This window comes from Phasianus colchicus, chromosome 34 (genome assembly GCF_987193195.1).
Source record: "Phasianus colchicus chromosome 34, bPhaCol1.hap1.1, whole genome shotgun sequence".
Lineage (NCBI taxonomy): Eukaryota > Metazoa > Chordata > Aves > Galliformes > Phasianidae > Phasianus > Phasianus colchicus.
Window position 1 is genome coordinate 2,635,582 of NC_143469.1, and position 121,896 is coordinate 2,757,477.

Sequence of the window (121,896 nt, forward strand, 5' to 3'; positions counted from 1 at the left end):
GCTGATCCCCACCCCACTGACGCTCCCACCCCACTGATGCTGACCCCCATCCCATTGATGCTCCCATCCCACTGATGCTGATCCCCATCCCACTGACGCTCCCACCCCACAGACGCCTCCACCCCACTGACGCTCCCACCCCACTGATGCTCCCACCCCACTGATGCTGATCCCCACCCCACAGACGCCCCCATCCCACTGATGCTCCCACCCCATTGATGCTCCCACTCCACTGATGCTGATCCCCACCCCACTGATGCTCAAATCTCAGATCCCCACCCCACTGATGCTCCTATCCCACTGACGCTGACCCCCACCCCACTGATGCTCCCGCCCCACTGATGTTCCCACCCCACTGATGCTGACCCCCACCCCACTGATGCTCCCACCCCACTGACGCTGATCCCCACCCCACTGATGCTGACCCCCACCCCACTGACGCCCCCACCCCACTGATGCTGACCCCCATCCCACTGATGCTCCCACCCCACTGATGCTGATCCCCACCCCACTGACGCCCCCATCCCACTGATGCTGACCCCCACCCCACTGACGCCCCCACCCCACAGACGCCCCCCCCACTAACCCTCAGATCGCTGTCCCATGGCCGCTCACATCTCAGACCCCCCCCCCGCTGCCCCCCCCCCCATCGCTCTGTTCTGCTCTGCGCTTCTCCTCTGCTTACGGCTCTGCTGTGGCAGCGGCCGTCGGGCTCCAGCAGCGCCACCGCTGCCGGGAACGCAGCCAATTACCGCCTGCAATTAACGCGGCCGCGGCCGCACCGACCCCCCCCCCTCCCCCCCCCCGTGCCCCACGCCCCCATCCGCGACCCCGCGTCCCGCCCCACGGCCGTACCGACCCCCCCTCCCCCCCGTGCCCCCCGGCTTCTCATTGCAGTGGAGGACCTGGAGCGGAACGACGGCTCGGCAGAGAAGCCGTACTTCATGTCCCCGGAGCTGCGCAAGCTGCTCAGGAAGAGGAACAAGGAGGCCTAGAGCCCCGCAGCCCCACTGATCCCCCACAGCCCCCCACAGCCCCCACATCCCCCTCATATCCCCCCCACATCCCCCTCATATCCCCCCACATCCCCCTCATATCCCCCCACAGCCCCCTCATCCCCCTCATATCCCCCCCACAGCCCCCCCAATCCCCCTCATATCCCCCCCACAGCCGCCTCATCCCCCTCATATCCCCCTCATATCCCCCCCACATCCCCCACATATCCTCCCTATATCCCCCCAAATTCCCCTCATATCCCCCCTCATCCCCCTCATATCCCCCCTCATCCCCCTTATATCCCCCTTATATCCCCCTTATATCCCCCCACATCCCCCCAAATCCCCCTGACATCCCCCTCATATCCCCCCCAAATCCCCCTCATATCCCCCCAAACCCCCCCCACATCCTTCTCATATCCCCCCTATATCCCCCCACATCCCCCTCATATCCCCCCACATCCCCCTCATATCCCCCCCACATCCCCCTCATATCCCCCCCACATCCCCCTTATATCCCCCTCATATCCCCCCAACTCCCCCTCATATCCCCCCACAGCCCCCCCACATCCCCCACATATCGTCCCCAAATCCCCCTCATATCCCCCCAACCCCCCCCACATCCTTCTCATATCCCCCCTATATCCCCCCCACATCCCCCACATATCCCCCTCATATCCCCCCAAATCCCCCCCAATCCCCCTCATATCCCCCCCACAGCCCCCTCATCCCCCTCATATCCCCCTCATATCCCCCCCACATCCCCCTTATATTCCCCTTATATCCCCCCACATCCCCCCAAATCCCCCTGACATCCCCCTCATATCCCCCCAACTCCCCCTCATATCCCCCCAAATACCCCACATATCCGCCCCAAATCCCCCTCATATCCCCCCCACATCCCCCACATATCCCCCCTATATCCCCCCACATCCCCCTCATATCCCCCCACATCCCCCTCATATCCCCTCACATCCCCCTTATATCCCCCCTATATCCCCCCACAGCCCCCCCACATCCCCCTCATATCCTCCCCAAATTCCCCTCATATCCCCCTACATCCCCCCAAATCCTCCTCATATCCTCCCACATCCCCCACATCCCCCTCATATCCTCCCAACCCCCCCCAAATCCCCCTCATATCCCCCCAAATCTCCCCTCATACCCCCCCCACAGCCCCCTCACATTCCCCACATCCCCCAAATCCCCCTGACATCCCCCTCATATCCCCCCCAAATCCCCCTCATATCCCCCCAACCCCCCCACATCCTTCTCATATCCCCTCATATCCCCCCCAAATCTCCCCCACAGCCTCCTCATATCCCCTCCATATCCCCCCACATCTCCCTATATCCCCCCATATTTCCCCAACCCATCCCCCCCTCCACAACCCCCCCACTCATATCCCCCCCATCGCATCACTCCCCATCCCCCCATACCCCCCACACCCCCTCCTATCTCCCCATCTCCCCCCATATCACATCACCCCCCGTCTCCCCCCATCTCCCCCCATATCACATCACTCCATCCCCCCATCTCCCCCCATCCCCCCATCCCTCCTATCTCCCCCCATCTCCCCCCATCTTCCCCATCCCCTCCATCTCCCCATCCCCCCATCTCCCCCCATATCACATCACTCCACCCCCCATCTCCCCCCATCTCCCCCCATATCACAGCACTCCACCCCCCATCTCCCCCCATCCCCCCATCCCTCCTATCTCCCCCCATCTCCCCCCATCTTCCCCATCCCCTCCATTTCCCCATCTCCCCCCCATCTCCCCCCATCCCCCCATCTCCCCCCATCTCCCATCCCCTCCATCTCCCCATCCCCCCATCCCCCCCCATATCACATCACCCCCCATCTCCCCCCATCCCTCCTATCTCCCCCCATCTCCCCCCATCTCCCATCTCCCCCCATCTTCCCCATCCCCTCCATTTCCCCATCTCCCCCCCATCTCCCCCCATATCACATCACTCCACCCCCCATCTCCCCCCATCTCCCCATCTCCTCCCATCTTCCCCATCCCCTCCATCTCCTCCCCATCTCCCCCCATATCACATCACTTCACCCCCCCATCTCCCCCCCATCTCCCCAATCTCCCCCCATCTCCCCATCTCCCCCCATCTCCTCCCCATCTCCCCCCATATCACATCACTCCACCCCCATCTCCCCCCCATCCCCCCAATCTCCCCCCATCTCCCCCCATCTCCCATCCCCTCCATTTCCCCATCTCCCCGCCATCTCCCCCCATATCACATCACTCCACCCCCCATCTCCCCCCCATCTCTCCCCATCTCCTTCCCATCTCCCCCCATATCACATCACTCCACCCCCCATCCCCCCATCCCTCCTATCTCCCCCCATCTCCCATCTCCCCCCATCTTCCCCATCCCCCCCATCCCCCCATCTCCCCCCATCTCACATCACTCCACCCCCCATCCCCCCATCTCCCCCCATATCACATCACTCCACCCCCCATCTCCCCCCATCTCCCCATCTCCTCCCATCTTCCCCATCCCCTCCATCTCCTCCCCATCTCCCCCCATATCACATCACTTCACCCCCCCATCTCCCCCCCATCTCCCCAATCTCCCCCCATCTCCCCATCTCCCCCCATCTCCTCCCCATCTCCCCCCATATCACATCACTCCACCCCCATCTCCCCCCCATCCCCCCAATCTCCCCCCATCTCCCCCCATCTCCCATCCCCTCCATTTCCCCATCTCCCCGCCATCTCCCCCCATATCACATCACTCCACCCCCCATCTCCCCCCCATCTCTCCCCATCTCCTTCCCATCTCCCCCCATATCACATCACTCCACCCCCCATCCCCCCATCCCTCCTATCTCCCCCCATCTCCCATCTCCCCCCATCTTCCCCATCCCCTCCATCTCCCCATCTCCCCCCCATCTCCCCCCATATCACATCACTCCACCCCCCATCTCCCCCCATCTCCTCCCCATCTCCCCCCATATCACAGCACTCCACCCCCCATCTCCCCCCATCTCCCCATCTCCCCCCATCTTCCCCATCCCCTCCATCTCCCCATCATCTCCCCCCATATCACATCACTCCACCCCCCATCTCCCCCCCATCTCCCCCCATCTCCTTCCCATCTCCCCCCATATCACAGCACTCCACCCCCCCATCCCCCCCATCTTCCCCCATCCCCCCATCCCTCCTATCTCCCCCCATCCCCCCCCATCCCCCCATCCCTCCCATCTCCCATCTCCCCCCATCTCCCCCCATCTTCCCCATCCCCTCCATTTCCCCATCTCCTCCCCATCTCCCCCCATCTCCCCCCATCTCCCCCCATCTCACATCACTCCACCCCCCATCTCCCCCCATCTCCCATTTTCCCATTCCCACTTGCAGGACCGCCCTCCACCCCCCTTTACCCCACAGCCTCGTTAACGACGCGCCGCTAATTAGCGCCACTGGGAGCCCCCCACGTTGGGGTTATGGGGCCTTGGTGGATCCCCCACTTATGGGGGGGGGGGGGTCAACCCTACAACGCACTGGGGGTCGGTGGGCACCGAGCGGAGGAGCAATTAGCAAAGGACGGAGCTCGTTAGCGCTCATTAGGAGGGCTGAGAGCGCAATGGGGTCAGACGGCCGAATTTAGGGTGAATTTGGGGGATTTTGAGCAAAACCAAAGCACCGCCGATGCCTTAAAGGGGCGGGGAGAACCAGGGGGGGCTCAGCGTGGGGCTGGGGGGAGGGGGGGGGTCTCTCCTCATGGTTGCGGGTTCGCTTTGCCTTTGGGGTTTTTCTCCTGGCTTTTGGGGCGTTTTTGGGGCATTTTTGGGGGTTTTCGATGTTTTTCTGCTCGTTTTCTAAAGGGGAGCCGCAGGCGCCGGCGGCTCTCATTAAAAATAATAACGACCAAAGCACCGCGGCGGTGACGAACAAATGGTTGCGATGAAGGGCTTTGGGGGGTCCTGGGGGGGGGGGGGATGGGGGAGGGGGGGGGCAATGCGACGCCGCTCCCATCGCTGCCCAGGATTTCTACTCCCAGCCCCAAATTCACCCCATTTCTCCCCAAATTCTGCCTGTCGTCCCCCCCCCCAGATCGCACCGCTTCCCCCCTCGGCCCCCAGTTCCCCGCATTTCACCCCAAATTCCCCATTTGTCCCCAAATCCCCCCGTCTCCCCCCGCCCCTCCCCGAGGCCACGCCCCCAACTAAAACCACGCCCACAATTAGACCACGCCCCCAGCCATAAACCCCGCCCACCGCGCTTCCCGCCCTCCCTCCCCGCGCCTGCGCACTCCGCCCCCACGCGCGCCTGCGCGCCCCGCCCCCTCCCGTCACGCCGCCGCCGGGTGGGCGTGGCCGTGCGTGCTTCCGCACCGCGACGTCGCCACGCAGCGCGCCGCCGCGCCTTCCCATTGGCCGCCCGCCCTCACGTGACGCTCCCCATCGCCCCCCTCGCCCCCCTCCCCCCCCCACCCCGCCCCGCGCCCCCCGGCCGCGCGCCCCTCTCCCCCCGCCCCCACCCGGCGGCGGCGGCTCCGCCCCCCGCGCTGCAGTTCGGAGCCGAACGGCGGCGGAGGGACCCGAAGGGCACCGGAAAGGAACGAAAAGAACCGAACGGCGCCGGAAGGGAAGCGGAAAGCGGAGAAGAGCGGCCTGGGCCGGGCCGGGCCCCGCCGCTGGGCCCGGTATGGGGCGGGGGGGAGAGGAGGAGGAGGAGGAGGAGGAAGGAGGGAGGGGGGGCGGAGGGGGGGGCGGCCCCACGATGCTCCGCTCCGCGCGCGGCCCCTCCCCCCCCCCCCCCCCCCCTCAATTCCCGCCCCGCGCGGGGCTTTGTGAGGAGCGACAAAATGGCGGCGGTGAGCGGGAGGGGCGCGGGGGGATCGGGGGGTCCGTGCGTTGTGGGGCGGGGGGGGGGGGGGGGCGAGCGAGGGGTGTGGGGGGGTGTTGAGGAAGGCGAGGGGCCCCCCCGCCGCTCCGCGCCTTTCCCGCCGCCGCCGCCGCCGCTTTGTTCTCCGACGGCTGCAAATGGCCGCCGCCCCCCCCGGCCCTTTTTTGGGGGGGCACTGAGATCAACACCCCCCCCCACCCCAAATCCCCTGTGCCGCCCCCCCCTCAAATCAAATCCTCATCCCCTCCCCCTCCCCCCCCCCCTCCGAGCGGCACCGCTCCGTTATCATCGCCGCCCCCTTCCCCCCCAGCTGGACCCCCCCCCCCCCATCATCACCTTCATCACCTCCCCCCCTCCCCCAGCTGGACCCCCCTCCCATCATCACCTTCATCACCCCCTCCTCCCGCCCTCAGCTGGACCCCCCCCCATCATCACATTCATCACCCCCCTCTCTCCCCCCCCATCTGCTGGACCCCCCCCCATCATCACCTTCATCACCTCCCCCCCTCCCCCAGCTGGACCCCCCCCTCATCATCACCTTCATCACCCCCTCCTCCCGCCCTCAGCTGGACCCCCCCCCATCATCACATTCATCACCCCTCTCCCCTTCCCCAGCTGGACCCCCCCCCCATCATCACCTTCATCACCCCCCTCTCTCCCCCCCCATCTGCTGGACCCCCCCCCATCATCACCTTCATCACCCCCTTCCCCCCCCCCTCCTTCCCGGGGCACCCCCTCCCTATTCGTAATCATTGCCAGCACCATCGCCCCCTCCCTCCCCCCCCCGAGGGATCCCCCCATCATTACCCCCCAAAGATCTCCCTCCCATCATTACTGCCCCCCCCCCCCCCAAGAAAAGTTGCTCCCCCCCCACCATCATTACCCTTTTAAGGGTCCATTCCCTCCCCCCATCATTGCCCTTTTAAGGATTCCACTCCCCCCATCATTGCCCCCCCCTAAGGGCCCCCCCCCCAACGATCACCCCCTTCCAGAAATCCCTCCCCCATTACCCCCCCTCCCCCCCGCGAAGTGTTCCCCCTTCATCATCATCATTCCTTCAAATGCCCCCCCACCCCCCCAGGCGGTCCCCCCATCATTGCCCCCTTAAAGGGTCCCCCCCCAACGACTAATCCCCCTCAAGAAGCCCCCCCCTCATTACTCCCCCCCACAAAATGTTTCCTCTTCATCATCACCCCCCCAAAGGGTCCCCCCCTATCATCACCCCCCCAGGGGGTCCCCCCATCATTGCCCCCTTAAGGGTCTCCCCCATCATTGCCCCCTTAAGGGTCCCCCCCCCCTCCCATCATTACCCCCTTAAGGGACCAGCCCTATAATTGCTCCCTCCCTTAAGGGTTACCCCCCCCCATCACTGCCCCCCTTGATGGCTCTCCTCCATCACCTCTCAGAGGGTTACATCCCCCCCCCCCCACCCTGGAAGGGGGTCGTGGTGCTGGTTATGGGATCCGCCCCCCCCCTTCAGGTCCTTTGGGATCTTTTGGGTGCCCCCCCCCTTAACCCCCCTCCCCATGTCTGCAGACCCCTGGGCAGCTCTTACAGGCCTGTGCCCCCCCCCGTTATGTCCCCCCACATTGTATCCCCCCTTCCAGTTGTGGCCCCCCCCCCATCCTCCTCTCCGTTCCCCACATCCACAGCCCCCCCCAGAGCTACGGGGCAGCCCATGTGGCTCTGTGTGCCCCCATTGTGTCCCCCCCCCATTGCATTCCCCCCCACTGTATCCCCCCCATGTCCCCTCTTTTGTGCCCCCATTGTGCCCCCCCCATTGCATCCCCCCCCACTGTATCCCCTCCATGTCCCCTTTTTTGTGCCCCCATTGTGTCCCCCCCCCCATTGTCCCCCCCATTTCATTCCCCCCCATGTCCCCTCTTTTGTGCCCCCATTGTGTCCCCCCCCCCATTGTCCCCATCACTGCATTCCCCCCCACTGTATCCCCCCCACGTCCCCCCTTTTGTGACCCCGGGGTCCCCCTGTGTCCTCCCCCCGTGCCCCCCCCACTGTATCCCCTTACATCCTCCCCATTTTGCCCCCTGATTCCCTCCTTCTGTCCCCCCCCCACACGGGGCTCCGTCCCATCCCCACCCCACAGTGCCAAAAAACCACTAAAAAACCCTTTTTCTCCCCAAAACATCATTGGGAACCCCCCCTCCCCCCCCCCCCCGTGGTCTCCCTCCCCCCCTCCCTCCCCCAGGCCCAATTCCTGCCCCCGTTTCACCTTTTTCCCATCAGAGGTGACACCGCTGCCCCCAGGGAGCTCCTGTGTGAGGAGCTTTGAACCAAATCCGCCGCTTTTGTCCCCAAACAACGCGGGGCGGTGCTGTGGGGGCCGTGGGGGCCGCGCTCCCCCCATAAGTGAGGGCAGGAATTGATTCTGTGGGGCGCGGGGCGGCCCGGCCGTAGGGAAGCAGTGTGGGGCTGAGCGGTGGGAGCTGCGAGGGGAGGAGGGAAGTTTTAGGGGAAAAGAACAGGAAATGGGGGAAATGAGCGCGGGAGAAGCGAGTTGGGGTGGGAGCTGTGGCAGATGTTTGGGGTGGGAGCTGTGGCAGTGATTTGGGGTCGGAGCTGCAGCAGTGATTTGGGGTCGGAGCTGTGACAGTGATTTGGGGTGGGAGCTCCAGCAGTGATTTGGGGTCGGAGCTGCAGCAGCGATTTGGGGTCGGAGCTGCAGCAGCGATTTGGGGTCGGAGCTCCAGCAGCGATTTGGGGTCAGAGCTCCAGCAGTGATTTTGGGGTCGGAGCTCCAGCAGTGATTTGGGGTCAAAGCTCCAGCAGTGATTTTGGGGTCGGAGCTCCAGCAGCGATTTGGGGTCGGAGCTGCAGCAGCGATTTGGGGTCGGAGCTCCAGCAGTGATTTGGGGTCGGAGCTCCAGCAGTGATTTGGGGTCGGAGCTCCAGCAGCGATTTGGGGTCAGAGCTCCAGCAGTGATTTTGGGGTCGGAGCTCCAGCAGTGATTTGGGGTCAAAGCTCCAGCAGTGATTTTGGGGTGGGAGCTCCAGCAGTGATTTGGGGTGGGAGCTGTGACAGATGTTTGGGGTGGGAGCTGCAGGAGTGATTTGGGGTGGGAGCTGTGGCAGATATTTGGGGTGGGAGCTGTGACAGAGATTTGGGGTCGGAGCTCCAGCAGTGATTTGGGGTCGGAGCTGCAGGAGTGATTTGGGGTGGGAGCTGTGACAGAGATTTGGGGTGGGAGCTGTGACAGAGATTTGGGGTGGGAGCTGCAGCAGTGATTCTGGGGTCAGAGCTCCAGCAGTGATTCTGGGGTCGGAGCTCCAGCAGTGATTTGGGGTGGGAGCTGTGACAGATGTTTGGGGTGGGAGCTGTGACAGAGATTTGGGGTCGGAGCTGTGGCAGAGATTTGGGGTCGGAGCTCCAGCAGTGATTTGGGGTGGGAGCTGTGACAGAGATTTGGGGTCAAAGCTCCAGCAGTGATTTTGGGGTCGGAGCTCCAGCAGTGATTTGGGGTCGGAGCTCCAGCAATGATTTGGGGTCAGAGCTCCAGCAGTGATTTGGGGTGGGAGCTGCGACAGATATTTGGGGTGGGAGCTGCAGCACAGATGTTTGGGGTGGGAGCTCCAGCAGTGATTTGGGGTGGGAGCTGTGGCAGAGATTTGGGGTGGGAGCTCCAGCAGTGATTTTGGGGTCGTAGCTCCAGCAGTGATTTGGGGTGGGAGCTGCAGCAGTGATTTGGGGTGGGAGCTGTAGCAGTGATTTGGGGTCAAAGCTCCGGCAGTGATTTGGGGTGGGAGCTGTGACAGATGTTTGGGGTGGGAGCTGCAGCAGTGATTTGGGGTGGGAGCTGCAGCAGTGATTTGGGGTGGGAGCTCCAGCAGAGATTTGGGGTGGGAGCTCCAGCAGAGATTTGGGGTGGGAGCTGCAGTAGTGATTTGGGGTCAAAGCTCCAGCAGTGATTTTGGGGTCGGAGCTCCATCAATGATTTGGGGTCAAAGCTCCAGCGGTGATTTTGGGGTGGGAGCTCCAGCAGTGATTCGGGCTTGGAGCTCCAGCAGTGATGTGGGGTCGGAGCTCCAGCAGTGATTTGGGGTCGGAGCTCCAGCAGTGATTTGGGGTCGGAGCTCCAGCAGTGATTTGGGGTCGGAGCTCCAGCAGTGATTTTGGGGTGGGAGCTCCAGCAGTGATTCTGGGCTTGGAGCTCCAGCAGTGATTTGGGGTCGGAGCTCCAGCAATGATTTGAGGTCAAAGCTCCGGCAATGATTTGGGGTGGGAGCTGCAGCAGTGATTTTGGGGTCGGAGCTCCAGCAGTGATTTGGGGTCGGAGCTCCAGCAGTGATTTTGGGGTCGGAGCTCCAGCAGTGATTTTGGGGTGGGAGCTCCAGCAGTGATTTTGGGGTGGGAGCTCCAGCAGTGATTTTGGGGTCGGAGCTCCAGCAGTGATTTGGGGTTGGAGCTCCAGCAATGATTTTGGGGTGGGAGCTCCATCAATGATTTGGGGTCGGAGCTGCAGCAGTGATTCTGGGGTCGGAGCTGCAGCAGTGATTCTGGGGTCGGAGCTGCAGCAGTGATTTGGGGTGGGAGCTGCAGCAGTGATTTGGGGTGGGAGCTGTGACAGATGCTTGGGGTGGGAGTGCCAGCAATGATTTTGGGGTGGAAGCTCCAGCAGCGATTTGGGGTCGGAGCTGCAGCACAGTTGGACCTGGCGCCGTTTTGGGGGAAAGCCAATGGCAACAGCATCAGGCAGCGCTGCGGGGTGCTGCTCACCGCGGTCACTCCCCGAAGCGTGGAGGGGTGTCCCCGTCTGCTCCAGCTCCAATTAACGCCGGGTGCTAACGAGCTGCCCTCACTACAAAGAGCACCAGTGGCGTTGTCCCACTGGTGGCGATTTTGGGGCGCGGGGATGTTTCTGTGCCCTGGGGAGCTGAGGGTGATGGGTGCCCCCCCATGGCGTCCCCCCCGATGCCCCCCTGGGATTTTGGTGCCATCTGATGGCTGTGGGCATTTCCTGGTGCTCCGTCTGCATCTCTGCCATTGCGCCCTCCAAAGGAAGCACCGGAGGAGGAAGAGGAGAAGGGGGAGGAAGATGTGCTCATGTGGGTCCCACCGAGCAGCCACTCGTTTGTGTCGGAGCTGCAAAGCTCAGAGCTGCGTGTAACGACCCCGGGGTGCTGCTGTGCGTGGAGCGGAGCTGTGTGGGCTCGGGGATGTGCCACAAACGGGGGATTTTCCCATAAAGGCGACCCCAAACTTTACAGACATCACCCGGGAACGGCACCGCGGAGCCCACATCCCGCAGAGACCCCAAACGGTGGGGATGGGGGGCGGCCCCACGGCCGGCTAACGAGCGCCGCCGCGCTCATTAAGCCTCGGGGCAGCAGCAGATCTCCTCGTTAGCTGTGATTAACGAGCTGCCGGCGGCCTTTCTCCTTGCAGCTCTGTTCGGATCGCGCTCCCGCTCGGCGCGCTGCGCTGGCAGCGTCGCTGTGAGCAGCCCCAGGAGCTTCGCACGGCCGCGGGCCCACAAACGATGGTAAGGGTCTGCCCTGCTCTTCCCACCCCCTCTACACCCCTTATTCCCCCCCCCAGCACCCGGCCCTGAGCTGAGCCGAGCTGTGCCCCGTTTCTCCCAGCGCCTGATGCGGATCTTCGTGAACGACGACCGCCACGTGATGGCGAAGCACAGCGCCGTGTACCCGACGCAGGAGGAGCTGGAGGCCGTGCAGAACATGGTGTCGCACACCGAGCGCGCCCTCAAGGCCGTCTCCGACTGGATCGACGAGCAGGAGAAGGTCGGTGGGGAGCAGGCGGAGGCGGAGGCCATGGAGACGGCCGCGGAGGAGGAGAACAAGGAGGGAGGGTAAGGAGGGGGCTGCCCCGCCACGTTCTGCCTTGGGGTCCCTGGGATGCCCAGCGTTGGGGTCCCCGGGTTGTTCTACGCCGGGGTCTTTGGGTTCTCCAGCTTTGGTTTCTCTGAGCTGTTTGGTGTTGGGGTTCCTGAGATGTTCAGCGTTGGGTTCCCCAGGGGGTCTGTGGGCGTTGGGTTCCCCAGGGGGTCTGTGGGCGTTGGGTTCCCCAGGGGGTCTTTGGGCATTGGATTCCCCAGGGGGTCTTTGGGTATTGAGTTCTCAAAGCAGTCTTAAGGCGTTGGGTTCCCCAGGGGGTCTTTGGGCATTAGGTTCTCCAAGGGGTCTTTGGGTGTTGGGCTCCCCAAGGGGTCTTTGGGCGTTGGGCTCCCCAGGGGGTCTTTGGGCGTTGGGTTCCCCAGGGGTCTTTAGGTATTGGGTTCTTCAAGGGGTCTTTGGGTGTTGGGCTCCCCAGGGGGTCTTTAGGTGTTGGGTTCTCCAAGGGGTCTTTGGGCGTTGGGTTCCCCAGGGGGTCTTTAGGTGTTGGGTTCTTCAAGGGGTCTTTGGGCGTTGGGTTCCCCAGCATCTTTGAGTGTCGTTCCCCCAAGGGGTCTTTGATCATTGGGTTCCCCGATGTTCTTGAAGTTGGGGTTTCCCAAGGAGTCTTTGAGTGTCGGGTTCCCTTGAGGGATCTTTGTGTGTCGGGTTCCCTTGAGGGGTCTTTGAGGGTTGGGTTCCCCAAGGAGTCTTTGAGTGTCAGGTTCCCCTGAGGGGTCTTTGAGGGTTGGGTTCTTTGATGTTTTTGAGCATTGGGTTCTTTGAGGGCTCTCTGAGCTTTGGGTTCCTCAAGGAGTCTTTGAGCGTTGGTTTCCCCAGGGCTCCTTTGGGGTTTGGGTTCCCTGATGTCTCTGAGCATTGGGTTCCCTGAGTTGTTCAGCCTTGGGTTTTCTAGCTTTGGGTTCTCTTGGGTTTTTCAGCGTTGAGTTCCCTCGGGATCTGTGGGTGTTGGGTTACCCAGGGCTGTTTGAGTGTTGAGTTCCCTGAGAGCTCTTTGATCACTGGGTTCCCCAACATTTTGGAGCACTGCTTCCCAGAGGGGTCGTTGAGCATCGGGATCCCCAGCATTTCTGAGTGTTGGGTTCCCTGAGGGGTCCTTGAATGTTGGATTCCCTGCCATCTTTGAGCGCTGTGTCCTTGAGGGGTCTTTGAGGGTTGGCTTTCTCAACATCTTGGAGCGTTGGGTTCTTTGTGGAGCCTTTTTAGCAGCGTGATCCCCAGGGGTCTTTGGGCACTGGGTTCCATGTTGTCTTTGTCCCACCCCGTGTTGGGTTCCTGGGGGTCTTCCAGCGTTGGGTTCCCAGCGGATTTTGGAAGCGTTGAGTTTCCTGAGGGATTTTGAGCGCTGGTTTCCCCAAATCTCTGAGTGTTGAGTTTCTTTCTGAGTCTTGAGTTTCCCAAAGGGTTTTAGTGTCTTGAAGTCTTTGAGCATTGGGTTTCCCATATTTTTAAGTGCATTTGGGCTGCCTGATGTCTTTGAGTGTTGAGTATCCCATGGGGGTTTGGGGCTTTGGGATCCCTGTGGGGCTTTGGGTTCTGAGATCTGTGTGGGTGTTTGGAGCACGGGGTTTCCCAAAGTCTTTGAGCATTGAGTTTCCCATATTTTTCAGCGGGGTTGGGTTGCCTGGTGTCTTTGGGTGTTGGGATCCCCATGGATTTAGGATATTGGGATCCCCGTAGGGTTTGGGGTGTCGGGATCTTCATGGGTTTGGGGTGTCGGGATCTTCATGGGTTTGGGGTGTTGGGATCTTCATGAGTTTGGGGTGTTGGGATTCCCACAGGGATTAGGACGTTGGGATCCCCATGGGTTTGGGGTGTCAGGATCCCCATGGATTTGGGGTGTCGGGATCCCTATAGGGTTTGGGGTGTTGGGATCCCCATGGGATTGGGGTGTCAGGATCCCTGTAGGGATTAGGCCGTTGGGATCTCTGTAGGGTTTGGTGTGTTGGGATCCCCATAGGGTTTGGTGTGTTGGGATCCCCATAGGGTTTGGGTGTTGAGATCCCTGTAGGGATTGGGGTGTTGGGATCCCCATGGGTTTGGTGTGTCGGGATCCCCATAGAGATTGGGGTGTCAGGATCCTGGTAGGGATTGGGATGTTGGGATTGCCATGGGGATTGGGGTGTTGAGATCCTGATAGGGATTGGGGTGTCAGGATCCCGGTAGGGATTGGGGTGTCAGGATCCACATGGGACTGGGGTTTTGGGATCCCCATAGGGTTTGGGGTGTCGGGATCTCCATAGGTTTGGGATGTTGGGATCTCCATAGGTTTGGAGTGTTGGGATCCCCATAGGGTTTGGGGTGTTGGGATCCCTGTAGGGATTGGGGTGTTGGGATTCCCATGGGATTGGGGTGTTGGGATCCCCATAGGGTTTGGGGTGTCGGGAACCCCCTAGGTTTGGGATGTCGGGATCCCCGTAGGGATTGGGGTGTTGGGATCCCCATAGGGTTTGGGGTGTCGGGATCTCCATAGGTTTGGGATGTTGGGATCTCCATAGGTTTGGAGTGTCGGGATCCCCGTAGGGATTGGGTTGTTGGGATTCCCATGGAGATTGGGGTGTTGGGATCTGCATGGATTTAGGATGTCGGGATCCCCATGGGTTTGGGGTGTCGGGATCCCCATGGGTTTGGTGCACTGGGTTTCCCACATTGCTGTGCTGTCCCCGCAGGGATCAGAAGGCGGCGGAGCAGCTGACGCGGACCCTTCGCGGCGTGATGCGCGTGGGGCTGGTGGCCAAAGGGCTGCTGCTGAAGGGGGACCTGGACCTGGAGCTGGTCCTGCTGTGCAAAGACAAACCCACCTCCGAGCTGCTGCAGAAGGTGGCCGACAATCTGGGCGTGCAGCTGGCGGTGAGTGCGGCAGGGCTGCGGCGCTCGGTGCCGCCGGTTCTCCCGGCACGCCGGCGCTGAGCAACGCGCTGCCTTTCAGGCCATCACCGAGGACAAATACGAGATCATCCAGGCGGTCGGCGACGCCGCCATCGTCATCAAGAACACGAAGGAGCCGCCGCTGACGCTGACCATCCACCTGACGTCGCCGGTGGTGCGGGAGGAGATGGAGAAGCAGCTCGCCGGAGGTACGGCGTGCGGCGGCTGCCCGCGGGCGCTCCGAGCCCCACAGACGTTCCGTTCCGGTTCCCTCCTGGAGAGGCTCCTCAGTGTGGGCCCCGATGGGAGCGTTTCTCACCCTGGGGAGGGGGGGGTCCACGTCTGGGTGAGTTCCGAGCTGCCCGGCGCCCTCCAGGCGGGAGCTGTGAACCCGAGCGGCGCCTTCCGAGCGGCGCTTCGCTCCTTCTGTCCTTTGGTTTGGTTTTTTTTTTTTTTCATGGTTTTGTTTCTGTTTTTCGTTTTCCTTTCACTTTGGCCGTTGGTTTTGCTCACCCACCACGCTCACACGGCGCCGCGCTGCACCCGGAAATGCCGGGGATGCGCCCAGAGCGCCCAAGGGATTGCATGCCCTGCGACGGGGCGGCTCCGCGCTGTGTGCTGCAGCAAAAGGGAGTGCAGCCCTGCTGCCCTGCCGCCCTGCTGCTCCGCTGCCCCGCTGCTCTGCTCACCTGCAGCGCTCCGAAGCGGCGCAGAGTTTTGGGTAACTTTGCCGTCCCTGTTTGGCCGCCGATCCGCCCCCACTGGGAGCCGCAGGCGCTGAGCTCTGTGCCGGCCCTGCACCTTTAGCCTCATCTAGAACCCTGGTGCTCTGTGCCTTTAGCCTCATCCAGAACCCTGGTGCTCAGCACTGCTTCCACACCTTTAGTGTTATCTAGAACCCTGGTGCTGCGTGCCTTTAGCCTTACCTAGAACGCTGTTACTCAGCACTGGTTCCGCACCTTTAGCGTTATCTAGATCCTCGGTGCCACGTGCCTTTAACCTTACCTAGAACCCTGGTGCTCAGTGCCAGCCGTGCACCTTTAGCCACGTCTAGAACCCTGAGCTTAAGCGCTGGCCCTGCACCTTTAACCATATCTGGAACCCTGGTGCTCCGTGCCGGCTCTGCACCTTTAGCCTTACCTAGAACCCCGATGTCCAGCGCCAGCCCTGCCCCGGTAGCGTTACCTAGAACCCCGGTGCCCGGCCGGCCGCGCTCCCGTTTTGCTGCAGCACGCTCCGGGCCGCGCAGTCGGTGCTGTCCGTTCTGCCGTTGGATGTCTGACCTCTCCCGAGCCTTCGGTTTGTCCATTTTAGGGACGTTGGACCTTTGACCAACAGGACGCTGTCTGTCACTGCTGGGCCGGGCAGTCCCCCTCCGGGCCGAGGGGTTCCTGGATCCCGGCGGAGCTCCGCCCCCCCCATCCCCCCCCCCTCACCCCCACTATTACTCAGCGGGGGCTGCTTGCGCCCCCCGCCCCCCAACAGCTCCTCCGGGAGCGCTCCCGTGTGCCCCACAGCCCCTCTTTGTGCCCCACTCCCTCGCAGCGAGGCCGAACGCCCGCAGCCCCACCCGGAGCCGGAGCTCAGCCGCCCGCAGGGGGCTGCCCGTCCCCCCCCCACTGACAGAACCCCCCTTGGTCAAACTGTGCCTTGTCTTCTTATTCCATCCACGACTAGAAACGCTATCAGTCACCGACTCCCCGGACGTTCTGGACAGGCAGAAATGCCTTGCTGCCTTGGCGTCACTGCGGCACGCCAAGTGGTTCCAGGTTTGCATTTTGTTCTTCTCTTTGTCTTTAAGTAGCAAACGTGTAAACCTTAAACCTTAGCGGGGCTCTCGGTTCGGTTTAACGCCGGTAGCCGTGCCGGACTTAGCGCCTGTCGGCGGGACAGCCGCTAATGAGGCACTCGTTAACGAGCCAGAGGTCACAAAGGAAGCCCCGTAACGATGTAAAGGCCGCGTTGTGCCGGGAGCTCCGCTCTCCCCCCGCGCTCCGCCGCCTTGAATTGCCGCGTGGAATTCTGTTCCCCTTTGCCAGAGGAGCACCGAGCGCCGCGTGGCGTTCCCATTGAGCGCTGTCTGCTTCTGCTTCCCGTTCCAGGCCAGGGCGAACGGCCTGAAGTCGTGCGTCATCGTCATACGCGTGTTGAGAGATCTGTGTACCCGGGTTCCCACCTGGGCGCCGCTCCGAGGATGGGTAATGCTGCTTTGTGGCTCGCCGGGGTCCGATCGGTGCAGTTCGGGGCGGCCCCCTCCGCTCCCCCCCTCCCCTTCGAGCCCCACCTGCGGCACAGGAGGGACGTGGGGCAGCCGGAGGTGATGTGGGGCGGCCGGAGGTCGGAGTGGCTCCGTGGGGCCGGGCTGAGTGCTGGGGGTGAGCGGCTCGGATTGGGGAATGCAACGCGGCGCCCTTTGGGGGCCTGGAAGGACCTTAGAAAGAGGAGGAGAGCGGCCGTGTGGGGGGAGGCAGCGCAGGAGGAGGGGGAGAGGCTCAAATTGCTCTGGGAGGGGACGCTGGGGGTGGCTGGGGGGGGAATCCTTCACCCAGAGAGCGGTCAGAGCGCGGCGCCGCAGCTGCGGGTGCCCCATTTCCAGAGGTGCCCACGGCTGTGGGTGGGCCCTGAGCTGCTGGAGGGGTCCCTTCCAACCCAACCGTGCTGAGATCCTGTGGTTCTGTGAGCTTGCAGGACCCTCCCCGCACAAGTCCAGCCCATTCCGTGCTCCTGTGATCTTTGAGGACCCTTCCGACCCAAACGCAAAACCCCTCTGTGGTTCTCTCATCTTTGAGAGTTTTTCAACCCAACCCAACCCCATTTATCATTCCACGGTTCTGCAATCTGTAAGGACTCTTCCAACCCGACCTTTTCTGTCAGGTGGTTCTGCGGCCTTTAAGGGCCTTTCCAACCCAAACCCAACATATTCTGAGGTTCTGCGGCCTTTAAGGACCTTTCCAACCCAAATCCAATCTATTCCAAGGCTCTACAGCCTTGAAGGAGCCTTTTAACCCAACCTGTTCCAAGGTTCTGCAATTTTGAAGGACATTCCAACCCAAACCCAACCCATTCCCAGGTTTTCCAAACTTTAAGGACCGGTCCAACCCAAACTCAAACCCATTCCAAGGTTCTACACCCTTTAAGAACCCTTCCAACCCCACCTCTCCATTCCAAGGTTCTACAACCTTGGAGGACCTTTCCAACCCAATTTATGCCAAGGTTTTACAACTTTTAAGGACCTTTCCAACCCAAACTCAAACTATTCTGAGGTGGGTACAATCTTTAAGAATTGTTCTAACCCAACCCATCCCGTGGTTCTGCAACCTTTAAGGACCCTTCCAAACCCAACCCAACAGAACCCAAACCTGTTCCATGCTTCTCTGATTTTGGAAGGCCCCTCCAGCCCTTCCTGTTGGGTTCCATGCATCCACGACCTTCAAGGTCCCTTCCAACCCTACCCAGCCATTCCATGGTTCCGTAACCTTGGAGGACCCTTTTAAACTGACCCAACCATACCAGGGTTCTGCAACCTTGAAGGACCTTTCTAACCCAAACACAATGCATACTGAGGTTTTACAATCTTTAAGACTCTTCCAAATTCAACCCAACCCATTCCAAGGCTCTGCAACCTTGGAGGACCCTTCCAACCCAACTCAAAGCCTATTCTGAGGTTCTACAGCCTTGGAGGACCCTTCCAACCCAACCCCAAACCCATTCTGAGGTTCTACAGCCTTGGAGGACCCTTCCAACCCAACCCCAAACCCATTCTGAGGTTCTACAGCCTTGGAGGACCCTTCCAACCCAACCCCAAACCCATTCTGAGGTTCTACAGCCTTGGAGGACCCTTCCAACCCAACCCCAAACCCATTCCAAGGTTCTACAGCCTTGGAGGACCTTTCCAACCCCAACCCCAAACCCTTTCTGTGGTTCTACAATCCTGAAGGACCCTTCCAACCCATACTCAAACCCATTCTGAGGTTCGACAACCTTGGAGGACCATTCCAACCTTATCCCAAACCCTTTCCGAGGTTCTGCAATCCTGAAGGACCTTTCCAACCCAAACTCAAACCCATTCCAAGGTTCTACAATCTGGAAGGATCTTTCCAACCCAACCCCCAAACCCATTCTGAGGTTCTACAGCCTTGGAGGACCCTTTTAACCCAACCCCAAACTGGTTCCGAGGTTCTACAACCTTGGTGGACCCTCCAACCCAACGCCAAACCCATTATTAGGTTCTCCCACCTTGAAGGACCCTTCCAACCCAACCCCAAACCCATTCCTAGGTTCTGCAGCCTTGGAGGACCCTTCCAACCCAACCCCAAACCGGTTCTGATGTTCTACAACCTTGGTGGATCCTCCAACCCAAACTCAAACCTATTCTGAGGTTCTACAGCCTTGAAGGATCCTTCCAACCCAACCCCTAGCTTTTCTGAGGTTCTACAGCCTTGAAGGACCTTTCCAACCCAAACTCAAACCCATTTCAAGGTTCTACAGCCTTGGAGGACCTTTCCAACCCAACCCCAAACCCATTCTGAGGTTCTGCAGCCTTGGAGAACCCTTCCAACCCAACCCCATACCCGTTCTGAGGTTCTACAGCCTTGGAGGACCCTTCCAACCCAACCCAAACCCATTCTGTGGTTCTACAGCCTTGCAGGACCCTTCCAGCCCAACCCCAAACCCATTCCAAGGTTCTACAGCCTTGAAGGACCCTTCCATCCCAACCCCAAACCCATTCCGAGGTTCTACAACCCTGGAGGACTCTTCAAACCCATTCCAAGGTTCTACAACCTTTGAGGACCCTTCCAACCCAACCCCAAACCCATTCTGAGGTTCTGCAACCTGGAAGGACCTTTCCAACCCAACCCCAAACCCATTCTGAGGTTCTCCAACCTTGAAGGACCCTTCCAACCCAACCCCAACCCCATTCTGAGGTTCTCCAACCTTGGAGGACCCTTCCAACCCAACCCCAAACCCATTCTGAGGTTCTGCAACCTGGAAGGACCTTTCCAACCCAACCCCAAACCCATTCTGAGGTTCTGCAACCTGGAAGGACCTTTCCAACCCAACCCCAAACCCATTCTGAGGTTCTACAACCCTGGAGGACTCTTCAAACCCATTCCGAGGTTCTGCAGCCTTGCAGGACCCTTCCAACCCAACCCCAACCCCATTCCAAGGTTCTGCAGCCTTGCAGGACCCTTCCAACCCAACCCCAACCCCATTCCGAGGTTCTGCAGCCTTGCAGGACCCTTCCAACCCAACCCCATTCCTAGGTTCTGCAGCTTTGGAGGACCCTTCCAACCCAACCCCAATCCCATTCTGAGGTCCTACAGCTTTGAAGGACTTTTCCAACCCAACCCCAACCCCATTCCAAGGTTCTACAGCATTGGAGGACCCTTCCAACCCAACCCCAACCCCATTCCGAGGTTCTGCAGCCTTGCAGGACCCTTCCAACCCAACCCCAACCCCATTCCTAGGTTCTGCAGCTTTGGAGGACCCTTCCAACCCAGCCCCAATCCCATTCTGAGGTCCTACAGCTTTGAAGGACTTTTCCAACCCAACCCCAACCCCATTCCAAGGTTCTGCAGCTTTGGAGGACCCTTCCAACCCAACCCCAATCCCATTGTGAAGTCCTACAGCTTTGAAGGACTTTTCCAACCCAACCCCAACCCCATTCCAAGGTTCTACAGCATTGGAGGACCCTTTCCAACCCAACCCCAACCCCATTCCGAGGTTCTGCAGCCTTGCAGGACCCTTCCACCGCACCCTCTGTAGGATTCTGGGATTCCCCCCAAAACCAGCAGCCCGTTCTCAGAAACTCGAAGCGAGCTTTAGGGGCAGAAGGGCGGATTTGTGTCCCGCCGCGAGCTGCTCCCCGCCCCGCCACGCCGCGATCCGCTCCGAGCCCACGGCCGCGTCGCTGCCCGCGCCTCCCCCCGCTTCTCACCTCTCCCCCAATGTCTTCCAGCCGCTGGAGCTGCTGTGCGAGAAATCCATCGGCACCGCCAACAGGCCCATGGGCGCCGGCGAGGCGCTGCGCCGGGTGCTGGAGTGCCTCGCCTCGGGGATCGTGATGCCAGGTTAGGTGGTTCTCTGCATCCCCAGCGCCGGCGGAGCTCAGCCCCCCCCCCCCGGGGGGGCGCGGGTGCTCCGTTCCTCGGACCCACGTTCGCCCCGCGGCGCTGCGGGGTCCCCGCGGCTCTGAGCGCCCGCCCCCCGCCCCCCCAAGCCGGGCTAATTGTCCTCGTTAACGAGTCCCGGCGAGGCTCAGAACGGCGGACGGATCGCAGCCGGCGTTCTCGGAGAGATGAGTGTTGGTTGATGCCAAGGGAATACTTAGTTTAGTTTCTCTGGAAGCACCAGGATAATTCTCTGCATATCTTCCTTGTTTCCTGCCTTCAGATGGTTCTGGTATTTATGATCCTTGTGAAAAAGAAGCCACTGATGCTATTGGGCATCTAGACAGACAACAAAGGGAAGATATCACACAGAGTGCTCAGGTATAGTTTTGCCTCCAGATGTTACAAAACTTGCTCAGTTCGCCTGACTCCGAACTCCCGTGTTGGTTAACGGTGGCCCTGCTGAGGTCGGTGTAATTAAATCAGTTAACGGCCGACCCCTAAAACGATCCCCCCGGGCCCCGCGCCCAGAAGGAACGCGTAGCTCGGCCCAAGCAGAGGCAGAGATGCAGGTTTTAATAGCGACTCGCTGCCGGCGCCCGTCTCTCGGGTCGAGCTCGGACCGCTCCACGGAGTCCTCTGCAAAGCGCTGAGGATTTTGTAGGGGTGGGTAAAGCGTTCCCGAGCAGCGCGGTGCGGGCGTTGCGTGCGGCCCCGTCACCGCCTCCGCTCTCTGCAGCACGCGCTGCGGCTCGCCGCCTTCGGCCACCTGCACAAAGTGCTGGGGATGGACCCCCTCCCTTCCAAAATGCCCAAGAAACCAAAGAACGAGAACCCCGTGGATTACACGGGTACGTACCGCCGGGGCGGGGGGACACGGGGGGACGGCGGCCGCTCGGTCGCCCGGCCGCGGAGCTGAGCGCCGCCCTTCCTGCTGTTGCAGTCCAGATCCCTCCCAGCACGACGTACGCCGTCACCCCGATGAAGCGGCCCATGGAGGAGGACGGGGAGGAGAAATCCCCCAGCAAGAAGAAGAAGAAGATTCAGAAAAAAGGTATAGAGCTGACGAGAGGTGGGTACCGCCGCCCCGGGGCCGCGCGGCGCGGTGCAGGAGGAGGAGACGCCGACACGGCCGCTGCTGCTTCTGCCCAGAGGAGAAAGTGGAGCCGCCGCAGGCCATGAACGCCCTGATGAAGCTGAACCAGCTCAAACCCGGGCTGCAGTACAAGCTGGTGTCCCAGACCGGCCCGGTGCACGCGCCCATCTTCACCATGTCCGTGGAAATCGACGGCAGCACCTTCGAGGCGTCGGGGCCTTCCAAGAAGACGGCCAAGCTGCACGTGGCCGTGAAGGTGAGCGCCGCGCGGTGCGGTGCGGTGGGGTGGGACAGGGTGGGATGGGATGGGATGGGGTGGGATAGAATGGAACAGGATGGGATGGGATGGAATGGAACAGTATGGGATGGAACAGGATGGGATGGGATGGAATGGAACAGTATGGGATGGAACAGGATGGGATGGGATGGAATGGAACAGTATGGGATGGGACGGGATGGGATGGGATGGGATGGGGTAGGATAGAATGGAACAGGATGGGATGGGACGGGATGGGATGGGGTGGGGTGGGGTGGGGTGGGGTGGGGTGGGATGGAACAGTATGGGATGGGATGGGATGGGATGGGATGGAAAAGGATGGGATGGGATGGAATGGGATGGGATGGGGTGGGATAGAATGGAACGGGATGGGATGGGATGGGGTGGAACAGTATGGGATGGAACGGGATGGGATGGGATGGGATGAGGTGGGACAGGTTAGGATGGGATGGGATGGAATGGAACAGGATGGGATGGGATGGGATGGAACAGTATGGGATGGAACGGGATGGGATGGGATGGGATGAGGTGGGACAGGTTGGGATGGGATGGAATGGGATGGAATGGAACAGGAGAAGATGGAACAGGGTGGGGTGGAACAGAATGGGATAGGATGGAATGGGATGGAGTGGGATAGAATGGAACAGGATGGGATGAGGTGGGACAGGGTGGGATGGGAAGGGATGGGATGGAATGGAACAGGATATGATGGAACAGGATGGGATGGAACAGGATGGGATGGGATGGAATGGGATGGGATGAGATGGGACAGAATGGAATGGGATGGAATGGAACAGGATGGGATGGGATGGAATGAGATGGGATGGGATAGGATGGAATGGAACAGGATGGGATGGGATGGGATGAGGTAGGACAGGGGGGATGGGAAGGGATGGGATGGAATGGAACAGTATGGGATGGAACAGGATGGGATGGGATGGAATGGAATGGGATGAGATGGGACAGAATGGAATGGGATGGAATGGAACAGGATGGGATGGGATAGGGTGGAATGAAACAGGATGGGATGGGATGGGATGAGGTGGGACAGGATGGGATGGGATGCGGTGTGGGGGGGAACTGTGCTGAGAGCATCCTGGGGGCTGGCGATGGGCCACAAACCAGCAGGGTGCCCTGGTGGCCAAGAGGGCCAGCAGCACTCCGGTGGCCAATGGTTGACCAGCAGGTGGCCAAATGGTTGACTGTGAGCCAGTAGTTCTTCCTCGTGGCCAAGACCGGTGTTGGCCAGTTATTGACCAGCAGTTGATCAAGGGTTGACAACAGCAGTGTGCGCTGGTGGCCGAGTGGGCCAGTGGCCTTCCAGTGGCCAACAGTTGACCAACTGTTGATCGAGTGGTTGACCAGGAGCCAGCAGTGTGCACTCATTGGTCAGGAAGGCCAGTAGTTGCCCAGTGGTTGCCCTGTTAGCCAGGAGGGCCCAGTGGCATTCCAGTGCCCAGTGCTTGGGCACAGCTGGGCAGATGTTGAGCACGAGGCAGCGGGGCGTGCTTATGGCCAAGGAGCCCAATGGTTCCCACTGGTCGCCCGGTGGCCGACCACGAGGCAGCAGGGTGCCCTGGTGGCCAAGGGGGCCAATGGGGCCCTGGGCTGCGTCACCCAGAGCGCAGCAGCCGGGCAGGGAGGTGCTGCTCCTCCCAGTGAGGCCACAGCCGGAGCGCTGGGCCTGGTGCCGGGCTCCCAGCTCAGGGCAGTATGGAGAACTGCTGCAGAGCTGGGGGAGCTCCGGAGGTCCCTTTGAGCCCCATGGCTCCGGGACCTTGCTTTCCATGGGGAGAGAGACCTGTGGCTGAGCACCCAACAACGGGGGAACCCCCGCTCCCTCCAGGTGCTGCAGGATATGGGGTTACCCACCGGAGCGGAGGGCAAAGAATCCGGCAAAGGCGATGAGTCGGCGGAGGAGACGGAGCAGAAGCCGGTGGTGGTTCCTCCTCCTCCTGTTGTGGAAGCTGTTTCTACACCCAGCGCCGCTTCTCCTCCTTCGGATCAGACCTCAGAGGTGGGGGTCTGGGGTCCGGGAGGGTGATATTGGGGGAGGGTTTCTGGTGGGGTGGTGTTTGGGTTTGGTTGGATGGGGGTGGGGTCTGGAGGAGCGGTGTTGGGGTCCGGAGGGGCTGTGGGGCTCTGATGATGCGCTGTTGGGGTTTGGTGGGGTGGTGCTGGGGTTCCGTGGGTTGGTGTCGGGGTCTGGAGGGCCGTGGGGCCCGGAGGGGCGGTTTTGGGGTCAGTGGGAAGCGGGTGGTTGGGGTTTGGCTGTGACGCGGTGTTGGCGTGCGGCAGAACGTGAAGCAGCAGGGACCAATCCTGACCAAGCACGGCAAGAACCCGGTGATGGAGCTGAACGAGAAGCGGCGCGGGCTCAAATATGAGCTCATCTCCGAGACGGGCGGCAGCCACGACAAACGCTTTGTCATGGAGGTGAGGCCCCGTCCGCCCCACTGCTCACCCCACAGCGGCTGCCCCACGGCGTTGGGGGGAGCGAGAAGTCCTCCGAGCCAAATGCCACCAGCCCCACGGCTCTGGGGAGAGTTCTGCCAACCCAGATACCCACAGCCCCACGGCTTTGGGTTGGAGAAGTCCTCTAACACAGATACCCGCAGCCCCAGGGACTCGGGGGGGATCCTCTCCAACCCAAACATCTCCACCCCAACATCTTTGGGGCGAGCTCCTCCAACTGCGACCCCAATACCGCAGCCCCACAGCTCTGGGGAGAGCACCTCCCCCTCTCCCGGGGGCACTGTGCATGGCGGTGGATTTTGTGGGGGGTCCCTTTTTGGTTTCCAATGACCCCCCCCCGTTCCGAAGGTGGAGGTGGACGGGCAGAAGTTCCAAGGAGCCGGTTCCAATAAGAAGGTGGCCAAAGCCTACGCCGCGCTGGCGGCGCTGGAGAAGCTCTTCCCCGATGCTCCCGTTGCCATTGAGCAGAACAAGAAGAAGAGAACCCCCCTGCCTGCCAGGGGAGGGCCCAAGTTTGCCGTGAAGGTAAGCAGTGCTGCTCTGTGGGGATCCAGGCTGACCCTGCGGCTCTGTCCTGCCGTTCCATGGTCCTGTGACCTTTAAGGACCCTTCCGACCCAACCTGACTCAACCCATGGCTCTGTGATCTTTAAGGACCCTTCCGACCCAACCTGACTCAACCCCATGGCTCTATGATCTTTAAGGACCCTTCCGACCCAACCCAACTCAATCCATGGCTCTGTGACCTTTAAGGACCTTTCCCACCCAACCCGACTCAACCCATGGCTCTGTGATCTTTAAGGACCCTTCTGACCCAACCTGACTCAACCCCATGGCTCTGTGATCTTAAGGACCCTTCTGACCCAACCTGACTCAATCCATGGCTATATGATCTTTAAGGACCCTTCCGACCCAACCCAACTCAATCCATGGCTCTGTGACCTTTAAGGACCTTTCCCACCCAACCCGACTCAACCCATGGCTCTGTGATCTTTAAGGACCCTTCTGACCCAACCCGACTCAACCCATGGCTCTGTGACCTTTAAGGACCTTTCTAATCCAACCCGACTCAACCCATGGCTCTGTGACCTTTAAGGACCTTTCTGACCCAAACCAACTCAATCCATGGCTCTGTGACCTTTAAGGACCTTTCCCACCCAACCCAACTCAACCCATGGCTCTGTGGTCTTTAAGGACCTTTCCAACCCAACCTGACTCAACCCATGGCTCTGTGATCTTTAAGGACCCTTCTGACCCAACCTGACTCAACCCATGGCTCTGTGACCTTTAAGGACCTTTCCCACCCAACCCGACTCAACCCATGGCTCTGTGACCTTGAAGGACCTTTCCAACCCAATCTATTCTATGGTTTTATGGTTCTATGTTTTTCAAGGACCTTTCCCATCCAACCCATTCCAAGGTTCTGTGATCTTTAAGGACCCTCCCAACTCAACCCAATCTTTCCGTGGCTCTGTGACCTTTAAGGACCTTCCCAACTGAACTCAACCCAATCCATTCCCTATTTCTATGACCTTTATGAACCCTCCTAACCCAACCCAACCCATTCCATTGTTCTGTGACCTTCAAGGACCCTTCCGACCCAACTAATCCACAGCTCTGTGATCTTTAAGGACCCTCCCAGCTGAACTCAACCCATTCCCTATTTCTGTGACCTTTAAGGACCCCCCAACCCACCCCATTCCATGGTTCTATGTCCTTCAAGGACTCAGCCCACCCCAACCATCCCATTGCTCTTGACCTTTAAGGACCTCCCCAACCCAACCCACCCCAACCATCCCATGTTTTTACGACCTCTGGGGACCCCCCAAACCCACCCCAACCATCCCATGGCTCTGTGACCTTTAAGGACCTTCCCAACCCAAACCACCCCAACCATCCCATGTTTTTATGACCTCTGGGGACCCCCCAAACCCACCCCAACCATCCCATGGCTCTGTGACCTTTAAGGACCTCCCCAACCCAACCCAACCCACCCCAACCATCCCATGTTTTTATGACCTCTGGGGACACCCCAAACCCACCCCAACCATCCCATGTTTTTATGACTTCTGGGGACCCCCCAAACCCACCCCAACCATTCCATGGCTCTGTGACCTTTAAGGACCTCCCCAACCCAACCCAACCCACCCCAACCATCCCATGTTTTTATGACTTCTGGGGACCCCCCAAACCCACCCCAACCATTCCATGGCTCTGTGACCTTTAAGGACCTCCCCAACCCAACCCACCCCAACCATCCCATGTTGGGACCCCCCAAACCCACCCCAACCATCCCACATTTCTATAACCTTCGAGGACCTCCCCCCCCAGCCCACCCCAACCAATCCACTCTTCTCTTTGCAGCAGCACAACCCGGGTTTTGGGATGGGGGGTCCCATGCACAACGACGTCCCCCCACCGCCCAACATGCGCGGCCGGGGCCGGGGCGGCAACATGCGCGGCCGTGGGAGAGGCCGGGGCGGCTACGGGGGCAACCACGGCGGCTACATGAACGCAGGTGAGCCCCCACCCCAACCACCCCAAATAACGATGACCGACGGCCCCCGTTTCCCCCATTTCTGAACCTTTTGGTGTCCGGCCCCCGTTTCCCCCATTTCTGAGCCTTTTGGTGTTTGGCAGGCGGCGGCTACGGGAGCTACGGCTACGGGGGGAACTCGGCGACGGCGGGATACAGTAAGTTGCCCCCCTTCCCTTCCGGGTAGCGATGGGGAGAGCTGGTTTTCGTTGTGGTGTTTTTTTTGGGGTTGGTGACGGAAGGACGGACAGAAAGACGCCCTTAAAGGCGCTGCCGCCTCCCGGCGCCGCGCGGTTCCGCCGGAACGGGGTCGGTTTTGTTCTCTGCTTCGAGCCGGCAGCTTTGGGTGGGGACCCCCGAGAGCCCCCCCGGCGTTGGTCTTTGGAAGGAGCCTTCACGGGGGGGGGACAGGAGCAGAGCGATGTGTGCTCGTCGTGGCGCTTTGTGCCATTCCCCCACCGCCATCTAATGCCTCTCTCTGCTCTGTCTCCCCCTCTTGTAGGTGACTTTTTCACAGACTGCTCCGGCTTTCATGATTTTGGGGCTCCATAGACCATCCCAAAGCGTTGCAAAAACACACAACCCCCCAACCAACTCAGCCCAACCCAACCCAACCCAAAAGACTTCCCCCCTCCCCCACCCCCCCTCCTCCCATCCCCCCCACGTTTTCTCCATCTCCAAACCCCAAAGTGTTGGTGCTGTTGTCCCCGTGGTGTCGCCGGCTGTCCCAGCAGCAGCTCTGCCCCACGGACCGGGCTCTGCTTCCATCCGGCGTCATTCGGCGTTTTATTTTTGTGGGAAGAAATCCTTTTAGCCTTTAAAATCCAACGCCGGCATCGCAATGCAGACGCGACCCCCGGAGCGTTTTAACGAACCTTTGTCTTAATTCCCAGCGGGTTTTGTATCGATTTGAGCCTTTTAATAAATCCCGGGCGTTGGGTCCGTGCCTCTCCGTCGCGGGAAGACCTGGGGATGCTCTGAGCCTCGAGGGTTAATTAGTGCTCTGTAATTAAGTGCTGGGGGCCAGGCGGTGGTGGGAGCGCTGCGTCTGCGGCGGTTCTCTGTGCGGAACCCACGGCTGGGGGCGATGGGAGCGGTGCTGGGGGCAGGGGGATGCGTGGGTCTGGTTTGGGGGGGCTGGGGGGGTCCTCTGCTGTCTGAGGGAACGCGGCTCTGCCCCCAGTCAGCACCCTTTGGTGGCCCTTTGGGGGCCCTTTGGTGGCCCCGTTGGAGAATCCCCCCCTGCTGTCCTTGGGAGCTCTGCCCTTGGCTGTTGTTGGGTCCGTGATGAGCGTTGGCTCCAACCCAAGAGCTGCACCCCAATGGGCCCAACCCCAAAACCCCTGACTCAAAAACCTCAACCCCAGAGCCCCAAACTAAAAGCTCCAGTCCAAAAGCTCCAACCCTTGGACTCCAACCCAAGGACCCCAGCCCAAAAGCTCCAACCCATGGGCTCCAACCCAAGGACCCCAGCCCAAAAGCTCCAACCCATGGGCTCCAACCCAAGGACCCCAGCCCAAAAGCTCCAACCCATGGGCTCCAACCCAAGGACCCCAGCCCGTGGGCTCCAACCCTTGGGCTCAATCCCAAGAGCCCCAACCCAAGGACCCCAACCCAAGAGCTCCAGACCAAGACTGTTAACCGAAAGACCCCAACCCATGGGACTCCAACCCAAGGACCCCAACCCAAAAGCTCCAACCCAAGAGCCCCAACCCTTGGGCTCAATCCCAAGAGCCCCAACCTATGGGGTTCCAACCCAAAAGCTCTAACCTGAAGACCCCAACCCATGGGGCTCCAACCCAAGGACCCCAACCCAAAAGCTCTAACCCAAGAGCCCCAACCCTTGGGCTCAATCCCAAGAGCCCCAACCTATGGGGTTCCAACCCAAAAGCTCTAACCTGAAGACCCCAACCCATGGGGCTCCAACCCAAGAGCCCCAACCCAAGGACCCCAACCCAAGATCCCCAGACCAAGAGCTCTAACCTGAAGACCCCCACCCATGGGGCTCCAACCCAAAGCTCCAACCCTTGGGCTCAATCCCAGGATCCCCAGACCCAGAGCTCTAACCTGAAGCCCCCAACCCACGGGGCTCAATCCCAAGAACCCCAACCCAAGATCCCCAGACCAAGAGCTCTAACCTGAAGACCACCACCCATGGGGCTCCAACCCAAGAGCCCCAACCCAAGATCCCCAGACCAAGGCTCTAACCTGAAGACCACCACCCATGGGGCTCCAACCCAGAGCTCCAACCCTTGGGCTCAATCCCAGGATCCCCAGACCCAGAGCTCTAACCTGAAGCCCCCAACCCACGGGGCTCCAACCCAAGAGCCCCAACCCAAGATCCCCAGACCAAGAGCTCTAACCTGAAGACCACCACCCATGGGGCTTCCAAGCCAGAGCTCCAACCCTTGGGCTCAATCCCAGGATCCCCAGACCCAGAGCTCTAACCTGAAGCCCCCAACCCACGGGGCTCCAACCCAAGAGCCCCAACCCAAGATCCCCAGACCAAGAGCTCTAACCTGAAGACCACCACCCATGGGGCTTCCAAGCCAGAGCTCCAACCCTTGGGCTCAATCCCAGGATCCCCAGACCCAGAGCTCTAACCTGAAGACCCCAACCCACGGGGCTCAATCCCAAGAACCCCAACCCAAGATCCCCAGACCAAGAGCTCTAACCTGAAGACCCCAACCCACGGGGCTCAATCCCAAGAACCCCAACCCAAGATCCCCAGACCCAGAGCTCTAACCTGAAGACCCCAACCCACGGGGCTCAATCCCAAGAACCCCAACCCAAGATCCCCAGACCAAGAGCTCTAACCTGAAGACCCCCACCCATGGGGCTCCAACCCAAAGCTCCAACCCTTGGGCTCAATCCCAGGATCCCCAGACCCAGAGCTCTAACCTGAAGGCCCCCACCCATGGGGCTCCAACCCAAGACCCCCAACCCATGGGGCTCCAACCCAAGAGCCCCAACCCAAGATCCCCAGACCAAGAGCTCTAACCTGAAGACCCCCACCCATGGGGCTCCAACCCAAGACCCCCAACCCATGGGGCTCCAACCCAAGAGCCCCAACCCAAGATCCCCAGACCAAGAGCTCTAACCTGAAGACCCCCAACCCATGGGGCTCCAACCCAAGACCCCCAACCCATGGGGCTCCAACCCAAGAGCCCCAACCCAAGATCCCCAGACCAAGAGCTCTAACCTGAAGACCCCCAACCCATGGGGCTCCAACCCAAGACCCCCAACCCATGGGGCTCCAACCCAAGAGCCCCAACCCAAGATCCCCAGACCAAGAGCTCTAACCTGAAGACCCCCAACCCATGGGGCTCCAACCCAAAGCTCCAACCCTTGGGCTCAATCCCAGGATCCCCAGACCCAGAGCTCTAACCTGAAGCCCCCAACCCAAGGACCCCAACCCAAAAGCCCCAACCCAAGGACCCCAACCCAAAAGCCCCAACCCAAGGACCCCAACCCCAAGCTGTCCTTCCTGGCAGTGCAGCAGCTGAGGCCGAGGCTTTGCAGTGCGTCCCGAGGTGTGATGGTGGTGGAGCTCCTCGGTGACTTTGGCTCTCGTTGTGCGTGCCCACGTTGCCCAGCTCGGCGCCGGGGCGGCTGCTGGAGCAGCAGTGGGGCTGTTGGCTTCGTTCCTCGTTACGTTAACGAGGTTCCTCCTCATCACCACTTGTGTCAGCACTGGCACCGCGCTCGGCTGCCAGCTGTGTCCCAGGATGGTTTTCTGTCCATAGAGCATTTCGGTGCTGCTGTGGTTGTGACGGTGTTGAAGGCACGGCAGAGCTCAGCCCAGCACGTTGGGGTCGAAGCGGAGCTCTGGGAGCCCTGGGGGTCGTGCGGTGGGGTCGGACACGGAGGGACCTGTGGGTCCATCCAACGTGGGCTGTTGTGCGATGGGTTCCACCCAACTGGAGTGGTTCTGTGATGGTCCCGTCCCGTTTGGGCCGTTCTCTGATGGTTCGTTTCCTACCTGTGGTGTTCTGTGATGGTTCCATCCACCTCGGGTGGTTTTCTGACGGGTTCCATCCACCTCGAGTGGTTTTCTGATGGGTTCCATCCACCTCGAGTGGTTTTCTGATGGATTCCATCCACCTCGGGTGGTTTTCTGACGGGTTCCATCCACCTCGAGTGGTTTTCTGATGGGTTCCATCCACCTCGGGTGGTTTTCTGACGGGTTCCATCCACCTCGGGTGGTTTTCTGACGGGTTCCATCCACCTCGAGTGGTTTTCTGATGGGTTCCATCCACCTCGGGTGGTTTTCTGACGGGTTCCATCCACCTCGGGTGGTTTTCTGACGGGTTCCATCCACCTCGAGTGGTTTTCTGATGGGTTCCATCCACCTCGGGTGGTTTTCTGACGGGTTCCATCCAACTCGAGTGGTTTTCTGATGGATTCCATCCACCTCGGGTGGTTTTCTGACGGGTTCCATCCACCTCGAGTGGTTTTCTGATGGGTTCCATCCACCTCGGGTGGTTTTCTGACGGGTTCCATCCACCTCGGGTGGTTTTCTGATGGGTTCCATCCACCTCAGGCAGTTTTCTGACGGGTTCCATCCAACTCGAGTGGTTTTCTGATGGGTTCCATCCACCTCAAGTGGTTTTCTGACGGGTTCCATCCACCTCGAGTGGTTTTCTGACGGGTTCCATCCACCTCGAGTGGTTTTCTGACGGGTTCCATCCAACTCGAGTGGTTTTCTGACGGGTTCCATCCAACTCGGGCAGTTCTGTGCTGGTTCCATCCCACTTGGGATATTTCTGATGGTTCCTTTCCAACTTGGGCCGTTCTCTGATGGGTTCCATCTTACTTGGGCCATTCCATGATGGGTTCCAACTTCCTTGGTTGGTTCTATGATGGCTTCCATCCCACTTGGGCCGTTCTCTGATGGGTTCCATCTTCCTTGGGCCGTTCTCTGATGGGATTCACCCAACTTGGTTGGTTCTATGATGGCTTCCATCCCGCTTGAGCTGTTCTCTTATGGGTTCCATCCTGCTTGGTCCTCCCTGTGCTGGCTTCCATCCCACCTGGGTGGTTCTGTGTTGAGTTCAATCCAAAGTGGGCTATTCTGTGGTGGTTCTGTGGTGGTTCTGTGGTGGTTCTGCGGTGGTTCTGTGGTGGTTCTGTGGTGGTTCTGTGGTGGTTCCACCCCACTCGTGAGGATCTCTGGCACTTTTCAAGTCAGCCGGTCCTTTGATGTGTTCCACTGGCTGTTCCCCATCCTGTGCCCCATTCTGTGCCCATCCTGTGCCCCATCCTCTGCTCCTTTATGTTCCCCATCCTGTGCCCCATCCTGTGCCCATCCTATGCCCCATTCTGTTCCCCATTCTGTGCCCATCCTGTTCCCCATTCTGTTCCCATCCTGTTCCCCATTCTGTTCCCCATTCTGTTCCCCGTTCTGTGCCCCGTTCTGTGCCCCATCCTGTGCCCCATTCAGTTCCCCATCCTATTCTCCATCCTGTGCCCCATTCTGTGCCCCGTCCTGTGCCCCATTCTGTGCCCCATTCAGTTCCCCATCCTATTCTCCATCCTGTGCCCCATTCTGTGCCCCGTTCTGTGCCCCATCCTGTGCCCCATTCAGTTCCCCATCCTATTCTCCATCCTGTGCCCCATTCTGTGCCCCGTTCTGTGCCCCATCCTGTGCCCCATTCAGTTCCCCATCCTATTCTCCATCCTGTGCCCCATTCTGTGCCCCGTTCTGTGCCCCATCCTGTGCCCCATTCAGTTCCCCATCCTATTCTCCATCCTGTGCCCCGTTCTGTGCCCCATCCTGTGCCCCATTCAGTTCCCCATCCTATTCTCCATCCTGTGCCCCGTTCTGTGTCCCATCCTGTGCCCCATTCAGTTCCCCATCCTATGCCCCATCCTGTTCTCCATCCTGTTCTCCATCCTGTGCCCCATCCTATGCCCCATTCGATGCCCTGTTCTGTGCCTCATTGTGTGCTCCTTTTGTGCTCTATTCTGTGCCCCCTCCTGTGTCCCATCCTGTGCCCCATTCCGTTCCCCATCCTATGCCCCATCCTGTTCCCCATTCTGTGCCCCATTCGATGCCCCATTGTATTCCCCATCCTGTTCCCCATTCAGTTCCCCATCCTATGCCCCGTTCTGTGCTCCTTTATGTTCCCCATCCTGTTCCCCGTCCTGTTCCCCATCCTATGCCCCGTTCTGTGCCCCCATCCTGTGCCCCATCCTGTGTTCCTTTACGTTCCCCATCCTATGCCCCATTCTGTGCCCCATTCTATGCCCCGTCCTGTGCTGCATCCTGTACCCCGTTCTGTTCCCCATTCAGTTCCCCATCCTGTTCCCCATTCTGTTCCCCCTTCTCTGCCCCATCCTGTGCCCCATTCTGTGCCCTGTTCTGTGCCCCATCCTGTGCCCCATTCAGTTCCCCATTCTGTGCCCCATTCTCTGCTCCATTCTCTGCCCCGTTCTGTGCCCCATTCTCTGCCCCATTCAATGCCCCATTCTCTGCCCCATTCAGTCCCCCCTTCTCTGCCCCATTCCGTGCCCCACTCTCATCCCACCCCCCGCCTCCCCCAGCCCCACTGACGCCCCGTCTCCCCCCAGGCCAGTTCTACAGCAACGGCGGCCACTCCAACGCGGGCGGCGGCGGCTCCTCGGGCTTCGGCTCGTACTACCAGGGCGGCGACGGCTACAGCTCGCCCACGGCGCCCAAACACGGCGGCAAGAAGCAGCAGCACGGCGGGCAGCAGAAGTCCTACGGCTCGGGCTACCAGGGCCACCAGGGCCAGCAGCAGCAGAGCTACGGCCAGAACCAGTACGGCAGCTACGGGCCGCAGGGCAAGCAGAAGGGCTACAGCCACGGCCAGAGCGGCTACTCGTCCTACTCCAACTCCTACAGCTCGCCCGGCGGCTCCGAGTACAGCTACGAGAGCAAATTCAGTGAGTGCCAGCGCGGAGGGGTCATGGGGTCATGGGGTCATGGGGGTCATGGGGGTCATAGGGGTCATGGGGGTCATGGAGTCAGGGGTTATAGGGGTCATGGGGGTTATAGGGGTCATGGGGTCATAGGGGTTATAGGGGTCATGGGGTCATAGGGGTCATGGGGTCATAGGAGTCATGGGGGTCATGGGGGTTATAGGGGTCATAGGGGTCATGGGGGTCATGGAGTCAGGGGTTATAGGGGTCATGGGGGTCATGGAGTCAGGGGTTATAGGGGTCATAGGGGTCATGGGGGTCATGGAGTCAGGGGTTATAGGGGTCATAGAGGTTATAGGGGTCATGGGGGTCATAGGGGTCATGGGGTCATAGAGGTTATAGGGGTCATGGGGTTATAGGGGTTATGGGGGTCATAGGGGTTATAGGGGTTATGGGGTCATAGGAGTCATGGGGTCATAGGGGTTATAGGGGTCATAGGGGTTATAGGGGTCATGGGGTCATGGGGTTATAGGGGTCATAGGGGTTATAGGGGTCATGGGGGTTATAGGGGTCATGGGGTCATGGGGGTCATAGAGGTCATGGGGTCATGGGGGTCATAGGGGTCATGGGGTCATAGGGGTCATGGGGTCATGGGGGTCATGGGGTCATGGGGGTTATAGGGGTCATAGGGGTCATGGAGTCAGGGGTTATAGGGGTCATAGGGGTCATAGGGGTCATAGGGGTTATAGGGGTCATGGGGTCATAGGGGTTATAGGGGTCATAGGGGTCATGAGGGTCATAGGGGTCATGGGGTCATAGGGGTTATGGGGTCATAAGGGTCATGGGGTTATAGGGGTTATAGGGGTCATGGGGTCATAGGGGTTATGGGGGTTACAGGGGTTATAGGGGTTACAGGGGTGGGATTGGGGCAGTGGGTTTGGGGTTATGGGGTTGGGTAATGGGGTGGGAGGATTGGGGGTGGGGGGTTGGGGTTGGGATTGGGATTGGGGAGGTGGGGTTGGGGTTATAGGGTTGGGTAATGGGGTGGGGGGTGGGGTTAGGGTTATAGGGTTGGAGTTATAGGGTTGGGGTTATAGGGGTGGGGGGTGGGATTGGGGCGGTGGGGTTGAGGGTGGGATTGGGGTTATGGGGTTGGGGGGGGGTTGGGGGTTGGGGTTGGGGTTATAGGGTTGGGGTTCTGGGGCTGGGTAATGGGGTGGGGGGGGTTGGGGTAATAGGTTGGGGTTATAGGGTTGGAGTAATGGGGTTGGGGGGTGGGGTTGGGGTTATAGGTTGGGGGGGTGGGATTGGGGTAATAGGTTGGGGTTATAGGGTTGGGGTAATGGGGTTGGGGGGTGGGGTTGGGGTCCTAGGGTTGGGGTGGTGGGGTTGGGGGGGTGGGATTGAGGGGTGGGATTGGGGTAATAGGTTGGGGTTCTAGGGTTGGGGTTCTAGGGTTGGGGTGGTGGGATTGGGGATGGGGTTGAGGCGGTGGGGTTGGGGGTGGGGGCAGCTTATGGAGCTGGGTGGGGGGGTTCGCTGTTGAATGAGGGTGGGGGGCAGTTTTGGGGGGGGAGGCGGGGGGGGGATTCATCCCTTCCTTCCAGGGTGCAGCTGGGGGGGGAGGGGGTGGTGATGCTTCTTGGAAGGGGGGGCTGCGCCCTTTAGGGGGGGCGTCTGGGATTTTGGGGGCCGTAACGGGGTGCTGGCTGTGGGATTTGTGCAGTGTGGGGCGGTTGCCCCCCATGGGCCAGCAGCCCCTTGTGGACCAGCAGCCCCCCATGAACCAGTTGCCCCCCATGGGCCAGCAGCCCCCCGTGGGCCAGTTGCCCCCCATGGGCCAGCAGCCCCCCGTGGGCCAGCAGCCCCCCATGGGCCGGTCGCCCCCCATGGGCCAGCAGCCCCCCATGGGCCGGTTAACCCCCATGAGCCAGCAGCCCCCCTGTGGGCTGGTTGCCCCCCATGGGCCGGTTGCCCCCCATGGGCTGGTCGCCCCCCATGGGCCAGCAGCCCCCTATGGGCCAGTTGCCCCCCCGTGGACCAGCAGCTCCCCGTGGGCTGGTTGCCCCCCATGGGCCGGTCACCCCCCATGGGCCAGCAGCCCCCCATGGGCCAGCAGCCCCCCATGGGCCGGTTGCCCCCCATGGGCCAGCAGCCCCCCATGGGCCGGCAGCCCCCCGTGGACCAGCAGCCCCCCTTGGCGGTGGTCTCGGCGCTCAACGCCCCCCCTCCCTTTTTCCCCCCCCTCCCCCAGGTTACGGCAGCGGCCGCGGCAGCGGGGGCAGCGGCTACTCGGGGGGCTCGTCGTACTCCGGCTCCCACGGCGGGGGTTACGGCGGCGGTTCGGGGGGCGGCGGGGCGTCGTACCAAGGTAAGGCAGGTCAGTAACGCCGGCACGGCCGCCCCCCCACCCCCCACCCCCCATCCTTCTCCTCCCCGCGCCCCCCACCCCTCCGGCGGCGGCGCTGACCCCCCGTCCCCCCTCCCCGATTGCAGGCGGTTACTCGCAGTCCAACTACAACTCGCCCGGCTCGGGGCAGAACTACAGCGGCCCCCCCAGCTCCTACCCGGCGGCGCAGGGCTACGGCCGCAGCGAGCACAGCATGGGCTACCAGTACAGATAGACCCCCCCCCGACCCCCCCCCTCCCCTCCCCCCACCTTCGGTTCGATGGCATCGCCGCGTTCCCCCCCTCCCCAATGACCCCCTCCCCCCCCCCCACCCGACACCGCGTCGCCGCCGGCGGTCCTTCGTAGGGCGTCTCTGTAATTAATGGTTCGTTAGTCGCCGTCGCCGTTTTGTCTCAATAGGGTTTGAGTTGGTTCCCCCCCCACCCCTCCAAACCCAAACCCCATCCCCCCCCCCCGCCCCCCCTCCCCCCCTTCCCCCCCCCCCCCCCCCCCCTATTTAATTGGTGTTAACGCCGCGCGGCGGCGGCTCCGCCTCCGTCCCCAACCGGGGGCCGCGGGGTCGCCGCTTTTTTTTCTGTCTTTTATCGCGTTTTTGGGTGTTTTTTCCGTTTTATAAAAGTGACCATTTGGGGTCGGAGCAGCGGCCGCAGTTTGGGGGGGGGTGGGGGGGGGCGGGGGGGGGGGCTGGGGTTTAAAAAAAAGGGGGGGGGGGTCGGAACCCCGGAGCTGCGCCAGGCGGGGAGCAGAGAGAATAAAGCACCGACTGAGGAGGGTCTGCATCAGCACTGCGGGGGGGCAGGGGGGTCTGACAGCAACCCCACAACTGTGGGGTCACCGGCACGGCACCCATGGGGTCACCGGCACGGCGTCTGTGGGGTCATCCTGACCCCAAACCCATGGGGTCACCAACACTGCGTCCGTGGGGTCGCCAATGCTGCACCCATGGGGTCACCCAACACACCCCCCATGGGGTCACTGACCCTACATCTATGGGGTCATCTGCACCCATGGGGTCAACACACCCCCCGTGGGGTCACTGACCCTACATCTATGGGATCATCTGCACCCATAGGGTCAACACACCCCCCATGGGGTCACTGACCCTACATCTATGGGGTCATCCTGCCCCCACACCCATGGGGTCACCAACACTGCGTCTGTGGGGTCACCGACACTGCACCCGTGGGGTCATCTGCACCCATAGGGTCAACACACCCCCCGTGGGGTCACTGACCCTACATCTATGGGGTCATCTGCACCCATAGGGTCACCAACACGGCCCCCATGGGGTCACCAGCACTGCGTCTATGGGGTCATCCTGCCCCCACACCCATGGGGTCACCAGTGCTACGTCTGTGGGGTCGCCAATGCTGCACCCGTGGGGTCATCTGCACCCATAGGGTCAACACACCCCCCGTGGGGTCACTGACCCTACATCTATGGGGTCATCTGCACCCATAGGGTCACCAACATGGCCCCCATGGGGTCACCGGCACGGCGTCTGTGGGGTCATCCTGACCCCAAACCCATGGGGTCACCAGCGCTGCACCCATGGGGTCATCTGCACCCATAGGGTCACCCAACACACCCTCCATGGGGTCACTGACCCTACATCTATGGGGTCACCAACGCTGCACCCATGGGGTCATCTGCACCCATAGGGTCACCAGCACAGCCCCCATGGGGTCACCAGTTCTGTATCTGTGGGGTCACCAGCACCCATAGGGTCACCCAACACACCCCCCATGGGGTCACTGACCCTACATCTATGGGGTCATCTGCACCCATAGGGTCACCAACACGGCCCCCATGGGGTCACCAGCACTGCGTCTATGGGGTCATCCTGACCCCAAACCCATGGGTTCACCAATGCTGCGTCTGTGGGGTCGCCAACGCTGCACCCATGGGGTCATCTGCACCCATAGGGTCACCAGCACAGCCCCCCATGGGGTCACTGACCCTACATCTATGGGGTCATCTGCACCCATAGGGTCACCAACACACCCCCCATGGGGTCACTGACCCTACATCTATGGGGTCACCAATGCTGCACCCATGGGGTCGTCTGCTGGGGGACAACTGGACACAACTGGGGACAATGGGAGTCAACTGGGGCACAACTGGGGCACATTTTGGGCACAACTGGGGCACAACTGGGGCACAGCTGGGGGACAACTGGGACACAGCTGGGGACAATGGGAGTCAACTGGGGGACAGCTGGGACACATCTTGGGCACAACTGGGGCACAACTGGGGGACAAACGGGACACAGCTGGGGGACAACTGGGACACAACTGGGGCACATCTTGGGCACAAGTGGGGCACAACTGGGGGACAATTGGGACACACTGGGGGACAACTGGGGGACAACCAGGGCACAACTTGGGCACAACTGGGGGGACACAACTGAGACACAACTGGGGACAATGGGAGTCAACTCAGGGACAACCAGGGCACATCTTGGGCACAAGTGGGGCACAACTGGGGGACAAATGGGGGACAACCAGGGGACAACTGGGGCACAGCTGGGACAGAAATGGGGCACAACTGGGGCACAACTTGGGCACTGCTGGGAGCACCTGAGGAATAATGGGGACACGACTGGGCTGCAGCTGGGGCACAGCTGGGGGACAATGGGACACAAGTGGGGGACAAAAGGGGCACAGCTGGGACACAAGTGGGGCACAAGTGGGGGACAAAAGGGGCACAGCTGGGACACAAGTGGGGCACAAGTGGGGGACAAAAGGGACACAGCTGGGGGACAATGGGACACAAGTGGGGCACAAGTAGGGGACAAAAGGGGCACAGCTGGGACACCAGTGGGGCACAAGTGGGGGACAAAAGGGGCACAAGTGGGGCACAGCTGGGACACAAGTGGGGGACAAGTGGGGCACAAGTGGGGCAGAAGTGGGGGACAAAAGGGGCACAGCTGGGACACCAGTGGGGCACAAGTGGGGCGGAGCTGTGGGTCCCAGCCGGGCCGCGGAGGCGCCGAGGCGCGGTGACCCCGCGCTCCGTCCCGCCTTTGTTTGCTGACTTGGGGAACAATTAATCCCCGCGTGTTAATGACCCCCCGCGCAGCGCCAGCCGCGCCCCACAGCTGCCCCGCTGCTGACCCCTGGCCGCCCCACAGCTGCTGTGTTGGAGCCGGGGCTGAGGCAGGGGGACGCCAAACTCATAGGGGTGCCACCAGCCCCATAAGTGTGCCCCCAGCCCCATTGTTGTGCCCCCAGCCCCATAAGTGTGCCCACAGCCCCTTATGTGTGCCCCATCCCCATAAGTGTGCCCCCAACCCCATAAGTGTGCCACCAGCCCCATAAGCGTGCCCCCAGCCCCATTGTTGTGCCCTCAGCCCCATAAGTGTGCCCACAGCCCCATAAGTGTGCCCACAGCCCCATTGTTGTGCCCCCAGCCCCATAAGTGTGCCCACAGCCCCATATGTGTGCCCCCAGCCCCATTGTTGTGCCCCAAACCCCATCACTGTGCCCACAGCCCCATCGTTGTGCCCACAGCCCCGTATGTGTGCCCCCAGCCCCATAAGTATGCCCCCAGCCCCATAAGCGTGACCCCAGCCCCATCGTTGTGCCCCCAGCCCCATAAGTGTGCCCCCAACCCCATCATTGTGCCCCCAGCCCCATAAGTGTGCCCTCAGCCCCTTATGTGTGCCCCCCAGCCCCATAAGTGTGCCCCCAGCCCCTTATGTGTTCCCCCAGCCCCATAAGTGTGCCCCCAGCCCCATAAGTGTGCCCCCAGCCCCATTGTTGTGCCCCCAGCCCCTTATTTGTGCCCCCAGCCCCATATGTGTGCCACCAGCCCCATCGTTGTGCCCCCAGCCCCATAAGTGTGCCCCCAACCCCATCATTGTGCCCACAGCCCCATAAGCATGCCCCCAGCCCCATATGTGTGCCCCCAGCCCCATAAGTGTGCCCCCTGCCCCATAAGTGTGCCCCCAGCCCCATTGTTGTGCCCGCAGCCCCTTATTTGTGCCCCCAGCCCCATATGTGTGCCCTCAGTCCCATAGATGCATCCCCAACCCCATGGAGTTGCACCCAGCCCCACTGAGATACCACCAGCCCCATAGAGGTGCCCCCACCCCATAGATGCCCCCAGCCCCATCGTTGTGCCCCCACCCCATAGAGGTGGCCCCCACCCCATAGAGGTGCCCCCACCCCATAGAGGTGCCCCCAGCCCCACAGACGTGACCCCCACCCCATAGAGGTGCCCCCACCCCATAGATGTGGCCCCCAGCCCCATAGACGTGGCCCCCACCCCATAAGGTGCCCCCACCCCACACAGAAAGGAGCCCCAAGGACGGGCGATGCATTTGGCTCAGCTCAGCCCTTTAATGACAGTCAATGGCTCAATTAATTAATTAACGAACGCGATGGGGATCCTGAGAACCTCCGCGGGGGGGCGGGGGGGCGGGGGGGGCTCCGAGCAGCTCGGGGGCTGAGTGTGAAGTGGGGGGGCGGGCGGGGGGGGGGCTGCCCCCATGGGGTCACCTTTGGGGGGACAGCGGGGTGACGGGGTCACTGCGTGCCACCCCTATGGGGGGCGACCCATTGCTGCCGCCCCTGGGGGGCACAAACACTTCCTATGGGGCACAAACAGTTCCTATGGGGCAGACACCATCGCTATGGGGCAGATGCCATCTCTATGGGGCACAAACAGTTGCTATGGGGCAGACGCCATCCCTATAGGGCACACATAGTTCCTATGGGGCAGACGCCATCCCTATGGGGCACAAACAGTCGCTATGGGGCAGACGCCATCCCTATAGGGCACACATAGTTCCTATGGGGCACAAACAGTTCCTATGGGGCAGACGCCATCGCTATGGGGCACAAACAGTTCCTATGGGGCAGACGCCATCCCTATGGGGCACAAACAGTCGCTATGGGGCAGACGCCATCGCTATGGGGCACAAACACTTCCTATGGGGCACAAACAGTTCCTATGGGGCACAAACAGTTCCTATGGGGCAGACGCCATCCCTATGGGTCCCACTCTGCCCCCCTTGGGTCCCACACATCTCTATGGATCCCACTCTGTCCCTCTGGGTCCCACCACATCCTATGGGTCCCACTCTGTCCCTATAGGTCCCACCCCATTCCTATAGGTCCCACCCCATTCCTATGGGTCCCACCCCATTCCTGTGACTTCCACCTCTCCCTCATGGGTCCCGCCTCTCCCCTATGGGTCCCACCCCACCCCTATGGGTCCCACTGTGTCCCTATAGGTCCCACCCCATTCCTGTGACTTCCACCTCTCCCCTCTGGGTCCCACCCCATTCCTATGGGTCCCACCCCATTCCTGTGACTTCCACCTCTCCCCTATGGGTCCCACTTCTCCCCTATGGGTCCCATCACATCCCTCTGGGTCCCACTCTGTCCCTATAGGTCCCATCCCATTTCTATGGCTTCCACCTCTCCGCTATGGGTCCCACCCCACCCCTATGGGTCCCACCTCTCCCCTATGGGTCCCATCACATCCCTATAGGTCCCATCACACCCCTATGGGTCCACCCCATTCCTGTGACTTCCACCTCTCCCCTATGGGTCCCAGCACATCCCTATGGGTCCGCCCCATTCCTATGGGTCCATCACATCCCTCTGGGACCCACCTCTCCCCTATGGTTCCCTCCCCATTCCTATGGGTCCCACCTCTCCCCTATGGGTCCCATCACATCCCTCTGGGTCCCATCACATCCCTCTGGGTCCCACCCCATTCCTATGGGTCCCATCACATCCCTCTGGGACCCACCTCTCCCCTATGGGTCCCATCACATCCTATGGGTCCCACCTCTCCCCTATGGGTCCCATCACATCCCTATGGGTCCCACCTCTCCCCTATGGGTCCCACTTCTCCCTTATGGGTCCGCCCCATTCCTATGGGTCCATCACATCCCTATGGGTCCCATCACATCCCTCTGGGTCCCACCCCATTCCTATGGGTCCCACCTCTCCCCTATGGGTCCCACCCCATCCCTATGGGTCCCAGCACATCCCTCTGGGTCCCATCACATCCTATGGGTCCCACCCCATTCCTATGGGTCCCACCCCATTCCTATGGGTCCCACCTCTCCCCTCTGGGTCCCATCACATCCTATGGGTCCCACCTCTCCTCTCTGTGTCCCACCCCTCCGGGTCCCACCCCACCCCTCTGTGTCCCACCCCCCCCTACCCGTCCCACCCCCCCCATGGCGGACACGTCCCGTTATCAGCCTTGAAGTCGGGCCAGATCCTCAGCACCTCCCGCGGCTCGTAGCGGTGAACCATGACGGCGCGGCTGAAGCGGCAGCGCTCGTAGGGCAGCCGCCCCATATTGAAAGTGCCGGGGGGGCCGTCGGTCACCTCCACCCCCAAAAACTTCAGGCAGACCCCCACGAAGGCGTCCTCCATGTTGAACAACGGCAGAACCTGCGCCGCGCCGAACGCCGCGACGGCGACGTCGCCGGATAGGACGTAAGCGGGACCGGCGCAATACGGGGGGTACGTGGGGTGGGGGTAAACCTGGGGGGGCACGAACCATTTGTATCTGGGGTCCCGCAGCGGCCCGGTGCCGCGGTAGACGTAACCGAGGGCGAAGCGCCGGCGCGGTGGGCGGCGGGGCCGAAGGATGCGGTGCACCAGGAAAGCCAGGTTGAGGAAGACGTCGGTGTCGGCCTTCAGCACGTAGCTGGCGGCGCGGCAGTGCCGGGACACCCACTGCAGCCCCATCAGGGTTTTTAGGGTCAGGTTGTGGTACGTGTCCACGAAGTCCTGCTGTAGGATGTCGCGGTGGACGGAGCTTTCCTCCGCCAACAGCCGGCCCAACTCGGCGCCGAACACCGGATGGACGCCGGTGAGGAACAACCGAACCACCGGGACGCCGGGCACCGACAGCTCCGAGCCCCACGTGCGGCGGATGGCGGCGCGGCCCTCCACGTCCCACGGCTGAGAGGCCACCAGAAGAACCAGGAACGGAGGCCGGGAGCCGCGGCACTTGTGGGGCTCGTTGAGGAGGAAGCGGTACGGCCCCGGGTACGGCGGCTGCAGGGGGTGACGCGTGGCTGGGAGCCACCGGAAGGCAGCGGCGGTGCTGGGGGTGCTGGGGGTGCTGGGGGTGCTGGGGGTGCTGGGGGTGCTGGGGGTGCTGGGGGTGCTGGAGGGGTCGGGGTTGCGGTGCTGCCACAGAAGCAGAAGAGCCAACAGCACCAGCAGCAGCGTGGGGAGATGAGCTGAGCGCGGCCAGCGCATGGCAGAACCTGCGGGAGCAATGGGAACCGGGGGGAAGACGTGGGAACCAATGGGAACCGGTGGGGACCAGTGGGAAGCAATGGGAACCTGTGGGGACCAATGGGAACCAGTAGGCAGCAATGGGAACCAATGGGAAACAATGGGGACCAGTGGGAGCCAGTAGGAAGCAATGGGAACCAGTGGGAGCCAATGGGAACCAGTGGGAGCCAATGGAAGCAATGGGAACCAATGGGAAGCAATGGGAAGCAATGGGAACCAGTGGGAACCAATGGGAACCAGTAGGCAGCAATGGGAACCAATGGGAAACCATGGGAACCAGTGGGAACCAATGGGAACCAGTAGGCAGCAATGGGAACCAATGGGGACCAATGGAATCAATGGGGATCAGTGGGGAGCAATGTGGACCAATGGGAACCAATGGGAACCAGTAGGCAGCAATGGGAACCAATGGAACCAATGGGAACCCATGGGAATCAATGGGAACCAATGGAACCAATGGGAACCAATGGGAATCAATGGGAACCAATGGAAGCAATGGAACCAATGGAACCAATGGGAATCAATGGGAACCAACGGGAACCAATGGGAACCAATGGGAACCAATGGAAGCAATGGGAACCAATGGGAACCAATGGAAGCAATGGGAACCAATGGGAACCAATGGGAACCAATGGGAAGCAGGGGGTGACGCGTGGCTGGGAGCCACCGGAAGACAGCGGCGGTGCTGGGGGTGCTGGGGGTGCTGGGGGTGCTGGAGGGGTCGGGGTTGCGGTGCTGCCACAGAAGCAGAAGAGCCAACAGCACCAGCAGCAGCGTGGGGAGATGAGCTGAGCGCGGCCAGCGCATGGCAGAACCTGCGGGAGCAATGGGAACCGGGGGGAAGACGTGGGAACCAATGGGAACCAATGGGGACCAGTGGGAACCAATGGGAACCTGTGGGGACCAATGGGAACCAATGGGAACCTGTGGGGACCAATGGGAACCAGTAGGCAGCAATGGGAACCAGTAGGAACCAATGGGGACCAATGGGGACCAATGGGGACCAATGGGGACCAGTGGGAGCCAGTAGGAAGCAATGGGAACCAATGGGAAGCAATGGGAAGCAATGGGAAGCAATGGGAACCAATGGGAACCAGTAGGCAGCAATGGGAACCAATGGGAACCCATGGGAACAAGTGGGAACCAATGGGAACAAGTAGGCAGCAATGGGAACCAATGGGAACCCATGGGAATCAATGGCAACCAATGGAAGCAATGGGAACCAATGGGAACCCATGGGAACCAATGGAAGGAATGGGAATCAATGGGAACCAATGGGAACCAATGGGAACCAGTAGGCAGCAATGGGAACCAATGGGAACCAATGGGCAGCAATGGGCAGCAATGGGAACCAATGGGAACCAATGGGAACCAATGGAAGCAATGGGAACCAGTGGGAATCAGAAGGAACCAGTGGGAACCAATGGGAATCAGGAGGAACCAGTGGGAACCAATGGGAATCAGAAGGAACCAGCGGGAACCAATCAGAAGGAACCAACGGGAACCAATGGGAACCAGAAGGAACCAGTGGGAACCAATGGGAATCAGAAGGAACCAGTGGGAACCAATCAGAAGGAACTAACGGGAACCAATGGGAATCAGGAGGAACCAACGGGAACCAATGGGAATCAGGAGGAACCAGTGGGAACCAATGGGAATCAGAAGGAACCAACGGGAACCAATGGGAACCAGAAGGAACCAGTGGGAACCAATCAGAAGGAACCAGTGGGAACCAATCAGAAGGAACCAACGGGAACCAATGGGAACCAACGGGCCAAATGGGAAGCGATGGAACAGCAGCCAGCAGGCGGCGCCCAGCACCCACAGCACCCAGCGCTCACGGGGGGGCGCAACGGGGGCAGGGGACAGTGGGACAATGGGGGACAGTGGGACCATGGGGGACAATGTGGCACAATGGGGCACCATGGGGACAACAGGGGACAATGGGGCACAATGGGGCACAATGGGGCACAATGGGGGACAACGGGGCACGATGGGGCACGATGGGACAATAAGGGCACAATGGGGGACAACAGGGGACAATGGGGCACAGTGGAGCACAGTGGGGCACAGTGGGGCACAGTGGGACAATAAGGACACAATGGGGCACAATGGGGGACAACGGGACACAGTGGGAACAATGGGGACACAGTGGGGCACAGTGGAGGTACAATAGGGACACAATGGGGGACAATGGGACACAATAAGGACATAATGGGGCACAACGGGGGACAATGGGAGACGCACAATGGGGCACAATAAGGACACAACGGGGGACAACGGGACACAGTGGGGCACAGTGGGGCACAGTGGAGGTACAATAGGGGCACAATGGGGCACAATGGGGGACAATGGGGGAAAATGGGGGACAACGGGGGACAATGGGGCACAACGGGGGACAATGGGGCACAATGGGACATAATGGGGACAATGGAGACACAGGGGGGACAAATGGGGGACAATGGGGCACAATAAGGACACAATGGGGCACAATGGGGGACAGTGGAGCACAATGGGACACAATGGGGCACAACGGGGGAAAATGGGACACAATGGGGGACAATGGGGGACAATGGGGGACAATGGGGGACAATGGGGGACAATGGGGGACAGTGGGGGACAATGGGACACAATAAGGACACAATGGGGCACAATGGGCCACAATGGGGGACAATGGGGGACAATAAAGACATAATGGAGCACAACGGGGGACAATGGGGGACAGTGGGGGAAAATGGGACACAATATGGACACAATGGGGCACAATGGGGGACAATGGGGGACAGTGGGGCCACAATGGGGCAGAACGGGGCACAATGGGGGACAATGGGGCACAACGGGGCACAATGGGGGACAATGGGGCACAATGGGGGACAGTGGGGGAAAATGGGACACAATAAGGACACAATGGGGCACAATGGGGGACAATGGGGCCACAATGGGGGACAATGGGGGACAATAAAGACATAATGGAGCACAACGGGGGACAATGGGGGACAGTGGGGGAAAATGGGACACAATATGGACACAATGGGGCACAATGGGGGACAATGGGGGACAATGGGGCACAATGGGGCAGAACGGGGCACAATGGGGGACAATGGGGCACAACGGGGCACAATGGGGGACAGTGGAGCACAATGGGGCACAATGGGGCACAATGGGGCACAACGGGGCACAATGGGGGACAGTGGGGCCACAATGGGGCACAACGGGGCACAGTGGGGCACCATGTGGGCACTCGACCCCTGGAGGCCCCCATGTGGGGCAGCCCCCTCCGCACTCAGCCGTTCCCAGTTCTCCCAGTTCTCCCAGTTCAGCTCTCCCAGTTTCCCCCCCCCCCCCAGGCTCCGCTCCCAGCTCTGCCCCACTCCCAGTTCAGCCCCCAGTGCTCCCAGTTCAGCCCCCATGGATCCCAGTAACACCTCCCAGCACTCCCACCGCCCCCCAGTCCGACCCGTTTGCAGCCCCCCCAACTTCCCAATCCCCCCCCCAGTGCTCCCAGTCTCTCCCAGTACCCCCCCCCCCTCCCCCCCAGTTCCTCCCAGTTCCCACCTGTTCGCACTGTGGCCACTCCTGCAGCGCTCAGTTCCTGCAGTGACGCTGCCACCCCACCCCAAACCCCACCCCAAACCCCACCCCACAGATCTTTGCCTGATAACGACCCCACCCCAATCCTGCCCCACACATCTGTGCCCCATAACGACCCCCACCCCACAGATCTGTGCCCCATAACGACCCCCACCCCACACATCTGTGCCCATAACGACCCCCACCCCACACATCTGTGCCCATAACGACCCCCACCCCACAGATCTGTGCCCATAACGACCCCCCACCCCACAGATCTGTGCCCATAATGACCCCCACCCCACAGATCTGTGCCCCATAACGACCCCCCCAGAACCCTGCCCCACAGATCTGTGCCCCATAACGACCCCTACCCCAAACCCCCCTATAGATCTGTGCCCCATAAAGACCCCCCTGAACCCTGCCCCACACATCTGTGCCCCATAACGACCCCCACCCCACACATCTGTGCCCCATATTGACCCCTACCCCAAACCCCCCACACATCTGTGCCCCATAAAGACCCCCCTGAACCCTGCCCCACACATCTGTGCCCCATAACGACCCCCACCCCACAGATCTGTGCCCCATAATGACCCCTACCCCAAACCCCCCACACATCTGTGCCCCATAACGACCCCTACCCCAACTCCCCCACAGATCTGTGCCCCATAAAGACCCCCACCCCACAGATCTGTGCCCCGTAACGACCCCTACCCCAACCCCCCCCCCACATCTGTGCCCCATAAAGACCCCCCCCCTGAACCCTGCCCCACACATCTGTGCCCCATAACGACCCCCACCCCACAGATCTGTGCCCCATAACGACCCCCACCCCACAGATCTGTGCCCATATTGACCCCTACCCCAAACCCCCCCACAGATCTGTGCCCATAACGACCCCCCCTGAACCCTGCCCCACACATCTGTGCCCCATAACGAACCCACCCCACAGATCTGTGCCCCATAACGACCCCCACCCCACAGATCTGTGCCCCATATTGACCCCTACCCCAAACCCCCCCCCATAGATCTGTGCCCCATATTGACCCTCCTGAACCCTGCCCCACACATCTGTGCCCCATAACGACCCCCACCCCACACATCTGTGCCCCATAACGACCCCCCCGAACTCTGCCCTATAGATCTGTGCCCCATAACGACCCCCCATGAACTCTACCCTATAGATCTGTGCCCCATAACGACCCCCACCCCACACATCTGTGCCCCATAATGACCCCCACCCCACACATCTGTGCCCATAACGACCCCCCCGAACTCTGCCCTATAGATCTGTGCCCCATAACAACCCCCCTGAACTCTGCCCTATAGATCTGTGCCCCATAACGATCCCCACCCAAACCCTGCCCCATAGATCTGTGCCCCATAACGGCCCCCACCCCCACGTGGGGGGACATGAAGGGGGGGGGAGGGGAAGGGGGCTGCGACCGCAGCGTCAACAAATGGGAACGAGAGCGAAGGGATGGGAAGGGATGAATGAATGGAAGGGAAGGAATGAATGAAAAGATGGGAAGGGATGAATGAAGGGATGGGAAAAGATGAATAAACGGGTGGGAAAAGATGAATGAACAGATGGGAAAAGATGAATGAACGGGTGGGAAAAGATGAATGAACGGGTGGGAAAAGATGAATAAATGGATGGGAAAAGATGAATGAATGGAAGGGAAAAGATGAATGAACGGGTGGGAAAAGATGAATGAAAAGATGGGAAAAGATGAATGAACGGATGGGAAAGGATGAATGAATGGAAGGGAAAATATGAATGAACGGGTGGGAAAAGATGAATGAAGGTGCGGGAAAAAATGAATGAACAGACAGAAGGGATGAATGAAAGGATGGGAAGGGATGAATGGACGGGAAAATATGAATGAACGGGTGGGAAAAGATGAATGAAGGGACGGGAAGGGATGAATGAAGGGACGAAGCGGATGAACGGATGGGAAGGGATGAATGAAAAGATGGGAAAGGATGAATGAAGGGATGGGAAGGGATGAATGGATGGGAAAATGTGAATGAACGGATGGGAAGGGATGAATGAAAAGACGGGAAAGGATGAATGAAAAGATGGGAAAGGATGAATGAAGGGATGGGAAAATATGAATGAACGGACGAAGCGGATGAACGGACAGGAGGGATGAATGAACAGATGGGAAGGGATGAATGGATGGACGGGAAAGGATGAATGAAGGGACGGGAAGGGATGAATGAAGGGACAGAAGGGATGAATGAAGGGACAGAAGGGATGAATGAAAGGATGGGAAGGGATGAATGGATGGGAAAAGATGAATGAATGGGTGGGAAGGGATGAATGAAAAGATGGGAAAGGATGAATGGATGGAAGGGAAAAGATGAATGAACGGACGAAGCGGATGAACGGACAGAAGGGATGAATGAACAGATGGGAAGGGATGAATGGATGGACGGGAAAATATGAATGGATGGAAGGGAAGGAATGAATGAAAAGATGGGAAAGGATGAATGAACGGATGGGAAAGGATGAATGAAGGGACGGGAAGGGATGAATGGATGGACGGGAAGGGATGAATGAAGGGACGAAGCGGACGAGCGGAGCGATGAATGGCCGGAATGGCGATGAACGGCAGCGCCGGGCCGCGCTGAGCCCCGTTGGCGGCGCTGCGGTTCCCACCCGGCCGGGGGGGGGGCGATGAACGCCGGAAGCGGAGCGGCGGCAGCGCCCGTCTGCTGCCCCCCCCGCCACCCGACCCCCCCCCCTCCCCGACCCCCCCCCAGATCCCATTGATGCCCCCCCGCCCCATCTGTGGCCCCAACCCCAATTCTGTTCCCCCGGCCCCATTTGCGCCCCCCCCCCCGGCCCCATTTGCGCTCCCCAACCCCCCTCCTTTCCTCCTCCCCCCGCCCCACCTGTGCCCCCCCAGCCGCAATTCTGTTCCCCCCTCCCCCCATTGATGTCCCCCTCCCCCCCCCCGCCCCATTTGCGTTCCCCCCATCTCCGCCCCCCCCCCCAATAACCACCGCCGCCGTCGTTACAAACGTCGCCCACCGCCCAGCGGGGCGGGGAGGTTTATTTTGGGGGGGGGTCCCACGGATCGCCCCCCCCCCCTCAGCTCAGTTCGATGCCGACGGAGCGCAGCGCCGCCTCCGCCCACGAGGGGGGGGTCGCCCCGTAGCGGCGCCGCATGAAATCCCGCACGAAAGCGGGGAAGCGCCGCTCCACGATGCTGGCCCGCATCGCCCGCATCAACCGCAGCTGTGGGGCGAAGGGGGGCGGGGGGTCACGACCCATAGAGCCGAGCCCCATAGAGCTGAGCCCCATAGAGCCGAGCCCCAGAGATCCGCGCCCCCCCAGAGCTGAGCCCCATAGAGCCGAGCCCCCAGAGATCCGCGTCCCCATAGAGATGAGCCCCATAGATCCATGCCCCAATAGAACTGAGCCCCATAGATCCGCGCCCCCATAGAGCTGAGCCCCCATAGAGCTGAGCCCCCATAGAGCTGAGCCCCCATAGAGCTGAGCCCCATAGATCCGCGCCCCATAGAGCTGAGCCCCATAGATCCGCGTCCCCATAGAGCTGAGCCCCATAGATCCGCGCCCCCATAGAGATGAGCCCCATAGATCCGCGCCCCATAGAGATGAGCCCCAGAGATCCGCGCCCCCATAAAGCTGAGCCCCATAGAACTGAGCCCCATGGATCTATGCCCCATAGAGCTGAGCCCCATAGATCCATGCCCCAATAGAACTGAGCCCCATAGAGCCGAGCCCCCATAAATCCACATCCCCATAGAGCTGAGCCCCATGGATCCACATCCCCATAGAGCTGAGCCCCATAGATCCGCGCCCCCATAGAGCTGAGCCCCATGGATCCGCGTCCCCATAGAGCTGAGCCCCATAGATCTGTGCCCCCATAGAGCTGAGCCCCATAGATCTGTGTCCCCATAGAGCTGAGCCCCATAGATCTGTGTCCCCATAGAGCTGAGCCCCATAGATCCGCGTCCCCATAGATCTGTGCCCCCATAGAGCTGAGCCCCATAGATCTGTGTCCCCATAGAACTGAGCCCCATAGAGCTGAGCCCCATAGATCCGTGCCCCCATGGACCTGAGCCCCATAGAGCTGTGCCCCCCATAAAGCTGAGCCCCATAGATCTGCGCCCCCATGGAGCTGGGCCCCATAGATCCACGTCCCCATAGAGATGAGCCCCATAGATCCATGCCCCAATAGGACTGAGCCCCATAGAGCTGAGCCCCATGGATCCAAGCCCCCATAGAGCTGAGCCCCATAGATCTCTGCCCCATAGATGCGCGCCCCATGGACTCTCACCCCCCATAGATCTGTGCCCTCATAGAACTGAGCCCCATAGATCCACATCCCCATAGAGCTGAGCCCCATAGAGATGAGCCCCCATAGATCCGCGTCCCCATAGAGCTGATCCCCATGGATCTGTGCCCCATGGATCCATGACCCCATAGAGCTGAGCCCCATAGATCTGTGCCCCATGGATCCATGACCCCATAGAGCTGAGCCCCATAGATCTGTGCCCCATGGATCCATGACCCCATAGAGCTGATCCCCATGGATCTGTGCCCCATGGATCCATGACCCCATAGAGCTGAGCCCCATAGATCTGTGCCCCATGGATCCATGACCCCATAGATCCACGCCCCCATAGAGCTGAGACCCCATAGAGCTGAGCCCCATAGATCCACACCTCCATAGAGCTGAGACCTCATAGAACTGAGCCCCATGGATCTGTGCCCCATGGATTCATGACCCCATAGAGCTGAGCCCCCGTAGAGCTGAGCCCCATGGATCCACACCCCCATAGAGCTGAGCCCCACAGATCTGCGCCCCCCCAGAGCTGAGCCTCATAGAGCTGAGCCCCATGGACTCACACCCCATAGAGCTGAGCCCCAGAGATCTCCGCCCCATAGATCCCCGCCCCCAAAGAGCTGAGCCCCATGGACTCTCACCCCATAGAGCTGAGCCCCATGGATCTGTGCCCCATAGAGCTGAGCCCCATGGATCCAAGCCCCCATAGAGCTGAGCCCCATAGATCTCTGCCCCATAGATGCGCGCCCCCAAAGAGCTGAGCCCCATGGACTCTCACCCCCCATAGATCTGTGCCCTCATAGAACTGAGCCCCATAGATCCACATCCCCATAGAGCTGAGCCCCATAGAGATGAGCCCCATGGACTCACACCCCATAGAGCTGAGCCCCATAGATCTGTGCCCCATGGATCCATGACCCCATAGAGCTGAGCCCCATGGATCCATGACCCCATCGATCCCCGCCCCACGGATCCCCGCCCCCCGTTTTCACCTGGTAGGCGATGTTGTGCACGGTGATGTGGTGCAGCGCCGCGGGGTCGGAGCGCAGCAACGCGTGGAGGAACGCGCGGCTGTGCCTGCGGGACACGGCGTCAGCCCCACAGAGCCCCGCCCCACAGAGCCCTGCCCCATAGATCTGAGCCCCACAGAGCCCCGCCCCACAGAGCCCTGCCCCATAGATCCCCACAGAGCCCCACAGAGCCCTGCCCCACAGAGCCCCGCCCCACAGAGCCCTGCCCCATAGATCCCCACAGAGCCCTGCCCCACAGCTCTGAGCCCCACAGAGCCCTGCCCCACAGAGCCCTGCCCCATAGATCCCCACAGAGCCCTGCCCCACAGAGCCCTGCCCCACAGAGCCCCACAGAGCCCTGCCCCACAGAGCCCCGCCCCACAGAGCCCCACAGAGCCCCGCCCCACAGAGCCCTGCCCCACAGCTCTGAGCCCCACAGAGCCCCGCCCCATAGACCTGAGCCCCACAGAGCCCTGCCCCATAGAGCCCTGCCCCATAGCTCCGTGCCCCACAGAGCCCTGCCCCACAGCTCTGAGCCCCACAGAGCCCCGCCCCACAGAGCCCTGCCCCATAGATCCCCACAGAGCCCCGCCCCACAGAGCCCCGCCCCACAGAGCCCCGCCCCACAGCTCTGAGCCCCACAGAGCCCCGCCCCACAGAGCCCTGCCCCATAGACCTGAGCCCCACAGAGCCCTGCCCCATAGACCTGAGCCCCACAGAGCCCTGCCCCATAGCTCCGTGCCCCACAGAGCCCCGCCCCACAGAGCCCTGCCCCACAGAGCCCTGCCCCACAGCTCCGTGCCCCACAGAGCCCCGCCCCACAGAGCCCCGCCCCACAGAGCCCTGCCCCACAGATCTCCACAGAGCCCCGCCCCACAGAGCCCCACAGAGCCCTGCCCCATAGATCCCCACAGAGCCCTGCCCCACAGAGCCCCGCCCCATAGACCTGAGACCCATTGAGCCCTGCCCCATAGATGTGAGCCCCATAGAACTCTGCCCCATAGATTAGTGACCCATAAAGTCCTGCCCCATAGATCTGAGCCCCACAGATCTGTGCCCCATAGATCCATGCCTCCATAGAGTTCAGCCGCACAGATCCGTGCCCCCCAGCTCCGCGCCCCACAGCTCTGAGCCCCCCAGCTCCGAGTCCCCCCAGCTCCATGCCCCCCAGCTCTGCACCCCACAGATCCGAGCCCCACAGCTCTGCATCCCACAGATCCGAGCCCCACAGCTCCGCGCCCCACAGCTCTGAGCCCCCCAGATCTGAGTCCCCCAGCTCCGTGCCCCCCAGCTCTGCACCCCACAGATCCGAGCCCCACAGCTCCGTGCCCCACAGCTCCACGCCCCACAGATCCACGCCCCACAGATCCACGCCCCACAGATCCGAGTCCCCCCAGCTCCATGCCCCCCAGCTCTGCACCCCACAGATCCAAGCCCCACAGATCCACGCCCCACAGATCCGTGCCCCATAGCTCTGAGCCCCCCAGCTCCGTGCCCCCCAGCTCTGCACCCCACAGCTCCACGCCCCACAGATCTGTACCCCATAGCTCTGCACCCCACAAATCCGTGCCCCACAGCTCCGCGCCCCACAGCTCCAAGCCCCACAGATCCGTACCCCACAGATCTGAGTCCCCCCAGCTCTGCGCCCCACAGCTCCGTGCCCCACAGCTCCGAGCCCCCCCAGCTCTGCACCCCACAGCTCCGTGCCCCACACATCTGAGCCCCACAGCTCCGTGCCCCACAGCTCCGTGCCCCACAGCTCCACGCCCCACAGCTCCACGCCCCACAGCTCTGAGTTCCCCCAGCTCCGTGCCCCCCAGCTCTGCACCCCACAGATCCGAGCCCCACAGCTCCGCGCCCCCCATCGCACCGCTGACACGTGGGGCAGTCGCAGTCCTCATCAATGGGGCGGAAATCCTTGGCAAACTGCCGGTTCTTCAGCTGCAGGGACCCCCATGGGCCCAGCGCCGAGCCGAAGCGCTGTGGGGAGAAGGGCTTGGGGGGGAAGGGACCCCCCATCTGCCCCACACATCTGCCCCCCATCCGCCCCATAGATCTGAGCCGCCCCCAATCTGCCCCACACATCTGCCCCCCATCTGCCCCACAGATCTGCCCCCCATCTGCCCCACACATCTGCGCCCCCCATCCGCCCCGTAGGTCTGAGGCCCTCCATCTGCCCCACAGATCTGTGCCCCCCATCTGCCCCACAGATCTGAGCTGCCCCCCATCTGCCCCACAGACATGAGCCCCCCATCCGCCCCACAGATCTGTGCCCCCCCCATCCACCCCACAGATCTGCCCCCCACACCTGCGCCATAGATCTGCACTCCCCCCATCCGCCCCACAGATCTGAGCCCCCCCATCTGCCCCACAGATCTGCCCCAAAGATCTGCACCCCCCCATCTGCCCCATAGATCTGAGCCCACCCCCATCTACCCCACAGATCTGCCCTCACACCAGCCCCATAGATCTGCACCCCCCATCCACCCCATAGATCTGCCCTCCCATAGATCTGCCCCCCCCATCCGCCCCACAGATCTGCAGCCCCGCATCCGCCCCACAGATCTCCCCCCCCCCATCCGCCCCACAGATCTGCGCCCCCCATCCGCCCCACAGATCTGCGCCCCCCATCCGCCCCACAGATCTCCCCCCCCCATCCGCCCCACAGATCTGCGCCCCCCATCCGCCCCACACATCTGCCGCCCCCCATCCGCCCCACACATCTGTGCCCCCCCCCCATCCGCCCCCCAGATCTGCACCCCCCCAATCCGCCCCACAGATCTGCCCCCCCCCATCCGCCCCACAGATCTGCGCCCCCCATCCGCCCCACAGATCTGCCCCCCCCATCCGCCCCACACATCTGTGCCCCCCATCCGCCCCCCAGATCTGCGCCCCCCCCCCATCCGCCCCACAGATCTGCCCCCCCCCCATCCGCCCCACAGATCTGCGCCCCCCCCATCCGCCCCACAGATCTGCGCCCCCCCCATCCGCCCCACAGATCTGCGCCCCCCCATCCGCCCCACAGATCTGCACCCCCCCAATCCGCCCCACAGATCTGCCCCCCCCCCCATCCGCCCCACAGATCCGCGCCCCCCAATCTGCCCCACAGATCTGCGCCCCCCAATCTGCCCCACAGATCTGCGCCCCCCCATCCGCCCCACAGATCTGCGCCCCCCCATCCGCCCCACAGATCTGCGCCCCCCCATCCGCCCCACAGATCTGCGCCCCCCCCCATCCGCCCCACAGATCCGCGCCCCAGATCTGCCCCCCATTACCGCGGTCCGTGTGGGGAAGACGCAGTCAAACATGTCGCAGCCGAGCGCCACGCAAACCACCAGGTCCGTGTCGTAGCTGTGGGGCGGGACCCACACATCTCAGCCCCACAGATCCCAGCCCCACAGATCCATCTCACACCACCCTGTGCCCCACACATCTCAGCCCCACAGATCCCAGCCCCACAGATCCATCTCACACCACCCTGTGCCCCACACATCTCAGCCCCACAGATCCCAGCCCCATAGACCTCAGCCCCACAGATCCCAGCCCCACAGATCCATCTCACACCACCCTGTGCCCCACAGATCCATGTCCCAGCACCCTGTGCCCCACAGATCCACATCCCACCACCCTGTGCCCCACAGATCCACATCCCACCACCCTGTGCCCCACAGATCCCAGCCCCACAGATCCCGGCCCCACAGATCCCGGCCCCACAGATCCACGTCCCAGCACCCTGTGCCCCACAGATCCCAGCCCCACAGATCCTGGCCCCACAGATCCCGGCCCCACAGATCCACGTCCCAGCACCCTGTGCCCCACAGACCCACACCCATCAGGGATTGGGGTTTGTCCCCTCACAACCGCAGCGCCCCACAGCGCCCCTCATCACCCCACAGCACCCCACATGGCCCTATAGCACCCCATACCACCCCATAGCACCCCATAGTGCCCTATAGCGCCCCACACCAACCCACACTGCCCCACAGCACCCTATAGCACACCATAGCACCCCACACCGCCCCATGGCACCCCATAGCACCCTATAGCGCCCCATAGCGCCCCATAGCGCCCCACACTGCCCCATAGCACCCTATAGCACCCCATAGCACCCCACACCGCCCCATAGCACCCCATAGCACCCTATAGCGCCCCATAGCGCCCCACAGCACCCCACACTGCCCCATAGCACCCTATAGCACCCCATAGCACCCCACACCGCCCCATAGCACCCTATAGCGCCCCATAGCGCCCCACAGCACCCCACACTGCCCCATAGCACCCTATAGCACCCCATAGCACCCCACACTGCCCCATAGCACCCTATAGCACCCCATAGCACCCCACACAGTCCCATAGTATCCCATAGCGCCCCATAGCACCCCACACTGCCCCATAGCACCCTATGGTGCCCCATAGCACGGTCCCATAGCGCCCCACACTGCCCCATAGCGCCCCATAGCACTTTATAGCACCCCACAGCACCCCACACGGTCCCATAGCACCCTATAGCACCCCATAGCGCCCCATAGCGCCCCACAGCACCCCACACTGCCCCATAGCACCCTATAGCACCCCCACAGCACCCCATAGCGCCCCACACTGCCCCATAGCACCCTATAGCACCCCATAGCACCCCACACGGTCCCATAGCGCCCCACAGTGCCCCACAGCACCCCACACTGCCCCACAGCACCCCACACGGTCCCACAGCGCCCCACAGCACCCCACACTGCCCCATAGCGCCCTATAGCGCCCCATGGCGCCCCCCGGCGGCCGCAGCTGCTCACCCCACTCCCATGAGGTACCGCGGTTTGTGGGGCGGCAGCCGCTCGGTGCTGAACTTCACGGTCCGCCAAAAAAGCTCCTTGTCCTCCCCCCCGCTCAGCCCCCCGATGGCAAAACCCGCCACCTCGCGCTGCGTCATCGCTGCGGGAAGGGGGGGAGGGGGGAGGAAGTGGGGGGAGGGGGGAGGAAGTGGGGGGGAAGCGGGGGGGAAGTGTGAGAAAGGGGGGAGGAAGGGGGGAAGTGAGAGGAAGTGGGGAGGAAGTGGGGGGGAAGCGGGGGGGAAGCGGAAGGAAGGGAGGAGGAAGTGGGGAGGAAGTGAGAGGAGGGGGGAGTGAGAGGAAGGGGGGGAAGGGGGGAGGAAGCGGGGGGGAAGTGGGGAGGAAGTGGGGAGGAAGCGGGGAGAAAGCGGGGAGAAAGCGGGGAGAAAGCGGGGAGAAAGCGGGGAGAAAGCGGGGAGAAAGCGGGGAGAAAGCGGGGAGAAAGCGGGGAGAAAGCGGGGAGTGAGAGGAAGGGGGGAGGAAGCAGGGGGAAGTGAGAGGAAGTGGGGGGAAAGTGGGGGGGAAGCGGGGGGGAGGGGGGAGGAAGTGGGAAGGAAGTGGAAGGAAGGGAGGAGGAAGTGGGGAGGAAGTGAGAGGAGGGGGGAAGTGAGAGGAGGGGGGAAGTGAGAGGAGGGGGGAAGTGAGAGGAGGGGGGAAGTGAGAGGAGGGGGGAAGTGAGAGGAGGGGGGAAGTGAGAGGAGGCAGGGGGGAAGTGGGAGGAGGGGGGAGGAAGTGGGGAGGAAGTGAGAGGAGGGGGGAGTGAGAGGATCGGGGGGGAAGTGTGAGAAAGGGGGGAGGAAGTGGGGAGGATGTGAGAGGAAGTGGGGAGGAAGCGGGGGGGAAGTGAGGGGGGGGAAGGGGGAGGAGGGGGGGGAAGTGAGAGGAGGGGGGGGAAGCAGGGAGGAAGCGGAAGGGAAGCAGGGGGGAAGTGAGGGGGAAGTGAGAGGAAGGGGCAGATTTAGGGCAGGTGTGGGGCAGATGTGGGGCAGATTTAGGGTAGTTATAGGGCAGCTGTGGGGCTGATGTGGGGCAGGTGTGGGGCAGATTTAGGGCAAATGTGGGGCAGACTTAGGGCAGCTGAGGGGCAGATTTGGGGCTGATGTGGGGCAGCTATAGGGCAGCTGAGGGGCTGATGTGGGGCAGCTGAGGGGCAGATTTGGGGCAAGTGTGGGGCAGCTGTGGGGCAGATTTAGGGCAGCTATAGGGCAGATTTGGGGCAGCTGTTGGACAGCTATAGGGCAGCTGAGGGGCAGATTTGGGGCAGCTGTGGGGCATCTGAGGGGCAGATTTGGGGTAGTTATAGGGCAGCTGTGGGGCAGCTGTGGGGCAGACTTAGGGCAGTGTGGGGCAGATTTGGGGCAGCTATAGGGCAGTGTGGGGCAGATATAGGGCAGTGTGGGGCAGATTTGGGGCAGATTTAGGGTAGTTATAGGGCAGTGTGGGGCAGATTTGGGGCAGCTATAGGGCAGTGTGGGGCAGATATAGGGCAGTGTGGGGCAGATTTGGGGCAGATTTAGGGTAGTTATAGGGCAGTGTGGGGCAGATGTGGGGCAGCTATAGGGCAGGTGTGGGGCAGATTTGGGGCAGCTATAGGGCAGCTGTGGGGCTGATGTGGGGCTGATGTGGGGCTGATGTGGGGCAGACAGGGCAGCTGTGGGGCAGATTTAGGGTAGTTATAGGGCAGCTGTGGGGCTGATGTGGGGCAGGTGTGGGGCAGATTTAGGGCAGTGTGGGGCAGCTGTGGGGCAGCTGTGGGGCACCTGAGGGGCAGATTTAGGGCAGCTATAGGGCGGTGTGGGGCGGTGTGGGGCAGATATAGGGTGGTGTGGGGCAGATATAGGGCGGTGTGGGGCAGCTGTAGGGCAGATTTAGGGTAGTTATAGGGCAGGTGTGGGGCTGATGTGGGGCAGTGTGGGGCTGATGTGGGGCAGATTTAGGGCAGATATAGGGCAGCTGAGGGGCAGCTGAGGGGCAGCTGAGGGGCAGATTTAGGGCGGTGTGGGGCAGCTGTGGGGCAGACTTGGGGCAGCTATAGGGCAGTGTGGGGCAGATTTAGGGCGGTGTGGGGCAGCTATAGGGCAGTGTGGGGCAGTGTGGGGCAGTGTGGGGCAGATTTAGGGCGGTGTGGGGCAGCTGTGGGGCAGCTGTGGGGCAGTGTGGGGCAGTGTGGGGCAGATTTAGGGCAGCTATAGGGCAGTGTGGGGCAGTGTGGGGCAGCTATAGGGCAGCTATAGGGCAGCTGTAGGGCTGATGTGGGGCAGCTGTGGGGCAGCGTACCTGCGAGGCAGCGGCGGCGCAGTGTGGGGCTGAGGCCCCCCTGGATGATGGCGAAGAGCCGCTGCTCCGTGGGGCGGCCGTGGGCCGCAAGGCAGCGATCCAGCCAGCGCACCGACCTGTGGGGCACGGCGGGCTGGCGGGGGGCTGCCCCACTGATGGGGGGCGCCCCACTGATGGGGCAGCCGCTATGGGGGCAGCTGCTATGGGGGGCAGCCGCTATGGGGGGAGCTGAGCTGCTATGGGGGGCAGCCGCTATGGGGGGAGCTGAGCTGCTATGGGGCGCCCCACTGACGGGGGGGAGCTGCTATGGGGGGAGCTGAGCAGCTATGGGGTGAACTGAGCTGCTGTGGGGCGCCCCACTGCCATGGGGGCAGCCACTATGGGGGGAACTGAGCTGCTGTGGGGTGCCCCACATCTATGGGGAGCCCCACTGCTATGGGGGGAGCTGCTATGGGCTGCCCCACTGATGGGGGGGAGCTGCTATGGGGGGAGCTGAGCTGCTGTGGGGCGCCCCACTGACAGGGGGGAGCTGCTATGGGGGCAGCTGCTATGGGGTGAACTGAGCTGCTATGGGGGGAGCTGAGCTGCTGTGGGGTGCCCCACATCTATGGGGCGCCCCACTGCTATGGGGGGAGCCGCTATGGGGTGAACTGAGCTGCTATGGGGGGAGCCGCTATGGGGGCAGCCGCTGTGGGGGGAGCTGAGCTGCTATGGGGCGCCCCACTGACAGGGGGCACCCCACTGGTGGGAGGAGCTGCTATGGGGGGAGCCGCTATGGGGTGAACTGAGCTGCTATGGGGGGAGCTGAGCTGCTATGGGGCGCCCCACTGACAGGGGGGAGCTGCTATGGGGGGAGCTGCTATGGGGGGAGCTGCTATGGGGGGAGCTGCTATGGGGGGAGCTGCTATGGGCTGCCCCACTGAGAGGGGGCGCCCCACTGACGGGGGGAGCTGCTATGGGGGCAGCCGCTATGGGGTGAACTGAGCTGCTGTGGGGGGAGCTGCTATGGGGTGCCCCACATCTATGGGGTGCCCCACATCCCTGGGGTGAACTGAACTGCTGTGGGGTGCCCCACATCTATGGGGTGAGCTGACCTGCTGTGGGTGCCCCACATCTATGGGGTAAACCACTATGGGGTGAGCCGGGCTGCTGTGGGGTGCCCCACATCTGTGGGGTGAGCTGAACTGCTATGGGGTGAATTGAGCTGCTATGGGGTGCCCCACATCTATGGGGCACAGCTGTTGTGGGGCACAGTTGCCATGGGGCACAGCTGTCATGGGGCACTCCCACATCTATGGGGCACAGCTGCCATGGGCCACCCCACATCTATGGGGCACCCCACATCTATGGGGCACAGCTGCCACGGGGCACCCCACAGCCATGGGGGGGTCCTTAATTGGGGTGTCCCTAATTGGGGGGTCCCTAATTGGGAAAGGTCTTTCATTGCTGGGGGGCTCCTAAAGTGGACGATCCCTGATAAGACCAATCTCCTAAGCGAGGGCTCCTAATTAGCAGGGGGGACCTAATTAGCAGGGGGGCCCTAATTAGCAGGGGGGCCCTAATTAGCAGGGGGGCCCTAATTAGCAGGGGCCCTAATTAGCAGGGGGGCCCTAATTAGCAGGGGCCCACCTGAGCATGGCCTCCTCCACGCGCGGCCCCGTCTGGGTGCTGCTCACCACGTCGTCCAGCTGCATCACAATGTCGGCTCCTGCGGGGATGTGGGGCGGCCCCACAGCGCTATGGGGCGGCCCCATAACCTCCACGTCCCCCTCATCCCCCACAGCTATGGGGCGGCCCCATAACCCCCACATCCCCCCCTCACCCCCCCACAGCTATGGGGCGGCCCCATAACCCCCATGTCCCCCCACAGCTATGGGGCGGCCCCACAACCCCCATGTCCCCCTCATCTCCCCACAGCTATGGGGCGGCCCCATAACCCCCATGTCCCCCCACAGCTATGGGGCAGCCCCATAACCCCCACGTCCCCCTCACCCCCCCCATAGCTATGGGGCAGCCCCATAACCCCCACATCCCCCCCTCACCCCCCCACAGCTATGGGGCGGCCCCATAAGCCCCACATCCCCCCTCACCCCCCCATAGCTATGGGGCAGCCCCATAACCCCCACGTCCCCCTCATCTCCCCACAGCGCTATGGGGCGGCCCCATAACCCCCATGTCCCCCTACAGCTATGGGGCAGCCCCACATCCCCCTCACCCCCCCACAGCTATGAGGCGGCCCCATAACCCCCACATCCCCCTCACCACCCCACAGCTATGGGGCGGCCCCATAACCCCCACGTCCCCCCACAGCGCTATGGGGCGGCCCCATAACCCCCACGTCCCCCCACAGCTATGGAACCTGTGGGGTCCCTATGGGGCAGCCCTGGGGTCTCTGTGGGGTCCCTAGGGGGTCCCTATGGGGCAGCCCTGGGGTCCCTATGGGGTCTTTATGGGGTCCCTATGGGGTCTCCGTGGGGTCCCTATGGGGTCTCCGTGGGGTCCCTATGGGGTCGCTGTGGGGCAGCCCTGAATCCTCTATGGGGTCCCTATGGGGTCTTTATGGGGTCTCTGTGGGGTCCCTATGGGGTCCCTCTGGGGCAGCCCTGGGGTCTTTGTGGGGTCCCCACGGGGTGTCTGTGGGGCAGCCATGGGGCCCCTATGGGGTCTCTGTGGAGCAGCCCTGGGGTCGCTGTGGGGTCCCTATGGGGTCTTTATGGGGTCCCTGTGGGGTCCCTATGGGGTTGCTGTGGGGCAGCCCTGGGGTCTTTGTGGGGTCTCTGTGGGGTCCCTATGGGGTCACTCTGGGGCAGCCCTGGGGTCCCCATGGGGTCCCTGTGGGGTCTTTATGGGGTCGCTGTGGGGCAGCCCTGGGGTCCCTCTGGGGTCTCTATGGGGTCTTTATGGGGTCCCTATGGGGTCGCTGTGGGGTCTCTGGGGGGTCCCTATGGGGTCTTTATGGGGTCCCTATGGGGCAGCCCTGGGGTCCCTCTGGGGTCCCTCTGGGGGGTCCCTATAGGGCAGCCCTGGGGTCCCTGTGGGGTGCCTATAGGGTCTCTGGGGGGTCCCTATAGGGCAGCCCTGGGGTCCCTAATGGGTCGCTGTGGGGTCTTTATAGGGTCCCTATGGGGTCTTTGTGGGGTCCCTATGGGGCAGCCCTGGGGTCCCTATGGGGTCCCTGTGGGGTCCATCTGGGGTCGCTGTGGGGTCTCTGTGGGGCAGCCCTGGGGCCTCTATGGGGTTCCCTATGGGGTGTCTGTGGGCTCCTTATGGGGTCTCTATGGGCTCCCTATAGGGCAGCCCTGGGGTCCCTGTGGGGTCCCTCTGGGGTCTTTATGGGGTCCCTATGGGGTCCCTGTGGGGTTGCTGAGGGGTCCCTGTGGGGTCGCTGTGGGGCAGCCCTGGGGTCTCTATGGGGCCTTTATCGGGTCCCTATGGGGTCGCTGTGGGGCAGCCCTGGGGTCCCTATGGGGTCTCTATGGGGTCCCTATGGGGTCGCTGTGAGGTCTCTGGGGGGTCCCTATGGGGTCTTTATGGGGCAGCCCTGGGGTCCCTCTGGGGTCCCTCTGGGGTCGCTGTGGGGCAGCCCTGGGGTCCCTATGGTGTCCCTATGGGGTCTTTATGGGGTCGCTGTGGGGTCCCTATGGGGTCCCTATGGGGTCCCTATGGGGCAGCCCTGGGGTCCCTATGGGGTCTCTATGGGGTCCCCATGGGGTCCCTATGGGGTCGCTGTGGGGTCCCTATGGGGCAGCCCTGGGGTCCCCATGGGGTCTCTATGGGGTCTCTATGGGGTCCCCATGGGGTCCCTCTGGGGCAGCCCTGGGGTCTCTGTGGGGTCCCTATGGGGTCCCTATGGGGTCGCTGTGGGGTCCCTATGGGGCAGCCCTGGGGTCCCTGTGGGGTCTCTATGGGGTCTCTATGGGGTCCCTCTGGGGCAGCCCTGGGGTCGCTGTGGGGTCTTTATGGGGTCCCTATGGGGTCTCTGGGGGGTCCCCATGGGGTCCCTATGGGGCAGCCCTGGGGTCCCTATGGGGTCTCTATGGGGTCCCCATGGGGTCCCTATGGGGTCTCTGTGGGGTCCCTATGGGGTCGCTGTGGGGCAGCCCTGGGGTCCCTATGGGGTCTCTATGGGGTCCCCATGGGGTCCCTATGGGGTCTCTATGGGGTCCCCATGGGGTCCCTATGGGGTCGCTGTGGGGTCTCTATGGGGTCCCCATGGGGTCGCTGTGGGGCTCACCCAGCGCGTTCTGCAGCCCCATGGCTCGCTCGGGGCTGAGCAGCATTTCGGGGCCGTGGGGGGGCCGGAATCGAACCCCCTCCTCCGACACCTCGCAGAGCGCAGACAGGGAAACCATCTGGAAACCGCCGCTGTCCTGCGGGTAATTAGCGGGCCGTTAATTGGGGGGAGGGGGGGTAATTAGTGGGGGGGGGGGGGAGGTAAAGCGCGCGCCCTCCTCCTCCACTTCTCACAGTGGAAACCAGCGCTGTCCTGAGGGGGGGGTGGTAATTAGCGGGGGGTGGTGGTAATTAGCGGGGGGTGGTGGTAATTAGCGGGGGGTGTTAATGAAGAGGGGGGGGCCTTCATTAGCAGAGGGGGGTTGTTAATTGGGGGGGGGACAAAAGGGGATGGGGGGTCTTTGAAATTGGGGGGGGGGGCAGAATCACGCTGTCTAGAGATGGGGGGTATAATTAGTTAATTAGAGGGGGGATTAATTAGTAAGGAGGGGGATGGGGGGGTCTTTGAAATGAGGGGGTATAATTAGTTAATTAGAGCGGGGGTTAATTAGCAAAGAGGGGGGTGGGGGGTCTTTGAAATGGGGGGGAGAATCGCACTGTCTAGAGGAGGAGGAGAGTATAATTAGTTAATTAGAGCGGGGGTTAATTAGTAAAGACCGGGGTGGGGGGTCTTTGAAATGGGGGGGTGGGGAAGAATCCTACTGTCTAGAGGTGGGGGGTATAATTAGTTAATTAGGGGGGGTTAATTAGTAAAGACGAGGGTGGGGGTCTTTGAAATGGGGGGGGGGAAGAATCCTACTGTCTAGAGGTGGGGGGTATAATTAGTTAATTAGAGGGGGGGTTAATTAGTAAAGAGGGGGGTGGGGGGTCTTTGAAATGGGGGGGGGGAGAATCGCACTGTCTAGAGGTGGGGGTATAATTAGTTAATTAAAGGGGAAGTTAATTAGTAAAGAGAGGGATGGGGGGGGTCTTTGAAATGGGGGACACACATATAATTAATTTTCGGGGGTGTAATTGGGGCGCTGAGCCTCGGGGGGGGGGGTTCAGGTGGGGGGGGTCTGGGGGGAGTGGATTTGGGGGGGGTCTCCAGGGGGGTCATGGGGGGGGGGGGGTTGGGGCAGGGGGGGTTTTTGGGGAGGGGGGGTTTGGGGGGGGTTCAGGGGGAGCCTCTGGGGGGTCTTTGGGGGGGGATTTGGGGCAGGGGGGATTTTTTGGGGGGGGTTTGGGGGGGGTTTGGGGCAGGATAGGCTTTTGGGGAGGGGGGGTTTGGGGGGGGTTCAGGGGGAGACTCTGGGGGGTCTTTGGGGCAGGGGGGGTTTTTGGGGGGGGGTTTGGGGGGGGTTTGGGGCAGGATGGGCTTTTGGGGAGGGGTTCAGGGGGAGCCTCTGGGGGGTCTTTGGGGGGGTTTGGAGCAGGGGGGTTTTGGGGGGGGGGTTTGGGGCAGGATGGACTTTTGGGGAGGGGGGGTTTGGGGGGGGTTCAGGGGGAGCCTCTGGGGGGTCTTTGGGGGGGGTTTGGGGCAGGGGGGATTTTTGGGGGGGGGTTGGGGGGAGTTTGGGGGAGGGAGGGTTTTGGAGGGGGGGTTCAGGGGGAGCTTCTGGGGGGTCTTTGGGGGGGGTTTGGGGCAGGGGGGGTTTTTGGGGGGGGTTTGGGGGGGTTCAGGGGGGTCTTTGGGGGGGGGTTTGGGGCAGGATGGACTTTTGGGGAGGGGGGGTTTGGGGGGGGTTCAGGGGGAGCTTCTGGGGGTCTTTGGGGGGGTTTGGAGCGGGGGGGTTTTTGGGGGGGGTTGGGGCAGGGGGGGTTTTGGGGGGGGTTTGGGGGGGTCTTTGGGGGGTCTTTGGGGGGGGTTTGGGGCAGGATGGACTTTTGGGGAGGGGGGGATTGGGGGGGGTTCAGGGGGAGACTCTGGGGGGTCTTTGGGGGGGGTTTGGGGCAGGGGGGGTTTTTGGGGGGGGGTTTGGGGGGGGGTTTGGGGGAGGGAGGGTTTTGGAGGGGGGGTTTAGGGGGAGACTCTGGGGGGTCTTTGGGGGGGGTTTGGGGCAGGGGGGGTTTTGAGGGGGGGTTGGGGGGGTTCAGGGGGGTCTTTGGGGCAGGATGGGCTTTTGGGGAGGGGGGGTTCGGGGGGGTTCAGGGGGAGCTTCTGGGGGTCTTTGGGGGGGGTTTGGAGCAGGGTGGGTTTTTGGGGGGGGTTTGGGGGGGTTCAGGGGGGTCTTTGGGGGGGGTTTGGGGCAGGGTGGGCTTTTGGGGAGGGGGGGTTTGGGGGGGGTTCAGGGGAAGCTTCTGGGGGTCTTTGGGGGGGGTTTGGAGCAGGGTGGGTTTTTGGGGGGGGTTCAGGGGGGTCTTTTTTGGGGGGGGTCTCGGGGTCTCTCACCGTCAGCAGATTGCGGGACCACCCCATGAAGCCGTGCAGCCCCCCCGCACGCTGCACCACCTCGGGACCCTGCAGGGGGAGAGCGATTAATTGCGTTAATTGGGTTAATTAAAGGGGGGGGGGGCGTTTGGTGGCCCATTGGGGGCAGAGCCCGGAGGTGGGGGGCGTGGCCTCACACCCACGTGGGCGTGACTTGTTGCTGGGGGGCGTGGTCTATCGAAATGGGCGTGGCCTCAGCCGCGCTGTGGGCGTGGCCACCGGCTGAGCTCCTTCCGGGTGGGCGGGGCTACAACGCGGGCTGCCCCGCCCCCTCCTCCTCTTCCCCTCCCATTTTCCCGCTCCTCTCCCCGCCCCGCCTCCTCCCAGGCCCCGCCCCGCCCCGCTCACCGGCGCCGCCCCGAGGTGATAAGCGTTCCCCAGGCACAGCCCGCAGCCCAACGCCCGCAGCTGCTCCGCGGTGATTCCTTTGGCGGTGCCCCGCGTCCCCACGGGCATGAAGACGGGGCAGGGCACGGTTCCGTGCGGTAGCAGCAGCTCCCCCGCCCGCGCCATGCTCTGCCCGCACTCCGCCACCACCCGCAGCAGCGAAGCCTTCCCCGCGCCGGTCCCGCTGGGCGCCGCCATCTTGAAACCGCGTTACACCGTGCTTCCAGCATCGCTTCCGGCCGGCCTTCTGGCATCGCTTCCGGTCACGTGAACGGCGCTTCTTCTCACCGCACCGGAAGTTGCCTTCAATGCGGGCGGTACGCGCCGGAAGTTGGCGTAACCCATAGCGACGGTGGGCGCCATGTTGGGCCGCGGCCTCGGATGGGCGTCGTGTGCTCCTCCCGAACTCTGCCGGGCGGTGGGGCACCGCGTCCGGACCTCGTGTGTCCGGGATGGGCCTCCGTGGTCCCCGCGTCCTCCTTCTGCCCGTCCACGGCACCAATCCTTGAACCCACATCCAGCCCCTTTGGTTTCCTGGAGAGCCCCTTCTGCTCCTCGCGTCCACAGAGAAGCCCCTTATGGTTCCCGCGTCCCCCCACCCGTCCTCCCCCGCCCCACACGAAGCTCCTTCCGGTCCCAGCGTCTTCATAACGCGCCCTTTGTGATCCCCACGTCCCCTTCATGTACTCGCACGTACCGAGAGAGAGCCCCTGCTGCCCCCTGTGCCCCCAGAGAACCGCTAGCCCCCTCCGCTTCCCCCTTTAGGACCCCCAGGGCTGCCAGAATTCCTCTTCCTGTTCCTGTTCCGCGGGCCAATCAACTGCTCGATCTCATGATTGACAATCCATTTGACGTATCAGTACTCGCGGTCCTCCCTCCCTCCGTCCGGATTGGGTAAGCTGCAGAGTGGCGGGCATTTTGTCCAATGAGAAGGAGAGCGGGAGGAGAGAGGCGGGTGTAGCGCTCCGGCAGCGATTGGCTCGCTGAGTAGAGCGGCAGATGTGTCCACCAATGGGACGGCGGAACGGACATCTGGGGAGGGGATGGGCGCGGCAGAGTCGCGCCTCAGCTGACAGAGGAGCGCCGCCTCCCATTGGCTGTTAGCAGTGAGCGACGTAAGCATCAACCACTCACAAGGGAGGGGACGGGAAAGACGGCTCCGTCCCACCCTCTGATGTGAGCGACAGCGCGCTCCACCAATCAGCATGACGGTCTTCACCGAGTGATGTCCGAGCCGCCCAATGGCGGCGCGATACGAGCGGGGCGGGGCGGGGCATCCCGAGCGGCGCCCCGGGGCCGGATGAGGTTCCGCGGAGGGGAAGTTTGGTCTCCGCCGCCGCCGCCGCCGCGGGCGCAGTGAGGCCCCCCGCCGCCATGGGGAACCGCGGCATGGAGGAGCTGATCCCGCTGGTGAACAAACTGCAGGACGCCTTCAGCTCCATCGGGCAGAGCTGCCACCTGGACCTGCCGCAGATCGCCGTGGTGGGCGGGCAGAGCGCGGGGAAGAGCTCCGTGCTGGAGAACTTCGTGGGGCGGTGGGTGCCGCGCTGCGCCGCGGGGGGCGGGGCGGAGCTCCGCGCTGGGCTCCGGGTGGCGCCGCGTCTCCCGCGCGTCTCCCGCGTCTCCCGCGTCCCGGCCCGCAGCGCTGCCGGCGGCCGTGGGGCTTCGCAGCGCCGCGCTTCGCCTCGCAACTCGGCGGGGCGGCTGCCGCGGGGCCGCAACCGGAGCTGCTTTCCTCACGGGTTGGGGTTATTGGCCGCTTTTTCCTGGTGGTTTGGGGTTGGTTGTCGCTTTTTTCCTCGTGTTTTGGGGTTAGTTGCCGCTTTTTTCCTCAAGTTTTGGGGTTATTGGCCACTTTTTCCTCACGTTTTGGGGTTGGTTGCTGCTTTTTTCTTCATGTTTTGGGGTTATTGACCACTTTTTTCTTCATGTTTTGGGGTTATTGACCACTTTTTTCTTCACGTTTTGGGGTTGGTTGCGGCTTTTTTCCTCAGGTTTTGGGGTTATTGGCCACTTATTCCTCATGTTTTGTGGTTAGTTGCCGCTTTTTTCCTCAAGTTTTGGGGTTAGTTGCCACTTTTTTACTCAAGTTTTGGGGTTGGTTGCCACTTTTTTCCTTGCGTTTTGGAGTTATTGACCACTTTTTCCTCACGTTTTGGGGTTGGTTGCCACTCTTTTCCTCAAGTTTTGGGGTTATTGACCACTTTTTTCCTCGTATTTTGGGGTTATTGACCACTTTTTTCCTCGTATTTTGGGGTTATTGACCACTTTTTTCCTCAAGTTTTGGGGTTATTGACCACTTTTTTCCTCGTATTTTGGGGTTATTGACCACTTTTTCCTCAAGTTTTGGGGTTATTGACCACTTTTTCCTCAAGTTTTGGGGTTATTGACCACTTTTTTCCTCAAGTTTTGGGGTTATTGACCACTTTTTTCCTCAAGCTTTGGGGTTATTGACCAATTTTCCTCACGTTTTGGGGTTGGTTGCGGCTTTTTTCTTCATGTTTTGGGGTTATTGACCACTTTTTTCTTCACGTTTTGGGGTTGGTTGCCACTTTTTTCCTCAAGTTTTGGGTTTATTGACCACTTTTTCCTCATGTTTTGGGATTATTCGCCACTTTTTCCTCACGTTTTGGGGTTATTGACCACTTCTTTCTTCATGGTTTGGGGTTGGTTGCCACTTTTTTTCTTCGTATTTTGGGATTATTGACCACTTTTTCCTCATGTTTTGGGGTCAACAAGTGCTTTTTCTTCGTGGTTTGGGGTTGGTTGCCACTTTTTCCTTCGTGTTTTGGGGTTATTGACCACTTTTTTCTTCAGCATTTGGGGTTATTGACCACTTTTTTCTCATGTTTTGGGATTATTCGCCACTTTTTTCTCATGTTTTGGGGTTGGTTGCCACTTTTTCCTTCATGTTTTGGGGTTATTGACCACTTTTTTCTCACGTTTTGGGGTTATTGACCGCCTTTTCCTCGTGTTTTGGGGTTGGTTGCCACTTTTTTCCTCATGTTTTGGGATTATTGACCGCTTTTTCCTCACGTTTTGTGGTTGGTTGCCACTTTTTTCCTCACGTTTTGGGGTTAATGACCACTTTTCCTCACATTTTAGGGTTATTTTTTGCCTCCACAGCCCCCAAATCCCCACTTTTTCCCCATATTTTGGGGTGAGCTGCCACTTTTCCTCACATTTTGAGGGTTTTTGGCTCCGCAGCCCCAAACCCACCACTTTTTCCTCCTATTTTGCCCATTTTTGGCCCAGCAGCCCCCAAACTGCCACTTTTTCCTCCTGTTTTGTTGGTTTTCTTTAATCCCAAAGCAGTTAAAACCACCCCTTTTCACGTTTTGGGGTTATTTTTTGGCTCCTCAGCCCCAAAATCGCCACTTTTTCCTCACTTTTTGGGATCGACTGCCACTTCTCCTCACATTTTGAGGGTTTTTTTGGTTCTGCAGCCCCAAATCCGCCACTTTTCCTCCCATTTTCAGGTTTTTTTGGTTCCGCAGCCCCAAATCCACCACTTTTCCTCCCATTTTCAGGTTTTTTTGGTTCCGCAGCCCCAAATCCGCCACTTTTTCCTCCCATTTTCAGGGTTTTTTGGTTCTGCAGCCCCAAATCCGCCACTTTTCCTCCCATTTTCAGGGTTTTTTGGTTCTGCAGCCCCAAATCCGCCACTTTTCCTCCCATTTTTGGAGCTTCTCAGCACCAGAACTGCCACTTTTTCCCCATATTTTGTTTGCTTTTTGACTTCAAAGCACTCAACCACCGCTTTTCCCTCCCGTTTTGGGGTTAATTACCACCCATTCCTCACGTTTGGGGTTCTTTTTGTTGCTTTCACAGCCCCCAAACCACCACTTTGCCTCACATTTTGAGGGCTTTCGGGTCTACAGCACCAAAACCTCCGCTTTTCCTCCCGTTTTGGGGTTGATTTCCACTTTTCCTCTTGTTTTGGGGGTTGCGTTTTGCTCTCTGGCCCCAAAACCACCCCTTTTTCCTCACATTTTGGGGTTAGCTGCCACTTTTCCTCACATTTTTTTGCTCCCCGGCCTTCAAACCTCCACTTTTTCTTCACGTTTTCCATCTTTTTGTTTCCCCAGCCCCAAAACTGCTCCATTTTCTCAACGTTTTGGACCTCAGAGCACCAAACCTCTTCATTTTTCCTCACTTTATGGCATTTTGGGGCTCCCAGGGACCCAACCTCACACCTTTTTCCATCCATTTTGGGCCTTTTTGGTCCTGCAGTGCCAACCCCGGTGCCCCATCCCCCTCATTTGGGGACATTTCCCCCTCATTTGGGGTCATTTTCCCCCCACCTCTCCATTTGGGGCCATTTTCCCCTCGTTTGGGGTCACTTCCCCTCCCATCCCCCCCATTTGGGGTTATTTCCCCCCCATTTCAGGTCATTTCCCCCCCATCCCTCCCATCTGGGGACATTTCCCCCTCATTTGGGGTCATTTTCCCCCTCATCCTCTCCATTTTGGGGCCATTCCCCCCCATCCCCTCATTTGGGGTCGTTTTCCCCCTCATTTGGGGCCATTTCCCCCCCATCCCCCTCATTTGGGGCCATTTCCCCCCCATCCCCCTCATTTGGGGCCATTTCCCCCCCATCCCCCTCATTTGGGGCCATTTCCCCCCCATCCCCCTCATTTGGGGCCATTTCCCCTTTATTTGGGGTCATTTCCCCCCCATCCCTCCCATTTGGGGACATTTCCCCCTCACTTGGGGCCATTTCCCCCCCCATCCCCCTCGTTTGGGGCCATTTCCCCCCCATCCCCCTCATTTGGGGCCATTTCCCCCCCATCCCCCTCATTTGGGGCCATTTTCCCCCCCATCCCCCTCGTTTGGGGCCATTTTCCCCCCCATCCCCCTCATTTGGGGCCATTTTCCCCCCCATCCCCCTCATTTGGGGCCATTTTCCCCCCCATCCCCCTCATTTGGGGCCATTTTCCCCCCCATCCCCCTCATTTGGGGCCATTTTCCCCCCCATCCTCTCCATTTGGGGCCATTTCCCTTTTATTTGGGGTCATTTCCTCCCCCCCATCCCCCCCATTTGGGGTCATTTCCCCCCCCATCCCTCCTATCTGGGGACATTTCCCCCTCATTTGGGGCCATTTCCCCTTTATTTGGGGTCATTTCCCCCCCATCCCTCCCATTTGGGGACATTTCCCCCTCATTTGGGGCCTTTTCCCCCCCACCCCCCTCATTTGGGGCCGTTTTCCCCCCCATCCCTCCTATTTGGGGCCATTTTCCCCCTTTTGGGACATTTTCCCACCCCCAAACACCCCCCCCCACAACTTGGGGTTATTTGGGGCTGTTTTGACCCCGGAGCCGTTTGATTTTCATCTCTCTTTTTCCCCATTTCTGCCCCAAAAAGGGGCATTTCTTCCACAGCGCCCCTCAGTTCTCCCCCATCCCATCCCAGCGGGGGTGGTTGGGTGCCTAACGATGTTCCCTGGTTAATTACCAGCTAATTACACGCAGGATGTCACATGCGGGGTGACATCATCTGCCCTACAATGGCACGCACGCCCATGGAAGTGGCGGGCGGAGATAACGAGGAGCGCAGATTGCAGCTGTGATAATTAATTAATTGCTGCGTGCTGTGGGGATGAGGATGGGTGGCCTCGTAGTGCAGATTGAGGCTGTGCTAATTGCAGTAATTGGGATATGTGGGGATGGGATGGGGGCCCTGATGTCCTCGCCCGCCCCCCAGCCTTGTTGTGCTGCTGGGTTGGGTGATGAGGGCAGCACTAATTAGCTGTGCTAACGATCCGGTATCGAGCGAGCTGTGCTGTGTGCAGGCAGGGGGGATTGGGGGGTGGGGGTGGGGGTTGGGAATGGGGATGTGGGAATGGGGATGGGAATGGGAATGTGGGGATGGGAAGAGAGGAATGGGAGTGAAAAAAGGGTGGTGGGAATGGGAGGAGAGCAGTGGGAGTGGGGATGGGAATGGGGGAAGGAACGGGGGAGATGGATGGGAACGGGGGAAGGAACGGGGGAGATGGATGGGAACGGGGGAGAAGGAAGGGAACGGGGGAGATGGGAACGGGGGAGATGGGAACGGGGGGATGGAAGGGAACGGGGGAGATGGGAACGGGGGGATGGAAGGGAACGGGGGGATGGAAGGGAACGGGGGGATGGAAGGGAACGGGGGAGATGGGAACGGGGGGATGGAAGGGAACGGGGGAGATGGGAACGGGGGGATGGAAGGGAACGGGGGAGATGGGAACGGGGGGATGGAAGGGAACGGGGGGATGGAAGGGAACGGGGGAGATGGGAACGGGGGGATGGAAGGGAACGGGGGAGATGGGAACGGGGGGATGGAAGGGAACGGGGGAGATGGGAACGGGGGGATGGAAGGGAACGGGGGAGAAGGAAGGGAACGGGGGAAGGAACGGTGGGAGATGGGAATGGGGGAAGGAACGGGGGAGAAGGGAATGGGGGGTTGGGATGGGAATGGGAGAAGGAATGACATGGGAAAGGGGGGGATGGAGATGGAAAGGGGCATGGGGATGCGGGGAGAGCAGTGAGAATGGGGGAGAATTGGGGATGGGGAGTGGAAAGGGTGATGGGAATGGGAGGAGAGCAATGGGAAAGGGAAGAGAGCGGTGGGGATGGGAAGAGAATTGGGAATGGGGGAATGGGAATAGGGTGATGGGAATGGAAGAATGGGGAAGAGAGCGTTGGGAATGGGGGAGAGGGAATGGAAAGGGAGCAGTGGGGGTGGGAGAAGGAGAGAGGGATGGGGGTGGGGGATTGGGAGAAGGAGAGAGGGATGGGATTAGGAGGAGAGGGATGGGGGATTGGGATGAGAAGAGGGAGATTGGGAATGGGAGGAGAAGCATGGGGTGGGGGATTGGGATGAAGAGAGGGATGGGATTGGGAATGGGAGGAGAGGGATGGGATGGGGGTGGGAGAAGGGATGGGGTGGGAGGGATGGGATTGGGGTGGGAAAAGAAGGATAGGGATGGGAGATTGGGGTGAGAAGAGAGAGATGGGATTGGGGGATTGGGGTGAGAAGAGAGGGATGGGGTGGGAGATTGGGATGAGAAGAGAGGGATGGGATTGGGGTGAGAAGGGAGGGGTGGGATTGGGAATGGGAGGAGAGGGATGGGATGGGGGATTGGGATTGAGAAGAGAGGAATGGGATTGGGGTGAGAAAACGGGGGTGGGGGATTGGGATGAGAAGAGAGGAATGGGATTGGGGTGAGAAGGGAGGGATGGGATGGGGGATTGGGATTGAGAAGAGAGGAATGGGATTGGGATGAGAAGACGGAGGATTGGGATGAGAAGAGAGGAATGGGATTGGGGTGAGAAGGGAGGGATGGGATTGGGAATGGGAGGAGAGGGATGGGATGGGGGATTGGGGTGAGAAGAGAGGAATGGGATTGGGGTGAGAAAACGGGGGTGGGGGATTGGGATGAGAAGAGAGGAATGGGATTGGGGTGAGAAGGGAGGGATGGGATTGGGAATGGGAGGAGAGGGATGGGGTTGGGAATGGGAGGAGAGGGATGGGATGGGGGATTGGGGTGAGAAGAGAGGAATTGGGGTGGGGGATTGGGATAAGGACAGAGGGATGGGATTGGGAATGGGAGGAGAGGGATGGGATGGGGGATTGGGATTGAGAAGAGAGGAATGGGATTGGGATTGAGAAGAGAGGAATGGGATTGGGATTGAGAAGAGAGGAATGGGATTGGGATTGAGAAGAGAGGAATGGGATTGGGATTGAGAAGAGAGGAATGGGATTGGGATTGAGAAGAGAGGAATGGGATTGGGATTGAGAAGAGAGGAATGGGATTGGGATGAGAAGAGAGGAATGGGATTGGGAATGGGAGGAGAGGGATGGGATGGGGGATTGGGGTGAGAAGAGAGGAATTGGGGTGGGGGATTGGGATAAGGACAGAGGGATGGGGTTGGGAATGGGAGGAGAGGGATGGGATGGGGGATTGGGATTGAGAAGAGAGGAATGGGATTGGGGTGAGAAAACGGGGGTGGGGGATTGGGGTGAGAAGGGAGGGATGGGATTGGGAATGGGAGGAGAGGGATGGGGTTGGAAATGGGAGGAGAGGGATGGGATGGGGGACTGGGAATGGGAGGAGAGCCCGAGGAGCAGCAGGCATGGAGCGCTGCGCGCTGCCCCACAGCTGCTGTAGGGGCGGCCCTGGAGCCGGGCACGGAGAGCAGCGCTGACAATGGGGCCGTTGTGGGAGCACGGCCTCAATGGGGCTTTATGGGAAATGGGATCTTCGGGATCCGGGTGCTGGGTGGGGCGGGGGGATCCTGGGGGCTGGAATTGCGGGGGGATCTGCCGGAATTGCGGTGTTGTGCGGAGTCGAAGGCTGGGGGTGGGAGTGGGATCCTGGGAGTCTGGGGGTCTGAATTTTGGGGTTTCTCGGAGTAGGATTCAGTGAGCTTCTCCCCGGATTCCGGGCGCTTTGGGGGGCGGAATTCCGTCAGCACGAGGCAATGGGGCCCTGGTGGCCAAGAGGGCCAGCGGTGTCCTGGTGGCCAGTGCTTGGGCACAGCTGGGCAGATGTTGAGCACGAGGCAGCGGGGCGTGCTTATGGCCGAGGTGCCCAATGGTGCCCACTGGTCGCCCGGTGGCCAACCACGAGGCAGCAGGGTGCCCTGGTGGCCAAGGGGGCCAATGGGGCCCTGGGCTGCGTCACCCAGAGCGTAGCAGCCAGGCAGGGAGGTGCTGCTCCTCCCAGTGAGGCCACAGCCGGAGCGCTGGGCCCGGTGCCGGGCTCCCAGCTCAGGGCATACGAGGCCAGGCTGGGTGCTGGGCTCTGCTGGGTGCTGGCCTGGGCTCTGCTGGGTGCTGGCCTGGGCTCTGCTGGGTGCTGGCCTGGGCTCTGCTGGGTGCTGGGCTCTGCTGGGTGCTGGCCTGGGCTCTGCTGGGTGCTGGCCTGGGCTCTGCTGGGTGCTGGGCTCTGCTGGGTGCTCTGCTGGGTGCTTGGCTCTGCCAGGCCATGCTGGGTGCCATGCTGGGTGCCGTGCTGGGTGCCATGCTGTGCTGGGCTCTGCTGGGTGCTGGGCTGTGCTGGGCTCTGCCAGGCTGTGCTGGGTGCCAGGCTGTGCTGGGTGCCAGGCTGTGCTGGGTGCCAGGCTGTGCTGGGTGCCATGCTGTGCTGGGCTCTGCTGGGCAGTGCCAGGCCGTGCTGGGCAGGGCGCTGGGCTCTGCTGGGCTCTGCTGGGCTCTGCTGGGCTCTGCTGGGCTCTGCTGGGCTCTGCTGGGCTCTGCTGGGCTCTGCTGGGCTCTGCTGGGCTCTGCTGGGCGCTGGGCTGGGCGCTGGGCTGGGCGCTGGGCTGGGCGCTGGGCTGGGCTGTGCTGGGTGCTCTGCTGAGTGCTGGCCTGGGCTGGGCTGTGCTGGGTGTTGAGCTCTACTGGGTGCTGGGCTCTGCCAGGCTTTGCTGGGTGCTGGGCTGGGGGCTGGGCTGGGTGGTGCCAGGCCATACAGGGCTGGGTGCTGGGTGTTGGGCTCTACTGGGTGCTGGGCTGGGTGCTCTGCTGGGGGCTGGGCTCTGCCAGGCTTTGCTGGGTGCTCTGCTGGGTGCTGGGCTGGGCTGAGCTGGGTGCTGGGTGTTGGGCTCTGCTGGATGCTGTGCTGGGTGCTGGGCTCTGCCAGGCTTTGCAGGGTGCTGTGCTGGGCTCTACTGGGTGCTGGGCTGGGTGCTGGGCTCTGCCAGGCTTTGCAGGGTGCCATGCTGGGTGCTATGCTGTGCTGGGCTCTACTGGGTGCTGGGCTGGGTGCTGGGCTCTGCCAGGCTTTGCAGGGTGCCATGCTGGGTGCTATGCTGTGCTGGGCTCTACTGGGTGCTGGGCTGGGTGCTGGGTTCTGCCAGGCTTTGCAGGGTGCTGTGCTGGGTGCTATGCTGTGCTGTGCTGGGTGCTGGGCTCTATTGGGTGCTGTGCTGAGTGCTGGGTTCTGCCAGGCTTTGCTGGGTGCTATGCTGTGCTGTGCTGGGTGCTGGGCTCTACTGGGTGCTGCGCTGAGTGCTGGGTTCTGCCAGGCTTTGCTGGGTGCTATGCTGTGCTGTGCTGGGTGCTGGGCTCTATTGGGTGCTGTGCTGAGTGCTGGGTTCTGCCAGGCTTTGCAGGGTGCCGTGCTGGGCGCTGGACTCTACTGGGTGCTGTGCTGGGTAGTGGGCTGTGCCAGGCTTTGCTGGGTGCCTTGCTGTTCTGGGTGCTGGGTGCCATGCTGTGCTGTGCCAGGCTGTGCCGGGTGCCACCCCGGTCACTTCCTTGGCTCCCAAAGCCGCCGGCCCGGTTGTGCAGGAAGCAGCCCGGCATTGCGTGCCTGGGGACAGCGAGGCCGGGGCAGCTGGGTGTGATGGGGCCATAAAGCACCTCTCCTCCTCCTCATAAAGCTGCTGTGGGATCGCTGTGCCGACCTCACCCCGTGTCCTTCCATCCCTGCAGGGATTTCCTGCCCCGTGGCTCCGGCATCGTCACCCGGCGGCCGCTCATCCTGCAGCTCATCTTCTCCAAGACGGGTACGGCCCTTCTGCAGGCAGCCTTTACCCCATCCGGGGGCATTTGGCCCCAAATTCTGCTTCGGTTGGGTGACCACCCCGCAGTGGGGTTTGAGGTGTGGGGAGCAAACCTCGGGGTGAGGGCACCGTTAGTGGGAGAGCCCCCGTGAGGGTCCGTCTGTCCTTCCCTGGGATGTTAAATCCTGAACTTATAGAATGAGAAGGGAAGGGTGGAGGTGGGCGCCCCTCTGCTCCGCAGTGTCCAATTATCCCCACAACACCTTAATTACCCTAATGACAGGGAAGTCCTCTGTGGGTATTTGGGTTCTCCCCACGCTCCATGACTGAGGGTTGGGCTCTGAGCACAGCGGGTTTGTGACCCCCCCATAAACACCTCCCGGCAGCCGCTCCCCAAATCCTCCCCCCCTTCTCCCACTGCTCCGTGCTGCCCCCAGTGCAGCTCTGGGCCGGACCCCCCCCCAAAAAAAACATCCCGTTCCTCCCCGTTATCTCAGAATATGCCGAGTTCTTGCACTGCAAATCCAAGAAGTTCACGGATTTCGATGAGGTGCGGCAGGAGATCGAAGCGGAGACCGACCGGGTGACGGGCACCAACAAGGGCATCTCCCCCATCCCCATCAACCTGCGCGTCTACTCGCCGCACGGTCAGCCTCCTCTGGGGGTCCTGGGGGGGGGCTGGGCTGGGGGCTGCTTTGGGGGTCCTGAAGGGAAACCGGGGGGGCCTGAGTGCAAATGGGGGGGTCCTGAAGGGAAATGAGGGCTGTTCTGTGGGTCCTCAAGGGAAATTGGGGCTTCTTTGGGGGGTCCTGATGGGGCGTGAGGGGTCCTGAGGGGAAATGGGGGCTGCTCTGGGGGTCCTGAGGGGAAATGGGGGCTGTTCTAGGGGTCCTGAAGGGAAATGGGGGTTGTTCTGGGGGTCCTAAAGGGAAACTGGGGGTGCCTGAGTGCAAATGGGGGATCCTGAAGGGAAATGAGGGCTGTTCTGTGGGTCCTCAAGGGAAATTGGGGCTGCTTTGGGGGGTCCTGATGGGGTGTGAGGGGTCCTGAAGGAAAATGGGGGCTGCTCTGGGGGTCCTGAGGGGAAATGGGGGCTGTTCTAGGGGTCCTGAAGGGAAATGGGGGTTGTTCTGGGGGTCCTAAAGGGAAACTGGGGGTGCCTGAGTGCAAATGGGGGGGTCCTGAAGGGAAATGAGGGCTGCTCTGTGGGTCCTCAAGGGAAATTGGGGCTTCTTTGGGGGGTCCTGATGGGGTGTGAGGGGTCCTGAAGGAAAATGGGGGCTGCTCTGGGGGTCCTGAGGGGAAATGGGGGCTGTTCTAGGGGTCCTGAAGGGAAATGGGGGTTGTTCTGGGGGTCCTAAAGGGAAACAGGGGGCGCCTGAGTGCAAATGGGGGATCCTGAAGGGAAATGAGGGCTGTTCTGTGGGTCCTCAAGGGAAATTGGGGCTGCTTTGGGGGGTCCTGATGGGGCGTGAGGGGTCCTGAAGGGAAATGGGGGCTGCTCTGGGGGTCCTGAGGGGAAATGGGGGCTGATTTGGGAGTTTCTGAAGGGAAATGAGGGATCCTGAAGGGAAATGGGGGCAACTTTGGGGGTCCTGAGGGGAAATCGGAGCTGCTGTGGAGGTTCTGAGGGTAAATGGGGCTGCTCTGGGGGTCCTGAAGGGAAATGGGGGCTGCTCTGGGGGTCCTGAAGGGAAACTGGGGGCTGCTTTGGGAGTTTCTGAAGGGAAATGAGGGATCCTGAAGGGAAATGGGGGCAACTTTGGGAGTCCTGAAGGGAAATGGGGGCTGCCGTAGAGGTTCTGAGGGTGAATGGGGCTGCTCTGGGGGTCCTGAAGGGAAATGGGGGTTGTTCTGGGGGTCCTAAAGGGAAACTGGGGGCGCCTGAGTGCAAATGGGGGGGTCCTGAAGGGAAATGAGGGCTGCTCTGTGGGTTCTGAAGGGAAATGGGGGCTGCTCTGGGGGGTCCTGAGGGGAAATGGGGGCTGATTTGGGAGTTTCTGAAGGGAAATGAGGGATCCTGGAGGGAAATGAGGGCTGCTGTGGAGGTTCTGAGGGTAAATGAGAGCTGCTTTGGGGGTCCTGAAGGGAAATGGGGGCTGCTTTGGGAATTTCTGAAGGGAAATGAGGGATCCTGAAGGGAAATGGGGGCAACTTTGGGAGTCCTGAAGGGAAATGGGAGCTGCCGTGGAGGTTCTGAGGGTGAATGGGGCTGCTCTGGGGGTCCTGAAGGGAAATGGGGGCTGCTTTGGGAATTTCTGAAGGGAAATGAGGGATCCTGAAGGGAAATGGGGGCAACTTTGGGAGTCCTGAAGGGAAATGGGAGCTGCCGTGGAGGTTCTGAGGGTGAATGGGGCTGCTCTGGGGGTCCTGAAGGGAAATGGGGGCTGTTCTGGGGGTCCTAAAGGGAAACTGGGGGCGCCTGAGTGCAAATGGGGGATCCTGAAGGGAAATGAGGGCTGTTCTGTGGGTCCTCAAGGGAAATTGGGGCTGCTTTGGGGGGGTCCTGATGGGGTGTGAGGGGTCCTGAAGGGAAATGGGGGCTGATTTGGGAGTTTCTGAAGGGAAATGAGGGATCCTGAAGGGAAATGGGGGCAACTTTGGGAGTCCTGAAGGGAAATGGGAGCTGCCGTGGAGGTTCTGAGGGTAAATGAGAGCTGCTTTGGGGGTCCTGAGGAGAAATGGGGAGTCTTGAAGGGAAATGGGGGATCCTAAAGGGAAATGAGGGCTGCTTTGGGGGTCCTGAGGGGAAATGGGGGCTGATATGGGGGTTTCTGAAGGGAAATGAGGGATCCTGAAGGGAAATGGGGGCAACTTTGGGGGTCCTGAGGGGGAATGGGGGCTGCCGTGGAGGTCCTGAGGGTAAATGGGGGCTGCTTTGGGGGTCGTGAAGGGAAACGGGGGCTGCTTTGGGGGTCATGAAGGGAAACGGGGGCTGCTTTGGGGGTCCTGAGGGTAAATAGGGCTGCTTTGGGGGTCGTGAGGGAAAATGGGGGCTGCTTCGGGGGGCCGCTCCCCATCCTGACATCTCCTGCTCCCTCAGTGCTGAACCTGACGCTGATCGACCTGCCGGGGATCACCAAGGTGCCGGTGGGCGACCAGCCGCAGGACATCGAGTTCCAGATCCGGGACATGATCCTGCAGTTCATCGCCCGCGAGAGCAGCCTCATCCTGGCCGTCACACCGGCCAACATGGACCTGGCCAACTCGGACGCGCTCAAGATGGCCAAGGAGGTGGATCCGCAGGGTGAGCGGCCCGGCCCGCGCCTGGGGTTGGCCGGTTTGGGCCCGGTTTGGGCCCGGTTTCACCCATTTTGGGCCCGGTTTGTCCCCAGTTCTGGCCAGTTTTGTCCTCAGTTTTAGGCCCGGTTTGGTTCAGTTTAGGTCTGGTCTGGGCCTAATCTCAGGCCCGGTTTTGCCCAATTTGCAGCGGTTTTGGGCCAGATTTGCTCTATTTGGCCCAATTTGGGGCCAGTATTCCCCAGTTTGGGGTCAACTTGGGCCCAGTCTGACTGAGTTTGGGCCCAGTTTGGCTGAGCTTACCCGGGTTTTGGCCAAATGTTGCCAAGTTTCGGTCATTGTCGTCCTCAGTTGGCCCAGCTGTGGTTTGGTCTGGGGCCCAGCTGCAGACTGGTTCGGTGCTGCTTAATTAGTTCGGTGTCCTAATTGCTCGTTTGCGGGCGCTGCAGGCCTGCGGACCATCGGTGTGATCACCAAACTGGACCTGATGGATGAGGGCACCGACGCCCGGGACGTGCTGGAGAACAAACTGCTGCCGCTGCGCAGAGGTACTGGAGGGCTCCGCTCTGTGACCTTCCAGGACCTGTCCAACCCAAACAGTCACTGGGTTCTGGTCCTGAAGGAACTCATCCGACCCATTCTGTGGTTCCCTGGCCCTTAAGGACTCTTCCAACCCCACCATTTTGTGATTCTGTGACCTTTAAGGACCTTCCCAACCCATCCCACAGTTCCACAGTGTTTAAGGACCCTTCCAACGCGACCATTCCATGATTTTATGATCTTGAAGGACCTTCACAACCCATTCTATGATTCTGTGACCTTTAAGGATCCTCCCAACCCAACCATGTTGTGGTTCTGTGATCCTGAAGGACCCTCCAAGCCCACCCCATGATTCTGTGACCTTTAAGGACCCATCCAACCCAACCATGTTGTGGTTCTGTGATCCTGAAGGACCCTCCAAACCCACCCCATGATTCTGTGACCTTTAAGGACCCTCCCAACCCAACCATGTTGTGGTTCTGTGATCCTGAAGGACCCTCCAAGCCCACCCCATGATTCTGTGACCTTTAAGGACCCATCCAACCCAACCATTTTGTGGTTCTGTGATCCTGAAGGACCCTCCAAGCCCAGCCCATGATTCTGTGACCTTTAAGGACCCTTGCGACCCAACCATGTTGTGGTTCTGTGATCCTGAAGGACCCTCCAAACCCACCCCATGATTCTGTGACCTTTAAGGACCCTCCCAACCCAACCATGTTGTGGTTCTGTGATCCTGAAGGACCCTCCAAGCCCAGCCCATGATTCTGTGACCTTTAAGGACCCTTGCGACCCAACCATTTTGTGGTTCTGTGATCCTGAAGGACCCTCCAAGCCCAGCCCATGATTCTGTGACCTTTAAGGACCCTTGCGACCCAACCATGTTGTGGTTCTGTGATCTTGTAGGACCCTCCAAAACCCATCCTATGATTCTGTGACCTTTAAGGACCCATCCAACCCAACCATTTTGTGGTTCTGTGATCCTGAAGGACCCTCCAAGCCCAGCCCATGATTCTGTGACCTTTAAGGACCCTTGCGACCCAACCATGTTGTGGTTCTGTGATCTTGTAGGACCCTCCAAAACCCATCCTATGATTCTGTGACCTTTAAGGACCCATCCAACCCAACCATTTTGTGGTTCTGTGATCCTGAAGGACCCTCCAAGCCCAGCCCATGATTCTGTGACCTTTAAGGACCCTTGCGACCCAACCATGTTGTGGTTCTGTGATCCTGAAGGACCCTCCAAGCCCACCCCATGATTCTGTGACCTTTAAGGACCCATCCAACCCAACCATTTTGTGGTTCTGTGATCCTGAAGGACCCTCCAAGCCCAGCCCATGATTCTGTGACCTTTAAGGACCCTTGCGACCCAACCATGTTGTGGTTCTGTGATCCTGAAGGACCCTCCAAACCCACCCCATGATTCTGTGACCTTTAAGGACCCTTCCAACCCAACCATTGCATGGTTCTGTGATCCTGAAGGACCCTCCAAACCCATCCTATGATTCTGCGACCTTTAAGGACCCTTGCGACCCAACCACCCCGTCGTTCTGTGATCTTTAAGGACCCTCCCACCCCATTGCAGGATACATCGGCGTGGTGAACCGCAGCCAGAAGGACATTGATGGCAAGAAGGACATCCGTGCGGCGCTGGCGGCCGAGCGCAAGTTCTTCCTGTCGCACCCGGCGTACCGGCACATGGCCGACCGCATGGGCACCCCGCACCTGCAGAAGGTCCTCAACCAGGTGGGCAGGGAAGGTCCTCAGCCTTTGGGGGGCTGCGGGTGGTGGTGGTTTGGTGTTTGGTGCCCAGCTGTGGCTGTGCTGGCTGTCCTTGTCCTTCTGTGCTCATTTGGTGCCCAGCTGTGGCCGTGCTGGCCGTCCCTGTCATTCTGTGCTCATTTGGTGCCCAGTTGTGGCTGTCCCTGTCCTTCTGTGCCCATTTGGTGCCCAGCTGTGGCTGTGCTGGCCGTCCCTGTCCTTCTGTGCTCATTTGGTGCCCAGCTGTGGCCATGCTGGCCGTCCCTGTCATTCTGTGCTCATTTGGTGCCCAGTTGTGGCTGTTCTGGCCATCCCTGTCCCTTCAGTGCCCGTTTGGTGCCCAGCTGTGGCTGTGCTGGCTGTCCTTGTCCTTCTGTGCCCATTTGGTGCCCAGCTGTGGCCATGCTGGCTGTCCTTGTCCTTCTGTGCTCATTTGGTGCCCAGCTGTGGCCGTGCTGGCCATCCCTGTCCTTCTGTGCCCATTTGGTGCCCAGTTGTGGCCATGCTGGCCGTCCCTGTCCTTCTGTGCTCATTTGGTGCCCAGCTGTGGCCGTGCTGGCCATCCCTGTCCCTTCTGTGCTCATTTGGTGCCCAGCTGTGGCCATGCTGGCCGTCCCTGTCATTCTGTGCTCATTTGGTGCCCAGTTGTGGCTGTCCCTGTCCTTCTGTGCCCATTTGGTGCCCAGCTGTGGCCATGCTGGCCGTCCCTGTCATTCTGTGCCCATTTGGTGCCCAGCTGTGGCTGTGCTGGCCGTCCCTGTCCTTCTGTGCCCATTTGGTGCCCAGCTGTGGCCGTGCTGGCCGTCCCCGTCCTTTCTGTGCCCATTTGGTGCCCAGCTGTGGCTGTTCTGGCCGTCCCCATCCTTTCTGTGCCCATTTGGTGCCCAGCTGTGGCCATGATGGCCGTCCCCATCTTTTCTGTGCCCATTTGGTGCCCAGCTGTGGCCATGCTGGCCGTCCCTGTCCTTCTGTGCCCATTTGGTGCCCAGCTGTAGCCATACTGGCCATCCTGTCCCTACTGTGCCCATTTGGTGCCCAGCTGTGGCCATGCTGGCCGTCCCCATCCTTTCTGTGCCCATTTGGTGCCCAGCTGTGGCCGTGCTGGCCGTCCCTGTCCTTCTGTGCCCATGTGGTGCCCAGCTGTGGCCATGCTGGCCGTCCCCGTCCCTTCTGTGCCCATTTGGTGCCCAGCTGTGGCTGTGCTGGCCATCGCTGTCCCTTCAGTGCCCATTTGCTGTCCAGCTGTGGCCATGCTGGCTGTCCCTGTCCTTCTGTGCCCATTTGGTGCCCAGCTGTGGCTGTGCTGGCCGTCCCCATCCTTTCTGTGCCCATTTGGTGCCCAGCTGTGGCCATGCTGGCCGTCCCTGTCCTTCTGTGTTCATTTGGTGCCCAGCTGTGGCTGTTCTGGCCGTCCCTGTCCTTCTGTGCCCATTTGGTGCCCAGCTGTGGCCGTGCTGGCCGTCCCTATCCCTTCAGTGCCCATGTGGTGCCCAGCTGTGGCCGTGCTGGCCGTCCCTATCCCTTCAGTGCCCATTTGGTGCCCAGCTGTGGCCATGCTGGCCGTCCCCATCCTTTCTGTGCCCATTTGGTGCCCAGCTGTGGCTGTGCTGGCCATCCTGTCCCTATTGTGCCCTTTTGGTGCCCAGCTGTGGCCATGCTGGCTGTCCCCATCCTTTCTGTGCCCATTTGCTGTCCAGCTGTGGCCATGCTGGCCGTCCCCATCCTTTCTGTGCCCATTTGGTGCCCAGCTGTGGCCATGCTGGCCGTCCCCGTCCCTTCTGTGCCCATTTGGTGCCCAGCTGTAGCTGTTCTGGCCATCCCTGTCCCTTCAGTGCCCATTTGCTGTCCAGTTGTAGCCATGCTGGCCGTCCCCGTCCCTTCTGTGTTCATTTGGTGCCCAGCTGTGGCCATGCTGGCCATCCCCGTCCCTTCTGTGTTCATTTGGTGCCCAGCTGTGGCTGTTCTGGCCGTCCCTGTCCCTTCAGTGCCCATTTGTTGTCCAGTTGTAGCCATGCTGGCCGTCCCTGTCCCTTCTGTGCCCATTTGGTGCCCAGCTGTGGCCATGCTGGCCATCCCTGTCCCTTCTGTGCTCATTTGGTGCCCAGTTGTGGCTGTCCCTGTCCTTCTTTGCCCATTTGGTGCCCAGCTGTGGCCATGCTGGCCGTCCCTGTCATTCTGTGCTCATTTGGTGCCCAGTTGTGGCTGTCCCCATCCTTTCTGTGCCCATTTGGTGCCCAGCTGTGGCTGTTCTGGCCGTCCCTGTCCTTCTGTGCCCATTTGGTGCCCAGCTGTGGCTGTGCTGGCTGTCCTTGTCCTTCTGTGCCCATTTGGTGCCCAGCTGTGGCCATGCTGGCCGTCCCTGTCCTTCTGTGCTCATTTGGTGCCCAGCTGTAGCCATGCTGGCCGTCCCTGTCCTTCTGTGGCCATTTGGTGCCCAGCTGTGGCTGTTCTGGCCATCGCTGTCCCTTCTGTGCCCATTTGCTGTCCAGCTGTGGCCATGCTGGCCGTCCCTGTCCTTCTGTGCCCATTTGGTGCCCAGCTGTGGCCATGCTGACCGTCCCCGTCCCTTCTGTGCTCATTTGGTGCCCAGCTGTGGCTGTTCTGGCCATCCCTGTCCCTTCAGTGCCCATTTGCTGTCCAGTTGTAGCCATGCTGGCCGTCCCCGTCCCTTCTGTGTTCATTTGGTGCCCAGCTGTGGCTGTTCTGGCCGTCCCTGTCCCTTCAGTGCCCATTTGTTGTCCAGTTGTAGCCATGCTGGCCGTCCCTGTCCTTTCTGTGCCCATTTGCTGTCCAGCTGTGGCCATGCTGGCCGTCCCCATCCTTTCTGTGCCCATTTGGTGCCCAGCTGTGGCCGTGCTGGCCGTCCCCATCCTTTCTGTGCCCATATGGTGCCCAGCTGTGGCCATGCTGGCCGTCCCCGTCCCTTCTGTGCTCATTTTCTCCCATTTCTGTCCCCTCTTCCTCTCCCCCCCCCCAGCAACTGACCAACCACATCCGGGAGACGCTGCCGTCGCTGCGCAGCAAGCTGCAGAGCCAGCTGCTGTCCCTGGAGAAGGAGGTGGAGGAGTACAAGAACTTTCACCCCGACGACCCCACGCGGAAAACCAAAGCCTTGCTGCAGTGAGTGAGGGGGGCTGGGCTGGGGGGCTCCGCGCCGTGGGAGGGGGCATCTGCCTTCAGTAATTGGGGCCTGCGAGGACCTGTCCAACACAAGCCCTGCTGTAGCCCTGTGACCTTCAAGGACCCTGGGCATTTGATGGCTCTGTGATTGTCAAGGATGCGTCCAGCCCAACCTGTTGTACAGTTCTGTGACCTTCAAGGACCCTTCCAACCCCGCCCATCCTATGGTTGCATGATTCTGTTATCTTTGAGGACCTTTCCAACCCCGCCCATCTCTGAGGACTTTTCCAACCCAACCCATTGTATGGCTTCATGATTTTTTGTTCTTTAAGGACTTTTCTGAGTCAACATATTGTATAGTTCTATGGCTTTATGGGCCCATCCAACCCTCTCCATGGTTCTGTGACCTTCAAGGACCCTCCCAACGCAAACCCAAGCCATTTGATGGCTCTGTGATTGCCAAGGATGCGTCCAGCCCAACCTGTTGTACAGTTCTGTGACCTTCAAGGACCCTTCCAACCCCGCCCATCCTATGGTTTTATGATTCTGTTATCTTTGAGGACCTTTCCAACCCCGCCCATCTCTGAGGACTTTTCCAACCCAACCCATTGTATGGCTTCATGATTTTTTGTTCTTTAAGGACTTTTCTGAGTCAACATATTGTATAGTTCTATGGCTTTATGGGCCCATCCAACCCTCTCCATGGTTCTGTGACCTTCAAGGACCCTCCCAACCCAAACCCAAGCCATTTGATGGCTCTGTGATTGCCAAGGATGCGTCCAGCCCAACCTGTTGTACAGTTCTGTGACCTTCAAGGACCCTTCCAACCCCGCCCATCCTATGGTTTTATGATTCTGTCACCTTTGAGGACCTTTCCAACCCAACCTGTTGTATGCTTCCATGGCTCTGTCATCTTTGAGGACCTTTCCAACCCAACCCATTGTACGGCTCCATGATTCTTTGTTCTTTAAGGACCTTTCTGAGCCAACATATTGTATAATCCCATGCTTCAAGGGCCCATCCAACCCTCTCCATGGTTCTGTGACCTTCAAGGACCCTCCCAACGCAAACCCGAGCCATTTGATGGCTCTGTGATTGCCAAGGATGTGTCCAACCCAACCCGTTGTACAGTTCCATGGTTTTGTGACCTTCAAGGACCCTTCCAACCCCGCCCATCCTATGGTTTTATGATTCTGTTATCTTTGAGGACCTTTCCAACCCCGCCCATCTTTGAGGACTTTTCCAACCCAACCCATTGTACGGCTCCATGATTCTTTGTTCTTTAAGGACCTTTCTGAGTCAACATATTGTATAATCCCATGGCTTCAAGGGCCCATCCAACCCTCTCCATGGTTCTGTGACCTTCAAGGACCCTCCCAACGCAAACCCGAGCCATTTGATGGCTCTGTGATTGTCAAGGATGCGTCCAGCCCAACCTGTTGTACAGTTCTGTGACCTTCAAGGACCCTTCCAACCCCGCCCATCCTATGGTTTTATGATTCTGTTATCTTTGAGGACTTTTCCAACCCAACCCATCGTATGGCTTCATGATTTTTTGTTCTTTAAGGACTTTTCTGAGTCAACATATTGTATAATCCTATGGCTTTATGGGCCCATCCAACCCTCTCCATGGTTCTGTGACTTTCAAGGACCCTCCCAACCCAAACCCAAGCCATTTGATGGCTCTGTGATTGTCAAGGATGCGTCCAACCCAACCCGTTGTACAGTTCCATGGGTCTGTGACCTTCAAGGACCCTCCCAACCCTGCCCATTCCATGCTTGCACGATTCTGTTATCTTTGAGGACCTTTCCAGCCCAATCCATTGTATGTTTCCGTGGCTCTGTGATCTTTAAGGACCCTTCCAAGTCAATATAATTATATGATCCCATGGCTCTGTGATCTTCAAGGGCCCATCCAACCCTCTCCATGGTTCTGTGCCCTTCCAAGACCCTTCCAACCCAACCTATTGCATGATTCTACAACTCTGTAATCTTTAAGGACCCTTCCAGCCCAACCCACTGAATAGCCCCACGATTCTGTGATCTTCAAGGGCCCTTCCAACCCTCTCCATGGTTTTGTGACCTTCCAAGACCCTTCCAACCCAACCTATTGCATGATTCTACGATTCTACAACTCTGTAATCTTTAAGGACCTTTCCAACCCTCTCCATGGTTCTGTGCCCTTCCAAGACCCTTCCAACCCAACCTATTGCATGATTCTACAGCTCTGTAATCTTTAAGGACCCTTCCAGCCCAACCCACTGAATAGCCCCACGGCTCTGTGATCTTTAAGGACCCTTCCAACCCTCTCCATGGTTCTGTGCCCTTCCAAGACCCTTCCAACCCAACCTATTGCATGATTCTACAACTCTGTAATCTTTAAGGACCCTTCCAACCCTCTCCGTGGTTCTGTGCCCTTCGAGGACCTCTCGCAGTGCTGAGCTGCGCCGCCGCGGCCGCGTTTTCTTTGGGGTGGGGGGCAGATGTGGGTGTTTGCGCCCCGCTCTGAGCCGCCGCTGCCCCCCAGGATGGTGCAGCAGTTCGGGGTGGACTTTGAGAAGCGCATCGAGGGCTCCGGTGACCAGGTGGACACGTTGGAGCTGTCAGGAGGCGCCCGCATCAACCGCATCTTCCACGAGCGCTTCCCCTTCGAGCTGGTCAAGGTGAGGCGGGCGGCGAGCCGCGGGCGGCCCGGCTCTCGTTAGCGGGTGTTAATTGGGGAGGTCTGATTGCTGATCAGATGGAGTTCGACGAGAAGGACCTGAGGAGGGAGATCAGCTACGCCATCAAGAACATCCACGGCGTCAGGCACGTGTCTGGGCTGGGGGGTGGGAGAAGGGTGGGAGTGGGGCTGAAAGGGAGCTGGGGTTGGGGGGGAAGGGGGGGAGTGGGATTTGGAGATGGTGTGGGTGCAGGAGGGGGGTGGGGGGTGGGAGAAGGGTGGGAGTGGGGCTGAAAGGGAGCTGGGGTGGGGGGGAAGGGGGGAGTGGGATTTGGAGATGGTGTGGGGGTGGGAGGGTGGCTGGGGGGTGGGAGAAGGGTGGGAGTGGGGCTGAAAGGGAGCTGGGGTGGGGGGGAAGGGGGGAGTGGGATTTGGAGATGGTGTGGGTGCGGGACAGGGGTGGGAGAGAAGGGTGGGAGCAGGGCTCAAAGAGAGTTGGGGTGTGGGGAAAAGGGGGGAGTGGGATTTGGAGATGGTGTGGGTGCAGGAGGGGGGTAAGAGGGGGGGTGGGAGAAGGGTGGGAGTGGGGCTCAGAGGGAGCTGGGGTGTGGGGGAAGGGGGGGAGTGGGATTTGGAGATGGTGTGGGTGCAGGAGGGGGGTGGGGGGTGGGAGAAGGGTGGGAGAGGGGTGGGAGTGGGGCTCAAAGAGAGTTGGGGAGTGGGATTTGGAGATGGTGTGGGTGCAGGACAGGGGTGGGAGGGGGGTGGGAGAAGGGTGAGAGTGAGGTTTGGGGGGAGGGTGGGCCTTGGGGCGCAGGACGTGGGGGCCGCTCACCCGCTGCTGCTCCGTTGCCCCCCAGGACCGGGCTGTTCACCCCGGATCTGGCGTTCGAGGCCATCGTGAAGAAGCAGGTGGTGAAGCTGAAGGAGCCGTGCCTCAAATGCGTGGACCTCGTTATCCAGGAGCTCATTAACACCGTCAGGCAGTGCACCAGCAAGGTACTCCCCCCTCCCCCCGGCTGGGAGCGCGGGCCCCCCCCCCCCCCTCCCTCCCAGCCCATTCCTGCCCTCCCTGCTCCCCCAGCTCGGGCCGTATCCCCGCCTGCGGGAGGAGACGGAGCGCATCGTCACCACGCACATCCGGGAGCGCGAGGGCAGAACCAAGGACCAGGTGGGAGCACCCAGCACCCGCAGCCCCCCGAGATCCCCCCCTACGGCCCCCCCACGTCCCCACCCTCAGCCCTACAGACCCCCCAGACTCCCACCCACAGCCCCCACATCCCCCGCTTACAGCCCCACAGCCCCCACTTACAGCCCCATAGCCTCCCCAAACCCCCATCCTCAGCCCCACAGCCTCCCCAAATGCCCCACTTACAACCCCACATCCCCCACCCTCAGCCCCACAGCCTCCCCGAACCCCCACCCTCAGCCCCCATATCCCCCACCCTCAGCCCCACAGCCTCCCCACATCCCCCACTTATGGGCCCACAGCTTCCCCAAACCCCCACCCTCAGCCCCACGTCCCCCCCACATCCCCCACCCTCAGCCCCACATCCCCCCACCCACAGCTCCCCCATCCCCCCCACATCCCCCACCCACAGCCTACCCACAGCCTCCCCCACCTCCCCCACCCTCAGCCTCCCCACCTCCCCCACCCACAGCCCCCACATCCCCCACTGACAGCTCACATCCCCCACCCTCAGCCCCACAGCCTCCCCAAACCCCCACCCTCAGCCTCACATCCCCCACTTACAGCCCCACATCCCCCCCACATCCCCCACTTACAGCCCCACAGCCTCCCCAAACCCCCACCCTCAGCCTCACATCCCCCACTTACAGCCCCACAGCCCCACATCCCCCACCCTCAGCCCCACATCCTCCACCCTCAGCCCGACAGCCTCCCCACATCCCCCACCCACAGCCCCCACATTCCCACCCTCAGACCCACAGCCTCCCCAAACCCGCACCCTCAGCCCCACATCCCCCACTTACAGCCCCATAGCCTCCCAAAACCCCCACCCTCAGCCCCCACATCCCCCACCCTCTGCCCCCCAGCCTCCCCACATCCCCCACCCTCAGCCCCACAGCCTCCCCAAACCCCCACCCTCAGCCTCACATCCCCCACTTACAGCCCCTCAGCCCCACAGCCTCCACCCTCAGCCGCACAGCCTCCACCCTCAGCCCCACAGCCTCCCCGAACCCCCACCCTCAGCCCCACATCCCCCACTTACAGCCCCATAGCCTCCCAAAACCCCCACCCTCAGCCCCCACATCCCCCACCCTCAGCCCCACAGCCTCCCCAAACCCCCACCCTCAGCCCCCTCAGACCCCCACCCCCAATTCCAAAGCTCCCAATCCCAAATCCCTCGCTCCCACTCCCAGAACTCCCCACCTGTAATCCCAAAGCTCCTGTTCCCCATCCCAAATCCTCCCTCCTCCTGGTCCCAACCCATAATCCCAAAGCTTTGCACTCCCGATCCCAAATTGCCCCCACCCACAATTCCGGACCCCCCCCGTAATCCCAGAGCTCCCACCCCCCCCGCTGACCCTCCCACCCCCCCAGATCCTGCTGCTGATCGACATTGAGCTCTCCTACATCAACACCAACCACGAGGACTTCATTGGCTTCGCCAAGTGAGTGGCTCAGGGTTGTGGGGTGGGGGTCCCGCTTTGGGTGGGGGTCCCACAGCCCAAATTACACAGCGCCAGGCGAGCTCCCCCAGACCCCCACCCACAGACACCCCCCCTTCACCATGACCCCCTCCCCATTCACCATCTCCTTGAGGTCGTTGTGGAGGGTTCAATAGGTTCATTAGCAGAGGCAGCTCGTTAAGGTGACGAAGGCTCTCATTGCTGTTGTGGAAGCCCCGCAGGACTCTCCCCTTTTTCTCGGACCCCCCCCCTTTTTCTCAGACCCCCCCTTTTTCTCAGACCCCCCCCTTTTTCTCAGACCCCCCCCCTTTTCTCGGACCCCCCCTTTTTCTCAGACCCCCCCCCCTTTTTCTCGGACCCCCCCATTTCTCCCCATTCTCTCTCATCTCCTCACACCCCACTGTGCTGTAACCTCTCCTCTTTCTCTCCGTCCTCGCTCTGTCCGGGGGCTCCAACCTCTCCCACCCCAAAGCTGTTACAGTGAGCAGCACCTGAGCGCCGGGTGCGTATGGGCAGCGTGCTGAGAGCGCAGGCAGAACCGCATGCTGCTGTGGCCTGGGGGTCCTGGGGGGGCAGGGCCAGGGATGGGGAGGGGGTCCTGGGGGGGCAGGGCCAGGGCCAGAACTGCATCCTGCTGTTGTTGTTGCCTGGGGGCAGAGAATGGAGTTGGGGACGGGGACAGGGCTGGGGCTGCGTGCTGCTGTGAGCTGGGGACAGAGGAGGGGGCTGGGGACAGGGACAGGGGTCCTGGGGACAGGGACAATGCTGGGGCTGCGTGCTGCTGTGAGCTGGGGACAGGAATGAGGTCCTGGGGACAGGAATGGGGTTGTGGGGACAAAGACACAGCTTTTGGGGTCCTGGGGGCAGGAATGGGGTGGTGGGGACAAGGACACAGCTTTTGGGGTCCTGGGGACAGGAATGGAGTCCTGGGGACAGGGATGGGGCCAAGGACAGGGCCAGAACTGTGTGCTGCTGCTGTGAGCTGGGGAGTGGGACAGGGTCCTGGGGGACAGAGATGGGGTTGAGGACAGGGGCGGGGGTCCTGGGGGCAGGGCCAGGGATGGGGAGGGGGTCCTGGGGGGGCAGGGCCAGGGCCAGAACTGCATCCTGCTGTTGTTGTTGCCTGGGGGCAGAGAATGGAGTTGGGGACGGGGCTGGGGCTGCGTGCTGCTGTGAGCTGGGGACAGGAATGGGGTCCTGGGGACAGGAATGGGGTGGTGGGGACAAAGACACAGCTTTTGGGGTCCTGGGGGCAGGAATGGGGTGGTGGGGACAGGAATGGGGTGGTGGGGACAAAGACACAGCTTTTGGGGTCCTGGGGACAGGAATGGAGTCCTGGGGACAGGAATGGGGTGGTGGGGACAAGGACACAGCTTTTGGGGTCCTGGGGGCAGCAATGGGGTGGTGGGGACAAGGACACAGCTTCTGGGGTCCTGGGGACAGGAATGGAGTCCTGGGGACAGGAATGGGGTGGTGGGGACAACGACACAGCTTTTGGGGTCCTGGGGACAGGAATGGGGTCCTGGGGACAGAAATGGGGTGGTGGGGACAAGGACACAGCTTTTGGGGTCCTGGGGACAGGAATGGAGTCCTGGGGACAGGAATGGGGTGGTGGGGACAAGGACACAGCTTTTGGGGTTCTGGGGGCAGTGACGGGGCCAAGGACAGGGCCAGAACTGCATGCTGCTGTGAGCTGGGGACAGAGGAGGGGGCTGGGGACAGGGACAGGGGTCCTGGGGACAGGGACAATGCTGGGGCTGCGTGCTGCTGTGAGCTGGGGACAGGGATGGGGTCCTGGGGACAGGAATGGGGTGGTGGGGACAGGAATGGGGTGGTGATGACAAGGACACAGCTTTTGGGGTCCTGGGGACAGGAATGGAGTCCTGGGGACAGGAATGGGGTGGTGGGGACAAGGACACAGCTTTTGGGGTTCTGGGGACAAGAATGGGGTCCTGGGGATGAGGACAGGGATTTTGGGGTCCTGGGGACAGGAATGGAGTCCTGGGGTCAGGAGTGGGGTCCTGGGGACAAGGACACAGCTTTTGGGGTTGTGGGGACAGGAATGGGGTCGTGGGGACAAGGACACAGCTTTTGGGGTTCTGGGGGCAGTGACGGGGCCAAGGACAGGGCCAGAAATGCGTGCTTCTGCAGGCTGGGGACAGAGGGAGGGGGCTGGGGACAGGGACAGGGGTCCTGGGGACAGGGACAATGCTGGGGCTGCGTGCTGCTGTGAGCTGGGGACAGGGATGGGGTCCTGGGGACAGGAATGGCGTGGTGGGGACAACGACACAGCTTTTGGGGTCCTGGTGACAGGAATGGAGTCCTGGGGACAGGGATGGGGTCCTGGGGACAGGAATGGGGTGGTGGGGACAAGGACACAGCTTTTGGGGTCCTGGGGACAGGAATGGAGTCCTGGGGACAGGGATGGGGCCAAGGACAGGAATGGGGTTGTGGGGACAAAGACACAGCTTCTGGGGTCCTGGGGACAGGAATGGAGTCCTGGGGACAGGAATGGGGTGGTGGGGACAACGACACAGCTTTTGGGGTCCTGGGGACAGGAATGGGGTGGTGATGACAAGGACACAGCTTTTGGGGTCCTGGGGACAGGAATGGGGTTGTGGGGACAAGGACACAGCTTTTGGGGTCCTGGGGACAGGGACACAGCTTTTGGGGTCCTGGGGACGTAGGCAGGTGAATGGGGCTGGGGCTTGTGGGGGGGGTTTGGGGTCTCCTCCCCACTGAGTGCTGTGTCTGTGCTTCAGCTTTCCCATCCCGCATGCAGTGTGCGGCCAGATCTGCTGGCGGGGCTGGGGAGGGAGGTGTGGGGCGGGAATGGAGGGAGGTGTGGGGCTGGGGAGGGAGAGGAGTGTGGGGCTGGGAATGGAGGGAGGTGTGGGGCTGGGGAAGGAGAGGAGCGTGGGGCTGGGGAAGGAGAGGAGCGTGGGGCTGGGAGGGAGAGGAGCGTGGGGCTGGGAGGGAGAGGAGCGTGGGGCTGGGGAGGGAGAGAAGCGTGGGGCTGGGGAGGGAGAGAAGCGTGGGGCTGGGGAGGGAGAGGAGCGTGGGGCTGGGGAGGGAGAGGAGCGTGGGGCTGGGGAGGGAGAGGAGCGTGGGGCTGGGGAGGGAGGTGTGGGCTGGGAATGGTGAGGAGTGTGGGGCTGGGAATGGAGAGGAGCGTGGGGCTGGAATGGAGAGGAGCGTGGGGCTGGGAATGGAGAGAAGTGTCGGGCTGGGGAGGGAGGTGTGGGCTGGGAATGGTGAGGAGTGTGGGGTGAGATTGGAGAGAAGCGTGGGGCTGGGAATGGGGAGGAGCGTGGGGCTGGGAATGGGGAGGAGCGTGGGGCTGGGAATGGGGAGGAGCGTGGGGCTGGGGAGGGAGAGGAGCGTGGGGCTGGGGAGGGAGAGGAGCGTGGGGCTGGGGAGGGAGAGGAGCGTGGGGCTGGGGAGGGAGAGGGGCGTGGGGCTGGGGAGGGAGAGGAGCGTGGGGCTGGGGAGGGAGAGGAGCGTGGGGCTGGGGAGGGAGAGGGGCGTGGGGCTGGGGAGGGAGAGGGGCGTGGGGCTGGGGAGGGAGAGGGGCGTGGGGCTGGGGAGGGAGAGGAGCGTGGGGCTGGGGAGGGAGAGGGGCGTGGGGCTGGGGAGGGAGAGGGGCGTGGGGCTGGGGAGGGAGAGGGGCGTGGGGCTGGGGAGGGAGAGGGGCATGGGGCTGGGGAGGGAGAGGGGCGTGGGGCTGGAAGGGAGGTTGGGGTGGGAATGGAGAGAAGCGTGGGGCTGGGAACGGAGAGAAGCGTGGGGCTGGGAACGGAGGGAGGCGTGGGGTGGGAATGGAGAGGAGTGTGGGGCTGGGAATGGAGAGGAGCGTGGGGCTGGAAGGGAGTTGTGGGGTGGGGTGGAAGAAGCCTTTGGGACCGCAGGGCTGCGTGGCAGGGAAGGAGCTGCGCTGTCCCCATCCCCTCACCCCCCCTCACCCCCCCAGCCCAGATTAGGGGGTCTCGTGCCGTGGGGCGACAGGAGAACCCCCCCCCCAGATGGGCGCCGCTCCTCCGTGAGCGCAGGGGGTGGACGGTGGTGTTTTGTGCTGACGTCGCCGTGGCTGCGCGTGTGTCTGCGTGTGCAAAAGCCGCCCCGCTGTGCTCCTCCTTGCACGTGGTTGTGAGCGCCCTCCTGGTGCCCGCTGGGCTTCCACACCCCGGGTTGTGCACGGCCCCGCTGTGCTCCGCCGGCCCTCAGCCCCCCTCCTCTCCCCTTGCAGCGCCCAGCAGCGGAGCACGCAGGCCAACAAGAAGCGCGCCGTGCCCAACCAGGTACGGCCCTGGGGGGAGCGGGGACCTGGGATTGGGAGCCCCCCGTGTCGGCCTGGGGGGGCTGGGATCCACCAGCGCCTTCATGGGGGGATTTGGGATCTTCCAACTCCTTCTTGGAGGTGCTGGGATCCACCAGCTCCTTCCTGAGGGGATTTGGGATCTTCCAACTCCTTCTTGGAGGTGCTGGGATCCATCAGCTCTCTCCTGGAGGGGCTGGGATCCACCAGCGCCTTCATGGGGGCATTTGGGATCCTGCAACTCCTTGGAGGTGCTGGGATCCATCAGCTCTCCTTCGGAGGGGCTGGGATCCATCAGCTCTCTCTTGGAGGGGCTGGGATCCATCAGCACCTTCCTGGGTGGATTTGGGATCCTGCAACTCCTTCTTGGAGGGGCTGGGATCCATCAGCTCTCTCCTGGAGGGGCTGGGATCTACCAGTGCCTTCCTAGGGGGATTTGGGATCCTCCAACTCCTTCTTGGAGGTGCTGGGATCCATCAGCTCTCCTTCGGAGGGGTTGGGATCCATCAGCTCTCTCCTGGAGGGGCTGGGATCCACCAGCTCCTTCCTGAGGGGATTTGGGATCTTCCAACTCCTTCTTGGAGGTGCTGGGATCCACCAGCTCTCTTCTGGAGGTGCTGGGATCCACCAGCTCCTTCCTGAGGGGATTTGGGATCTTCCAACTCCTTCTTGGAGGTGCTGGGATCCATCAGCTCTCTCCTGGGGGTGCTGGGATCCATCAGCACCTTCCTGGGTGGATTTGGGATCCTGCAACTCCTTCTTGGAAGGGTTGGGATCCATCAGCTCTCTCTTAGAGAGGCTGGGATCCATCTGCTCTCCTTCGGAGGTGCTGGGATCCACCCGCGCCTTCCTGAGGGGATTTGGGATCTTCCAACTCCTTCTTGGAGGTGCTGGGATCCATCAGCTCCCTTCTGGGACTGCTGGGATCCACCGACTCTCCCCCGGGAGATTTGGGATCCACCAACTCCTTGGAGGGACTGGGATCTGTGAGCTCCATCATGGAAGGGCTGGGATCCATCAGCTCCCTTCTGGAGGCACTGGGATCCACCAGCTCCTCTCTGGGGAGATTTGGGATCCTCCAACTCCTTCCTGGAGGGTTTGGGATCCACCAAATTCCTTGGAAGGCCTGGGATCCACCCACCCACCCCATCCTGGGGGGGATTTGGGACCCAGCGCCCCTTCGTGTGGTGGCCCGGAGGTGGGAGCTGAGCCCCACGGGGAGGGGGGGGGGGGCTTCGTGCCCCCCCACATCCTCCGCCGCCCCCCCCCCCCCGCTCGTTAGGCGGCGCTGCGATGAATCATTAACGGCACTGATTGTCATTAATCGCATGTCACTTTTTCTTTTGCTGTTTTTCTGCTTTTTTCCCACCATTTCCGTGCTTCCCGCTCCCTTCTCCCCCCCCTTTCCCCCCTCCCACCCCTCTTTCTGTCTCCTCCTCCTCCCGCTCCCCCCCACCCCCCTTAATTTTTCGCACCATAAGGGTGAGATCCTGGTAAGTACCCAGGGGGGGGGCCGTGCTGAGCCCCCCCCCCAAATCACAGCACCCCATTGCGGCCGGGCTCCTTTCCCTGCCGTGCTGCACAGCGCCGGGCGGAGCCCCACAATTAAAGCCTGGAGGCACCCAGCCCCAAATCGGCCCCGATTCACCCCAGTTTTGTTCCATCCCCACCCACCCACCCATCCCATAACAGGTGGCGCCCAGCCCCCGCCCCAAACCGGGCCTGCAGGTGGGAAACCCCCCCCCCAAAATCCTCTCCCAGCGCCTTAATTGTGGGGCTCCAACCCTCCCCCCCCCCGCTGACCTGCCGAGCTGTCCGTGTGTCTGTCCCACCACCCATCCCACACCGGATGGCGCCCAGCCCCCGCCCCAACCAGGGCCTGCAGGTGGGAAACCCCCCCCCAAAATCCTCTCTCAGTGCCTTAATTGTGGGGCTCCAACCCTCCCCCCCCCCCTGCTGGCGTGCCGAGCTGTCCGTGTGTCTGTCCCACCACCCATCCCATAACAGATGGCACCCAGCCCCCGCCCCAAACCAGGCCTGCAGATGGGAACCCCCCCCCAAAATCCTCTCTCAGTGCCTTAATTGTGGGGCTCCAACCCTCCCCCCCCCGCTGGCGTGCCGAGCTGTCCGTGTGTCTGTCCCACCACCCATCCCATAACAGGTGGCGCCCAGCCCCAAACCGGGCCTGCAGGTGGGAAACCCCCCGCCAAAATCCATTCAGTGCCTTAATTGTGGGGCTCCAACCCCCCCCCCCGCTGGCGTGCCGAGCTGTCCGTGTGTCTGTCCCACCACCCATCCCATAACAGGTGGCGCCCAGCCCCCGCCCCAAACCGGGCCTGCAGGTGGGAACCCCCCCCCCAAAATCCATTCAGTGCCTTAATTGTGGGGCTCCAACCCCCCCCCCCGCTGGCGTGCCGAGCTGTCCGTGTGTCTGTCCCACCACCCATCCCATAACAGGTGGCGCCCAGCCCCCGCCCCAAACCGGGCCTGCAGATGGGAAAACCCCCCCAAAATCCATTCAGTGCCTTAATTGTGGGGCTCCAAACCTCCCCCCCCCCTGCTGACGTGCTGAGCTGTCCGTGTGTCTGTCCCACCACCCATCCCACACCGGATGGCGCCCAGCCCCCGCCCCAACCAGGGCCTGCAGGTGGGAAACCCCCCCCCAAAATCCTCTCTCAGTGCCTTAATTGTGGGGCTCCAACCCCCCTCCCCCCCGCTGGCGTGCCGAGCTGTCCGTGTGTCTGTCCCACCACCCATCCCATAACTGATGGCACCCAGCCCCAAACCGGGCCTGCAGATGGGAAACCCCCCCCAAAATCCATTCAGTGCCTTAATTGTGGGGCTCCAACCCTCCCCCCCCTCCGCTGGCGTGCCGAGCTGTCCGTGTGTCTGTCCCACCACCCATCCCATAACAGATGGCACCCAGCCCCCACCCCAAACCGGGCCTGCAGATGGGAAACCCCCCCCAAAATCCTGTCACAGTGCCTTAATTGTGGGGCTCCAACCCTCCACCCCCCCCGCTGACCTGCCGAGCTGTCCGTGTGTCTGTCCCACTAACAGGGGATCCTGGTGTGGCTCCGGCCGCAGCCCGGCCCCAAAGCCTGCAGCGCCACGGCCCCGCTCTGCTCCTCTCTGCTTTAACCACGGCTCCCATCCGCACCCAGCCCCGCACCCAGCCCCGCACCCAGCCCCGCACCCAGCCCCGCACCCAGCCCCGCACCCAGCCCCGCACCCAGCCCCGCACAGGGGAGGGGAGGGTGGGACCCCCAGCGCCCCAAAGATCCTATAGGGAGCCGGAGGGTGGGGTCCCCTACAGATCCTATAGGGAGCCGGAGGTTGGGGTCCCCTACAGATCCTATAGGGTGCAGGAGGTTGGGTTCCCCTACAGATCCTATAGGGTGCAGGAGGTTGGGGTCCCCTACAGATCCTACAGGGGGCTGGAGGTTGGGGTCCCCTAGAGATCCTATAGGGTGCTGGAGGTTGGGTTCCCCTACAGATCCTACAGGGAGCTGGAGGTTGGGGTCCCCTAGAGATCCTATAGGTGCTGGAGGTTGGGGTCCCCCAATGCCCCAGAGATCCTATAGGGTTTTGTAGCGGTTCCCCAATGCCCCAGAGATCCTATAGGGTTTTGTAGTGGTTCCCCAACGCCCCAGAGATCCTATAGGGTGCTGGAGGTTGGGTTCCCCTCGAGATCCTATAGGGAGCCGGAGGTTGGGTTCCCCTTGAGATCCTACAGGGTGCTGGAGGTTGGGGTCCCCCAACGCCCCAGAGATTCTATAGGGTTCTGTAGGTGTCCCCCAACGTCCCAGAGATCTTTTAGGATTCTGTAGGGGTTGCTCAACGCCCCAGAGGCCCTATGGAGTTCTGCAGGGGCTCCCCAACACCCCACAGATCCTATAGGGTTCTGCAGGGGCTCCCCAATGCCCCACAGATCCCATAGGGTTCTGCAGGGGCTCCCCAACACCCCAGAGATCCCATAGGGTTCTGTAGGGGTTCCCCAACACCCCAGAGATTCCATAGGGTTCTGTAGGGGTTCCCCAACGCCCCACAGATCCCATAGGGTTCTGTAGGTGCTCCCCAACGCCCCACAGATCCCATAGGGTTCTGTAGGGGTTCCCCAACGCCCCAGAGATCCTATAGGGTTCTGTAGGGGCTCCCTGACACCCCAGAGATCCCATAGGGTTCTGTAGGGGTTCCCTAACACCCCGGAGATCCCATAGGGTTCTGTAGGGGTTCCCCAACGCCCCACAGATCCCATAGGGTTCTGTAGGTGCTCCCCAACGCCCCACAGATCCCATAGGGTTCTGTAGGGGTTCCCCAACGCCCCAGAGATCCTATAGGGTTCTGTAGGGGCTCCCCGACACCCCAGAGATCCCATAGGGTTCTGTAGGGGCTCCCCAACCCCCCGAGATCCTCTGGGGTCACGGAAGGAAGGTGGGACGTGAGCTGTCCCCACAACAGGGGGGCACTGCTGGGTCTCAGCGCACCCCCCAATAATTTGTGCTGTGCCCCTTGCCGTCAGCTCTGTTTTCCTCCACGGGGCTGCAGGGACCCCCAGCAGCTGTTGTGGGGCTGTTGTGGGGCTGTTGTGGGGCTGGCTGTTGTGGGGCTGCTGTTGGTGTTGGGTTGTGTCGGCTCACGGTGCGGTGTGGGGCTGGGCGGTGGCTGTGGGGGAGCATCGCGGGGTCTGGGGGCTTCTGGGGGTCCTGCCCTCCTGCCCACGCTGTCCTTGGGATCCACCTGCTTCTTCCTGGGGGATTGGGATCCACCAGCTCCGTGCTGGAGGGATTGGGATCCACCAGCTCTGTGCTGGAGGGATTGGGATCCAGCAGCTCCTCCATGGGGGATTGGGATCCACCAACACCTTTCTGGAGGGTTTGGGATCTACCAACACCTGCCTGGATGGATTGGGATCCACCAACTCCTCCATGGGTTGTTGGGATCACCAACTCCTTCCTGGAGGGATTGGGATCCACCAATTCCTCCATGGGTTGTTGGGATCCATCAACTCCTCCATGGAGATTGGGATCCACTAACACCTTTCTGGAGGCATTGGGATCCACCAACTCCTTCCTGGAGGGATTGGGATCCACCAATTCCTCCATGGGTTGTTGGGATCCATCAACTCCTCCATGGAGATTGGGATCCACTAACACCTTTCTGGAGGCATTGGGATCCACCAACTCCTTCCTGGAGGGATTGGGATCCACCAACTTCTCCATGGGTTGTTGGGATCCACCAATTCCTCCTGGATGGATTGGGATCCACCAACTCCTCCATGGGGGATTGGGATCCACCAACTCATTCCTGGAGGGATTGGGATCCACCAACTCCTTCCTGGATGGATTGGGATCCACAATTTCCTCCATGGGGGATTGGGATCCACCACCTCCTCCTGGAGGAATTGGGATCCACCAACTCCTCCTGAAGGGATTGGGATCCACCAACTCCTCCTGGATGAATTGGGATCCACCACCTCCTCCTGGATGGATCGGGATCCACCAACTCCTCCATGGGGGATCGGGATCCACCACCTCCTCCTGGATGGATTGGGATCCACAATTTCCTCCATGGGGGATTGGGATCCACCAACTCCTCCTGAAGGGATTGGGATCCACCAACTCCTTCCTGGATGGATCGGGATCCACCAACTCCTCCATGGGGGATTGGGATCCACCAACTCCTTCCTGGATGGATCGGGATCCACCAACTCCTCCATGGGGGATTGGGATCCACCAACTCCTTCCTGGAGGGATTGGGATCCACCACCTCCTCCTGGATGGATCGGGATCCACCAACTCCTCCATGGGGGATCGGGATCCACCACCTCCTCCACGGGCTGTTGGGATCCATGCGCTTGCGCTGGCGGCGGGGCAGTGGGTGGGGGTCGGGGTGGGGGGCTGAGTGGGTGGGGGGGGGGGGCTGGGGGCCGAGGCTGCCCCATAACGGCGCCGTCGCCCCACGCGCCGCAGGTGATCCGCAGGGGCTGGCTGACCATCAACAACATCAGCATCATGAAGGGCGGCTCCAAGGAGTACTGGTTCGTGCTCACGGCCGAGTCGCTCTCCTGGTACAAGGATGAGGAGGTGAGGCCGGGATCCCAGATCCCCTTTGTCACCCCTCTGAGATCCCAGATCCCCTTTGTCACCCCTTTGAGATCCCAGATCCCCTTTGTCACTCCTTTGAGATCCCAGATCCCCGTTGTCACCCCTTTGAGATCCCAGATCCCCTTTGTCACCTCTGGGATCCCAAATCCCCTTTGTCGCCCCTGGGATCCCTGTGCTGGAACCCCTTTGAGATCCCAAATCCCCTTTGTCACCTCTGGGATCCCAAATCCCCTTTGTCGCCCCTGGGATCCCTGTGCTGGAACCCCTTTGAGATCCCAGATCCCCTTTGTTACCCCTTTGAGATCCCAAATCCCCTTTGTCACCCCTGGGATCCCTGTGCTGGAACCCCTTTGAGATCCCAAATCCCCTTTGTTACCCCTTTGAGATCCCAGATCCCCTTTGTCACCCCTTTGAGATCCCAAATCCCCTTTGTCACCCCTTTGAGATCCCAGATCCCCTTTGTCACTCCTTTGAGATCCCAGATCCCCGTTGTCACCCCTTTGAGATCCCAGATCCCCTTTGTCACCTCTGGGATCCCAAATCCCCTTTGTCGCCCCTGGGATCCCTGTGCTGGAACCCCTTTGAGATCCCAAATCCCCTTTGTCACCCCTGGGATCCCTGTGCTGGAATCCCCTTTGTCACCTCTGGGATCCCAAATCCCCTTTGTTACCCCTGGGATCCCTGTGCTGGAACCCCTTTGAGATCCCAAATCCCCTTTGTCACTCCTTTGAGATCCCAAATCCCCTTTGTTACCCCTTTGAGATCCCAAATCCCCTTTGTCACCCCTGGGATCCCTGTGCTGGAACCCCTTTGAGATCCCAGATCCCCTTTGTCACTCCTTTGAGATCCCAAATCCCCTTTGTCGCCTCTGGGATCCCTGTGCTGGAACCCCTTTGAGATCCCAAATCCCTTTGAGATCCGAAATCCCCTTTGTCACCTCTGGGATCCCTGTGCTGGAACCCCTTTGAGATCCCAAATCCCTTTGAGATCCCAAATCCCCTTTGTCACCCCTGGGATCTCTGTGCTGGAACCTCTTTAGGACCCCCATTTTATCCCTATTAACCCCCTTTAGGACTTGTCAGGACTCCATCTGTTACCTATTTGGGGGGGATCCCTTTAGGACCCCCCATTTTATCCCTATTAAACCCTTTTGGGACTTGTCAGGATTCCATCTGTTACCCATTTTTGGCGATCCCTTTAGGACCCCCATTTTATCCCTATTAACCCCCTTTTGGGCCTTGTCAGGACTCCATCTGTTACCTATTTGGGGGGGATCCCTTTAGGACCCCCATGTTATCCCTATTAACCCCCTTTTGGGCCTTGTCAGGACTCCATCTGTTACCTATTTGGGGGGGATCCCTTTAGTACCCCCATTTTATCCCTATTAACCCCCTTTTGGGACTTGTCAGGACTCCACCTGTCACCCATTTTTGGTGATCCCTTTAGGACCCCCATTTTATCCCTATTAAACCCCTTCAGGACTTGCCAGGACTCCATTTGTTCCATTTGGGGGCGGATCCCTTTAGGAACCCTAGTTTTATCCCTATTAAACCTTTTTGGGATTTCTCAGGACTCCACCTGTCACCCACTGGGGGGGATCCCTTTAGGACCCCCCATTTTATCCCTATTAAACCCCTTTAGGACTTGTCAGGACTCCATTTGTCACCCATCTGGGGGGGGATCCCTTTAGGACCCCCAGTTTTATCCCTATTAAACCTTTTTGGGATTTCTCAGCATTCCATTTGTTACCCTTTTGGGGGGGATCCCTTTAGGATCCCCCATTTTATCCCTATTAACCCCCTTTTGGGACTTGTCAGGATTCCATCTGTTACCCATATGGGGGATCCCTTTAGGACCCCCCATTTTATCCTATTAAGCTTCTTTAGGACTTGTCAGGACTCCATTTGTTCCATTTGGAGGGGGATCCCTTTAGGACCCCCCATTTTATCCTATTAAGCTTCTTTAGGACTTGTCAGGACTCCATTTGTTCCATTTGGGGGGGATCCCTTTAGGAACCCTAATTTTATCCTATTAAAATTCTTTAGGACTTGTCAGGACTCCATCTGTTACCCACTGGGGGGGATCCCTTTAGGACCCCCCATTTAATCCCTATTAAACCCCTTTAGGACTTGTCAGGACTCCATCTGTCACCCATTTTTGGTGATCCCTTTAGGACCCCCATTTTATCCTATTAAACCTTTTCGGGATTTCTCAGGACTCCATTTGTCACCCATTTTTGGCGATCCCTTTAGGACCCCCAGTTTTATCCCTATTAACCCCCTTTAGGACTTGTCAGGACTCCATCTGTTACCCATTTTTGGCGATCCCTTTAGGACCCCCATGTTATCCCTATTAACCCCCTTCAGGACTTGTCAGGACTCCATTTGTCACCCACTGGGAGGGATCCCTTTAGGACCCCCATTTTATCCTATTAAACTTCTTTAGAACTTGTCAGGGCTCCATTTGTCACCCATCTGGGGGGGGATCCCTTTAGGACCCCCAGTTTTATCCCTATTAAACCTTTTTGGGATTTCTCAGGACTCCATCTGTCACCCATTTTTGGTGATCCCTTTAGGACCCCCATTTTATCCCTATTAACCCCCTTTAGGACTTGTCAGGACTCCATTTGTCACCCATCTGGGGGGGCATCCCTTTAGGACCCCCATTTTATCCTATTAAACCTTTTCAGGATTTCTCAGGACTCCACCTGTCACCCATTTTTGGTGATCCCTTTAGGACCCCCATTTTATCCTATTAAACCTTTTCAGGATTTCTCAGGACTCCACCTGTCACCCATTTTTGGCGATCCCTTTAGGCACCCCCATTTTATCCCTATTAACTCCTTTTGGGACTTGTCAGGATTCCATTTGTCACCCACTGGGGGGATCCCTTTAGGACCCCCCATTTTATCCCTATTAACCCCCTTTAGGACTTGTCAGGACTCCATCTGTTACCTATTTGGGGGGGGTCCCTTTAGGAACCCCAGTTTTATCCCTATTAAACTTCTTTAGGACTTGTCAGGACTCCACCTGTCACCCATTTTTGGTGATCCCTTTAGGACCCCCATTCTATCCCTATTAAACCTTTTCAGGATTTCTCAGGACTCCACCTGTCACCCATTTTTGGTGATCCCTTTAGGACCCCCATTTTATCCTATTAAACCTTTTCAGGATTTCTCAGGACTCCACCTGTCACCCATTTTTGGCGATCCCTTTAGGACCCCCCATTCCGTTCCCCCTGGAACCCTTTTGGGATCCCATTGGGATCCTTTTGGAGCCCCTGCGGGGGGGGGGGGATCCCTTTGTGACCCCACTAACGAAGTTCCCCCCCCAGGAGAAGGAGAAGAAATACATGCTGCCGTTGGACAACCTGAAGATCCGGGACGTGGAGAAGGGCTTCATGTCCAACAAGCACGTCTTCGCCATCTTCAACACGGAGCAGCGGTGCGTGGGGGTCCCGATGGGGGGTGGGTGGGGGTCCCTCTTGTGTCCCGTGGGCTCCCCCCGTTCTTAGGGTCCCCCGTTTGTGGTGGGAGCCCTCCGTGCTTTCAGGCACTGCCACGTTTTGGGGAGGGGGCTTTGGTTTCTGAGGGTGGAGATGGCAGAGGCCAGCCTTGCTTTCTTTGCACCAAACCAGGCCTTCCTGCCCCGTTGTGGGGTTTCCTTGCTCTCTGTGGGGTTTCCTTGCTCTCTGTGGGGCTTCCTTGCTCTCTGTGGGGTTCCCTCGCTCTCTATAGGATTTTCTCCTCCACTGTGGGGTTTTCTCCTCCATTGTGGGGTTCCTTCCCCTATTGCGGGGTTCCTTTACCTCCTTTTGGGTTCCCTCCTCCACCATGGGGTTTCCTTGCTCTCTGTGGGATTCCCTCACCCCCTATGGGGTTTCCTCCCCCATTGTGGGGTTTCCTCCCCCACTGTGGGGTTCCCTCACCCCCTATGAGGTTCCTTCCCCTATTGCGGGGTTCCTTCAACTCCTTTTGGGTTCCCTCCTCCACCATGGGTTTCCCTTGCTCTGTATGGGGTTCCCTACCCCATTCTGAAGTTCCCTCACCCCCTGTGGGGTTTCCTCCCCTATTGTGGGGTTCCCTCACCCCCTATGGGGTTCTTTCCCCCAGTGTGGGGTTCCCTCACCCCCTATAGGGTTCCCTCACCCCCTATGGGGTTCCTTCCCCTACTGTGTGGTTCCTTCACCTCCTTTTGGGTTCCCTCCTGCCCCATGGGCTTCCCTTGCTCTCTGTGGGGTTTCCTTGCTATCTATGGGGTTCCCTCCCCCCCTGTGGGGCCCCCTCTCCCCCCAAACCCCCAACCCCTCTCCTTCCCCCCCCAGGAACGTGTACAAGGACCTCCGTCAGATCGAGCTGGCGTGCGACTCGCAGGAGGACGTGGACAGCTGGAAGGCGTCGTTCCTGCGGGCCGGGGTGTATCCCGAGAAGGACCAGGTGAGCCCCCCCCAGCTCTGAGCCCCCCCCCTCCAGCTCTGAGCCCCCCCCCTCCAGCTCTGAACCCCCTCCCCTGCTCTGAACCCCCCCAGCTCTCACCCCCCCCCCTCTCCTGCTCTCAAACCCCAGCTGCCCAGCTCTGACCCCCCCCAGCTCTGAACCCCCCCTCCCCTGCTCTGAGGCCCCCCCCAGCTCTGACCCCCCCCCAGCTCTGACCCCCCCCAGCTCTGACCACCCCCAGCTCTGAACCCCCCCTCTCCTGCTCTCAAACCCCAGCTGCCCAGCTCTGACCCCCCCTCCCCAGCTCTGATCCCCCCTCCCCTGCTCTGACCCCCCCCAGCTCTGACCCCCCCTCCCCTGCTCTGAACCCCCCAGCTCTGACCCCCCCCCCTCTCCTGCTCTCAAACCCCCCTTCCCCAGCTCTGACCCCCCCCTCCCCTTCTTTGACCCCCCAGCTGCCCAGCTCTGACCCCCCCCCCCAGCTCTGACCCCCCCTCCCTCCTGCTCTCAAACCCCAGCTGCCCAGCTCTGACCCCCCCCCAGCTCTGACCACCCCTCCCCTGCTCTGAACCCCCCCAGCTCTGACCCCCCCCTCTCCTGCTCTGAAACCCCAGCTGCCCAGCTCTGACCCCCCCTTCCCACCTCTGAGCCCCCCAGCTCTGACCCCCCCATGACCCCTCCCCCTGTGACCTTTGCCCCCTCAGCCCCCCCTGTACCCCCCCAGCTCTGACCCCCCCGTGACCCCTCCCCCTGTGACCTTTGCCCCCTCAGCCCCCCCAGCTCTGACCCCCCTGTACCCCCCCAGCTTTGCCCCCCCCGTGACCCCTTCCCGTGTGACCTTTCCCCCTCAACCCCCCAGTTTTGCCCCCCCCTGTGACCCCTCTCCCTGTGACCTTTCCCCCTCAGCCCCCCCCAGCTTTGACCCCCCCCCTGCAGCTCTGGCCCCCCCCTCTCGGACCCCTCCCCCTGTAACCCCCCTCTCAGCCCACCCCCCCACTCTGACCCACTGCTCCGGCCCTCCTGCTCTGACCTCCCCCAGCTTTGTCCCCCCCCTATGACCCTTCCCCCTCTGACCTTTCCCCCTCAGCCCCCCCACTCCTTTAACCCCCCCCGTGACCCCTCCCCCTGTGACCTTTGCCCTGTCAGCCCCCCAGCTTTGACCCCCCCTGTACCCCCCTAGCTTTGTCCCCCCCCATGACCCCTCCCCCTGTGACCTTTCCCCCTCAGCCCCCCCCAGCTCTGACCCCCCTGTGACCCCTCCCCCTGTGACCTTTGCCCCCTCAGCCCCCCCAGCTGTGACCCCCCCATACCCCCCCAGCTCTGACCCCCCCGTGACCCCTCCCCCTGTGACCTTTTCCCCTCAGCCCCCCCTGTATCCCCCCAGCTTTGCCCCCCCCGTGACCCCTACCCCTGTGACCTTTGCCCCCTCAGCCCCCCCTGTACCCCCCCAGCTTTGACCCCCCCATGACCCCTTCCCCTCTGACCTTTCCCCCTCAGCCCCCCCCCAGCTTTGACCCCCCCGTACCCCCCCAGCTCTGAACCCCCGTGACCCCTCCCCCTGTGACCTTTGCCCCCTCAGCCCCCCCAGCTCTGACCCCCCTGTATCCCCCCAGCTTTGACCCCCCCATGACCCCTTCCCCTGTGACCTTTCCCCCTCAACCCCCCCAGCTTTGACCCCCCCGTACCCCCCCAGCTCTGAACCCCCGTGACCCCTCCCCCTGTGACCTTTGCCCCCTCAGCCCCCCCCCAGCTCTGACCCCCCTGTATCCCCCCAGCTTTGACCCCCCCATGACCCCTCCCCCTGTGACCTTTGCCCCCTCAGCCCCCCCCCATCTCTGACCCCCCTGTATCCCCCCAGCTTTGACCCCCCCATGACCCCTCCCCCTGTGACCTTTGCCCCCTCAGCCCCCCCAGCTCTGACCCTCCTGTACCCCCCCAGCTTTGACACCCCCCATGACCCTTCCCCCTCTGACCTTTCCCCCTCAGCCCCCCCCCAGCTTTGCCCCCCCCCCATGACCCCTCCCCCTGTGACCTTTGCCCCCTCAGCCCCCCCCCATCTCTGACCCCCCCTGTCCCCCCCCCAGACGGACAGTGAGGACGGCGCTCAGGAGAACACGTTCTCCATGGACCCGCAGCTGGAGCGCCAGGTGGAGACCATCCGCAACCTGGTGGATTCCTACGTGGCCATCATCAACAAATCCATCCGCGACCTCATGCCAAAGACCATCATGCACCTCATGATCAACAACGTGAGTGGGGGGCTGCGGACCCCCGCCCTGGGGAGCTTTTTGGGGGTCATTGGGGTCCTCAGGGCTGGGGGACCCCAAACCTGGGAGCTTTGGGATCCTTGGGGCTGCGGACCCCCGCCCTGGGGAGCTTTTTGGGGGTCCTTCGGGTCCTCAGGGCTGAGGGACCCCAAACCTGGGAGCTTTGGGATCCTTGGGGCTGCGGACCCCCACCCTGGGGAGCTTTTTGGGGGTCCTTGGGATCTTCAGGGCTGGGGGACCCCAAAGCCTGGGGAGCTTTGGGGGTCTTTGGGGTCCTCAAGGCTGAGGGACCCCAAATCTGGGAGCTTTGGGGGTCTTTGGGGTCCTCAGGGCTGCGGACCCCCGCCCTGGGGAGCTTTTTGGGGGTCCTTGGGGTCCTCAGGGCTGAGGGACCCCAAACCTGGGGAGCTTTGGGATCCTTAGGGCTGAGGAACACTAAAACCTGGGGAGCTTTGGGGGTCTTTGGGGTCCTCAGGGCTGAGGGACCCCAAAACCTGGGAGCTTTGGGAGTCTTTGGGGTCCTCAGGGCTGCAGACCCCCGCCCTGGGGAGCTTTTTGGGGGTCCTTGGGGTCCTCAGGGCTGGGGGACCCCAAACCTGGGAGCTTTGGGATCCTTGGGGCTGCGGACCCCCGCCCTGGGGAGCTTTTTGGGGGTCATTGGGGTCCTCAGGGCTGGGGGACCCCAAAGCCTGGGGAGCTTTGAGGGTCTTTGGGGTCCTCAAGGCTGAGGGACCCCAAATCTGGGAGCTTTGGGGGTCTTTGGGGTCCTCAGGGCTGCGGACCCCCGCCCTGGGGAGCTTTTTGGGGGTCCTTGGGGTCCTCAGGGCTGGGGGACCCCAAACCTGGGAGCTTTGGGATCCTTAGGGCTGAGGAACACTAAAACCTGGGGAGCTTTGTGGGTCTTTGGGGTCCTCAGGGCTGGGGGACCCCAAACCTGGGGAGCTTTGGGATCCTTGGGGCTGCGGACCCCCGCCCTGGGGAGCTTTTTGGGGGTCCTTGGGGTCCTCAGGGCTGGGGGACCCCAAACCTGGGAGCTTTGGGATCCTTGGGGCTGCGGACCCCCGCCCTGGGGAGCTTTTTGGGGGTCCTTGGGGTCCTCAGGGCTGGGGGACCCCAAACCTGGGAGCTTTGGGATCCTTGGGGCTGCGGACCCCCACCCTGGGGAGCTTTTTGGGGGTCCTTGGGGTCCTCAGGGCTGGGGGACCCCAACCCTGGGGAGCTTTGGGATCCTTAGGGCTGAGGAACCCCAAAACCTGGGGAGCTTTGGGGGTCTTTGGGATCCTCAGGACTGAGGAACCCCATGTATGGGGTGAAATCACCCACAGCCCCACAGATGGGGTTCAATCCCCCCATGAGGGTGAAAGCCCCCCTTGGTGGCGCACGGCCCCCAAATAAGGGTGAAATCCCCAAAGGTGGGGGGCAAAATGCTCTCTGTAGGGTGAAACTCCCCCCGTAGGGTGCAGACCCCCAAATATGGGGGTTCCATCTCCTCTATAGGTCACAGCCCCCCAGATATGGGGCTTCAATCCCCTCTATAGGGCACAGCCCCCCAAATATGGGGGCTCAATCCCCCCATGAGGGGCAGCCCCCCATATAAGGGGGTTCCACCCCCTCTATAGGGTGCAACCCCCCAAACATGGGGGTTCAATCCCCCCATGGGCTCAGCCCCCAAATATGGGGGTTCAATCCCCTCTGTGGGGTGCAGCCCCCCAAATATGGGGATTCAATCCTCCCATGGGTCACAGCCCCCAAATATGGGGGTTCAATCCCCTCTCTAGGGCGCAGCCCCCCAAATATGGGGGTTCCATCCCCTCTATAGGGCACATCCCCCCAGATATGGGGCTTCAATCCCTCCATGGGTCACAGCCCCCAAATATGGGGGTTCAGTCCTCCCATGGGGTGCAGCCCCCAAACATGGGGCTTCCATCCCTCCATGGGACACAGCCCCCATATATGGGTGTTCAATCCCCTCTATAGGGCACAACCCCCGAAACATGGGGTTTCAATCCCATAGAGTGCAGCCCCCCAACCATGGGGCTTCAATCCCTCCGTGGGTCACAGCCCCCCATATATGGGGCTTCCATCCCCTTTCTAGTGCACATCCCCCCATATATGGGGCTTCAATCCCTCCATGGGTCACAGCCCCCAACCATGGGGCTTCAATCCCCTCTATAGGGCACAGCCCCCAACCATGGGGCTTCAATCCCTCCGTGGGTCACAGCCCCCCATATATGGGGGTTCCATCCCCTCTATAGGGCACAGCCCCCCAGATATGGGGCTTCAATCCCTCTGTGGGTCACAGCCCCCCAGATATGGGGCTTCAATCCCTCCATGGGTCACAGCCCCCAACCATGGGGGTTCAATCCCATAGAGTGCAGCCCCCCAGATATGGGGCTTCAATCCCTCCGTGGGTCACAGCCCCCCAGATATGGGGCTTCAATCCCCTCTATAGGGCACAGCCCCCCGGATATGGGGCTTCAATCCCCTCACTAGGGCACAGCCCCCAACCATGGGGTTTCAATCCCTCCATGGGTCACAGCCCCCCAGATATGGGGCTTCAATCCCCTCTATAGGGCACAGCCCCCCATATATGGGGCTTCAATCCCTCCGTGGGTCACAGCCCCCAGATATGGGGCTTCCATCCCCTCTATAGGGCACAACCCCTGAACCATGGGGTTTCAATCCCATAGAGTGCAGCCCCCAACCATGGGGCTTCAATCCCCTCTATAGGGCACAGCCCCCCGGATATGGGGCTTCAATCCCTCCATGGGTCACAGCCCCCAACCATGGGGCTTCCATCCCCTCTATAGGGCACAGCCCCCAACCATGGGGCTTCAATCCCTCCATGGGTCACAGCCCCCCATATATGGGGCTTCAATCCCTCCGTGGGTCACAGCCCCCCAGATATGGGGCTTCCATCCCCTCTATAGGGCACATCCCTCAAACATGGGGCTTCAATCCCCTCTATAGGGCACAGTCCCCCGGATATGGGGTTTCCATCCCCTCTATAGGGCACATCCCTCAAACATGGGGCTTCAATCCCTCCATGGGTCACAGCCCCCAACCATGGGGCTTCAATCCCCTCTATAGGGCACAGCCCCCAACCATGGGGCTTCAATCCCTCCGTGGGTCACAGCCCCCAGATATGGGGCTTCCATCCCCTCTATAGGGCACAACCCCTGAACCATGGGGTTTCAATCCCATAGAGTGCAGCCCCCAACCATGGGGCTTCAATCCCCTCTATAGGGCACAGCCCCCCAAATATGGGGCTTCCATCCCCTCTATAGGGCACAGCCCCCAACCATGGGGCTTCAATCCCTCCATGGGTCACAGCCCCCAACCATGGGGCTTCAATCCCCTCTATAGGGCACAGCCCCCAACCATGGGGCTTCAATCCCTCCATGGGTCACAGCCCCCCATATATGGGGGTTCAATCCCATAGAGTGCAGCCCCCAACCATGGGGCTTCAATCCCTCCATGGGTCACAGCCCCCAAATATGGGGGTTCAATCCCATAGAGTGCAGCCCCCCAGCTATGGGGCTTCAGTCCCTCCATGGGTCACAGCCCCCCATATATGGGGGTTCCATCCCCTCTGTTGGGCTCAGCCCCCCAAATATGGGGCTTCAATCCCCTCTATAGGGCACATCCCTCAAACATGGGGCTTCAATCCCTCCATGGGTCACAGCCCCCAACCATGGGGCTTCCATCCCCTCTATAGGGCACAGCCCCCAACCATGGGGCTTCAATCCCTCCATGGGTCACACCCCCCCCCACGCGCTCCCCCTACATCCATCCCTACCCCATCAGGCCGGTCTGCTTCACCCCACACCCCCGTTTCCCCCCAACCTCCCCCATGCCGACTCCCCCCATTTCTCCCCCGCCCCCAGACCAAGGATTTCATCCACTCGGAGCTGCTGGCCTTCCTCTACTCGTCGGCGGACCAGAGCAGCCTGATGGAGGAGTCAGCGGAGCAGGCGCAGCGGCGCGAGGAGGTGCTGCGGATGTACCAGGCGCTGCGCGAGGCGCTCGCCATCATCGGCGACATCAGCACCAGCACCGTCAGCACCCCGGTGCCGCCGCCCGTGGACGACACGTGGCTGCAGGCCGGCACCGCGCACAGGTGGGGGGGGGGGGGGGGGATGGGGGGTGGGGGCGGGGGGTCGTAGAGGTGGGGGGTCGTAGAGGTGGGGGGGGTGGGGGGGTGGGTCGTAAAGGTGGGGGGTCGTAGAGGTGGGGGGGTGGGGGGGGTGGGGGGGGTGGGTTGTAAAGGTGGGGGGGTGGGTCGTAAAGGTGGGGGGGGTGGGGGGGGGGGCCGTAGAGGTGGGGGGTCGTAGAGGTGGGGGGGGGGGTTGGGGGTGGTCGTAGAGGGGTGTGGGGGGTGTGGGGGCTGTGGGGGGGTCGTAGAGGGGGGAGGTGGGGGGGGTGTGGGGGGTCGTAGAGGGGTGGGGGGCGTGGGGGGGTTGGAGGGGAGTCGTAGAGGGGTGGGGGGGGAACGGGGTGTGAGGGTGGGGGGTGGGGGGGGGGTCGTAAAGGTGGGGGGGGTGGGGGGGTTCGCAGAGGGGTGAGGGTGGGGGGGGTGGGGGGGCTGGCTGGGGGTCGTAGAGGGGTTGGGTGGGGGGGCTGGCTGGGGGTCGTAGAGGGGTGGGGTGGGGGGGCTGGCTGGGGGTTCGTAGAGGGGGGGGGTTCGCAGAGGGGTGAGGGTGGGGGGGGTGGGGGTGGGTGGGGGGGGTCGTAGAGGGGTGAGGGTAGGGGGGGTGGGTAGGGGGGGTCGTAGAGGTGGGGGTCGTAAAGGTGGGGGGTCGTAGAGGTGGGGGGGGTGGGGGGGGTCGGGGGGCTTCGCAGAGGGGTGAGGGTGGGGGGGGTGGGGGGGGTCGTAGAGGGGTGGGGGGGGAACGGGGTGTGAGGGTGGGGGGGGGTGGGGGGGGTCGTAGAGGTGGGGGTCGTAAAGGTGGGGGGGTAGATGGGGGGGGTCGTAGAGGTGGGGGTCGTAGAGGTTGGGGGGGTGGGGGGGGGTCGGGCGGCTTTGCAGAGGGGTGAGGGTGGGGGGGGTGGGGGGGCTGGGGGGGGGTCGTAGAGGGGTGGGGGGGGTGGGGGGGCTGGGGGGGGGTCGTAGAGGGGTGGGGGGGGTGGGGGGGCTGGGGGGGGGTCGTAGAGGGGTGAGGGTGGGGGGGGTGGGGGGGCTGGGGGGGGTCGTAGAGGGGTGAGGGTGGGGGGGGTGGGGGGGGTCGCAGAGGGGTGAGGGTGGGGGGAGGTGGGGGGGGTGGGGGGGGTCGCAGAGGGGTGAGGGTGGGGGGTCGCAGAGGGGTGGGGGTGGGGGGTCGCAGAGGGGTGGGGGTGGGGGTAGGTGGGGGTAGGTGGGGGGCGTAGGGGGGGTCGCAGAGGGGTGAGGGTGGGGGGAGGTGGGGGGGTCGCAGAGGGGTGAGGGTGGGGGGGGTTCGCAGAGGTGGGGGGGTGAGGGTGGGGGGGGGGGTCGTGGGGGTGGGTGGGGCTGGGGGGGGGTCGTAGAGGTGGGGGGCTGAGGGTGGTGGGGGGGGTCGTAGAGCTGGGGGGGTGAGGGGGCTGGGTGGGGGTCGTAGAGGGGTGGGGATGGGGGGGGATGGGGGGGGTAGGGGGGTCGTAGAGGTGAGGGTGGGGGGGGGGTCGTGTGGGGGTCGTAGAGGTGGGGTGGGGGGGAACGGTGTGTGAGGGTGGGGAGGGGCTGGGGGTCGTAGAGCTGTGTGAGGGTGGGGGGCTGCTGGGGGGGCACGGGGTGCTGTGAGGGGGGGGCTGGAGGGGCACAGGGCTGTGGGTGGGGGGCTGCTGGGGGGCACAGGGTGGTGTGAGGGTGGGGGGCTGCTGGGTTCCTCTCAACCCAACCCACCCCACGGTTCTGGGGGGGGGTCCTGAAATTTTCTCCCCCCCCCCACCCCACCCCACCCTTCTGTGCTTTGTTGACCTTCCAGGACCTTCCCAACCCCCCCCCACCCCACTTTTATGGCCCGTTTCCTTATGGCCCCCCCACCCCCCCAACCACTCCTGTGGTTTTTATGGGGCCACATTTGACCCCCCCTCCCCCCCCCACCCCACTTTTATGGCCCATTTCCTTATGCCCCCCCCCCCCAACCACTCCTGTGGTTTTTATGGGGCCACATTTGACCCCCCCACCCCACTTTTATGGGCCGTTTCCTTACAGCCCCCCCCACCCAACCACATCCGGGTCTTTATGGTCGCTCAGACCCGACCCCCCCGCAGCTCCCCACGCCCCCCCCACCCCACAGTTATTTATCTGCACCATACTGACCCCCCCCCACAGTTGTGTATCACTGCTGTTCTGACCCCCCCTCCACCTCCCACTCCCCCCCCCACATTTCTCTATCAGTGCCATTCTGACCCCCCAGCCCCCCCCCACATTTGTGTATCACTGCTGTTCTGACCCCCCCCAACCCCCCCCCATTTGTGTCTCAGCGCCGTTCTGACCCCCCCAACCCCCCCGCCCCATTTATATATCAGCACCATTCTGACCCCCCCTCCACCTCCACCCCCCCCATATTTCTGTATCACTGCTGTTCTGACCCCCCCTCCAACCCCCCCCATATTTCTGTATCACTGCTGTTCTGACCCCCCCCACCTCCCCCCCCCATATTTCTGTATCACTGCTATTCTGACCCCCCCAACCCCCCCCATTTATGTATCACTGCCGTTCTGACCCCCCCCAACCCCCCCATTTATATATCAGTGCAGTTCTGACCCCCCCAACCCCCCCCCATATTTATCTATCACTGCCGTTCTGACCCCCCCAACCCCCCCCATTTATATATCACTGCCGTTCTGACCCCCCAACCCCCCCCATTTCTGTATCACTGCCATTCTGACCCCCCCAACCCCCCCCATTTATATATCAGTGCCGTTCTGACCCCCCAACCCCCCCCCCAACCCCCCCCATTTACATATCACTGCCATTCTGACCCCCCCAACCCCCCCCATATTTCTGTATCAATGCAGTTCTGACCCCCCCAACCCCCCCATTTATGTATCACTGCCGTTCTGACCCCCCAACCCCCCCCCCAACCCCCCCCATTTATATATCAGTGCCGTTCTGACCCCCCCAACCCCCCCCCATATTTCTCTATCAGTGCCATTCTGACCCCCCAACCCCCCCCATTTATATATCAGTGCCATTCTGACCCCCCCAACCCCCCCCATTTATGTATCACTGCCATTCTGACCCCCCCAACCCCCCCATTTACATATCACTGCCATTCTGACCCCCCCAACCCCCCCATTTATATATCAGTGCCGTTCTGACCCCCCAACCCCCCCCCAACCCCCCCCATTTACATATCACTGCCATTCTGACCCCCCCCAGCCCCCCCCATTTGCGTCTCAGCGCCGTTCTGACGTTCTGCCCCCCCTCTCCCCGCAGCCCCCCCCCGCAGCGCCGTCCCATCTCCGCCGTTCTGCCCCCCGGCCGCCCCCCGGCCGTCAGGGGTCCGACTCCAGGACCGCCGTTGCTGCCCATCCCCGCGGGGGGGCCCCCGGCCTTCGCCGCCCCCCCCATCCCCCTTCGGCCCGGACCCCACAACGCCTTCGCTGCTAACAACGACCCCTTCCCGGCCCCCCCCCAGATCCCCTCGCGGCCGGCACGCGTCCCCCCCGGCATCCCGCCCGGCGTGCCCAGGTAAGGACGGGGGGGGGCACCCATATGTGGGGGGCTGCATCCCGGGGGGGGGCATTGAACCCCATATGTGGGGGGCTGCATCCCGGGGGGGGGCATTGAACCCCATAGTTGGGGGCTGCACCCTACAGAGGGGGTCGAACCCCCATATGTGGGGGGCTGCATCCCGGGGGGGGGCATTGAACCCCCATATGTGGGGGGCTGCATCCCGGGGGGGGGATTGAGCCCCCATATGTGGGGGGCTGCATCCCGGGGGGGGGCATTGAACCCCCATATGTGGGGGGCTGCATCCCAGAGGGGGGCATTGAACCCCGTATTTGGGGGGCTGCATCCCGGGGGGGGCATTGAACCCCCATATGTGGGGGGCTGCATCCCGGGGGGGGCATTGAACCCCCATATGTGGGGGGCTGCATCCCAGGGGGGGGATTGAACCCCCATATGTGGGGGGCTGCATCCCAGGGGGGGGATTTCACCCCCATATTTGGGGGGCTGCATCCCGGGGGGGGCATTGAACCCCCATATGTGGGGGGCTGCATCCCGGGGGGGGGATTGAGCCCCCATAGTTGGGGGCTGTGCCCTACAGAGGGGGTCGAACCCCCATATGTGGGGGGCTGCATCCCAGGGGGGGGCGTTGAACCCCGTATTTGGGGGGCTGCACCCTACAGAAGGGATTGAACCCCCATATTTGGGGGGCTGCATCCCAGGGGGGGGCATTGAACCCCGTATTTGGGGGGCTGCATCCCGGGGGGGGCATTGAACCCCCATATGTGGGGGGCTGCATCCCGGGGGGGGGCATTGAACCCCCATATGTGGGGGCTGCATCCCGGGGGGGGCATTGAACCCCCATATGTGGGGGGCTGCATCCCAGGGGGGGATTTCACCCCCATATTTGTGGGGCTGCATCCCAGGGGGGGGCATTGAACCCCCATATGTGGGGGGCTGCATCCCGGGGGGGGGCATTGAACCCCCATATGTGGGGGGCTGCATCCCAGGGGGGGCATTGAACCCCCATAGTTGGGGGCTGCGCCCTACAGAGGGGGTTAAACCCCATATTTCTGGGGTTGCATCCCAGGGGGGGGGATTGAGCCCCCATATTTGGGGGGCTGCATCCCGGGGGGGGGGATTGAACCCCCATATTTGGGGGGCTGTGCCCTACAGAGGGGGTCGAACCCCCATATGTGGGGGGCTGCATCCCGGGGGGGGCATTGAACCCCGTATTTGGGGGGCTGCGCCCTACAGAAAGGATTGAGCCCCCATAGTTGGGGGCTGTGCCCTACAGAGGGGATTTCACCCCCATATTTTGGGCTGGCACCCAACAGAGGGGATTGAGCCCCCATGTTTGGGGGGCTGCATCCCAGGGGGGGATTGACCCCCACATCTGGGGGGCTGTACCCTACAGAGGGGGTTGGACCCCATAGTTGGGGGCTGGCGCCCTACAGAGGGGATGGAACCCCCATTTCTGGGGGGGCTGCACCCTACAGAGGGTATTGAACCCCATATTTGGGGGGCTGCATCCCAGGGGGGGATTTAACCCCCATATTTTGGGCTGGCACCCATGGAGGGGATTGAGCCCCCATATTTGGGGGCTGCACCCTACAGAAGGGATTGAGCCCCCATATTTGGGGGCTGCACCCTACAGAAGGGATTGAGCCCCCATATTTGGGGGCTGCACCCTACAGAAGGGATTGAGCACCCATGTTTGGGGGGCTGCACCCTACAGATGGGATTTCACCCCCCCATCTGGGGGCTGCACCCCATGGAGGGTTTGAACCCCCATATTTGGGGGCTGCACCCTACAGAAGTGATTGAGCACCCATGTTTGGGGGGCTGCACCCTACAGATGGGATTTCGCCCCCCCATCTGGGGGCTGCACCCCATGGGGGGGGAGTTTCACCCTACAGAGAGCATTTTGCCCCCCCACCTTGGGGGATTTCACCCCTATTTGGGGGCTGTGGGTGATTTCACCCCACACGTGGGGGCTCTGCGCCTTCTGGGGGGGGGGGCTTCACCCCCAAACGTGGGGGTTTCCCTCCGTATCGCCCTCATGGGGGGGGGGCTTTCACCCCACAGATGAGGGGCTGCGCCCCCCCTCACTCCCTATGGGGGATTTCACCCCCCATACGTGGGGTTTTGCCCCCCCCCAAAGGGAATTCCACTCTCTGGGGGAGGGGGGGGCTTTTACTCCCCTAACCGGGGGGGCTTTTCACCCCCACCCCGCATCCGTGGGTCTGCCCCATAGGGGGCACCTCCCCCCTCCAGGAACCGTTTCCCCCCCCCCCCCCCATTGCCTTTAACGGGGGGATTTCCTGCCCCCTCCCCAAAACCCCCCCTCCCCCCCAAAGCCCCCCCCGGTTGTTGCAGACCCTCACCCCAAATCCCCCCCCCCGGTTGTTGCCAATCCCCCCCCCCCAAAAGCCCCCCCCGGTTATTGCAGACCCCCCCCCCAAGGCCCCCCCCGATTTTTGCCGACCCCCCTCCCCCCCAAAGCCCCCCCCGATTTTTACTGCCCGCCCCCCCAAAGCCCCCCCCGGTTGTTGCTGACCCCCCTCCCCTCCCCCCCGACCCCCCTCCCCCCCCAAAGCCCCCCGGTTATTGCTGACCCCCCCCCCAAAGCCCCCCCCGGTTATTGCTGACCCCCCTTCCCCCCCCAAAGCCCCCCCCGATTTTTACTGCCCACCCCCCCGGTTGTTGCCGACGCCCCCCCCTCCCCCAAAGCCCCCCCCGGTTATTGCTGACCCCCCCCCAAAGCCCCCCCCCCCAAAGCCCCCCCCGATTTTTACTGCCCGCCCCCCCGGTTGTTGCCGACCCCCCTCCCCCCCAAAGCCCCCCCCAGTTGTTGCAGACCCCCCCCCCAAAGCCCCCCCCAAAGCCCCCCTCGATTTTTGAGGACCCCCCTCCCCCGCAAAGCCCCCCTCGGTTATTGCTGACCCCCCGACCCCCCCCCCCGACCCCCCTCCCCCCCAAAGCCCCCCCCGGTTATTGCTGACCCCCCCCCCAAAGCCCCCCCCGGTTATTGCTGACCGCCCCCGAAAGCCCCCCCCCCGGTTATTGCTGACCCCCCGACCCCCCCCCCCCGACCCCCCTCCCCCCCCAAAGCCCCCCCGGTTATTGCTGACCCCCCCCCCAAAGCCCCCCCCCGATTTTTACTGCCCGCCCCCCCCAAAGCCCCCCCCGGTTATTGCAGACCCGCCCCCCCAAAGCCCCCCCGGTTATTGCTGACCCCCCCCCAAAGCCCCCCCCCCGATTTTTACTGCCCGCCCCCCCAAAGCCCCCCCGGTTATTGCTGCCCCCCCCCCCCCGCTGACCCCCCCTTTCTCCCCCCAGCAGGCGCCCCCCGGCCGCCCCCTCCCGCCCCACCATCATCCGCCCTGCTGAGCCCTCCCTGCTCGACTGAGGCCGACGGCGCCGCGACCCCCCCGGGGGGGGGGGGCACACAGGAGAGGAGGGTGAGGAGAGGGGGATGGAGGGGGGGGGGGGGGCTCAGCGACGCCCCCCCCCCCCCAAAAAAGGGCTCCGCTTCTCCTGCGCCCCCCCCCCCCCCCAGGCTGTGGGCTTTTGGGGCCGAACGTTGCACTTTGGGGTCCGAACCGCCCCCCCCCCCCCCCATTTGCCCGCCCCCCCCCCCAGAATTTTTGTATTAATATATTATATATAAAACTTAGCCTTTTTTTTTTTTTTTTTTCCTTTTTCTCTCCGATTTCCACCCAAAAAATCGCTGATTTCCCCCCCCCCCTCTTCCTGCCCCCCCCCCCCCCCCATCCCAAAATCCCCCCCCCTTCCCTTAATTCTGCAGTTTCACTTTTTTAGAGCACTGGGGACCCGTTTCTCTCGACGGCTCCGCGTTAATTGCGTTAATTACCGTCCGCTAATTGCTCTAATCTGCCACGGGGCGGGGAGAGGGCCGAGGGGGGGGGGGGGGTCCCTATTTGCCCCCCCCCCCCCAGCTCGATTAGGGCCTTTTCTTCCCCCATTGTGCTGTGGGGGAGGGGGGGGGTTTCACCGTGTTTATGGGGGGGTCTGTGCCCCCCCCCACCCCAACGGGATGGGGGCACACAGAGCTCACTTATGGGGTGAGTTGGGGGGGGGGGGGCTGTGCTTATGGGGCTCTGTGCCCCCCCCCAACGCCCCCCCCCCCTCCCCGACCCCAATGGGATCAGATTTGGGGGGGGTTGCACAGAGCTCAGCCCACAACCAACCCCACAGCACCATGGGGGGGGGGGCCCTATTTATGGGGCTCAGTGGGGTTGGGGGAGGGGGGGGGGCTATATGTGCCCCCCCACACACCTTGGTGCCCCCCCACACCTTTGTGCCCCCCCCCCCCGACCCCAATGGGATCAGATTTGGGGGGGGTTGCACAGAGCTCAGCCCAGATCCCCCAACCCCACAGCACCATGGGGGGGGGAGGGGGGCTACTTATGGGGCTCATTGGGGTCGGGGGGGGGGCTGCTGTGCTTATGGGGCTCTGTGCCCCCCCCCCCAGCGCCCCCCCCCCTCCCCGACCCCAATGGGATCAGATTTGGGGGGGGGTTGCACAGATCTCAGCCCAGATCCCCCAACCCCACAGCACCATGGGGGGGGGGGGGGGGGGGCTACTTATGGGGCTCATTGGGGTCGGGGGGGGGGCTGCTGTGCTTATGGGGCTCTGTGCCCCCCCCCAGCGCCCCCCCCCCTCCCCGACCCCAATGGGATCAGATTTGGGGGGGGGTTGCACAGAGCTCAGCCCACAACCAACCCCACAGCACCATGGGGGGGGGGGGGGCCCTATTTATGGGGCTCATTGGGGTTGGGGGGGGGGGCTGCTGTGCTTATGAGTCTCAGTGCCCCCCCCGCAGCGCCCCCCCCCCCCCTCCCCGACCCCAATGGGATCAGATTTGGGGGGGGTTGCACAGATCTCAGCCCAGATCCCCCAACCCCACAGCACCATGGGGGGGGGGGGGGGCATATTTTTGGGGCTCAGTGTGGTTGGCGGGGGGGGGTCTGTGCTTGTGGGGCTCTATGTGCCCCCCCCCACCTTGGTGCCCCCCCACACCTTTGTGCCCCCCCCCGACCCCAATGGGATCAGATTTGGGGGGGGTTGCACAGAGCTCAGCCCACAACCAACCCCACAGCACCATGGGGGGGGGGGGGCCCTATTTATGGGGCTCTGTGGGGTTGGGGGAGGGGGGGGGTCTCTATGTGCCCCCCCCCCCCACCTTGGTGCCCCCCCCCACACCTTTGTGCCCCCCCCGACCCCAATGGGATCAGATTTGGGGGGGGGTTGCACAGAGCTCTGCCCAGATCCCCCAACCCCACAGCACCATGGGGGGGGGGGGCCCTATTTATGGCGCTCACTGGGGGGGGGGGGGAGGAAGAAGAGTGTGGGGGGGCGGGGCTTCCCGTGTTTGCGGTGGGACTCCGTGTGCCCCCCCCCCCTGCCCCCCCCCCCCTTGGCGGTGCCTTCAGGCGGATGTAAATATTTCTTCATTCAGTGCCAATGGAACCAAACGGCAAAAGGGGGGGGGGGGGGGGGGGGGGGGCAGGGGGGTCAGCGCCCCACCTGGGGGGCGGGGGAGGGGGGGGGGTCCCTGTGTCGCTCCCCCCCCCCCCACCTCCCCTCCCCCCCCGGCCTGCGGGCAGAGCCGGGCCCGCGCCCCCCCCCCCCCCCCAAACTCCCCCCCCCCCCACCCATAAGTGCCTCCGGGGCTGAACCCAATTAATGGACTAAAAAACAGAAATGGCAACAAATAAAGGGAAAAAAAAAAAAAAACCACCAATACCAACAGTGCCGCTGCGGGGGGGGGCGTTTATGGGGAGGGGGGGGGTTGGGGGTCTTGGAGACAAGCTTGGGATTTGCCCCCCCCCCCCTCTCTCCCCCTTCCCCTCCCCCTTTTTCTCCCCCCTTCCCCCCCCCCCGTTTCCTCCCTCTTTCCCCCTTCCCCCCCCCTTTTTATCCTCCCTCCCCCCTTTCTCCACCCCTTCCCCC

At 61.6% G+C, this 121,896-nt stretch overlaps 7 protein-coding genes and 1 long non-coding RNA gene across 19 annotated transcripts in view; 5 read left to right on the forward strand and 3 right to left on the reverse strand.

Annotated features, from left to right (window-relative positions):
• SLC44A2 (solute carrier family 44 member 2 (CTL2 blood group)) overlaps window positions 1-1,120 on the forward strand; it is a 29,435-nt gene extending 28,315 nt beyond the window's left edge. For 2 of the 3 annotated variants that reach the window (XM_090128834.1, XM_090128836.1), the window contains exon 22: window positions 898-1,059. In XM_090128834.1, the coding sequence (XP_089984960.1) occupies window positions 898-995 (98 nt within the window). In that variant the 3' untranslated portion in view covers window positions 996-1,059. Of the gene's footprint in view, window positions 1-897; window positions 1,060-1,098 lie in introns of those variants that run through there. The other variant, XM_090128835.1, reaches the window with a different exon arrangement.
• A 4,368-nt stretch (window positions 1,121-5,488) lies between these two features.
• ILF3 (interleukin enhancer binding factor 3) lies at window positions 5,489-36,626 on the forward strand. Of its 5 annotated transcripts, none has more exons than XM_090128826.1 (20): window positions 5,489-5,660; window positions 11,265-11,361; window positions 11,462-11,688; window positions 14,401-14,581; window positions 14,661-14,808; window positions 16,277-16,368; window positions 16,702-16,797; window positions 20,559-20,670; window positions 20,993-21,090; window positions 21,449-21,560; window positions 21,653-21,781; window positions 21,862-22,061; window positions 23,929-24,099; window positions 24,381-24,518; window positions 24,906-25,082; window positions 26,921-27,074; window positions 27,197-27,250; window positions 33,666-34,001; window positions 36,232-36,357; window positions 36,474-36,626. In XM_090128826.1, the coding sequence occupies exons 2-20, from the start codon at window positions 11,359-11,361 to the stop codon at window positions 36,599-36,601; spliced, it is 2,682 nt and encodes an 893-aa protein (XP_089984952.1). In that variant the 5' UTR covers window positions 5,489-5,660; window positions 11,265-11,358; the 3' UTR covers window positions 36,602-36,626. The 5 variants fall into 5 exon arrangements, with proteins under 5 accessions (XP_089984952.1, XP_089984951.1, XP_089984954.1 ...); XM_090128825.1 differs by lacking the exon at window positions 5,489-5,660 and adding an exon at window positions 5,773-5,831; XM_090128828.1 differs by lacking the exon at window positions 5,489-5,660 and adding an exon at window positions 5,773-5,831 and having other exon boundaries at window positions 36,232-36,348.
• LOC149913872 (uncharacterized) lies at window positions 18,926-20,552 on the forward strand. Its single transcript, XM_090128588.1, has 3 exons — window positions 18,926-18,941; window positions 19,389-19,818; window positions 19,864-20,552. The coding sequence occupies exons 1-3, from the start codon at window positions 18,926-18,928 to the stop codon at window positions 20,363-20,365; spliced, it is 948 nt and encodes a 315-aa protein (XP_089984714.1). The 3' UTR covers window positions 20,366-20,552.
• Window positions 36,627-42,566: 5,940 nt separating the features above from the next.
• LOC116241515 (beta-1,3-galactosyltransferase 1-like) lies at window positions 42,567-43,753 on the reverse strand. Its single transcript, XM_031612086.2, has one exon. It carries the CDS (start codon window positions 43,623-43,625, stop codon window positions 42,567-42,569), a length of 1,059 nt encoding a protein of 352 aa, XP_031467946.2. The 5' UTR covers window positions 43,626-43,753.
• Window positions 43,754-50,257: 6,504 nt separating this feature from the next.
• Window positions 50,258-67,482, reverse strand: QTRT1 (queuine tRNA-ribosyltransferase catalytic subunit 1). Its single transcript, XM_090128905.1, has 10 exons — window positions 66,661-67,482; window positions 66,274-66,342; window positions 63,904-64,039; window positions 61,299-61,377; window positions 59,670-59,785; window positions 57,357-57,495; window positions 55,845-55,920; window positions 54,440-54,549; window positions 52,552-52,636; window positions 50,258-50,484 (listed from the first exon to the last, which is right to left on the reverse strand). Exons 1-10 carry the CDS (start codon window positions 66,895-66,897, stop codon window positions 50,338-50,340), a joined length of 1,194 nt encoding a protein of 397 aa, XP_089985031.1. The 5' UTR covers window positions 66,898-67,482; the 3' UTR covers window positions 50,258-50,337.
• Window positions 67,483-67,978: 496 nt separating this feature from the next.
• Window positions 67,979-119,361, forward strand: DNM2 (dynamin 2). 6 transcript variants are annotated; one of them, XM_090128898.1, is made up of 22 exons: window positions 67,979-68,234; window positions 77,114-77,187; window positions 77,682-77,831; window positions 80,228-80,431; window positions 80,874-80,972; window positions 82,547-82,707; window positions 85,700-85,842; window positions 88,370-88,505; window positions 88,583-88,650; window positions 89,365-89,503; window positions 89,589-89,675; window positions 91,068-91,138; window positions 91,629-91,658; window positions 95,403-95,454; window positions 96,953-96,964; window positions 101,444-101,557; window positions 104,912-105,021; window positions 105,902-106,013; window positions 108,098-108,262; window positions 112,168-112,400; window positions 115,683-115,937; window positions 119,259-119,361. In XM_090128898.1, exons 1-22 carry the CDS (start codon window positions 68,074-68,076, stop codon window positions 119,326-119,328), a joined length of 2,646 nt encoding a protein of 881 aa, XP_089985024.1. In that variant the 5' UTR covers window positions 67,979-68,073; the 3' UTR covers window positions 119,329-119,361. The 6 variants fall into 6 exon arrangements, with proteins under 6 accessions (XP_089985024.1, XP_089985025.1, XP_089985027.1 ...); XM_090128899.1 differs by having other exon boundaries at window positions 119,262-119,343; XM_090128901.1 differs by lacking the exon at window positions 96,953-96,964 and having other exon boundaries at window positions 67,980-68,234.
• On the forward strand, window positions 68,242-72,501 carry LOC149913874 (uncharacterized). The gene is made up of 2 exons (XM_090128906.1): window positions 68,242-70,127; window positions 70,179-72,501. Exon 2 carries the CDS (start codon window positions 70,859-70,861, stop codon window positions 72,008-72,010), a length of 1,152 nt encoding a protein of 383 aa, XP_089985032.1. The 5' UTR covers window positions 68,242-70,127; window positions 70,179-70,858; the 3' UTR covers window positions 72,011-72,501.
• Window positions 86,071-87,538, reverse strand: LOC149913875 (uncharacterized). The gene is made up of 3 exons (XR_016460958.1): window positions 86,991-87,538; window positions 86,704-86,888; window positions 86,071-86,087 (listed from the first exon to the last, which is right to left on the reverse strand). It is a non-coding gene; the product is annotated as an uncharacterized LOC149913875 (long non-coding RNA).
• Window positions 119,362-121,896: the final 2,535 nt, after the last annotated feature.

Bases quoted from the DNA above. Each gene is read 5' to 3' on its own strand.
- ILF3 (XM_090128826.1), top strand. The intron at 20,671-20,992 runs GTTAGGTGGTTC...TCCTGCCTTCAG, and splicing joins CTCGGGGATCGTGATGCCAG to ATGGTTCTGGTATTTATGAT. The intron at 24,519-24,905 runs GTGAGGCCCCGT...CCCGTTCCGAAG, and splicing joins ACAAACGCTTTGTCATGGAG to GTGGAGGTGGACGGGCAGAA.
- LOC116241515 (XM_031612086.2), bottom strand. From the start codon at position 43,625: ATGCGCTGGCCGCGCTCAGCTCATCTCCCCACGCTGCTGCTGGTGCTG.
- LOC149913872 (XM_090128588.1), top strand. The intron at 19,819-19,863 runs GTTCTGCAGCCT...CCCCATTCCTAG, and splicing joins AACCCCAACCCCATTCCGAG to GTTCTGCAGCTTTGGAGGAC.
- LOC149913874 (XM_090128906.1), top strand. From the start codon at position 70,859: ATGGCATTTTGGGGCTCCCAGGGACCCAACCTCACACCTTTTTCCATC.
- DNM2 (XM_090128898.1), top strand. From the start codon at position 68,074: ATGGGGAACCGCGGCATGGAGGAGCTGATCCCGCTGGTGAACAAACTG. The intron at 77,832-80,227 runs GTCAGCCTCCTC...CTGCTCCCTCAG, and splicing joins GCGCGTCTACTCGCCGCACG to TGCTGAACCTGACGCTGATC. The intron at 105,022-105,901 runs GTGCGTGGGGGT...TTCCCCCCCCAG, and splicing joins ATCTTCAACACGGAGCAGCG to GAACGTGTACAAGGACCTCC.
- QTRT1 (XM_090128905.1), bottom strand. From the start codon at position 66,897: ATGGCGGCGCCCAGCGGGACCGGCGCGGGGAAGGCTTCGCTGCTGCGG. The intron at 59,786-61,298 runs GTGGGCCCCTGC...CGTGCCCCACAG, and splicing joins GTGGAGGAGGCCATGCTCAG to GTCGGTGCGCTGGCTGGATC. The intron at 50,485-52,551 runs GTGAAAACGGGG...TTCGCCCCACAG, and splicing joins TGCACAACATCGCCTACCAG to CTGCGGTTGATGCGGGCGAT.